A 142,247-nucleotide genomic window follows, 5' to 3' on the forward strand; every position below is an offset into this window, starting at 1 on the left:
CTCATCTAGTTAAAGCTGTAAATTCTTCAGGGTGAAAGAAAAGAGCTCCATTTTGAGTTTCTCTCTGAAATAATTGATTTTTATCTCTTTTATCTGGGTTAGATCACCCAGAAAAAGGGCAGCAGGGGTATTGTCTGCTCCATGAAAATCCACATTTAGAGAAACTTGGTGTTGGAATATTTTGCATTTTAAAGCAGAGGGTGGTTTAAGGACTGGATTATCTCTGCCCCTCAGCTGTCCATCACTCCAGATGTTTTCTTGGCATCATTCCTTGGCAGCAAACAGTGCTCTCCCCCCAGCTGCATGCCCAAATGTGCTGAGCCTCCTGTGGTTTGTCCCTCGTCCAAGAAACCTCTCCAAGGCACCTGAGTGAGCTGAAAATGCAAATTTAATGTTGAGTTGGCAGCCCCCTGCCCTGGGCAGGGATGAGATCTCCATAACAGACTCACCTCTTTTCCTGCCGGTCTCACTGAGTCTGTCACAGCTTGTTATCCCAAAGTGATGCTCCAGAGAGCTGCTATGGCTGCACCCTCTGAGGTGGGCAGAGAAAATGGTCAAATGTGTCTGCAAAATGTGTGTGAGGGGAAGCCAGCCAAGAGTTATGGAAACAGGCAGGTATTTATGAATAATGCTCTCTGCAGAGATGGGGTTTGGCCATGGCAGTGGTGGCTCTGTGCTTGTTTATCAGGGTCCAGGAGCTCACATGATCCTAAACCTTAGCATTTGTAAAAATCTTTACATTTTCACTGTTTTCTGTTAGCTGCACTGACAGAAAATACAGTAAAAAACCAATTCAGAAGTCCAGCAGCAATGAAAGCAAAGGTGGTGTTGGTATCCAGTTCAGCTAAGATAAATTTCTTTCCTTCCAATGGTGTTCCAGGAAAAGTGGCAGCAATGACAGATATAAAGATAATTTTGCCTCTAATTATGTGATGACAATCCTCTTCCTTTCCTAACACATCACTGATATTGCAAGCTTGCTTTTCCACAGAGCTTGAGAAAGGTTTGGTTATTTCCAACTGGAGGAATAAATAAAATAACAGAGAGCTGCTACACTCGATAGTGCCTCATGGCTGGTGGTCTGGCAGATGATCCATAGCAATACTTAGAGGAAAAGCTTTTGGAGAGCTTTAAAACCTTTCTTGGAAATAGACATATGTGTGATTCCATTCTCTCCTCTGCCCCAGCCATGACAAATAAACGCCACCAGTGGCAGGAAGAGCAGTCCTGCTGAAGGGCAGCAGCAGCTCCTTCAAAAACAGGGATTACAGCTGAAATCTGCATTTAAAACTCTGCCTGCCCTGCCCAGGGAAAAGGGCAAATGTTCTCATGGAGAGGGATGTCACAGCAAAAGAAAGCCCAAAGTGTTTCCTGCCCTCGTGCCAAGGTTTTCTTTCTTTCCTGGGGAAAGGTTGACCCTTTTTCCTTGGGGGATGATGTGCAACCCCACAAAGAAGCAATAGACCCCTCAGCCACGTCAGAGCAGACAAAGCCTTTGCTTTGTCTGTGCAGGTTTTGTCCAGGAGCAGAGGAATTAATGAGCACTGTAATTAATTTCATGTTTGAATTTTTCGAATCCGCCAACTAAGACTGTAAGTAATAACTGCATGAGTAACTGCCGAAGAAAAGAGATACATTGTGGTGTCTGCTGCAAGCTGTATTCTTCTGGAAACAATGACTAATCCTGCTTTTCCAGCAGAGGATTTGATGCACATCAGGCTGAGTGCATGAATCAGTGCTGACAGCCAGCAAACTGCAGCTCTCCTTGCTCCTGGAGGTCTGCTTTTGCTTCTGGAGCGGAAGGGTGTGATTTGCTTCCTCTTGTCCCCGCTGGATTTCTGCTGCTGCTGGGGAAGGTGACAGCAGAGGGCTTGGCAGGGTGGTCCCCGTGTGTCACCAGCCAAGGTGTGGCAGGTGTCACCTGCACTCAGCCTGACCTGCTGTGGTGGGGCTGTGACACATGCTGGGCACCAAACCCAGGGGGAGCACCGTGCTGGGGAGGTTTTGTTTCCTTTCCCCCGCAGGACAGGACTGCGGGGAGAAGCTCCTGGAGCTTTGATTGCAGCAGCGGCGCCATTGCATGGCTGAGACAGTGCAGAGATGGCAACGGCTCACTGCAGCCAGCAGCTATGGATCCAGGGGTTACTGGGATTGGTCCGGCTGGTTACTGGGATTGGTCCGGCTGGTTACTGGGATTGTTCTAGATGGTTACTGGGATTGGTCCAGTGGCTACTGGGATTGTTCTAGCTGGTTACTGGGATTGTTCTAGCTGGTTACTGGGATTGTTCTAGATGGTTACTGGGATTGATCCAGTGGTTACTGGGATTGTTCCGGCTGGTTACTGGGATTGTTCCGGCTGGTTACTGGGATTGTTCCGGCTGGTTTCTGGGATTGATCCAGTGGTTACTGGGATTGTTCTAGATGGTTACTGGGATTGTTCAGGTTGGTTACTGGGATTGTTCCAGCCGGTTACTGGGATTGTTCCAGCCGGTTACTGGGATTGTTCCAGCCGGTTATTGGGATTGTTCCAGTTGGTTACTGGGATTTTTCTGTCTGCTTACTGGGATTGTTCCAGCCGGTTACTGAGATTGTTCCGGCTGGTTTCTGGGATTGTTCCGGCTGGTTTCTGGGATTGTTCCGGCTGGTTACTGGGATTGTTCCGGCTGGTTACTGGGATTGTTCCGGCTGGTTTCTGGGGTTGTTCTAACTGGTTACTGGGATTGTTCCAGCTGGTTACTGGGATTGTTCCAGCTGGTTACTGGGGTTGTTCTAACTGGTTACTGGGATTGTTCCGGCTGGTTGTTGGGATTTTTCTGTCTGCTTACTGGGATTATTCCAGCTCGTTACTGGGATTGTTATGGTTGGTTACTGGGATTGTTCTAGCTGGCTACTGGGATTGTTCTAGCTGGCTACTGGGATTGTTCTAGCTAGTTACTAGAAGCACACATGCACCTGCTTCACACAATGCTTGCTTGTCTTCTTTCCATTAACAATACACAATACCTCATTCTTAAGTTTAAAACCTTCTGCTATCTCACTAAGCATATTTTCCTGCAGTTTTAACTCTATCTCAGCCAAGCCTAAAACTCAAGCTATTGTTTCATGTCCTTGCTTTCTGTTCTATTGTAACTTTTTCTACTTTCAAACTTTGCAGCTGCACCTAGCTCTAATTCCTCTGCTCTTTCTGTTTCTAAAACCTGCTTTTCCAACTTTCTAAAAATCTTCTTACCTTTACTATTTCCCACAAGCACTGCCCCCATGGTGTGCTGCTAGTGCTGATCACAGGAATTGTGGAATTCCACAATTCCAGGGAAATCATCATTCTTTAGGCCTGTAATCAGTGGGTTTAAAAGGAAGGTAAAGGCTGTAGAACAAGCATGAAGAGTTGCTCGTGCAACAGCAATCCCATCTTCTAAACAACCCCAGGAGCAGCTGTGTTTAATAGAATTAACCTTGCTCCAACAGCCTCTCCAGCTGGAAGAGTCTGAGATTCCCCAGAAAAATAGAAATGAGCAGGGAAGAGGTGGGTCAGATCCAATATCTGCCCTTTCAGCACCACATTTCCACAGGGAGCAAACGGGACTGGAGCTGCAGGAAGGTGGGCACAACCAGGAGCTGCTTTGGACAGACACTTGCCAAAAAAGCCAGAGATTTTCACCAATATTATTGTCAGTTCATGTGCCTTTATGTTTCCTAAATTCTATTTTTTTTTTTTTTTTCAGTGTGGTGCAAAAATTCTGTCAAGGACTTCGTTTTCCAGGGGTTTGTCAGTATAAAAAGTGCCATTCCCACCCAGCCTGTTGTTCCCACTGTAAACATGTTTTTAGGCACAGAGTAACATACAGATTTGCAGAGTTGCTGCAAACCCTCCTGGCAGTGCCTGAGGCAGCATAAAGGCTCTGTTTCCATCACTCCTATTTATGGAAAACCAAAGGCCATTTATCTCCTTGATTCCCCTGAGATTTTCTATAGCTTAGTCAATAACCATGAATTACTGCTTGGTTGAGTTATTTTAGGGAAAATAGGATAGGATGGGGAGAGGATGTGCCTCAGCAAACAACCAGTGTCTCTGGCCTGGCTTCCCAGTGGGGCCACAGTGAGGCCCTCACCCCTTCCCTAGGAACGAATATTTCACTGCAAAAATCAGAGTTTCCTTTGAAACTTCTCCGATCAGAAGTGAGTTTGGGGTTTGCCCTGCTGCTCTGTGGCTCCTGAAAGGATCCCATCCCCACAGCCCTAAACCTGCTGCTCCTGGGAAGGGCTGGATTGCTGGCACAGGGAGTTTCAGCCAGAGGTGAAGGGATGACCTGGTGAAGGAATTACACGTGGGGATGAGGACAGGGAGAAGATGCAGGGACCTCCCTCCCAGCCATGGTGGCTGCTCAGGGTCCCTCAGTCCTGCCAGGGACAGGCTGAGTGTTTTTTTTCCCCATAGACATTCTGTCATTGCAAAGCTTCTATAGAGCAATTCCAGCTATAAAGAAAAAACAAACTAACAAAAACCCCCAACAAACAAGCCAAATCAAACCAAAACCAACCAAAAAACCCTGCAAAACCAAAAAAAAAAAAAAAAAAAAAACAAAACAAAACAAAAAAAAACACCCAAGACAAAACAAACCCCCCCCAAAAATTGGGAATATTTAAACATTCCTGGCTGGACCAAGAGAAATTCCTGGTGGTTTCACTGGCCAGACTTCAGCCAGGTGCTGGCAGAGGGCCCAGCTGGAGGACCCCTGGGGGATGCACCCTTGGCACTGAGACCTTTTGGGGTGTCCTGGGTGTCCCTCCAATGCTCCAGGATCCTCCAGGGAACACCTCGTGGTCTTATCCCTCAGCTGATGGCTGCTGCTGCTGCTGTCACCAGATTTGCCCCTCACCAGAGACACTTTGGCAACCCCAAAGCTGTTATTTGATTGATGTTTACACTGCAATTAACACCCTCCTATTTATTTCTGCCCTCCTAGGTTTGGAGGGAGCTTTATGTTTCTGAAGTGCTGTGGCCAAAGTGGAGTTATTTCTGGGTTTGTTTTAAAAAGAAACACCCTGTAAGGCAGATTATTTTATTTTATTTTATTTTATTTTATTTTATTTTATTTTATTTTATTTTATTTTATTTTATTTTATTTTATTTTATTTTATTTTATTTTATTTTATTTTATTTTATTTTATTTTTTCTAGGAGAAGATGCTGAGGGACGTGTAAACCACTTTGCAAGATCATCCCCAGGAAAGGATCTATAGGAGCCAGAAATTAGGTACAATTCTTCCCTTATTATTTTTTGTTAATAATTAGTTGTAGAAAATCAAGCTTCTAGGTAAAATACTCTCACTTTTGAGAAGATACAATATTTTAAAATTAAAGAAAAAAACAATTCCCTTCATTAGAAAGTTCTAAGTAGCAGGGAATGAAAAGAAGTTCCTGATCTATTTCTCATGGAAGTCTTCCCCCTACTCCCTATCTGAAGGGAAGTTTTAAATGACAGGATGGCTTTGGAAGGGCAGTAATTTCTGCTGGGAGTTTGGTGGTTGCTGGGTTTGCTGTCAAGAAGAGCTGTCTGCTCTCCCTGCAGCTTCTCTAATTAGGCTGTAAGTCTGCAAGAAAGGACATCAGCCTCAGATCTTCCTGCTCCATTGGGTGATTTCCCATTTGACCAGGGCAGCAGGGGCTGCACTGGGGAGCTCTCGGGAGGATTTTTCCCATTTTTGCTGTCCCCACTGCAAGTTTGGCATCTTAATGAAATCATACTGCCAGCCTCATCCTTTTTTTCATTTGGTCTTTTCTCAGTCAGCAGCTCAGTGAGTTGTTTCAGCTTGAGGATATCTGAAATCTTTATGGCAATTGTGTTGTTAAACACGGCCTGAGTTAAAAAGGGTGACATGATTTGGGATAATTCTTTGTTTCCATAGCACCAAATTGGGTTTGTAGGGGATTCACCAAGAGGAAGGGTGTGCTGGTCAGAGATGAGATGATATTTGGTTGGACAGACACTCTTTAATTGCATTTTTGAAGGTACAAATGTGGATCGTTCTCTAGGGAAATTATCTGTAAATAGGATATCTATTGTGCCTTGAAGGTTTTGTCATTTTAGAGATGTTTGTAATTGAAAGCAGATAAACTGAAGTCTACCTTTTGTATCTAACACAAAAGAAGTAGAAATCATCTCCCTGAGTACAATTACTGATGTAATTATAATAAATATTAATGTCATTATAATGCCCCTTGCTCACATTCTTACACTGGCTCAGAGCCTTTGCCCTCCAGCTCTCCCTTCCACAGAACTTCTCAGATTTATTAAACTATTCCCATGTGTTCCAGGGCAATAACTGAGGGTTTGGAACTTAATTTGGGCAGCTGGTTTCTGCACGGATCTTCCTTGGTGACTCTGAGGCTGCTGGATGTCACTGCTGTCCTCGTGAAGAGCAGAGGGCCAGGGTCACCAGCTCTGGCTCTAGTGGAAACTAAAGCCAGTTTGTTCCTTTTCAAAAGGGAGGTAAATTGCTGCTCTGGTCAGGGAGGAACTGGCAGAGAGTCCTTTGTGCCAGTGTTGGCTCCTGGAAGATGCAGCAGACAGGAAGAGATTCATGTTTGGGCTGTAATCCTCCGCACCAGGACAGAAACCCAAAACCTGTGTGCTCTGATAAAATCCCATGCAGGTCATAAATGTGCACCAATCCTTTTTAACAGAGTCAAAGGGCTCTGAGGGGTTTTTTCCTGCTGCTCTGAGCAGTGTTAACAATCTGCTGTGGTGCCTCAGCCCCAGAGAGAGAAGAAATCCTGGCAATAAAAACTCCTCCAGGAGCACCTTCACTGCTGGCACTGCTGAAGGGGCTGGGGGCTCACAGGGAAGCAGTGCCTCCCACCATCACAGAGCACACATCTCCCAGGCACTTTTAGCACATGGAAACCACAAAAATCAGAAAAGAAAAGAAAAATATAAAGGCACAAATCAGGGCTGAAGCATGACATTTCCACCTCCACATACAGGAAATAAGAATGGTTCCGTAGTCCTGGCACAAAAGGGACTGAGCTCAGCTTTATCTTCTTGGGAAAGCAATAAACACCCATCTTTGAGCAGAGCTGGAGGTCACCCCCTTCTTCCTGCACACCCACTGTGCTTCTCTTGATCCTGCCATCCCACAGAGGAGCTGGAATAACAAGGATGTACTGCAGAGGACGGGAGATTGCTGAGGCACAGGGCTGGTTCTGTTCACAGCACAGCCAAAAGAGCCACTCTCTGCTCCAAAGAGCTCCTTAAACTTCCAGAATAAAGGAATAGAGGTGGTCTGCTAGATGGGCAGACCTTCCTCCTGCACACCCACTGTGCTTCTCTTGATCCTGCCATCCCATGGAGGAGCTGGAATAACCAGGATGTCCTGCAGAGGATGGGAGATTGCTGAGGCACAGGGCTGGTTTTGTCCACAGCACAGCCAAAAGAGCCACTCTCTGCTCCAAAAAGCTCCATGAACTTCCAAAGAAACTTCCAGAATAAAGGAATAGAGGTGGTCTGCCAGGTGGGCTCCAAGCACAGTTAGGGCAATGGAAGGGGAAGGTTTTCATGGAGAATTTTGTTTTCCTACAGCTGGAAGAAGGAAGGTTGTCTGCAGAGCAGAATTTTGCTTGCAACTTCAAACTTCAATAATTCATAAATCATAGAATGATTTGGGTTGTAAGGGACCTTAAAGGTCATGTAGCTTCAACCTTCATATTGCCCAGATATTTCATGTTTCATATTTCATATATGAATAAATAAAGAGCAGGTACAGAGCTGAGTTTTTGTTGTGGCATTCAAGTTACCAGGGTCCCAAGAGCTCAGATTTCAGCCTTAAATTTCATTGCTGAAAGGAAATATTCAGTGCAAGCTGTGGTGATACTGGCAGGGGTTATGTGGGCCTTTCAGAAGGAACCTCACCTACTGGAAATGCTCCTGCTTTTCCAGCTCTCCTTCTCTTTGCCACTCCTGGAAGAAACTTGTGAGTAAATCTGATCTTATGTTTTCATTCCTGGAAGACAGAAATCTTGGAGAAATGTCTTCCTTTGCTCCTTGAAGGGCTGTGGTGGAGAGCATGGATTGTGGTGTGTCCTGTGGCTGGGAATGGCAGAGGGGGGCACCTCTCTGGAGACAGAAATCCCCAAATCCCAGGTTTCCCTCTGCTGAATCCAGAGATGCTGTGTGGGATGGGATCGTGGGTTTGCTGCTCAACAGGGCTGGTTAACAGCAGTTCAGATTTCAGGAAAGGCAAGGCAAGAAATTCCTTCTCCTTACTGTTTGTTCTCCAGGATGGAATTCAGTGGCTGAGTGTCCTGCCCAACTTCATGGGGAGCTTGTTTCCTGGATGTCTTGAAACAGATGACCTGGAGCAGACAGAACTTGGCTTTTTCCTCCTGCAGCTGTGAGGGACAGGAATACTGATATCCATTGTTGTTTTCTGGAATTCACACCCCTTCCTGGATTAACTCCTCCAGGTCCATTCCTAATTTTGAACAGCTTTAGCTTGATGCTCCATTTTCCAAAAGAATCTCCTCCAGAGGTGGAATAACTTCAGGGGTGCCATTCCATGAGCCATCAAAACCTCTCCATGCAGCAGAGACCTGATGGGATCTGGGGCAATACTCTTGCCTGGTGTTCCTTCTCCAAGAGGAGCCGTGGCAGGGTCACTCCCTGGTGGTGCCATCTGAGTGTGGTTTAACTCCCTGAGCTTCTGAGCAACACAAATTCCTCATTCAGGTCTCACCCTCAGCATCTTCCTGCCCCGTCCAGCTTCTGATCTTGCTGGAAAACCAGTTTGTTCTAGAGGTGTCTAGGGACAGCTTTTACAGCAGGATGCTTCTGTCAGTAGTGACCTTTCAGGAATGCTGCTGGAAGGAAATCCTGACAAACACCACTGAGTGGAGAGGTGTGGGTGTTAACAACCCTCAGCAGTCACTGAGGAGGAACTGGGAGTGGGTTTTGGCTAAATGGTTTATCCTCCCTTTCACCACTTCCTCCATATCTGCCTCTCTTGGTCCATACCTGGTGGCAGACGTGTCAGACACAGTCAGTTTGATGTGGGATTATTTTATGTCTGCCCATCTGAAAACAATTGTCATGAAACATCAAAATCTTAGGATTTCCTAGTGTTTATTTAATATTTTCCCCTTGGCTTCTTGCCCTTAATGCAGCACCTGAAAACAAAAGAAATATCTTGCACTTAGCTTGCACTTTCTCCTCCTGCTGACTCTTCTGTTTTAATTCAAATTTGGAGGCTTTCTCTAGAAAACAAGTATGAATAAGGTACTTAATGAGATCTCACATGGTAGTTTAACTTTTCAGGGTCCAGCACTGCAGTAGTTTATTTACCTGCCAAGTAATTACCAGTTTGAAATTGCAGTTCTGCTCCCAAGTTTTAGGGCGGTCAAATTAAACAGGAAAGATCATCCTCAAGGTCAGACAGGTCTGAGAGACTTTAATGTCCTTGTTCCTGATGTGGAGAGGGCACAGACTCATCCAGGTCACTGGGGAGTTTGTCTTTCCTTGCACCAAAGTCTCCAGCCAAGTGTGGGAGATGTGTGGAGCTCCCTGGTTTGCTGTTTGCTGCCCAGGTGATGTCAGCCCAGCTACTTTTAGCTGGGGCACAACAATTAGTCCTATTTTATCCCTCCTTTAGGGGTTTAATTAAATTTTACAGCTTCAAACCCCGTACTCAGCTGCCAGGGAAATCTAAATTTCCATCAGTAAATGTTCTTTAGCAGCAAAAAAATGCCTGTGCCCTTAAATTTACTTAAAATGTGGCAGTCATGAGGAGATGGAAGTTTTAAAGACAGTAACAGGATAATAAGAGAAGGCTGTTTCACCTATGGACCATCAGGGCAGGCCTGAAGAGTGGCCTAGAGGAGGTGGGAATGCAGAGGTGAGGTAATTTGGGAGCAGACCCCACCTGAGTCTTTACTCAGGTATGGAGCCCTTGCTTTGTATGAAGCATTTATTGGGACAGACACCAGTACCTCACCTCTGCCTTTCCCGTGGTGGGTCCAGCATTCCATGATGCTGTGCAGCCTGGCTGGTGGGAGACACAGGTTTGTTCAGGCTGCCCTCACTTCCTGAGGTTGTAGAGAAATACCCTTAGTGCTCAGACACTGGGAATATCATGGAATCACAGAATGGTTTGGGTTGGAAGGGACTTTAAACCTCATCTTGTTCTGCCCCCTGCCATGGCCAGGGACACCTTCCTTGTTGGTTTTTAAGTTTTTATAGATTTGGGGTAACTGAGAGGCATTTTAAAAGATTTTCTTCCATTATCAGTCACTATGAATAGTGAGACACACTATTTCTTCTAACACCAATCACCTAGACTTTTCCCCCACGTGCTCCTGCTACAATGCACCTTTCACACCTCTAATTCTCTAAAATATCTAATCTTTTTGCAAGACCATCTTTTGAAACTCACTAAAACTTCTTTCTAGTTCAATCTCTCTCTCAACAATATCATCTCTGTTCCATGGCCTTCCTAAATCAGCACACCTTATCTCAGTGTTTTGCACACAGATGTCCAAAACTGTGTGAGCTTTCTGTCACGTTTGGAGAATTCTTTACAAATCCATTTTTCTCACTTCCTCTATCCCAGGTTGCTCCAACCCCCATCCAACCTGGCCTTGGACACTTCCAGGTCTGAGGAAATCTGCAGATAAAGTCATAAAAGATGTCACGGATCAGGCACGTGAGAGAATCACAAGTTGCTTGTGGCTGCTGGTGTGACCAGATATGAAATCTTGGTTTACAGCTCTTTTATGGCTGCCTGATATCTCTTAGTGGTGCAAATGCACACTCCTCAAGCAGTGCATTTCCATTCCCCTTTTCTGGGGTGGTCTGCCCGAAAAGGCCCAGACTGAGAGGTACTTTTGGAACCAAAAATGTTAAGGAGGTACCAAAACCTTCACAACAACCTGGAGGTGCTCCCTGTTTCAACCAATCCAGTAAAATCATAACCTGTTACCTGGTAGATGTGGTGTTTTCTTTCCTCTGTTTTCTTCTCCCTTTTAGGGGCTCCATGCTGTGTTTCCACAGCCTTAGAAGCAGGGAATTTTTATTCCTACTTTCCAGGATATAAATCTCTTCCATTGGCACTGCATTTTGTCAGATCAGTGAGGCAGGCAAAGCACAAGAAGTGACAACAAAGCAGGTGAGAGATCCTCACTGGTTATGTGCCAAAATATTAAAATCAAGAAGTTTACGTCAGCCATGTGTTCTTTTTCAGGGAGGAGGAGGACATCAGGAAGCCTCCTAATCCTTGCTGTGCTGCCAAATGATGGAAATGTGAAAGCTGCCAGAAAGAGCAGGGATCAGAAGTGTAAGCATTCAGTTTTGGGGGGGAATAAAACTAAATAAATAAAAAAAAAAGAAAAAGAAAAAGAAAAAAGCCCTGCAGTTCAGGGTTGTATCTGTCTCTGGAAGGTTTTTGAGTTGACTTGTTAAAATACTTCTTAAAATACTCTCAATCTGTTTCTGGTGGTGGTTTCTGAGCTCTTCAAGAGTCTCCTTTGAAGTTGTATTAGGATGTGTGACACAACTCACACCACAGGAGCCCAGGCTGAGAAGCCAGAGAACATGACTCAGGTGGGGCTTTCCTGGCCCCTCTGAAGATCTTATTTTTTTCTTTAATAGGTCCATTTCTAATCAACCATGGAAATGATACCAAAAGATCACCACAACACATGTTTACAGGTATGTACTTCGAAAAACACCTTGTGCTGAAGTGTTTTATTTTCACTTTGAAATGGAGCTCTGCTGCAGGGTTGTTTGTGCAGGCTGTGTGCTTCAGGAGTTCTTCAGGGTCTCAGGTGTCCCTCCTGCCTCACAGGGGCTTGGGCTGATGAGATGGGTCTCCCAAGCAGAGTTTGATGAGCTGGGTCTCCCAAGCAGGGTTTGATGAGTTGGGTCTCCCAAGCGGGGTTTGATGAGCTGGGTCTCCCAAGCAGAGCTTGATGAGATGGGTCTCCCAAGCAGAGTTTGATGGGCTGGGTCTCTCCCAAGCAGGGTTTGATGGGCTGGGTCTCCCAAGCAGAGTTTGATGAGCTGGGTCTCCCAAGCAGAGTTTGATGGGATGGGTCTCTCCCAAGGAGAGTTTGATGAGCTGGGTCTCCCAAGCAGAGTTTGATGGGCTGGGTCTCTCCCAAGCAGGGTTTGATGAGCTGGGTCTCTCCCAAGCAGGGTTTGATGGGATGGGTCTCTCCCGAGGAGAGTTTGATGGGATGGGTCTCCCAAGCAGGGTTTGATGGGCTGGGTCTCTCCCAAGGAGAGTTTGATGAGCTGGGTCTCTCAAGCAGAGTTTGATGAGCTGGGTCTCCCAAGCAGACAGTTTCAGCACTTAGGGCTGAAGTCACTAGTGGAAAATGTTGCTTGATCGTGGTTTAGCTCAGTGTGTCTCAGTCCAGAATGTAGATCCTTACTCTTCCCCTCTTTGGCTTGCTGCCCAGTTAGAAAGCCCCTGAAAATCCACCTCCATTTCCACCAGGAGATTCCTGGGGCAGCAGAATGTCCCTCCTGCTGATGTTTGTGGGCGAGCTGACCATCACTGTCCTCAGGAAGGTGGGGCAGGGACACAGGTGTCCCTCTCTTCATTCCCACCCTGGGACCATCAGCATTCCTCCATTTGTCTGCCTTCTCCAGAGGCCTCTGGCTGCAAGGGGAGAGTGCTCCCAAAGCATTTTTAGTCACAGAGCTCAGTCTGGAGAGTTGGTTGAGAGCTGAGCCAGAGTGTGGCCATCCACAGAGACAAGGGCTGGCACCAGGGCATGGAATACAGGAGGAATTCTTGGCCTAGGGGTAAGGGAGCTGCCCCACACCTCCAAGGTGACTCCTCCAGCACTGAGTGAGCAGGTGAGGGCTGTGCTTCTCCTCAGGGTGTTTATCCAGCCGTGGATGGATAACACAGACTGGGAGCCAGCACCCAGTTCCTGCAAGGCTGTGGCTGCAGGCATGCCTCTTCCCCTGGCGTTCTCTCTTGGCCAGCAGCTCCCTGATTCCATCCCAGCTATTTTGGAGCCTGGGCCAAGGTATCCTGCTGTCTCCATGGGCTGGAGCCTTGGCAGCACTGCCTGCTCTGCATTTAGGATGTCCCATCTGCCTGGGCTCCTCAGGGATTTAACCCTGCCTGGTTTGCCTGAAGCAATGCTCTTGTTCTCAGCTGACCACAGCAGCTCAGATCACTATTAATTCATAAATTATCCTTGCCAGCCTTTTCATCATCACAGAAATCCATAAAGACAAGTTCTGCTATTTTTCCTCCCTCTCCTTTACCCTACTAGTTTTAAAGTGTGGCAGAAAAGGCTGGTTAATTACCTTTCTCTTGCTGATGAGTTTCACAAAGCACAATAAGCTTAATAAGAAAAAAATCCACCCTGAGTCTGATGTGTTCTCAGCCTGTAAGAGATCCACAGACCCGAGCAGCTGTATGGCTAATTTTCCTGGTGTCATTAATCATCTCTTATCTCAGTGGGGAGAACGGGACTGGCATTCCTGCAGTGAGTTTTCCTAATTGCTCGTGTTAATTAGGGAGTGATTCTGGAATAAGGAAGTCAAGCAAAGAGCAAGGCCAGCAGCAGAGGAGGCAGAGGGCGTGCCTGGGGATCACAAGGAGTGGGGCAGTAAATCCCTGGGGTTGTGCAAGGGCTCTGGGAGCACAGCAATGTTCACACATCACGCCCTCAGAGGCTGAGCTGCTGCGTGTGTGATAAGGAGGAAAAGCAGGACTTCAGCCACTGGGCAGGTGGATGCATCTCTCCAGAAGCCTTGCCAGGCTGGATGCCCATGACCTGGCTTCCCTTGAAGGTCTGCATTTGTTCCCAATCTCTTTTAACCCACTTCTATTGGTTGTGTTGAGGAATGTGCCATCCTGGTGCCAAAGCAGGAGGGGAGGAAAGAAGGTGAGATTTAACCTTCCCACCTTTCCCACTAGGGAGAGAAAAAGGTCTGGAGATGGTTGGTGCAGAGGGGCTGGATCCTGTCCTCTGAGCCATGGGAAGGCTGTTCTTGGGTTGGTTGGTGCTGCTGGAAGCTCTAAAGTCTGTGAGGACCCTCACAGGGTGTGGGACCTGAGGGTTGCTGTGATTTATTGAATCCACTGTTCATGGGAGAGCTGGGGGAAGTCCCTAACCCACTGAGCAGTGGCCTCTGGGGAAAGACCTTGCCCATCCCACCCCTTCCCACCAGGAGCAGGGGCCTGGGCAGGGAGAGGGGTGAACCCTCTGCTCCTGAGATGGAAGGCAGTTCCCACAAGCAGCCACCCAACATCTGTCAGGCACTTCAGCTGCAGCTCATAATACTTTTATTTTCCCTTTTGTTCTCTGCCTTTTATCCTTTGATGACTTACCAGGCCACCCAAACCAGACGAGATCCTTGGGTCAGCATCTCACACAGCAGAACAATGTCAGGGCAAAGAAAAGCTCCCCCAATTCCGAGGGAAAAGGGCAGTAGCACTTCTCAGAAGGTTTATTTAAACGTGGCTGTTTATTTTTGCTGGAGATTGAGTTACCTTCCCTTACAGCAGTAATGTTTTTGGAATCCTCCTTGTTTCGCCTGTAATAAATCACACTTGTCTGAAGGAAACGAGAGGGGCTCTTTGTCATTTTTCTTTGCTTTTCCTCCATTGGCAAGTGAAGGAAGTGCCCCAAAAAGAGTAATTTATTAAGAACTTGCTTTTGACATTGCTGGCTACATAAATTACTGCCCTATCTCTGGGCAGACAGAGCACAAAGGCACAGCTCTTGTTTCTCATTGTAGGTTGGCAGGACCTCTGCTATCGGGCACCACAGACAACAAAGAGAACGAGAAGAAAGGCTCCCAGCTGGCTCTCAGCGAGGGTGGCAGGGCTGGAGGGAGGGGAGCCCAGGTCCTGCTGTGACTCCAAGCCATGTTTTGTCCCAGCAGTGGGCAGAAGAGGCGGGCTGGTTTTGTGGCTCCTCGCTCCGCTCCCCGCGCGGACGCGCAACAATGCAGAGCTGCACCCAGGGCTCCTCACTCTCTGCCAGGGATGGCATCTGGGCTCAGTGACCTCAGGGAACAGCAGACTAAGACTTCAAAAGAAGTTCTGAAGTGGCTCTGACTTTTCTCATCCCCTCTTTCTCTCTTTTTTTTTTTTTTTTTTTTTTTTTGATCAGTTTTTCATTGAGATTCGCTGCTCTGGGCTAAATTGTTTGGAAGTGTTTGGTTGATAGAACAGCTGGAACTGGTAATGTCCAGCATCTAACAGGCTCTGTTCTGGTGTTGTTTTACTTGTTTTTCCCCCATGAAGTCCTGAGGAGCTTTTAGTTTGAAGAATAACTATTTTTTGGTGTAACCATGAACGTGTCCATCTAGGGAAACTGAGGTTGTGCAAGTAGGACAGGAACAGGTCATGCATCTGGGAAAAGGAAAATATAGGGTGAAAATCACAGGACTTCTTCAATTTTAAATGCCAATTTCCTAGGGAATTGCAGTCCTCATCTTTCTGCCCCTGATCACTTCTTGATGGCTTGGGACAGAAACTTGCTGGGCAATGAGACACAAACATCTGTGAGGTGGCAGAGGTGGAGATGTTTTTTGGGAAGAGAAGGCACCTTCCCAGCACTGCCCACCACTAATGTGGTAGAAGTGCCTTTATTTGGGATCCTGGCAGAGCACTCTTTTATCCATTGAGCTAAAAAAATGGTGAGTGCTCAGTTCTTTCTGCTGGGTAGTTTTGTTTCAGCTGCCTCCTTTTGAGCCCTCAGTGTTATTGGGTTTTTCTGAGTATCTTGGTGTAAAGGTGGTGTTCTTTGATTGATATTTATTTGTCATTTATGAGATTAATATACATTCTGCTTTACCTGTTGTAGCCTTTGAATGCAGCCAGGCTGCTCAGCTGACAATATATACTCAAGAAAATAAAAAAGGTGCAGTTATTTTAGGCTTTACAAGGCTGGAAACAGGGAAAATTGTTTTGATTTGCAGTCCCCACCTCTCTTTAGTGGCATTTGGGATTTACAAGAACTTGGAGGGTGTATGGCTCAGCAAAAACATTTCCCCAGAGTAGGTGATGCCCATTCCTTGGTCTCCTTTAAAAATATGAAAAGAAATTTCATCAGATCATGGAGCTTGGAAAATCAAATCAGAGTCTTACACAAATAATCCAGGTTTTGGGGAGCTTGTCATGCTAAGTGGGTTTCTTGGCACTGACTGGTTTGATTATGGATGGAGCCACAGCAGAACCACATTAGAAAAGGATATTGTTACAACACTTTCAGTATCAACAATGCTACTTGGAGAGGAATAATCTGTTCCAGATGGCTGTTAAGAACGTCTGTCCTTTTTAGAGGGGATTTTTTTTTGTTTAGTTGATTTATTCTGATAAAATTTGGGATCATTTAGTCTCCTGTCAAAGAGTCAGTAAACATGAAGATAATGTGATTCACAGAAAGGGCAGTCTGAGAGGCTACTTTCATTTAATTCAATTAGATGGGCTTTTATATTGCATTTATTTGTTTTATCTTGAGTATTGTAGCAAATTTTTCTCTTCGTGAAAGAGGAGGCAGGGTACAGTTACTGCAGACATCAAAAGTGCTGGGTTAATTCCAGGGCTTTTCCATACCACTGGCAAGTTACCTGCATAAATAACTGGATGTAACAGCAGCCACTGATAAAAGAGATGGGATTTTGAGAGGCTTGAAGGAAAACCTCTGTTTGTGGTAGATATCACACCAACATTTCCCACCACGCCCATGTGCAAGGCAGGATCTAACTGAACAGCTAGAAATTATTGCAAAAAAAGTATTTTAACTTTGGCCTTGCTGGACATGACTGAGGGGAGCCTGGTGAACTGGAGTTACTGTGAACCTACAGGTTCCTTCAGCCTCTTTGTGCCCTTCCTTTGTCCTGCTCCTGGGATAACACCCATGGTGTTTATAGCACTGATGGGGACACATCTGGGATCTCCTTTCCATCTCTGGTGTCCCTCTGTCCCAAATCATCCTGCACAGAGATACACCAGGCTGGGAACACCCCTGGACAGAGCTCAGGAGCAATGGTGCAGGGAAATATTCCATGGCCAGTCTGGCAAGGGGCAGTGCTTCAATCTCCCTCTGGATTTCTGCTTTGCCAGGGATTTCAGCTCATGGGTTTGTGCCTGTCCCCAGGCACAAGGGTGTGAGCAAATGCTGTTGTGGTGTGCCTCAGCTTTTTATTGTCTGCTCTTCTCAAAACTTGCTCTAGCTGGGCTCCCTCCCAGCTCCTCCCTAGGCCCTTGCTCAGGTCCCCTCGAGGCCTCAGGTTTTAGTTTTTATATTTTTCACACTCTGTGCTGCTTTAGTGTGTGGGGCTGGGTTCACATCAGGGCATGGTGAGCTCTGTGCACAGAGCAGGGGGACAAAACAATTCCTGCTCCAGCTGGGCACCAAGGACAAATGATCCAAATCTCAGCCCAGGAGCACAAACCCCGTGGGCTGGAGAGAGAAAAACAAGGGTGGGACTGCCTGGGCTAAAGCTGGGCTGGGACAATGAACTGCAAGGTGCAAATGGAGCAGAACTGATCCCAGGGAGAGACCCCGGGAGCGCTCGTGCATTTTGGGGCCATTCTGGGTCATCTTGGGTTCATTTTGGGGCCATTTTGGTTCATCTTGGGTTCATTTTGGGACCATTTTGGTTCATCTTGGGTTCATTTTGGGACCATTTTGGTTCACCTTGGGTTCATTTTGGGGCCGTTTTGGTTCATCTTGGGTTCATTTGGGGACCATTTTGGTTCATCCTGGGCGCAGCCCTGGCTGGGCTCTGGTGCTGCCCCAGCTGGATCCATTGAGGCATTTTAATAAATCCCTGCTTTATTCTTCAGCTCTGCCCAGCCTCTGTTCTGGGTCAGCCTTCCCAAGGCATCACTCTGTCTCAGGTATTCCCAGGAGCCATGGGGAGAGCTCTGGGGGCTGTCTGCTACACCTGGATGCCTCTTCCACTGAGCAAAGCCCTTGGTGACCCCCCTGACAAAGCTCAGTGCTCTCCCCTGCCCTCTGCATTCCCAGCTCATCCACATCCATCTCTCCAGCCACTGGATTTTCCCTCTGAGGACTTCATTTTTCTTTGGAGTGTTACTCCAGCAGGCATTAGTTAAGCCTGAAAGGCTTTTGAAGATGTTCCCCAGAGCTGAGGGCCGCTGAGCATTCAGCAGGGGAAGATTTGGGGAGCTCTGTCAGTCCTGGAGGAGCAGATTCCTGTTTTGTATTTGAAATAGATCTGCACTCGCTTGGTTAACAAAATATTTTGCTCAGGATAACTACCTGAGCCACCTCGCCAAGCCAAAGAGCCCTAGGAGGGTTCCAGAAAAGCCAATATTAAATCCAGAGACATCAACATTAGTGAAGTAGGACTAAATTATCTCCAGCTGGTGCTGGCTCTTGCCTGAGGCTCTGCAATGAGTAGCTCCCTGGAAAAGAAGGAAAGATGAAGGCTGTGCTAACGAGGAGCAGAACCAGGCTTGGAGCTCGGGTCACTCTCTGTTTCCAGCCCTATCAAGTCCAGTCAGTGACAATTTTTCACCTCCCATCACTTGTGCACCATCCACTCCATCAAAGTCAAATTCCTCTGGCAGTGAGAAGGATCCAGTCCCACTCTTGGAGCACTGGAGATTGGGCTGCCCCTCCTTCCAAGGTCTAGGTGAGAAGCACAGATCCCTTGAAACTTCTGTTTTTCTTTGTTCAATTAACTTTTTGTAGCTGTTAATTGCGTGTTAACCGTGATCAGAACTCACTGCCAAGGGCTTCTCCCCTCACTGAGCAGCACCTTTGAGAGCAAGCCTTGAAATATTTGGGGAAAATTATGGGTAAACCTCAACCATTGCTCTGTGCTGGACGTGACTCAGAATAGCAAGGTGTGAGCAAGTTAAAAATCAGCACAAACATCACCTGGATATTCAGAAACCTTCGCTGTGTGTTCCTGGTCACTTCCTATTACAAAAGGGGTCTTAAAAGTAGCAGGGATTTCAGACATGAATTATTTACTGCTGTCATTGGTTGGGAAGCTCTCCTCTCACATGTACCATACTATTATTTTTAATTAACATCTCCAGATTGTCTGGAAAACCCTACTTGCCGTGTGAATCTCTCTATCTAAGCAACATTGAAAATACCTCTGCTCATTGAAAGTACTCTAGCTGCAGAATCACAGAATGGTTTGGGCTGGAAAGGACCTTAAAAATTCTCTTGTTCCAATCCACCTTCCACTGTCCCAGGCTGCTCCAAGCCCTGTCCAGCCTGGCCTTGGACACTTCCCGAGATCCAGGGGCAGCCCCAGCTGCTCTGGGCATGAAGGAGATGGGTGTTTGTATGAGGGTGACACTTGTGCAGCACTTTGGGGCATGTTGTTGGGCAGAGATGGATATAATGAGGCAGGGAAAACATAAATTCAGCTGGCTGGGAGCACGGGGTGAGTAATTATCCCTGTGGGAGCCCAGCAGGTGGATCAGTTACTGGGCTGCCTCTGCAATAAGCCATTAAGGGAAAACATCTGTTTCACATCAGCCATTCCTCCTTCTCCAGGATACTCCTCCCGTTTGTCTCTCTGATGCTGCAGCCTGGAGACAAGTGATTTCTGCAAGTACCCTGTGCAAACATCGTGTGCTCCTGCAGGGAAAGCAGGGCAGGAGGGGGCCAGGAGCAGCAGGACACGGCAAGGAGCATCCAGAATCTGCTCCCAACTCCCTCGTTGTATTTTCTGCTGGGTCCTGCTCCATTCCAGGGGGAAGCTGTTTCCAGGCTCTGGAGGTGCAGGAAATACAGCCAGGAGCCAGCTCTGCTCGGTGAGTCAGCATCTCTGCTGCCACCTGGAGCGAGAGGAAAGCCTGAGCCTCCCATCCACTGCTTGATCCAGGTTTTTAAAGCGGGGTTTGTTCAGTTGGCCAAGCCAAGCTGATATCTGGTGCTCAAAGTTTTGAGCCAGGAAAGGTTTCCGTGCTCATCAGGGTATCCATGGCTGACACTTATTGCTTAATTTTGCTGCTGAAAATTGAGAAGAAATGAAGCAAAAAGGTTTTTGTGTTACCAGCAGGATTTGTTGATGCTCTGGGTGGGTTTAACTGGGAGAGATTCTGTTCAGAATGATGGTAAATCCAGAATAACCCTGCTTTAGGTGAGCTGGTTTCAGTGTTGCTGCTGTAGCATAGAAGAAAGAGAGGGGATTTCCCCCCTAAATTGTGAGTATTTCCTACTAGGATAAATTATCCAGTAGCTAAATCTGGTTGTCTACAGATTATCACAATGTCTATGGATCTGCCTGCTAAGAGAACACAGAAAAATAATTTTTGAAGGTGTGGATTTCATTATTTAATTTATCCATCTAAGCAAGTACTCTTTCTCTGAAAGCCCCTTATCCTTATGGCTCTTGTCTGGGATTTATTTTTCAGGCAAGAATTAGATTAAATTCCTGCAAAAATATTGAATACACTTGATCAGCAGTGTGGGGTTTAGCAGTGCATTGGTGTGTCACCTGCTGTTGGTTGTTTTCTTAATATCTTGATCTAAACTCATGAATATGCAACTGGAACATACATTTGGGGAAGAAATATATCTGCCCCCTTTTAGAATTACATGAAAATCACATGTATAATTCAAAGTACAATGGAATTGTTTCTTGGCTTGAAGTGCTTAAGTAATGTTAGGAACTTTTGCCTAATCTCTGTTTTACAGATTAGAATACAAATATTTCCAGTGCAACCAGAATTTATTAAAGCAGGCTATTGCCTAGGGAAATCTGCCTTTGGATGTGTTTCTATCAACTCTCCTGGAAAAAAAAAAAAAAAAAAAAGAATGTAATTAGCATTGCATAATGTTCTAGAGAGAAAAATGGACCAAACCCAAAGTGCATAAAGAGAATATTGCAAGTGTGGAGTGCAGATTGCTTGTGGCTGTCAGGCTGGTTGTTATTCCTGGGGGCCAATGCCAGTTAGAAAGTCCTGACTGGAAGAAAGCAGCAAGGCTGGAGATGTCCAGGAGAAAGATGAGATGAGCTGTTGTATAAAATTGGGAAAACAGAGTTCCAGAGTGACAGGTAATTTGTTTTATATCTGCCTTGTATACCCATCAGTGAAATTCAGGCCAAAAAGAAATTGTTCCAGTCCCTGGTGATGGTGTTTCTGAGTTCATGGAGGCTCCACTGGCTCATGAAATGGTGCTGAATAATTTTCAGTGGTTGTTCCATTCTTTCTCATTTTTATGAATTATCAGCAGAGATGTTTCTTGCAGTATTCCTGAGCAGCTCCTGGGCTGGGAGCTCCCATCCCCTTGGTGCTGCTGAAGCATAAATAAGAGCAATGAAAAAGAATTTAATGGTGAAATTGTTCTAGTCCTTGGGAGTTCATGGAGGCCCCACTGGCTCATGAGGTGTTGCTGAATAATTTTCTGTGATTGCCCCATTCTTTCTTGTTTTCATGGTGAAAACAGTTCTGTGGATCAGCTAATTTTGAATTAAAGCAATTAGCTGGTTAAACTCCATGCAGTGAGGTCAGATTTGGGTGATTCTCACAGTGCAGTGACTTTATGTGGAGGGGAAGGTGTGCATGTGGGGCTGAGCTGGTCTGGTTGCCCTCTTCCTTCTCCTCCTCCCCTCTTGTCTGCTGCAGTTGTTATCAGCAGGGATGTTTCTTTTTTCTGAGCAGCTCCTGGGCTGGGAGCTCCCATCCCCTTGGTGCTGCTGAAGTATAAATAAGAGCAATAAAGAGCTTTTTCTCTCTGCTAGTAATTCACTGGTGTTTTTATGCAGAATTCTGGCCAGGAGCAAAATGCAATTGGCAGGCAGCTTTTAACAGGGGAGGCCACAGTGACCTGTTTCAGCAAGGGACCATGGAATAACAACCCCATGTAATGCTCTAAACATCACTGAAATCAGAGATGAAGCCTGCCTTGGAGAGCTCCTCCACAATTTAAGACCTTTTTTCCTGAAATATCTGGGGGAGAAAACTCCAAACAAACAGGGGTTAGGTTATTCCATGTGTCAGTGGGAAAACAGCTGTTGTAAATAGGTTTATGGTGTAAAAGTGCAGGTCTGATCTGTCCCCTCCTTGATCCTGTGACATTTACCATACATTTGGGCTCACCAGATTTGCTAAAAACTCTGCCCTGAGGGAATTTTGACACTGGCAGTTCATGAATGAAAGAAGCAGAGGAGTGTATAATTTGCTGGTTAACTCCAATTTCCAAATGATTCATTTGATGGCACATATTCCTGAAGATATGAAATGGTTCTAATTAAAGGCAGATGTGCAAAATATAGCCTATAGGATGGATATAGGGCAAGCAGACTTTTCCATGTGAGTGGCAAAGCCAACAGCCACAAATACCTCTCCACTATGGCAGCCTCAAAAATGCATCCACAAATATTATTCATCTCAGTGGTCTGCAAAGATTTATCAGGGGTTTGCAGCTTCCTGAAAATATCTGTGAGGCTCAGGGGTTTGGAGATGTGTGTTTGTCACTTGGCAGTCACTTGCTCTTGCTACACCCAATGAGAGGGCAGCAATTATGAGTAAGACAGTCTGGAAGAGACTGAAGTGTTCAAAAATGGATATTGTGGGGAAAATAGAGCTGGATGTTTACAGTAATTTCTTCAATTTAAAGTCATGGAAAGCATCTTTCCACACGTCAGTGTGTCTGTGCACTGCCTTTTTGGGGGGGTGGGGAGGATCTTTTAGAAAGGAAAATCTGTCTGAATTTGCCCCAAATACTTTAAAAATAACTTGTCATTTTGGATTATGAAGGATGGTTTGGGTTGGAAGGGATTTTAAGGATGATCCCATTCCCTCCCCAGCCATGGGCAGGGACACCTCCCACTGTCCCAGGCTGCTCCCAGCCCTGTCCAGCCTGGCCTTGGGCACTGCCAGGGATCCAGGGGCAGCCACAGCTGCCCTGGGCACCCACTCTGGGCCTCCCCATCCTCACAGGGAAGAATTTTTTCCTAAGATCCCATCTAAACCTAAATGTTTGCAGTTCAAAGCCACCACCCCTTTGTTCTATCCCCAAATGCCCTCTCCAGCAGATGAACACATAATCCTGAAACTCCAGAGATAAACTGGGGATGGGTCCTGTGCCTCAGTTCTTCAGAGCAACTTACTGGACTTGGAGTTGAGCTCAATGATTCTTGTCCCTTCCAACTCAGGATATTCTATAATTCTGTCATCTTTTCTGGCAGATTTTATCATTTTTCTTCTTGGCTTTTCCCCCTTTGTTGCTATTATAACTCCTAGATTTTAATCCAAAGCCCCCTCAATTTCAACACAACAAACACTTCAGATAATCCATCACTGAAAAAATAAAATCAATATTTATTGAGGTTTGTGCCTGTTTCAGCTTTCAAGTTCCCTGCAGAAATGGAAAGGTTTTCTCCAGAACACTTAAAATGTTGGTTGAGGACTTCTGCCTTTTACCCTGATGCTGAGCTCCAACAAAACGTTTTGGTGTGTGAATGGGCTGCAAGGTCAGATGTGCAAATACATAATGCATTGTTGCAGATAAAATGGACTTCAACTTTGGGTTTGGTCTTGGCTTTTTTGAGTGGTCTCTCTTCTCTCTGAAATTTTTATATTTGCACTTAGTTTACTTAGCAGGCAACACTGAAATGAGTTTTTTGGAGGAATTCCATCTTTGTCCTGAATTATTAACTTGTCTGAAGAATGGCAAAGGTAGAAAATCTGGGGGACAGAAACAGAAGTCAAAACTACACCCAGACACCAAAACTACCCAAGAAAAGCTGCCTCATTTCCCTGGAAGGAACATTGTTCAGTTTACTGTAAATCTGCTGATGATTCTGTGATCACAGCCAAAGGTCAACCCACTCTTGGTGGTTCTCTGAAATACAATCTGATGGTTCATCTCATAAAACAAAAATACTGTGTGAAGACACTGAGCAGAGCAGTTTACAAAAAACAAAAACCTTACAACCGGAAAAGGTGAATTTTGGTGACATTTGAATCTCCATTGTGAGCAAACTGGATCCAGATTCCGCCGCAGAAATCTTAAAATGCCAAAGAAAAACAAGGGACAAGGTAAATGCTTTTAAACCCAGAACTAGGAATTTGTAAGATACAAGTCAAAAACCAAGTCCTGGGTTAATTTTTGGGATTCTGGGGGGATTACAGATCAGAATAAATGAAAATAACTGTGGTAGAAGAAGCCCTTAAAAACGATGCTTTATGTGCTAGGAAAGGGCTTGTGACCTAACAAAGGCGTTCCCTAAAATAGAAAGCACAGCACCAACATAAAACACTCATCATGTTTTCAGGGCAAGGCAAGGATCTGCACTCCCAACCTCCCACATTGGAGCTGGGGTTTGAATGGCATTTCTGTTCTCTCCTCAGCTGAGTAAGGACAGAGCTGAAGAGGCGTCAGCACCGCGGCCGAGAACGCTCGAGGTGGCAGGAGTGGTGCTGCCAGGGACAGTGGTGCTCCCAGGGACATGGCAGTCACAGCAAATGCTCTCCTCAAGGCTGGCTACTCCTGACTAAACAGTGCTTTCAGCAGGAAAAGCCAAAATCTTGCCCAGAGGCAGTGCAGTGCTCCAGATGGGTCCCATGCCAACTCCAGCTACAGCAGGTGAGGTAATGCTCTCCCTGCCAGCCCTGTCTCTGGCTGGGATATTTGCTATTTATTTGCTATTTATGTGTTAATTTTTATTTATTAGCTGTTTGCTATTTACTCCTTGTTATTTATTTATTGGCAGTTTGCTGTTTGCTTTAGTCAGGGGCCGACATCACCCATGGTGGAGGAATCCAACCGAATTCCCGATGGCTCCGTGGGTCATTTCCATTCTTGGCAGGGGGAGTTTATCTTCTGTGACTTCACCTTCCATGAAGTTGGAGTGGAAGTCACCTAAACTGCCCGTGAGCTCTGTGGAGGGAGGTTGGCACTGATGTGCAGTTCCTCTGAGGTCCCTTGGACACCTGAGTTTGGGATGAATCACCCTCTGGAGAGGAAACGGCCTCAAGCTGAGCCAGGGGAGGCTGAGATTGGATAGTAGGAAAAATTTCTTCATGGAAAGGGTTATCAAGTGTTGGGACTGGCTGCCCAGGGAATGGTGGAGTCACCATCCCTGCAGAGATTTAAAAACTGTGTGGATGTGGCACGTGAGGACGTGGGGCAGTGGTGGGCTTGGCAGTGCTGGGGGAATGGGTGGTCTTGGGGGTCCTTTCCAATCTTAGTAATTCTATGGCACGCCAAGTTCTCTCAGGGCTTGCAGAGATACTGATTTTTACCCAATCCATGTGTGAAATCTTAGCTTGGGATGGTGAAAATCAGGGTGATCTGGAGAAGGGGCTCTGCTGCAACCTCGTGGTTCTCTGACTGACAAAACCTGGATGAGCACGTGGAAACCACTCATCCCAAGGGCAGTGAGAACGAGGGGAAAAAATGGAAGTTGGATTATTTCATGATTCCTTCCCCATGTTTTGATTCTCTGGACAGCAAATTCCAAAGCTGTGTTTTCCAGTTTCTATTCGGTGTTGGACAGATCAGCAGTTTGGAGGAATTTGGGATGGATTGTTCCAAGATGGAGCAGAGCTCCATCCCAAACACTTGCAGTTCTTTAAGTTTGGATTTTCCTGTGTAAGCCCAGCCTAGGAAAAGCTTGCTATCTCTGCAGGAAATAACTGGAAAAGGACATTCCCAGCCTTAGAGTGAAACACTGCTGAAATCTCATTGTGTAACACAATATCAATTCATTAAAGTAAGTCCTGTCTTAATTTTGGTGAGTGAGGTGGAGTTTGACAATCAAGTTGGTGTTTTCATGAGTTGATTGTGCCAGATGTGATCTCTAGTGAAATTCTTAAATTTTCAGACAGAGGGTGATGTTCCCCCAAATTTGTCAGTTTTGTTACCTGGGACATAACTTTAATTTTAGTTTTAAAATGTTGCCAAGGGTCCAAACTTGGGTCAGAAACTGATACCATGTTTAACACTTGCAAACAAACATAAGAACCAAAATGTTTTGTTTCTGCCCTTTTAGTACTTTTCATTTTGTTCATTATTAAATATTTTAATTGCCTTCCATTCGGTGAACTTCAAAGTTCAATTACAAATGAAACCAACAATTTTTTCAAAAAAAAAAAAATTAAATGAAGTTTGTTCCTGGTTTTCCATAATTATTACAAGTGTTGATCAGCTGATTTCTCTCCAGAAAGGAAAAAAGACAAGAAGCCCTCTGAAATATCCTCAGGGAATACCCACTGATAGAAGCATTTGTTAATGTGAGGAAATTTTTTTTTTTTCAAAAATATTGCAGGCATTTCTTATTTCTCAGAATTTACTTCTGCTTATGGAAAACAAAGAAGAGAAATTCCAACTGGTGCATGGAAACATCAGGTGTTGGCTATGAAGCTTTTGCCAGGCAGGGACAGATTTTTAAAAGGTCTTGGACCCCACATAAAGGAAATGAGATTTTAATCAGATTTCACTCAGGTGTCCAAAAAAATGGGATTTATTTCTAAATCACCAGTGACCTGTGTCTACTTCTTTGCCAATCCAGTTGTTATTCCCAGTGGGAGCTCCCGTTTCTCAACAGGGCTGAAATTCAGGCTCTTCCCATTTGGAAATCAAAGGGAGCCCTTTGTGCTTCTGAAATTCCGGCCCTGACCAAGTGCTCTGCAGCCAAGAACAAAAGTTAAGTGAACTCAGAACAAGTCATCAGCCTGACCTTTGGTCATCAGAAAAATGTAAAACATCTTAGAGTTCTTCTCCAAATCCAAGTCAGGTTTCATCTGTGCTTAACATTTGGTGCAATAACCTGGAATTTCACAAATTTCACCCATTAGCCAGCCTGAAGTCAGAGCTGGCGTGGGGGATCTGGGTGATTTGTACTTGGCAGTGTGTAAAGAGCAGAATCCATCACTCCAGCCTGGTGGGAAGAGATTTTAAAGGTTTTTTAACTTGGTTTGGGTTTGGTCTTTTGTTGTTGTGGGGTTTTTTGGGGGGTGTGGTGGTTTGGTGGTTTTTTTTTTTTTTGTTGTTGTTTGCTTGTTTGTTTAAATTGTTGTAAAGGATTTTTTCCAGCATAGTGACTGGAGCTTGCATAAGTTTCTATTTACTCCAAAGGGTTGTTATGTAAGAGCTAACCTCATTGTTCTAAAGCAAAATCAGTAAATGATAAATGAAGGTGTTTGGCAGCAGTAAAGCCAAATAAGTTTGTTTGGAGAGAAAGGAGGTGAAGGAGGTCCTGATTTTTTTGTTTTTTTGTCCTCTCCATCCTCCTGCATGATGTGTGATGCTCTCCCATGTCCATTATTGTCCATCACTGGGCTTGACTTCAGAAGTTTCTTAAATTATTTTTATTTATGAATAATCACTACACAGACAGAATCTTTTTGGGAGGTAACAGCTGGAAGAACAAGGAGCCCCTCACAACATGCAGAAATGTAATGTTCATTGTAATAAGAAATACCTGAAAATGGAAAAAGCTTTTTGCTGTTTAGTGCATCACAAATATCAAACTGCACCCAGGAAAGGAGGGAGCTGATTTAATAGAATTTGCTCTAGAACACTTTGAAATGTCTGCCTTGGTAATTACATGTTAAGGATATGATTTCACACTGCTTATAAGCCAGAAGCACACTGTTTCTAATTATACATTACCCAGAAAAGGGCCTTGCTGCCTTCTGTCTTTAAATGATTGTTTTTATCCCACCACCACCTGTGCAGGTAGGTAATATTATGGCTAGTGCTGCTTCTGAGAACCACCTGGTCATTGATGGATTTATGCTCACTGCATAAAAACCCTTTTCCTGAACCCTGCAAGTTCACAAAAAGGCAATTATTGCTGCATTTCAGACAGGGGAAATTTTACAACAGTGGCAGGGGATTTTCAGTGGCTTTCTATGAAAAAAAGGAGAAAACTTCTGTTCCAAAAATACATTTAGGGACTTCTGCCTCACCATTTTGCATACCAACAAGTCCTTCATTAAGTTTCATCTCTCAGACACCTCTCCCCATATGCAGCACTGAGTTCCTTTCCATTAAAATCAGCCTCCAGAGATGGATGTGCAGCTTCCATGCCTTGCAAACATCTTCCCCCAGCACTCACCTCGCCAAAGAAATGTTATTTCTGACGCCCTGCCCGCAGTACTTTGTGTTCTCTCTTAATCAATCAAAGTGTCCTTATCTTTGCTGCCCTTCATCTTGTCTAACAAGCCTTCCCAAGAGCACCTGAGTGTTATTTCTAGGAATAAGTGTGTTCTCTTATTGGTTCCATGTGCTCTTCAGAGCCTGTGCCCTCACACGGGAGAATCCACATTGATTCATTCCCAGAGCTCGAACTTTGAACGCTCGTATTATTTTTATTAAACTTAACTCTGGTTCTTTCTCCCTTCTCCCCTTTCCCCTGCACCCTCCAGCTGTAACCAGCCTCAGAGTCAGAGCAGGAATCAATGGAAAACACATTGAAAAGAGGATTGTGTCCATCTGGAGGAGGATTGACATCCATTTCCACACTGGGAAGATTGAGTTATACCAGTTTTGCCTTTTGTTACCCACCTAAGATTCCTGTTCAGGTGAGTGAATCCCTGAGCTCCCGAGGAAGGCACCCTGGGAAGTGTCTCAGCACAAAGTGTTGGCCAGCCTCACAAATCCCTACTCAAATCCATCCTTCCTGTGGTCTGGGAAGGAGGTGAGTTCTCTTCCCACCTCCCTGGCTGCTCTGTCAGGCTGGATCATGGCAGTAAGAAACCAGCTGGAGATTCCTGGCTCTTGGCTGGGCCACTGTCACTTCATTGTCACTTCACAGCGAGCTCAGGAGATGTGAGGCCACCTCTGGGTGAGTTTGGTTTCTCCTGATATTGATACAATCAATATCAGGAGACATTGATAGAATCAATATCAGCCCCAGCCTTGACTAGGTCCCGGCTGGATTGCAGCTGTGGCTCAGAAAGTGATGTAAGAGAGCAGGGGGAGGAAAAAGAAGAAACTGCCCAAAGCTCAGCAAGGTTTTGTCCATCTTCAGGGCAGCTTTTGTGCTGGAGTGGTTTGGAGCAGGGTGCTGACATCTGTTTGGAACAAATGCCACGTTCTGTCCCTCCAACTCCACCCTCCACAAGTCAGTCCTGATTATCAGTGTGGCTGTGGTGCTGAAATCTGGTCCTGAACTACGAAATTTGCTCTATAACCTTTTGTCATTCCCAGAATGAAAATTGTCCAAGCACATCCTCATCCCACAACTTTCCTTGGAAATTATCCTTGACCCTCACATCATACTGAGGGATGGAAAACACTGAGAGATCTCTAAAGCCAGCAAGATCAGGGCAGGAGCCCAGGTTTCTCCTCTCTGAGCCACAGCTGCCCAAAATCTTGATAAATACCAAAATGGCTGTTTTAATGGTGAGAAATCCATTTAAAAAAACCAAAAACACTCCCCAATAAATGAAACCAAAAACCTAGAATTGTAGAAATGTGAAAAACTTTGCTGTGATAGTAACAGAGTGCTGACAATCAGGCAGGATTGTGCCCACAGCTCAGTTAAAAAAAAAAAAAAAAAACATATTAATGGGCATAATCAAGCTTGACATTGAGTAAGAGGCAAGAACAAGTAATCAGATCCCAACTTAGCTGATGCTGGCATTACTGGGAGCCTGGGGCACAGTCCAAGGATAAAAACATAATGTCTTATCTAAGCAAGGAGTCATTTGTGCACCACTGGTTACAACATGTCCTTAAAAAGGGAAAGAAGGAAAAGGAAAATATGGCACACGAAATTATTTTATTTCCCAGAAACGATAAGAAAGTAAAGCTAAAAGTTTCTACACCCAGTCTTTATAGAGGAAAAGCCTATCTAGAGTTAAACCCTTGCAATGTCCACTGTAAAGCCCCCAGATATGGAAAAAGATATTAAAACAAAAAGGGAAATGGGGGGTTAAATCAAATTAATATAATGAAAGCAGTTAAAAACTCAGATTTTGGAGTATTTCTTGCTGTTTGGAGACTGCTGGGATCCTTGGGGCCGGCCTGCTCCTTGGTTCAGTGAGAGTTCAGGCAGTCTGGCAATCCCATCCTTTTGGCCAAGACTCCTTTTCTGGCAACACGTCTCCCTGTTTCTCAAGAACTCTTCTTTTCCTCCAGATTCAACAGGATGTTGACCTGGATCTCTCAGAACAGCTCATGGAGAGGAAAGACCCTCTGACACAAAACCACGTCACTGGAGAGGGAACTGTCATGTCAGGGAGGGCATCTGGAAGGTCAAAGTGGGAACAAACCAATCCCTCCAAGCTGTGTGGCTTTGCATGGCTGAGTTCTGTTTCCAGCCTTTTGTAGCACAGCTCATGTTCTTTCCTTAACAAGGAAAGAACTTTTGTGTAAAATTCAGTAAATCGAAAAAGCTGCTTCGTGTAAAATTCAGTAAATTAAAAAGAAACCCAGACCGAACATCACGGGCCTGTGGGGGAAAAACTGGAATTTAATTTCTCTGCTACAGACTTTTCCCAGAAAAGCCAGGCATGGGCCAGCATGAAATGCAACACCACACATCTGTGGGGGATTCTGCCCAGCCCTCCCAGCCTTTTCCGTTTTCATCATTTGCCATCTTTTGGAACCTTCCACGATGACAACTCACCAGCAGAGCCCAGCTCTTCCCCAGAGGGAGCTCTGGGACACTGGGGCTGCCTGGCATGGGGAGAAGACACAGGTGAGAGGGATGGAGGGTGGAAGTCACCTCCTCCACCTCCCCTCTGCTTTTGGAGCAGGGTGAGACCATGTGTAGGGCATGAATGAAGCCTCATTTCCCCTTCCAGCTGCAACTCAAGGTGTGAGCACTGTGGTGTCTCACGGAAATGACTCAAGTTCTCAATGCTGACCTGCCTTGATGGTCCTCATCCGGTGGGACATCGATTTATTGTCCTCACGAGCCTCGAGTGACACCGTTTGCTCTTTTCCCCAAGGGCTGGTAGGCCAGCAAGGTGACAATCGGGGACTGGATGTGACCACTCTGCCCTGGGAGAGTGACACATGTGTGTGACGGCCTCTCCTCAGCCCTTCTCAAAATGTTTGTGCAGGAGCAGCCATAAATGCTGCTGTATTGGCCCGAAGATGCAATCCAAGGCGTTTGAGCCTAGGCCTTATCTACATCACCTTATCAGGAGCCAGAGAGCGAGATGCACCCCGGGAAGGGAGGGGACTGTGCCAGAGGGTTTGGCCTCGTCCCTTCTCTTCTGGCACGGGGAGGGACCGCGGGCAGAGCTGGGTAATGATTTGTCATCGCGAGGACCGGGGTGTCTCTCTCTGCAGAGGAAACCTTGGTGATTGACAGCGGGGCTGTTCCTGCCACTTCCCTCGCTGTTGTCAGGTAATAATGAAGCTTTGTCAGTCCATCATGGACATGGATATGCCAGACTATGTCGACTCCTTGGACTCCTCTTACACCATGCTGGAATTCGACAACCTCCGCGTGCTCCCCAACAACACCGGTGAGATTTTTATTCGTTTTCTCTTGGATAAGCTGCGCCACTTTCGCTGTAAAGCTGGACACGGAGGAAAGGCTGCTGGGAGCTATGGGGCAAAGGGTGGAAGGGGTAATATTTAAGCAGCTGAGCTGTCAACCTCTGTTGTATCCGTGGTGATGTCTGGGCTGAAACGCGACCCCTCCGCTTGCCGGTCCCGTTTTGGGTTATTCTTTGGGGTTATTCTTTTCGTTGGCGGGCTGAGCGTCACGCCCCGAAGAGCCCACCAGGTCTTGGTAGAGGTCTTCATGGCATTCCCTGGGTTTGTCCTGCTGCATTGCACATGAGAGGAGTTATTACCAATACTTCTCGTTCAAATGTGTGTTTCCTTCCCATATACGACTTCAGTTGGTATTTAATCCTCGGGAAAACGCGTCGTCCCAAACAGCATTTGTCCATGACCGTGTGCCCTCTTTAAGCTGGTCCTGGGGACTTGAACTGAGAAACAATATCCAAACCATTGCTTGCTTTGCATTCCTTTTCTGGCTACCAAGATGGTCCAACAGTTTTTGGGGCACAAAGGACTTCTTGGCTGGGAGGCAGGAGTGTTTATACGCCGAGACTTCCGCTCGGTTCGCAGGGATAAAGCGCTTTGCGTGGCATTTCATTTTTCTGCAGTCAAAAGAACTCTGACAAAAAGTGAACTCCATCCTGTGAAGTCAGCTGCTTGCTGTGTAAAAATAAAGGGCATTTTGGTCATCTTGCAAGAAACCAATCGTGCAGCTGAATGAGATTTGGGCGTTAGCGATCCCTTTGGAGAGTTTTGGCAGGCTTTTAATTCGTTAAGAAGCTTAGCGAAATTAAGATGGGATTTTCACATTTGCTCGTTAACTGGCTCATCAAAAGAAATCAGAGTTTCAGTAGGGACATCACCTACAATATAAAATGATTAGACTTATTATTGTGAGGCCTGGAGGGAGGTCAGGAGACACGTAAAGTTAAAAGGCCCAAAGGAACTTGAATTTTAAATTGCCTTCTGTAAAGCTCTGGCTATCCCCAAATCAAGGATTTTCAATATATATAATTTTTGTAAGCTCCGGCTAGACTGGATCTTATTTTTTGCAGAAAGCTTTCCACCTCCCATCCTACTCCAGAAATGTCATTTAACACAGATGTTTTGCTTTGTCCCTTCCTGTCGAACAACAAGATATTTTTCACTTTTTGAAGCAGCACAAATTCCCCCAAAATTCGATATAACCTTTTAAACGAACCACCAGTGCCTGTTTGGGCTCTCTGTTGATTCACACAGTAGAACTGACAGGTTGAGGTTTTTTCTGAACTTTATCGAACTCGGTATTGTGTTATTTGTTTAGCTGTTAATGACTAACCAGCTCTCTCGGGAAGTAACTGCTTTGAAATTAGCTTGTTTGTCTTGGGTAAGTGTCCTTCTCTACGGTTTGTAAAAATAACTTCAAAAAATACATGAAATGGCCATGCATGGAAATCTATTGCTGTCCAGCTGAGTTCAGTCCCCTGAGGTAATTCAAAATCACAGTTTCCTTGTGGCTTTAGAAATATTTTAAAATTTCTTAGAATCAAGAAACAACCTCATTTTAGGTATTTTTTGTAACTATACCGGATTTTTTTCAGATTGCTTGTATCTCTCCCAAGGTTCATCTGTATTTTCCCTACTAAATGATGACAGCTTTGCCCTCTATAAACATGAACAGGAAAGGATGAAATATTTATTTTGGTGGACTCAGCGCAGTTTCTTACCTTCTGAACAATTCCAAAAGTGAAAATTGGAATATTTTTTTCAGATAAGGTCATGCTTTCTTGAAACCATCTCTTTCCTTCTTCAGAACATTATTTCATCAAAATTTTGGGTGGAATAATTTTGTGGAGCACTTCCTGTGCTTAGATGTTTCTTCTTCATGAAGCTGCTATCATTCTGAGATTTGCCCAGATATGTATTTTGGATTTTCCACCTTCAAATAGCTCCTAATCTGCCAAATACTTAAAGATTAATTCCAAATGAAGAATAGAACACTTTATGGGAGTGATATAAGAAATATGTGAGGTTTAAATAGAAAAACTGGCAAAAGGAAAGGAAAAAATCACTGCTAATTCTGTCTTTCCTATGTGAAATACTTGTTGCAACAGCAGAAATTTTCCCATTCTGTACAAATTTATTTCCTTCACCCTGGCTGGCACCACAACCCCTATTCTCAGTTTTTGTGTGTGGTTAATGGCCATTCCCTCACACTCCAGTCAGAATTGTCTCATTTTGGTGAAGATGTGAAGCACTGCTGCAATACAGCCCCAGTTCTTCCCTGGAGAGTTGGGGAGTGCTTTCTGCCAGGGTGGTGCTCGTCGTCCTCACCCCACACCCCACCCTGATCCTTGGGACCCTGGCACGAGGTTGGTGAAATCTTTCCCAGCCCTGAAGGAGTCTGACCTGGTTCAGACTGTGCAAAAGCCACCAGGGATGTTTTGGCAGTGATTTCCCATCCCTCGAGCTCCCAGTGCCTGGAACGGCACCTCCACCATGGCTCCTCTAGGGTTTGGGGGTCTCTAAATCACAGCTATGTTTTATATCTCAAAAATTCCTCTGTTTGCTAAAAGCTGATGTAGAAAGAGGCTGACCTGCACGTGGCCAGGGTTTAAACCCCCTCCTGCCCTACATTTGTGTGTGCAGGTTTCACAATGCTGGCTTTGGCACCGAGTTTGACTGCGTGTGTTCCAGCCCCAAACCCACACTTGTGATCTCTTCACAAAATTCTAGCCCAGTACATGTAATTTGGGGATTTGTTAACTGCAAATTATGTGCACCAAAACTTGGGTTTCCTGGTAGATTAAAGCCACCCTGGAAAGTATTGCATGACAATTCTCTTTTACAATGTGCATCTAGAAGAGCTGGAGCCAGTAAAGGAACTGAAAGGAAAAGCAGTGCAGGAGTCAGGTATGATGAGAACATCCTCAGTGTCATTTCTTATCACTGTAAAACTGGCATTATTATCTCAGCCCTGGTCAGACAATGATTAACATACAGAGGTACCAAAAAATTTGTGTGCATTTCAGTGGTGAACTTGGCTGATCCCAAATCTGAGGAAGCCACCGGGTGCTCTCCTCAGCCTTAGGGAACTCCCAGACTGCACACTGATTATATATAACTCCAAAAAATTATAATATTATTTTATATATATAATATTATACTATACTATATATTATATTTTATATATTTTAAAATTATATATAACTTAAAAGACAGCTTCAGATATTTCTGCCAGTGAAGTTGAGGGCAGCCCCAGTGAGGGGTCTGGCCACAAGCAGAGCCTCAGCTCAGCCTGGGAGCCACACAAAGTCAGGATGAGTTGTGGTCTCTCTCTGGAGAGCAAGATCAAGAGCATCTCTGCAGTGGAGATCTCAAAGGCACCGTGGCACAGCACAGGAGCTGTTCAGGTTATGTCCTTGTGGCAGGCAGGGATGGAGCACACACAACAGATCTCACAGGCAGGCAGGGGACTGTGCTGCCAGGGATCCTGGTCTTTCCTCTCAGAGATCAGTCCAGGAAAAACCCAGATGTTGGGGAGGTTTGAAAGCTGTGTTAGAGTCTCCTGGTGCCTGTGATATCAGCTGGGCTTTGCTCTTCTCTGAGCTAATTCTCATTTGGAGCCCATCATTAGCTGGTGACAGGATTTTGTAATTAAGAATTGTGATCATAATTAACGTGTGTTCTGGATTAGGGCTTTCCTTTTATTTATTAAAATTTCTGTTCACATTCAGCCAATTCAGCTGAAAAGGACACATGGCTCCCTCCCAGGGTTTGAGCTTTTAGCTGTGGAGCTGCCCTGGGTTAGAGCCACCCGGCTCACTGGCACATTGTTTGTGCTTCCATGGATACAAGTGAGGGCAAAATTTGGTTTGCTAATTTCCAGGGGACTTCACACACACCGTGGTGATGGTTCCCCTCCAGTAATACCTGGTTTAAGGCCAGATTATAAATTTCTTCCTTATATCAGCAAGCAGATTCTCATGTTCTACTCACACAAAAGGAAATAAAGTCTTTTCTGGTGAGTAAATGCTTTCCAGCACCAGGAATATTTTGCAGTCTGGTCCTGGATGAAGGATCTGTTGGAGACCTAAACTGTTTGACCTTGGCTTGATTCCTCTGAAGTCTAGAGAAAGCATGAGTGGAGTGAAGAGGAAATTGGCTGCCTTATCTTTATTTCGGTTGTGCATATTTTTAAAATGGAATCCAACACAGTGCATTTGCTCATGGTCATGTGCTCCTTCAAAAAATGGATGGAGCAACTGATGCCCAAACGTTCTGCAGTTCTCCTCCAAGGAATGTTCTGTACAGTTCATTTAATACTAAGTTATTAGGTAATATAAAACCAAGAATAATTGGGGGAAAAAAAAAAACCTAAAAATCAACCTAAATTGCCATTAAACATATCTGACATAGACAATGTTCCCAAAGGACCCATGTGTGACTTCCTGACAAATGTCAGGGCTGGGAGAATCTTACACAGAACTTGGGAAGAGGCACATCTCAGTTCCTGTCATTAAGACCTAGGATTGATTTTGGTGCTGTCGTTCTTTCTTGTCATGTTGCTCCCATCCTGCTGTAACCCACTTATTTACTCCTTCATACTCCAGAAGGTGAATATGGACCAAAAGGGTCATTTTAGGAGGTGGCAGGAAATCTGAACTTTGCATTAGTGAAGTCTTGGCTAAAAATGTCTTAGTCTCAGCCTTAGCTAAGAAACTATCCAATTATTGAAAAACTAAAGCTTGGTTGGCTTTGCTATTTTTATTTATTTGGGGGGAGGTGTTTGATTACAATTTTCATGTCACAGCGAATACTTTCACTATAAATTTTTTTATGTGTATTCACACACAAAAACAACATTCTCTCTCTCTCTCTCCCTGTATATATTCTGTGTGTGGATTACCCAGAGCTGTTTTTATGCATTATGGATTAGAAAGCTCTCTCTAGGCAGATCAGGTGGCAACTCCTCCCCTTTGAGGAATTTTCTCTAAGAAACTGCTAAGCTGAGCTTTCCCCACCTCTTTTGGGAAGATGTCCCATCCCAGAGACACATCCCAGAAAAGTCCCAGGGACTTTTCTGAGGTCCCTGGAGCATCAGATGGGTTCCCCTGGAGCACAGAACATGCTCCCAGAGGTGTGATAAATCAGAAAATCAACCTGCAGTGAGTGTCTGGCTCTGCAAACAGATGGGGAGATACAAACCCTGTCAGCTGCCCTCTTCACAAGGGTCTCCTGTCCTCTCCTTCTGTGCCTCAAATTAGCTGTGCCTCAAATTAGGAGGTTTGAGAGGGCAGCAAGTCTGGTGGTGAGGGCAGAGGGAGAGGTTCCATGGGGAGTTTTCAGCAGTGTGTGCACGCAGGGGCAGAGCTATTCCTGCCCCAAATCAGTGGGTGCAAACAGAGGACATGACAGAGGGCGTTCATATCACCTTATTTTAGGTCCCTTATTTTAGAAACCTGATCTTCCTGCACACCTCTGTTGCTTTCTAGTGGAAAGCAGTGAGCCTCTTCAGAGAGAATTTCAGAGAGAATTTCAGAGGAGGGACCAGACTTAGAACTGAAGTGATCCCTGTGGGAGCTGCTGTCTCTGCCTTCCAGCTGCAGAGCAGCTCTCGAGAGCAGTCTTTTATCTTCAGCACCTCTGTCATGGGCACGATGCAGCTCATCCTTTCTGCCTCTGCTGTTTCTTCTCTGCATTCTATTTATTCAAGTTAATGAGCTTTTTTTCCCTTTTCTTCTGTGGAGACCAGCTTTGAACCATGTTCTCCAGGCATCTCATTGAGGAGGTGGCTCCCCATCCCTCAAAACCAAAAAACTCACATGCAAGTGAGGTTCCTTTATATCTCTGCAGGAAAGCAGTGATAATTGGTAAATTCTCAGGAGCAGTTTGGGCTATGCAGCTTGAAATCTCTCTGATAATTTAATCATTGAAGAAAAATAGCAGTACCAGAAAGGAGCTGATCTTGGGAAGAGCATGACCATAAATTCAGAGGTTTCTGTGGTGGTGTTTGAGGCTCCCCAGGATGAGGGACAAGATGAGAATCTTGACGTTTTGTTTCAGAAGGCTGATTTATTATTCTATGATATTATATTATATTATATTAAAATGCTATACTAAAACTATACTAAAGGAATTGAAGAAGGAGACATCAGAAAGTTAGAAAGGAATGAGTAATAAAATCTCGTGACAGACTCAGCGAGTCTGACACTGCTGGCTGTGATGGGTTATTAATTAAAAGCAATTCACATGCTGGCTAAACAATTCTTTGAATCACATTTCAGAGCAGCAAAACATGGAGAAGCCGAAGCTTCCCAGCTTCTTAGGAGAAAAGATTTTGGCAAAGGGATTTTTCATGACTGTCCCCGTTCTGTGCCCGCAGAGGCCATCGCGGCCGAGTCAGCAAACACCAACCTGCTTCCCAACGGTGTCAGCTCCCTGTGCTCCATCTGTGGGGACAGAGCCACTGGCAAGCACTACGGGGCCTCCAGCTGTGACGGCTGCAAAGGCTTCTTCAGGAGGAGCGTCCGCAAGAACCACGTCTACTCCTGCAGGTACCGAATCTCGGCAACCAGCGAACGCGGTCGGAGGATGCGGGAGGGGATTTGGGGTTGGGATCAGGGGATCGTGTCTCAAATGCCAATTTGCCATGCTGTGAAAGCCACCAGTAGGACTGCAGTTTGGTTTATAAGCAGTAAACTCGGTCCTGTCTCTAAACTCAGTCTTAGCTCATTTGGACCCTGATTTGCATTGAGTGAATTCACCATCGCTGCTTTCCCCACGGGGTAAATTGAGGGAACCTCAGTCCTGAGGATGGAGGGAAACTCACAGTCCACAGAATGGACTAGGTTGGAAAAGATCTTCCAGTCCAACCTAAAACCTGAGGTTTGACTGATGTGTAAAACACATAAATGCAGACACTGGGTGTGGAGTGATACCACGACCTCGGCACAGCCCAGCAAGGGGAAGCCAAGGTGGCACAGGACCAAAGCTCCAGAGTTTTCATCTTTCTTGCTTTTCCTGGTAAAAAACAACGGGCATCCAAGAATCTGTCACCTCCAAAGCCCTCTCACAGCTTCTCCATTCTTGTTTTGAAATATAAAAATGTTATGTACACTGACTTATCAGTGATGATTTTATGAATATTCTGAGAAATATGTGTGGACCAGAGATGATTCACATCCACTTTGGCACACAGGTATACTTTTGAGAGAGGTTTTGTTTTTTGCCAGGAGGAGGCTACCAATTATAAAGCTGCTATCTTGATAGACCTTAGAAAAATGATATTTATTTTAGCACAGGAGAAAGTGGAAAGAAATCCCAAACCTCAATACACTTAAGCCCTTCATCTCAAGTTAAAACCTGGAAGTTTTCTTTCTGTTCCAAAGTTTCTCCTCCTCTAAGAGCATTCCAAATTTTTCCAATGCGAGTCACCCTACTCGTTCAGAATGTTCCTGGTGCCCTTATCACTCCAGGACACACCAGCCATGGAAGACACCTGAGGTGACAGCAGTGTCCACCTGCACAGTGCCCACCCCATGAGCTGTGGGATTCCTGCAGGAGGAGATGAGCTCTGTAATGGTTTATTTGGAATCTCAGCTGTCAGTCTCCTGGGAGCAGAGCTGTTGCCTCTCCCCAGGAATCCACGAATCTCTGTGATATTTGGCAGCTCAGGGAAGATCCACAGCATTGAAGCCAAGCTTGTGTGCAAGCCCTTATTTGGTGAGCTCAGCCCAGCTCAGAGCCCTGCTTATGGCAGACGTGAATTCCTCTGGAAGTCTTTGGGCTTTTGTACCTTTGGCTTTTCACCAGGCTGGGAAAGTTCCTCAGCTTTTACAACCTGATGGTCCCGGAGAAACCCACGTCACCTCTCTCTGCATGGAAGATTCCCCTCCCATTGTTTCAGCCTCCATGGGGAGAGCTGCCAAGGCTACGTGGGCCACCCCTGGAACAGCACAAGGGTTCCTAAATCCCCATGGAAAGGAGGAGGAATTGGGAGGCCACAGGCCTCAGAACAAGGCTGCAGACCCAAAGGGCTTGCAGCCCTTAACGCGTTTTGTTCTATGCAAATCGCAGAACAGTTAACAAGAGAAACCAGACAAACCCCAACGCCAAACACCCAAAAACCTGTCTGGAAGTGGGAGATGGAGCTCCTACAAAAGCACAACTTGAGTCACAGTCGTGTTTTCATGGCCAAAACCATCCCGGTCCCTGCAGGGTGGGTGGTCTGCAGCTCCCAGCTGGAAGGAGCGGCAGTGGGGAAGAGGAGGAGCTGGGCCAAGCCAAGGTTGATTCAATCCATTTCTGGCAAACCTTTGACTCTTCTCCAGGATCATGCAGTGTGGAGCTCAGGGAGCTCTGGGGCTGTGTTTGGGGCTGCTCAGGGTGAGGAGGTTGCTCCATGTTGTATTTCCCATCTCCTCCCAGGTTCAATCGACAGTGTGTGATAGACAAAGACAAGAGGAACCAGTGCAGGTACTGCAGGCTGAAGAAATGCTTCAGAGCTGGCATGAAGAAAGAAGGTGGGTGCAAAGAGACATTTCCAGCAGCCTTCCTGCTGCTCTCTTAGGCCCTGTTGCACTGCAGAGCATGGTGGGGAGCAGCAGCAGCACTGGCTGGAGAGATGATGATTGTGTGTCACAGAGAGATATTTTTTGTTGCAGCTGAAAAAACCATTTGCCATTTTATCTCAATTTCAGTGAGAGCCTAGTGACATTATTCACCCATCCTGTGAGGCTGGTCTTTTAGTCCTGGGAAAGGGATGGGCTTCCTCAGGGCTTTACAATAGGAATTTCCTCTCTCCATACCCTCTGGTGTGGCTCTAATCCCACCTGTGCCAATCTCAGCGAGGCCCTGCCACCTCCAGTCTCATAAATGCCATCAGTGTGCTGCTTCAGCTGGTGTGGCTGGCTCAGCTGATGCTCACGTAGCTGCATGCAAGGGCAAGGTACAGCCTGAGCCCAGAGCCTGAAGGAGTGGGAGCCTCTCCTCCATGGCACATGGGCAGAGCTCCAGGAGCAGGGTGACTCGTGTCCCCCACAGCTGACTCATGTGCCCCAGCAGGGGACACGACTCAGAGCAAACCCTTTGGTCGTGCTGCTGGTGACAGGGTGACTGTGGAGCCAGCACCAGCACTGAAGGGCCAGCCCCATCCTGGCCAAGACCTTTTGTTGCACTTCCCATTGTCTGCACTGAGGAGGAGCAGAGTTGTAGGTTTGGGTGCCAGTGACCAGCAGGATGTGCCCTTTCCAAAGGAAAAACCATCATGGTGCCTAATGCTCTGCAAGACAAACCCATTTCTGTCAACCTGTGCCTACATGCAGCTTCCCTGGGGAATTCTGGGATCTACCAGAGCACTTGTCCAGTTCTGCACACTGGGAGAGCATGGATGATCCTGTTTTATTGTGATTTTCCTTGTCCACCCAGTGCCTGAAAAACTGGGGGCCCAACCCACCCCAGGTGCAGGTTGTTGGGTGATGGTTTCACACTCATCACCCTTCATTTGTGCTGTTTCCCAACCCACTGACAGCTAAAAGATGAGGGAGGTAGAAAGGAGCTTGAAAATTTCTTTCCATGTCACCAAGTTCACCCAAGGGGGGGAATTGTGGCCCCACTGAACCCAAGGGAAAATTTGCTGTCGATTTCTGGTAATTCATAAGATTTTACTGGTGATTAAATGATCTTTCCCATGTTCTGACCATATGTTTTCCTGGAGTGAAGGGTGTTTTGAAACCTGGCATAAGTCATGGATGAAGCAAAAATGCCGAGTGGTTTAATTTAGGAGAAATGGAGTAAATACAGCAGATGGAAAAACAAAGAGTGCTCAAATTAATGAAGACAAAATTGAAGCTGATTTGCTCAGTTCTAGACAGGATAAAGCCAACTGCCAATGCAGCAAACTGCACTGCTGAAATCTCGTTATCAGATCTATTCTTTGAGCTGAAGCATGATTTTTATTGGTTTTTATGGTAAAAGTTATAAAACCTTGGCTCATCCCTCCATCACTGAGTGCAGCTTGATGGGAGATGACTCATTTCAAGTTCCACATCGCCACATTCCTTGAAACTCTTTTTATGAGTGCAGCCAGGTTGTGCGCTCGGAAAACGCTCCTGTGTCTGGCAAGGAAGATTTTAAAGCACCTTGAGCAACTGCTGTGCAGAAATTAGCTTAGCTGACCAGAGCTCTGTCCCGAGCCCATGTGCAGGACGGGGAAAGAAAAGTTCTTGCACAATTGTGTGCACAAAAAGAACAGGGCTGTTTGCTTTTGGGTGGTTCTAGATTAATATTAAACAGTATTGCGAAGCCTTGGGGAGAAGGGGAAGCCGTGTCTTGGATGGGGCACTCTTGGAGTGGCCAAATATTGGTACAAAACCTTCTGGGGCGTGCAGGGGTTGGTGTTGGGAGGCGGCAGTGGTGACATCCACGCCCCGTGTCCCAGCGCTGGCACAACCCTCTTTCCCTGGCACATTCCTTTGGGGCCAGCCCTTCTAACGGCAGGCTGAGTTCCCAGGGTGTGGCAGTAGCATTGTTTATCCAGAAGGAGCTGGAAACGATCCTTTTCCCAGGCCGGCTGTGACAATGCACCTGGGGTGGGGTCAGCGGGGCTGTGTCACCCTTGCCGTGCCCCACTGACCCACTGCTCAGTGCCTGTGTGCTCAGCCTGGAGAACTTGCTGTTCCCTGGCAGAACTAACTGATAAAAGGGAATTTTGGATCCAGGATCCAGAGGGATTGGTTTTTGGTTTTTTTTTTTTTTTTTTTGGTTTTTTTTTTTTTTTTTTGTTCCCTCCAATCTTCATGTGTGGTGACATGTTTGGATATTTCTTTTTCTCTCTCTTTTTTCCCCTTTTGGAAACTTTTCTGGTGGATGAGGAATTACAAGGAACTGTGTAGCCTGGTAGAAGGGAAGTTTCTCCCTAAAGAAATAACCATATAATACAAATACCTGAGCTACATGGTGACCAGATCTGCCTGGAGCTGTAGGATTTCAGCTGTGTCAGGGGAGATTTAGGTTGAATATTTGGGAAAGGTTCTTCCCCCAGAGAGTGGTGGGGCACTGAACAGGTTGAGAAAATTACCTGTTGATCTTTAGATTGCTTTGTCTGTACAGCCTGAGTTTGATCCTACTTTCAGGGAGGACCAAGACTGCCCTCCACAAGAGGCTTGGGAACTGAGATGGGATCCAGGTTCCATCAGCAACAATGAGAGCTGGGAAGGGACAAAACTTGAGTCTTGTGGAAAGCCCAGTTCCCAGATTTCCTAGAAAATAGCTCACTCAGAATCACTCCTATCCTAATTGCATTTTTGGTATCAATAATTCACTTTAATAACAGCTGTTTGATTTAGGATGAGGGGAGAGGGATAGCCTTGCCTGAACAAAAATCCCTCTTATGCCTTAAACACCTCTGTGGTCAGGATCTAAGATTTTCACAGGAGATTCACTCCTGTATTCTTGTGGTGGGATTAAGGCTGGGCTGTGCCAGAGGGTGGTCTGGATGTTTTGGGGGTTTTCTGGCTGTTCCCCCTGAGTTCCTCTGTTGGCTCAGAGGATTTCTGTTGTCTTGCACAATGCCACCAGACAGGTTTTTGGTCACTGCAGCATCAGTGCCTGAGTAGAACACCAGGTACTCAAACACCCAAAGAAAACAGCGGGATTCTATTTTTAGCATCTCCCTGAGATCCTGTTTAACCTGGAATAAATCAGCAGGGGGTGATTCTTCAAGGGAGCCAGGTCATCCTCACATGGAGCTGAGTGCCTGAAAACCTGGAAGCCTTTTGAAAGGCCAGCACTGTCAGGATTCAGCTTGCTGGTGGGGGAAAAAAAATGAGGGGTTAATATTTAACCTCTCATCCCCTTCAAAGTAATTTATGAATGTGAATGAACTTCTTTAGTTTTATGCAGAAGTAAAAAAAAAAAAAGTTATATCACTTAGTGCTGCAACAGTAAGGAGGAGGGAGGGTTTGAGGCTTTTCTTTATTATTGTGAAATTGGACAGGTTTATAGGACAGTTTTATAGTGCTTCACAGAGCCTCTATCTTGTTTCATACCTTTTGTTTGCACGTTTCTTTTGCCAGCTTTCAGAATGCTGGGACTGCAGTTTATTGCAAAGAAGGATGGAAAAGATAAAGGATCTTCTCTACCTTCAGTAGTCATAAATCAGGCCACAGGCCCATGAAAGGATTAAATGTACATGTACCATTGGGATTTATTTGCAAATAAAACACACCACACCTACAAAATCCGAGGTAGCTCAGGAAAAAAAAGATTATTTGAGGATATAAATTAATCAGGCAGCAGGAGGAGTAAATCTGCTGGTGAACACAGAAACACTGTGAGCACACCAGGCAGGGACTGCCCTCCTCCTGCTCCCTCTGTGCCATTTATCTCTACATTTCCAACCCCACCAGCATTAACTGGGGCAGGTTTGAGTGGGATAATGATGGAAACAGTAATTCCCAAAGCTGGAACATGTGCAGTTGCTGTGGAAAGTTCCTGGATGCTGCTCTCCCAGCCAGTGCCTGGACTCCCTGGAGGTTCCTCATCCCAGGCTCTGGCCCTGCGTGGCATGGCAGTGAGGACAAACACTTTGGGAAGCTTGTTGCAATCCCCCAGACCCTGTGTGCTTGCCCAGAGCTGGAGGCAGAGTGTCCAGCCTTGCTCTGAGTGACAGAACCCTTCCAGGGCTCCCCTGCGTCACAGGGAGGATTTGTTTGTTTTCCCATCCTCTTCCCACTGCCAGGACGTGCTGTGGCCAGGGACAAGTCCCTGGAGGGAGACACCAGCATCACTCTGCCCTCTCTCCCTGTGGGAAAGCCCAGCTTGGGGCCAGGCTGTCCCTGGCCAGCACCATCCTGGGCACTCTTGTCCCTTCTTGCAGGGCTGGGTGGCTCTTTGTGGCGTTTTCTGGCTTTGGGAATGTGCAGAGAAGGGGAAAAAAAATAACCCAGGGAGCAAAGATTTTGCCAGGCAGTTCTGGAAACAGCAGCCCCTGGGAGACAGAGGGATCCAGCCCTGGGTTTTTAGCCCTTCCTGCAGGTTAGTTGGGTTTTATTGACAGCAAAGCCAAGATCACAGCTGAGCCCAGCACGTCCCTCGAGCACTCCCAGTGCCTCACCAGGAGTGACCTGTCCCTTCCCTTTCACAAACACAATAAATACAGCAATATAATCACTGCACAGTAAGAGATTAATTTTTGTGGCAGGTGAAACATTAACTCCCCTTTGTATCTAATTCCATCACATCTTGGGTGCTTTCAGAGATAACACCCAAATCACCTTGAGAAAGTCACTCTGTACCATCCACTTGCACTGGAAGATTGAGCTTATCAGAGCATGAGGGAAGCTCTGAAATATGTGCCATAAAAAGACTGGGGGGAAAAACAGCCTGAGGCTTCTTAAAGGAGTCTGTCATGGGGACCAGGTCTGCCTGGCACTGTAGGGTTTACAGAAAATCAGATGTGTAACTCGACTGGAAAGGCAAAACCTGTCCCTTTTCTTGTGAGCAGGCAGAGAGGCCCACCCTGAGAGCATGAGGGGGAGCACCTGATACAAACACAGGTGTTTGGGGATTTTACAAAATAGCCAGTGATGACACAGATGGGGTCAGCCTTGTTTCTCCTGAGATGCTGCCACTCACCTTTCTGGTGGTCCAGCAAAACCCCTGCAGTGCCAAGATTATGGTTCCTATACCATAATCACCTTCAGGCTCACCCTCCCTTCACACACAGGGCAACTGATGCTGCTGTCTGAGCAGGGCTAGCAGAGCCTCCCAAAAGCTGGGTTTTTTCTCTAAATTGATGATGAATTGCCTCTCTGGAGTGTCCACAGCCTGAAAATGCTCCAGGGATGTGTTTGTGTGTGGCACCCTTCAGAAATGGATGCAGGTACAAAGTCAGATCCCCACAGGCTGATCCTGACTGAGCCCCAGATCTTGGAAAACAAACCCTGCACTCCTGTTGATAAGGGGAGGCATTGATTTTTGTCACTGGTGCTTGTTTTCTGCCCTTTTGCTTTGTTGGCCCCTCATCAGAGGCTGGGGAGGAAAACAGAGCAGTGGTTGGACATGAGGGGGCAGAAAGAAACTGTGCAAAGCAGTGCCCACGTTTTTCCCTTTGTATGGATTCCCAGGAATGAGTCCTGATGCTCTAAAACAAGACCCAGCAGCGAGGCAAAGACTCAAAGGAATGATGGCAAAATAACTCTGCTGGTTCTGCAGAAAGGGGGGAAAAAATTGCTGGAAAAATCTTCTCCAGTGGCCACTTTGGAGACAAACCCCCAGTGTTCTGCACCCAAGGGGTTAAAGCACAGAGTGAGTCGTGCTTTGGCAGCTCTGTTGGAGTCATTTTACCGCAGATAAAGTGAAATCAGTCTGGGATTGCTGCATGGAGGAGGAGGGATGTGCTGCCCTATCACCACACGCTGATCTGCCCGCTCCCTCTGCTCCAGGGACATGGCAAGTGCCTTTCTGAGCTGTCTGTAGCCAAGACCTGGGAGCTGCCAGGAGAGCCCTGAGTGTGTTCAGGCTCCTTCCCAGCCCCGAGCTGCTGGACAGAGGCAAGAGGGCTTGGGGGAGAAACCAGCACTGAAAGCAGCTTGGGTTCAATTGAAATTCTCTTTTTTTTCTCTGCTGCTGTTTCCCTTGATGGCTGCAGTGGAGGTGAGTCAGCTCTAGAGGCTGCTGCAGAAATAAGTGCTGAAGTGCAATCCGTGCCTTCTGTTCCCTGAGCAGGGCTGATGGAGCATGATGGATGTGGCTGGTGTTTCAGGGGAAGGATGGTTTTAAGGGTGGAATGGGCCTCAAAAATCGGTGGGGTTTTCCAATTCACCATGGCATGCCCAGCTCTGGGCTGACCCTCACTCTGCTGTGTCCCTGCTGTGTGTCCCAGGTCTGTGGTGTTGCTGTTTCAGGACTCTGAGCTGGCTTCCAGCAGGGATTTGCAGCAGCAGGGCTGGGGACAAACCCTGGTTTGCTGCTGTCTTCATGTGTCACTGCTGTTGGGGTTTCAGGCTGGCTGAAATCAGCTGTGTGATGGGCAACGCTGAGGAAATGGTTTTAAGGGGGATTTAAACTTCCTTTTCTTTGAGCTTCCTTCGTGGAGTGACTCCTTCTGTGCCCCAGGAGTGGTGATGTCCCCTGGGGTCACCTCCTCAGGGACAGGGGACACTCCAAGGCTGCTCTGAGGTGGCACCAGGGGCTGCTTTTCCAGCCCTGCCATGAGGTGAGGTGCAGCCCCAGGAGCTCACCCTGCTGTATCAGGAGCTCAGCACCGAGCCCTCAGTGCAGCCATGGCACAAAGGGGCACAAAGGGGCACAAAGGGGCACACAGGCCAGGGCTCCAGCCCTGCCAGGTGGAGAGGGGTCACACCAAACCCCCAAACTCCCTCTGAGCTGCATCAAACCCAGTAGGACCAGCAAACCCCCCATGGGTGTTGCTCCTACCCCCAAATGGCCTCATCTCCCTCTTGTGCTTGGTCTTCTCCCTCTGAAGTGGCCTTTCCCCTCCCCAAAGCCTGTTTATTCCAAATCCAGCCACAGGGGAGGCTCTTGCAGGAGCAAAGCCCCATCCACTCCTGTTAGGGACCACAAGGAGCAGCAGCCACTGCTTGGGGGGGATTTCTCACTGCCACGAGCACTGGGAGTGTCCCACTGGCACAAGCACTGGGATTGTCTCACCCACACTTTGGGATTGTCTCACTCACACTTTGGGATTGTCTCACTGCCACAAGCACTGGGATTTTCTCACTGGCACAACCATTGGGAATTTCTCACTCACACAACCATTGGGAATTTCTCACTGGCACAAGCACTGGGATTTTCTCACTCACACTTTGGGATTTTCTCACTGGCACAAGCACTGGGATTTTCTCACTCACACTTTGGGATTTTCTCACTCACACAGCCATTAGGATTTTGTCACTGGCACAATCACTGGGATTTTGTCACTCACACAGCCATTAGGATTTTGTCACTCACACAGCCATTAAGATTTTGTCACTGGCACCAGCCCCCCTCTCTCTCTCTCTCCTTTCAGCCGTGCAGAACGAGCGTGACAGGATCAGCATCCGCAGGAGCAGCTATGAGGACAATGGCTCCCTGTCCATCAACATCCTCACCCAGGCTGAGGCCATGGCACAGCAGGTAGGACACGTGGGGACAGCCCCCCCAGACGGGTCCATGGCCCTCAGCAATCCCAGCCCACAAAACCAGCCAGGGCTGGATGGTTTTTCTGCCCTTGGATGGCTCCTGCACCAACCCACAGGGAAGAAAATGCAAAATGTCCAAAAGCAGACAGGAAAAAATCCATTATCAGGGCCATACATCCTGCAGGGAGCAGATGCTCCTTTGGTGGGAGATAGAAAACTGAAATTCCAAGGGCTGAGGGATGTTGCAGAGCCCAGGTCCCTCTTCCCCCAGCCTCAATTGTTGCTGCACCCCTAAAACCTCACTGCATTCACACAGAATTTTATCCTTCCTTGCTGCACTCTGTCCTGCTCTGAACATAACATTCCAGTCATGGTTGATTGTATCTTTGCACATAACTTCTTTATCAGGGCAGAAAAATAACGTGAGTAAATCCACTGGGCTTCAGCTGACGCTGATTGCTTTTATATTTCATACCCCAGCATTAATTTCACCCTGAGCATCCTCTAAATTCTTATGCAAATACCCTTTTCCCACTGAAACACACGGTCCAGATGTTGCACATTGCATGCAGCCCTGAGCCCACTTCCTTTCCAAAAGCTATTGTTTTTAACCCTCTCCCTGCCACGCAGCCCTGCAGAGATCAAAAATGCAGTTTTGTGTCCCTGAGAGCAACCCGGATGCATTCCATGCGCTTGGCTGGCAGGAGGGACTGGTGGGAAGCTGAGGCACGGTGCTGCTGGAATGGGAATGTTGATTTTTGTCCTGGAGAGCAGGGAAGGAGGCTGAGGAGGGCTGGGTGTGTGTTGGGACTGAGCACCACCTCGTGGAAGCTGCTCCACGGGCTGTGAGTAGGACACAGCCGAGCACAAAGTGCCCAACCACAAGGGGAACACCTCCCAGCGATGAGCCCTTGCTGTGGAGGGCGATAAACCAGCGTTGTACTGGTGCAGACACAGCCCAAACTGGTTTCTCTTTCAGTATTTACCCCTGAGCCCCGTGCACAGCACAGACATTGCCATGAAGAAGATTGCCACCATCCACGACGTGTGTGAATCCATGAAACAGCAGCTCCTGGTGCTGGTGGAATGGGCAAAGTACATCCCAGCCTTCTGTGAGCTCCCCCTCGACGACCAGGTAAAACCCAGTGGCCCTTCCCGGTAATTCCAGTGCCTTTGAAAGGGATTCCCAGCTGGGCTTTCACGGGAGAATCTGGCATTAACATGCAGATCAAACAACAGGAGAGAAAGAGGGACCAGTTAAAAATAACTTCAGTAGCCAAAGTCCCTCAAAATATAGATTTGGTCAGTCCAACCTGCAAAAGATACAGCCAAAAAATTCTGATTGTGTCAGGCTGCTGCTATTCTGAATTACAAGGCAGTTCTGATTTTGCCTTTAGTGGTACCTAATAATTGAATATAGAATCGGATTATTTCCTAAGAACTCAAATTACTCAGCAGTTCTGAATTACAAGGCAGTTCTGATTTTGCCTTAAGTGGTACCTAATAATTGAATATACAATCGGATTATTTCCTAACAACTCAAATTACTCAAAGCCCTTCTTTGCTCTTTTAGTTAAAACCAGCTTTTCCTTTAGCTTGTTCACTTCTCAAAGTGAACATACACTGTTATTTCCTAGCCCTGAACAGAACTTTATCTGTAGATCTGCCAGACCTAAGCAAACAGCAAATGGGACTTAATTAAACAGCAACAGCTCAGCACTCCATCCTGTGATTTTCCAGTGGAATCTTATTTCTGTCTCCTGTGCCACCTCCAGGTTGCCTTGCTCAGAGCCCACGCAGGGGAACACCTGCTCCTCGGGGTAGCCAAGAGGTCCATCCCGTACAGTGACTTCCTGCTGTTAGGTAAGGGAGTGAAACACACTCCTGCTTTTATAATTCACCCCTCCCAAGTCATTCCCAAGCATTCTGCATCCCCCAAACCCCCTCTGCACTGCTGGGCTGCACATCTGGGTGGAGACACAGTGCTGGAGTCAAAAGGAGCCAGTAAATTCACTGGGATTTTTGTAACTGCTCCCTCACTGCCTTGAAATTGTGGATGAGAAAGCCCCAGGATTTAAATGGCATCTCAAACTGGGTTGTCTTGGTTTTGTACCTGAAATTGCCAAGGCCTAAGCAATGAGGTATTTGGGTATAGATACTTGAAAACTGGTCAGAAACGTCTATTAAAAATTACAGTGCAAATAGGTGCTTCCTTTTATAGGAAAAGGCAAATTCTTTATTTCTCAATTTACTAATTTATTATTTATTATTTTACAGGAAAATAGGTGTTTCCCACCACCTGAGGTGGGATTGTTCTCAGAAAAATGACAATACTGACCCTAAAAGCTTCACATAAGGAAAAGAGAGAGGGATAACTCTGTGTGGGGAAAGAAAACAAAAATAAAGCAGTGCAGCACTGCTTACAAACAGATGCTCGATGTAACACAGGGCAAAGCAGAGCAGAGCACAGAGCAGGCTGTGGGCACAGTGTGGGTGCACTGAGGTGCAGCTGAGATAAATGAGCACCAGGGGATGAGATCTGGGGCTCGCTTCTCTCTCAGATCAGAATATAAAGCTGCAGGCTGGAAACCGCTGCAAACAGCACTGGGACTATCAGGGAACTGCTGGATTAGAGCAGAGCTGGAGCCAAAACCTGATGGGGAATTCCTCTTGTCTTCCCAGGGAATGATTTCATCATCCCAATGCACTGCCCAGAGCTGGAAATCGCTCGTGTGGCCACCAGAATCTTGGACGAGCTGGTGAAGCCCCTGCGCGACATCCAGATCGACGACAACGAGTACGCCTGCCTGAAAGCCATCATCTTCTTTGACCCAGGTGAGATTCCCTCTGCCTGCCAGGCACAGGGCTTGCACAGCAGCTGGGGGCTCTCCCAAACCCAGGAAAACCCCTTGGGAGCAGCTCTGCATCTCAGCCTGTCCATTCTGCAATCAGCAATACTCAGTAGTGCAGGTTTAGGGCAGAAGTGACCAATTCCTGAGTGTGAACTCCAGCCAGGCTGATGTGCAAGGCTCTGCAGGCCCTGGAGGAGTTTGGCTGCTGCAGGAGCTTGGCTTTGGGAAAGCCCATCGGCCTGAAATGCAGGAGATGATCATTAAGGACATACATGCCTGTATTAATTATGTATAAGCAGAGAGAGCCAGACAAGCAGCAATGTGGAGCATCCATAAGAGTCCAGAGAGCACCATCAGAAACCACAGGGAGCTGGGCAGCTCAGAGTGCCCAGAAATATCAGGGATCTGCTAATGGACCTTGCTGGAAGCCAGCAGCATCCCAGGGCAGGGCTGATCCACAGGATGGAGAACAGGGAAATCCAGAGAAAAACCCGTTTGTTTTGAAGCTTTGCTGTGCTTATTCCAGAAGCGCTGGGGGTTCTGCCTCGGCCCAGGTTCCAGTGGGTATCTCCCTGGAGCTCAGGGAGGACATGGGAGAACAATCCCAAGTCCAGACAATGCCCTTTTGTCTTTTAGCATGGAGAAATCAGAGTATCAGCCATTAATTATTGGGGTTTTTTGCTGTATTCACTGATTCAAAATCAAGATCCAGGAGTTTCATGAGCTGTGGCTCACCAAAGCCTGCTGAGAACAGAGCAGGGGTGCTTTCATCAGACTGATTTTGACAAATTACATTCTCAGCTGATCAGTGTGCAGCTTTAGATCAATGTGACAACGAGGTGCTGAGGTTTCAGCTGGAAGGAGGGAGTGTGAAGTGAAGTTCACCCATGCTAACGAGCTTGGTGCTGACACACCATCATTTGTTAACCACTTTATCTAATCTCTTGGCACTACATCCCCCAAAATGTGGTGCCTGTGGATTCCTTGCAGACAGTGAAGGAAATGGTGCAGTGATCCAGAAATCTCAGGTTTAGATAGCAGCAGAGGCAGGAGTGGGAGGCTGTAAATGCCAGCACTTCACCCCACCCAGGGACAAATTTATCTGCTGAAGCACAGCTGGGCCAGTGGTCCTTGAAAAAAAGGATTGACCACAGGTCAAAGGCAGGAGAGCAAGACAAGACCCCGATGCTGCAGCGAGTGTAATCACAACACACAGGCACAGAAACTCCTTGCATTTAGTGGTGGCAGTTGTGACTCCAAGTTTTCAGGGGAAAATTCCAGGCTGTTTCCTTGGAAGGATAAATGTTTTAACTTCTAAATTTTTCCCCTTCACTAACGGCTGTAGGCAGACACATCCATGTCAAGCAAGCTCCTATTTTCTTGCCGTTTCCCTTCAAAGTCTCCTCCAATTTCCCCTCACTGTTTCCCTGTTCCATGTGAGATGTGAAGCAATGGCAGCCCAACCTGCCAGCTGATCTTGGAGACCCTCTCAGAGCATCACTGCCATCTCGTGCTTTTCCCTGCAAACAGCCTGCCTGTGAGAAATGATACTCACTCCCAAAATTTGGAAAGGTTTATTAAAACCTTATAAAAAATAGAACAGAGGACAGATAGAATGTTACGGTGGCAGGAGCAGAGGATCTTTCCCACCATGTGCTCTCCCACACAAGGGAGGTTTCACCTTTTAACCCTTTAACCCCTCCCAAAGTTCTGTCCATCAAATCCTTCTCTGCTGTCCAGTGGTGGAAATAATTTCCTTAAATCCTGACTGGGGGTCAGCTGTTGCCATAGTAAGAATCCCACCCTCCCAAATGTCCCAAACCCAGGGTAATAACAACCCTGATAACAAGGCAAGGGGGGTAAAACACAACTATAAATCTGTAAAACTTCTCCTAACATACATACAGGATATTTGCCTTTTAATTGTGAGAGCCAGCCACCCCACCACTCCCTATCCCAGTGCCTGACAGGCCAACATCTGCCTGCACAGCTGTCCCAGGGTGGCGTTATGGTGCTTGTATCCCCATTTGTGTGTGCTGTTTATGCTGGATATTGTGTTCTGTACCTTCAGGACTGGCTTTGGAGAGCGACTGTTTTGTTTAGTTTTGTTATCAGTTTTGGTTTTGTTATCAGTTTTGGTTTTGTTATCAGTTTTGGTTTTGTTATCAGCTGCTCCCCCACGGCTGGTGGGACACACAGATGGGGCAGTACATAGAGTGGGTTTTGCTTTTTGCTTTGCTCCTGCTCCTGCTCCTGCTTTGCTCTTGCTTTTTGCTCCTGCTCATTAGTCAGTTTAGCTAAGCAGTCTGAATTTTTCCTTGGACTGTTTTTCCTTTCCCTTTTTTGGACCCACTCGAGCCTGTTCCAGACTGGGACCTGGGAACACCCAGAGTTTGCACCTTGTGGCTGCAGCAGCTGCCCCAGCGCGGGAGGGGCTGATAACAGAGCGACCAACCCCAGGAGAGACTTTCTGAATTTGTCATCTTTTTCAGAGCAGTGAAAGAGTGACAGAGTGTGAAAGGGTGACAGAGCGGTGTCACCTGGTATTGTTCATTTTGTGTGCTGGGGGTGCTGTGCCTGTTAAATAAACAGGTTCTTTCCCCTTCTCTCCAAGGAATCCTTCCCAAACCAGTTGCAGGGAGGGGCCGTGTGGGTTTGCTTTCTGGAGGTTTCCTCCCAAATTTGCCCTAAACCAGAGCACACCAATGGGGATACAAACATCACAGCATCACCCTAGGACAACAGGCCAGCACTTGACTGCACTTCCCCCTGTCCCAGACTGCAGAGGGCTGAGCGAGCCGGGCAAGGTGAAGAACATGCGCTTCCAGGTGCAGGTGAACCTGGAGGATTACATCAACGACCGCCAGTACGACTCGCGGGGCCGCTTCAGCGACATCCTGCTGCTGCTGCCGCCCCTGCAGAGCATCACCTGGCAGATGATCGAGCAGGTGCAGTTCGTGAAGCTCTTTGGAGTGGCCAGGATCGACAGCTTGCTGCAGGAGATGCTGCTGGGAGGTAGGGGTGGGGTGTTTTCTGGGGTGGTTGGAAGGAAATGGTTGAATCTGACTTTGTGTTCTTAGAAGGCTAAATTATTATTATATTATATTATTATATTAAAATATATTATATTATATTATATTATATTATATTAATTATATTATATTATATTATATTATATTATATTATATTATATTATATTATATTACATTATATTACATTATATTATCACATTACATTACATTGCATTATATTATATTATTATATTTTATTAAATTATATATTATATTATATTATATTATATTATACTATACTATATCACATTAGATTACATTAGATTAGATTAGATTAGATTACATTATATTACATTACATTATATTATCACATTACATTACATTACATTACATTATATTATACTATATTATATTATATTATATTGTATTGTATTGTATTATATTATATTATATTACTATATTATACTATACTATATTATACTATACTATATTATATTATGCTACATTACATTATATTATATTACATTACATTACATTACATTACATTACATTATATTATATTATATTATATTATATTATATTATATTATATTATATTGCATTATATTATATTATATTATAATTATGCTACATTACATTATATTACATTACATTACATTACATTACATTACATTACATTACATTATATAATATTATAATTATGCTATACTAAAACTCTACTAAAGAATAGAGAAAGGATACAGAGGGCTACAAAGAATGATGATGAAAACTCGTGACTCTCTCCAGAGTCCCGACACAGCCAGACCGTGATTGGTCATTAAGTCAAAACAATTCACGTGTTGGATCAACAGAACCAGAGCACAAAGCCTCGAGCTGTGCCAAGGGAAATATAGGTTGGATATTAGGGAAAAGTTTCTCACAGCAAGGGTGATAAAGTTCTGGGATGGTTGCCCAGGGAGGTGGTGCAGTCCCCATCCCTGGGTGTGTTTAACAAAGCCTGGATGTGGCACTGGGTGCCAGGGTTGAGTTGAGCTGTTGGGGCTGGGCTGGACTCGATGATCTTGAAGGTCTCTTCCAACCCAGTGATTCTGTGAATTCTGTGAGGATGGAGAGAAAGGGTTTTAAGCTGAAAGAGAAAAGGTTTAGGTGGGATGTTGGGAAGAAATTCCTCCCTGTGAGGGTGGGCAGGCCCTGGCACAGGTGCCCAGGGCAGCTGTGGCTGCCCCTGGATCCCTGTGAGTGTCCAAGGCCAGGCTGGATGGGGTTTGGAGGAACCTGGGACAGTGGGTGGCATCCCTGCCCATGGCATGGGGTTGAAATGAGATGAGCTCTAAGATCCCTTCCAGCCAAAACCGTTTGATGAATTGTAGCTTGAAGGGTCCTTCTCACTCCAGTCCAACCCCAGAGCCATTCTTTCCAGCCTAGCTCTGGAAATCTGGTGAGATTTACAGCAAAGGATCCCCTCTGTGGTGTGGAACTCAACTTAGGCCTCCAGCCTGAGGCAGTTTAAGGCAGACAACACATCTTTTGTTAGAAACATGTGAAATGTCCAACTTTATGGGAAATCCGGATGAGAGCAGCCCTTGGGACACACCCCAGGCAGAAGAGTGCAGCTGGAGAGCAGCTGAGAGCCCAGCCATCCCAGGGGGCTGCTCCCACACTGCCAGAGGCTGAGAGCAGGGGAAGGAAGCAAAGATGAGCCATTAACCTTCACCCACAGAGGTCTTCCACATCCTCTGCGTGAAAAAGATTTAGCCCAGAGCATCCTGGCAGGAACTATGCAAGGAATGATGTCTCTTCCCAATTCCACTTGCAGGAACCTCTGCTGATCTCCAGTACCAGTCAGCACCTCCCAGCCTCAACCTGGAACCACTGCCAGGACATGTCCTGCAAAGCAACATGACCTCTGTGATCCACACTGCTCCAGACCGTATGTCCCCCTTTCTGTGTTATTTACAGCCCATTTTTACATCATTTACTAATTATTTGCATCATTAGTGTCAGCATAGCCAAGGAGCTGGGCAGCAGACACAGCTCAGGAAAAAAATTGTTTATTTATTTATTTTAAATTTTATTTATTAAAAAAAAAAGTTTGTGTATTTATTATTTTTTAAAATAACATTTAAGTTCTATAAATTGATTGAAGTAAATGTAAGTTTAGTTAAGTTCTTTAAGTTTATTTATACATTTTTAAGTGTTACATGGAATCAGAGCTCCCAGCCCCCCTGGCTGACTCCTTTCCATGATTCCAAAGAGCAGTTAGGATTTTTTAATGGTAGCATGACCCAGGGGGGGTTTTGAGATGTTACTGAAACAACACAAGGCTGAAAAAAAAGGGCTAGGAATCACGACTGAGTGTTTCTATGGATTTGGCAGCACTGGGAGATGCCACAATAGAGGCCAGATGGTTCCTTATGGCAGGAGTTCCCTGTGGCTGCTGCCAAACAACAGGACCTGAGCACAAGCCCATCCTCAGTCACCCTGGGCACTGCTGGGTGGGTTCAGGATTTATCCCCTGTAGGACCATGCTGTGGAGAAAGGAAAGTAGAGCAGGAGGTGGAATTGAACAATCACAATGTCCTTCACAGTCTCCCTCTGCCAGTTACAGTCATTTACCTCCTGCAGTGTATTTTGCTGTTTCTCAGCTCTATAAATGTTGGCATCATGTATTTTAAGTGGCTTTTATTTAGCTTTTAAGCCCCTTTCCAGCAAAGGAGATTAGAGAAATGCTGTGCTCTGTAGAGGAGGTCCAGTGGGGATGCAGGCTCCTCTCTGACAAGGAGATGAAGGATTGAAAAGCACTGGGGGGCATTCCACAAATGGAAAACCCTGAGGAGAACTGGTCCTGCCAGTCCACCCCGTGCCTCCTCACAAACCAGGACAGAAGGACGTGCCAGGATCCCCCAAGCTCCTGCTGCTGGGTTTGTAGGATGGTTTTGCTGCTTTCCATTGAGCAGCACCCATGTTAATTCTGTTTCTTTTCTCTCCCACAGCCTCTCCTGAGACATCCCTTCCATCTCCTTCTGCCAGCACAGGCAGTGAAGACTATAAGCTAGGCTCTAGCGCAGGGCCCAGCACCGTGGTGCAGCTGCTGCCTCAGACAGCGATGTCCAAGCAGGAGCTTTGATGGGGAGAGGAGGAAGGAGCAGCTGGGAGCTCTGTGGGATCCGTGCTGGCAGTGAACCAGGCCCTTTCTCTTTGCAGAGGCCAAGCACAGCTCGTCCATGCCCGCTGCCGCCCTTCCCCGCCCGTGAGCCAGGGCCAGGCACAGCCTGCAGAGGAGCCTCAGCACGGAATTCCCACCAGGAGCACCCCGTGGCACAAGGATTGGGGTTGGTGTCCCCCTCAGCAGGGCCAGGAGTGGCAGCTCTTTGGGGTTTCAGTGTGAGCGGGGCTCGCGAGCCTTCGCTGTGTCCATCAGCCCCGGTGCCTTGCACAGCTCCTGGTAACCCTGTGTGCACACAGCAGGGCCTCAATTGGCATCAAAAGGTCTGGTCCAGCACAAATTTAATTGATTGCACTCCCATTTCTCCTGCTAAGCTTTAGGAAAAATATCATTGCAATCCCTTGAAGGCCAAGGCCTTACTCCACCTTGAGGGGCCTTGTCCCAACAGGGCAGCCAACATTGAATGCTGTCCAGTTCTTTTTTATGAACAGAAATGCCAACATTTTGCTATTTTCCATAATTTCCAGTATATCCAGAGTCCATTTGTGAGCCAGTGGATGGGCTCTACTTTGTGAGCACACCTAACACCAGACAGCAGCAAAGATCTCTGCCTCTCACCGTGGCTGCTGCTCTGGTAAACCCCAAATCAAGGCTGACTTATCCCAAACCCTGCTTGTTATCGCCTGCAAACATTTTTGGAAGAAGCAAGTGCCCCAAAATACCTTTTCACAGTACACAGATGTGATTTTTCTGTAGTTTTTGATTTCTTTGTAATGGCTGCAGTGTGGCTCTAAATTAGCCAAGAAAAGGAACAAGCAAGTCTGTGAGCCACTTCTCATAAAAAGGGTTTGTATTTAAGACAAGGTGCTTCTGCCTTAATGTAAAATTTAATCAGAAGTTCAACAACAAATTAAATAAGCCCAGTGGTGACTCCACAGCCTCAAGAGCTCCCAAAGTGCTGCCATTGTGCTACGGAGTTGATTTGAATGAACGGGACCTTATTACAAAGCAAATGATCAGATTTCCACAAAACCTAAGCTCATTTGTGCACCAACCTCTGCCAAACAGCCACTGAGGGATGAGGAGTGGCTGAGCCACTGAGGGATGAGTCCTGAGCCCTGGGACACAATGGAGAATTCCTGGCTCCAACCCTCTGCACAAATTCCTGACCCACCCCTCCCTGCTGATGGCAAAGCCGAGCTGGAAGAGCCCAGAGGGGCTTTGGGGAGCCCCTGGAGCTGCTCAGCTGGAGGAAACACAATCCCAGCCCCTGAAGGGGAACTTGGGAGGAGCATCAGGACTTCCAGCAGCAGGGGAATTTCAGCATTGCCATTCTGCAGCACCAGGGAGAGCTGGAAGCCACCAGAGAGCAGCTTGAGTTTCACCTGGATCAGAATGCTTTGTTTTTCTCCTGCCTCTGATGAATTTGAGCTGACACTTTATGCTGATAGGCCTGATTTGAAACAGCTCTATCTGGAGAGCAGGTTCCACTGCAGGCATTCCTGCTGCATGACAGATGCAACTGTTCTGAGCCAGCACTGCTTCCAGTGCCTCCAGCAGCTCCATTCCATTCCTCTTCCAGACATTCAATGTACATTTATACTCATTAATGGTAAGAAAACAAATCTATGGGGGAAATAAATTCCATATTCTCATATTTCATCTGGACAGTTTGCCTTTTTTCTTGAATTCAAAACCAGGTTTCCAAGGTTCTCCACTGATTTCTCCAATACAGATATCTATTTTTCATTAAAAAGAATCACCTCTGGCTGCAGAGCCTGGCTTCCACTGGATACTGATGGAATTCACAAACTAAGAAGAAAATAAAGTTGTCAGTGGATATCAGACTCAGCCCCCAGGACTCAGCTGCTCTGGTGAAGGTTTGCACCAAGAATAATTCACTGTATTAAGGCCCAAAATAGTGAGTTTTGCTGTGAATCTTTCTGGCTCCCCTATCTCAAACCCCACTCTAATTAAACCAATATTCTTATGCAAACACACCTTGCAAGTGACCATTTTATTGCAATCATGGTTTTGTTAACAAAAGAGGTTCAAAGCCATCATTTAATAATATTTCCCTTGTCAGGTGCCAGCTACTTCTCAGAATGGGGCACCTCAGGCAAGAAAATCTTTAGTATTTCTGAGTTATCCCAATTCTAATATTTGGCATCTTTAACACTGAATGTGGGTCCAATATTAACTTTATGCTGCACTATAATATAAGGAGAAATTGCAGAAATATTTTGGAGGTGCAAAGTTTTGTTTCTGTTATTAAAAAGCAGCCTGTGCTTGCTTTGATGCCTGCTGGAGAATTTCCAGGGCTCTGGTTGGGGATGACAAGAGTGAAGTGCAGGACAGGAGCAGATGTGCTACTGGAATATAAGCAGGACAAAAAATTAAAAGATATTCAGAACACAAAAAACCATGACCAAGTGAAAGAAGCAAAATAAAAACAACCTCATCAATGAAGAAGCACCAACCACATTAAAATTAAAATTGACCTGTAACCCTGTTGAGAAAAAATAAATATACAGAACCAATGCTGGTGCACTTCATTTTGGTGTTATTAACAGATTCCAGAATCATTTTACAGCCCGATTTCTGTATTTCAAAACCCCTAAAGCCATTTTCTTTCTCAACACTGGGCCTGAAGCCAACAGAGAGAAGCAGAACAATTATAGAAATTCAACATTTCTGCACAGGACAGGCAGAAAGAAATCCATAAATGAATTCTCCCTAAGTCCAAGACTTCAGAAAGGATTTCTGGAACAATTACTACTAGAAATTACATAAGAAAATAAAAAGGAGATAAATTGGCAGGATCCATCTGCTGGGATGTCTGTTGCCTTCAGAGAATAAACAAACTATTCCTTAAAATACACATAAACATAATCAAACCATTAACCTGCTCCAAAATATCAGCAGCACTGGCACAAAGTCTGTGTTCATGGATTTGGAGCTCTTTTCTCCACAGAAACATCAGAGTGTGATACAGACCCAGAAAATATCTCAAAGTGTTTTTTAGAATTATTGCAAAGGGGAAGTGAACAGCTTTGTGTCTCCCCATCCTTCCCTGCCATTTGTTCCTCCTCCCCCTTGTTTGGGGGGACACTCCCAACCTGCTCTCCAGGCTCAGAACTCTTTTTGCTCCAGAAACAGAGGAAAAATCCAACATTTGCACAGGAAAAACTGGAGACTCAAACCTGTATTTATCCCAAATTCCCTGGAAGTGCAAAGGCTGGAATACTGAGGTGAGTTTTCAGATTGGAAGTGTTTTCCCACTCACCTCAGACAAACTGGGTGAGAACAAGATGAGCTTTAAGGTCCCTTCCCATGGAAATCACTCCATGGTTCTATAATAAAATAAGCAACTGCACCAGAGGATGAAGAAAATGGAAGGACCAAGAAGGGCTAAAAGAGTGTAGCTTAAAATTCTTAATAAGCAGAGAAGCCTCTTTAATTTGGAGCAGTTAATTAATATAAATATGAATTAATTACAAACCAAAGGATTCAAGACTATTTCCCTGAAGCTGCTTCAATCTATGTGAAAAAAAAAAAAACCTTTGACATCTAGAGAAGTTAATCAACTAAGACTTCAATTCATTAGTTTATTCTTTTTTACATAAAAAAAAATTACAAGGTAAGGATTTGAAAAGCTGAGTAAACTGGATTCCACACGCACACATTTGCCAAGTCACAGGGTCCAACCACCTGGAGTGCTATTTTCTGATTTTCTCATGGAACAATATACACAGTAAGAGCCTCAGGACAAAGCCAGACACCTTTTTTTTCTCCCCAATCCTTCAGTGAGCAACTGAATCTGCACAGAATCCTGTGGAACTTCCAGCTTCCCCCTCAGTTTTGTTCACAGGACTGCAATTCCAGTGGATTTCCACCTAGGAAGGCTCCAGCATTCCACACCACCACCACCCTCCCCCAAAAGCAAAGTGAAAATACCCCAAAGTATTGCACAGTTTTGTTCACAGGGCACAGACAAGAAATGGATCCCTCAGTACCTTCAGCCACCCCAAGGAACAGAAACTGATGGAGCTGGGATTGGGATGCCACGAAGAGATGGAGCAGCAGGGCACTGAGAAAGGAAACAGCTCCTGCAGGGCACAAGGGTTGGAATGCAGGGCTCTGAGCTGCTTGAGGTGGGACAGGTCACCAGTGCCACTGGCTGAGCAAAAGCAAGAACAGGACAATTTTAAGGCAAGTCCCAAAACAGGGAGCTATTTACTCTCTAGGCACGATTTCAAGCTATGCATCAAGGCTCCTGCTTTATCCTTCCTATGGTCAGTAATTTATAGGTTAACAATAATACCAAAAATAGTCTAAATGCCATTTTTAAAGAATCAACTTTTAGCTGGATTTTTATTACTTGCAGCTTGTATTTCATTACTTGCAGATTTATGAACATTTTTTAGCACTACTGTTGTTTGTCAGGCCCACATAAAGCAGTTCTAGATCTATATTGCTCTCGTTTCTTTAAAGTAGTTTTGGTTGGAAATGGTTGAATTCAAAAGAACTCATTCTATTGCAGATGTTCCTACATTTAAGATGTGCTGTACTTGAGAAAGGAGGGAAGTTGCCTCTTTCTCTGCTGTCTTTGTCCAAGGGATCATCAACAGCTTTCCCTCTATGAAAGGTCTGTACAGTAAAAAAGGGGCAGAGCAAGACCCTACAAGGACAAAGTGTTTGCAGTGAATGACCCCCAATGTGTCCCCTCACTGTCACCTCATACAGCAGGACAGTGTCCCACTCACCCCTGCACAGTCCACACCTGAGTTCCTCTGCAATCAAAGCATGAGGAACTGGAAATGCACATCCCAGGGCAGGATTTGGCTCCCAGCCAGGTTACAAGTGAACATTCAGCCTTTCCTAAATGCCAGATGGGATGGACACTGCCAAACACAGGCCATGCTTTAGGGAGCCTGGGAAGACACTGGGCAGGGTGTGACAGTGCCTCTGTGCTGGGCAGCACCTGCACATGAGGAATGTGTGGGACACACAGGGACAGCTCTGCTTATCAGGACAAGCTGAAAGAGAAAGGAGAACTGAACAAAGCACAATTCCCTGAAATCTGGACTGAGAAGGCTGTGTCTCACTGGAGATCAACTTCCACCAGAATGTTCCTCCTGATTGACAACTGCATCCAAGGACTTTGACTCGTTATAAAAACACACAGGTAATTCCCCAGACATTTATCAAATAAAAAGGGTTCAACAAAAAAATGGGGAAGTAATCTCAGAAAATAAATTACAGTAGCATGACAACATTTGGCTTCTTTAGTGTGACCACGTGCTTATCCTGCTGTGAAGATCATGGCAGATCCAGTTCCTGTCTCAGGATTAATGAGATGTCTGTGACAATAAACGTAGAAAACTCTGCTTGCTACAAGCAAATGTCTGATATCAGTTTCACCTGGTCACAGATTATATGTAGACAGCCTTCTCTGGCCCCAAAATAAATACTATATAGGATTCTTGCAAGTTCCAGCATATTTAGACTCAAACAGAAAACTCAGGTCCTCCTTTCTTCCCTCGCAGGAGAAGTCTCCTGATGCGAAATCCTGCGAAGGGGTTGATCCACAGGAGGGAGGGCTGGCCCCCAAAAACAGATTTCATCCCTTCCCAGCGCAGCCTGCGCTCCCACGTTGGCTTTTCACTCTTCAGTCTCTCAATCTCCTGCAAATAAACACAGGCAGGCAGGCACTGCTAAGTCCAAGGTTGAGTTTAATGGAATATAAAACCCGGCTGTAAAAACTGGGCTTGCGCTTTTATTGTGCTGTTTCATCGTGTTGTTCCTCAGCTTACTGTTATTTATTAATTATTAAGGGACAAGTCAGAAACTGTTTTAGCTCTGTGGATACAGGGAAGGAGATTCAGAACATTAAATATATACGAGAAGGTTGATATCTCTCTTTCCCCCTCAAGCTAAAAGACAAAAATCCCAGAAGAGCTGATGGATCCACGTGCAGTATCCTACACTACAAGCTGTTTACTCAGTTAATGAAGGCAGACAATAAGGCTCCTGTTCCATAGTTGCTGGAGACAGGATTACTCTCACAAATGCATTATTTTGATGGTCATTTTTTGTGCTTCCCAGTAATGAAAGCTCAGTATTAACCACTTGTTTTGCACTTACTCCTCACTACAGAAATACACTTTTAAACATGAGAAAATATTGAACAGTCACAGGATTCAATTTCCTTATGTTTCCAAGCAGTTATTCTCTCCAGGTGTGACACTGCAGAAATAAGGACAAGGGAGCCAAGGGCCCAAACTCTGTTTTATCCTCTGATAAAATGTATCACAGTGAGATGAGAGACTGATTTTCAGTGTAAACCTGAGAAAAGCAGACACCTCCCGTGGCACCCAGCAGGAATTTGTGCCAGCTCAGAAAGGAAAGTCAAACCTCAAGTCAGAAGTTTTACATTTTTTGTCATTTAAAACCAAATTAAAAACTGTCAAAAAAGCAAACAGTGCAAGAATTTCTGTTAGAAAGCAACCCCCAGTAAACCATTCCAATCTTCCCCCAAGTGCAGAAAATAAAAATGATGAACTATTGAAGTTTTGCAGCTTTCTCTGAAGTAAGAGCCTCTCCTCATGCAAATAAAACCACATCTAATCACATCTTCCCAGAATAAATTTTACAGAATACAAAAAAGTCAAGGTTTTTACCGTTTCATCATTGCATATTGAGTGGATTTGGGTGCCAAACATGACTGCAGTGAAAGTGAGAAACAGAAAACCCTCAAGGCACAAGAAGATCATCAGGATCACAGTTACAGGTGGGGAGAAGTCACTGCACTCTGTGAAAATGAGATATTGTAGTTAGAAAAAAAAATCAACAGCAAATTATAGAGCATGTCCTACATGTCTGGCACTTGAAATAATATTTCACATTTTAAAACAAACTTCTGATTTTGCAGCAGCTTTATTTGCTGATCAAGAAAATATAGAATTTTATGGAAGTAACATTTCTGGCTTCCTCTAAAGCACATGGTAACTATTTCTGCAATCCTGCCTCAGGATTTCAAGACTATCAAATAAATGTTTGCACATGAGGTGAGTGAAGAACTCAGACCTGCACATGAGAGAGCAGCTTGGAGCTTCCTGCATGACAGATGCTGTAAAACCATCCCCACTGTCAGCCCTGACTTGCTAATACAGATGTTCCACTTGGCTGCCATTGCTTTATTACTCTTTTTATTTTAATTCTCCACACAAAGTAATCAAGTTCTGCCTCACACATCTCTGGAGAGCCTCAGATCACCTGATTAACTCAATTATATTTAAACAGGGATAGGTGAATGTTTCAAGTAAAACAAAGTTCTAAGGTTCCATCCATTTAATGAAATACTCAGAAAAAAATAAAAATCACATGGATTTCCTTGTTGCTTCATAGACCAAAAGAACACATCAACAATCTGCCAAAAGCACAAGACCAGAATGAGTTCTGGCACACTTGAACAGTAAGAAATACAAGCCAGAAGCCTAAATAAAAAAAAAAAAAAAGGGATAGTTCAGGGAATTTCCTTTCTGCAGGAGCCCCACAGCTGACTCCAACAATGGAATTAGGGAGAAATCTGTTTGAATTTCAGGTGCCATTCCCAGAACTGAGGTGGGGCACACAAAGCCCAGATTTAGGTGATGTAGTGCTGAGGTGGTTGAGGACCAGCTCAGTTTCCTTACTACTACAGAAGTAGTGAATTACTACTGTGAGTAAAGGGAGTGAGAATGCCCCTGACAGCCACAGCTCTTACAGAGAATGACTGAAGGAAAGGGAGGGAAAAAGCCAGAAAGGAAAAGGAGAATGAGGGATAAACAGATCTGAAATGTTTTAAGGATATCACTGAAAGATGGGACTAAAATAGGAATGCTATGACTTTTCCCTAGTATCTACTAGACTATGATTATGAAAATTAAGTATTTATTTGCTCACCAGTCCACTGCCCTCGGACACAGGAGAAGAACTGAAATCCACAGAGTACAAGAGCATGAGCTGAAATAAGGGCTATGTACATCTGCAAACAAGAGACAGCACCATTTCACTCCTGCCACTGCATAAAACACAGCAAAACTTTGAAGAAGAAACTTTGAAACAACAGCACAAAATTAAAATGAATATGGGAAGAACTACCCTGCACAGAAGGAACAACCCCCCCAATTCACCAACACAATCATGTCCTAAAGCCATTACTCACTCAACAACCTAAATTGGTATAATCAAGGAAAATTCAGACTAAAATCAAGCTGCTGTTGCTCACTTACCGTAAACAGAACAAAAAATCTCTGATTTTTCTCCCCCACACAATTGTTCACCCACGGGCAGTGGTGATCCATCTTTCGGATGCATCGCTTGCAAATACTGGAAAAAAGGACAAGAGGCTTCTGCTGAGAAATTGCATTTGAAATGTAGAACCAAGGGCAGCCAGTGGTCACAGGATGATGTGCTGAAATATTTCTTGGCAAACTGCAGACAGGGATTTTATTTGCATTTCTTTTTAAGAAACTGTTTGTTCCCTCTCACAGCTCAGCTTTTGGTTGCTCCAAAATGGACCGTGTACATAAATTACTCCTCACAATAAAACAAATCCAGAAATTTGGACACCTGCAGCTCAGAACATTCCAAAAATTCAGAAACCTGCAGCTCTCTATCACTCAGTATTAATAAGACCCTTTCCCTTCTGGAGAAGTTTTTTAGATAAAATAAATATTTAACTTTTACAGGCTTTCAAGTTGTAAATTTTGCTTGTGGGTAAGAAGAAACCCAAGAAATTCACATCTTCAAGAGAGGAACTGTCACTGTTGAGGTCTCAACCGGCCATAAAATTCTAAATTTATGCAATCAAAATCTCAACTAAAGCACAGCTTACAGTATCAAACCTCACTTCCTCAAGAGAAAACACAAATATTGAAATTATAACCAGCACTTATCAAGTAGCTACTTGTCCATGACTGCTTGAACACTCCTGTTCTCTGCTGGTTCACTTGGTTCCTGCCCAGTTTTGAGTCAAGGCTATGTCCACAGAAGTCAAAGAAATGCTCCAATAGCTCCATTTGACATCTGCCATACAGCAGCAGAGGGCTCAGTTCTGCAGCCAAAAATGAAGAATTACACACCACAAACTAAACAGTTGCAACATCTGTTGTAGTTGTTCATAAATCAATATCTTAGGCAATGCTGATATTCCATTTTCCCAGCTTTGTACTTAAGACAGCCACATACTCAGTGCTGCAGATTTTCCCACAGAATATCCAGAATATTAAACATTTTCACTTCAGCAGTCACCAAGTCAAAGAAGCCTAAAAATGCAGGGACTGTGATTCAAACCCCTTTGTTTTTGACACAGGCTGACTTATGTGGTATCTACAAGTGCTGCAGTGACAAACCACAAAACAAAGCTGGGTGACTGTCACTGGAGAGACAAAAGAGGGAGGTGTGGGGGGAAATCAGTGCTCTGAGGCAGAAAATCATTTTTAAGTTGTCACATTTGTATGATTCTAAAGTAATTCAGCACGAGGCAGAACACATCATGTCCAGGTTATGGGGAAGAATCCCAAATGAAGCTGCCTTTGCTCTGGGCTATCAAAACCCAGCCCCTACATTCCCCCTGCCTCTTGTTTTGTGGACATTAAAGAGGATTCATCCTCTGCTACAAATGACTTTTTAAATACAAGCGAAAATCCCAATAGCAGATAAACACCACAAGCACACTCTGGTGCAGGAAAAGTGGGTATCACTCAGGAGGAGACATTCAGGAGGCTCCTCAAAAGACTTCCCTTGCTGCCTGCAAGTCCAGCCTCTCATTTCCCTGAGTACCACAACCAGACAAGGCTCCTGATGTGCCACAGAATCCATGCCAGCACTCTAAAAAGCAATATTAATGTGAAGTGCTGAGTAAAACCCTACCCAGGCTCAACTGAGCTGAAGGCTGGAGGATGGGAGGTGGGCAGGACTCGATTCTGCTCATTCAGAATTTCTCACAAGCCCACACAGAGCTCTCACAAGAGCTCAGATATCTGGAATCCTGCCTTCATTCCTGATCTCCCACCAACAACCTCACAGCAATGCTTCCACCAGTGCTTCTGCCTTCTTCCTACCCCATCCCTTGTATTTTATTCTTTTTTATGCAGCAGGAATTTGGGGAAATCCCTCCTTCAGCTGCACCCAGGAATGTTCACAAGAAAGAAGCAAACAGAACAAGCACCCGTGGATGGAGGAAAGTCTCTCCTCCAGCCTGGAATTGCTGCTCCATGGACTCAGGCAGGTGCATTACAGCTCTGAATGCCAAAGATAACATTCAGAAAGGCACAGCTACAGACTCAAGAGAAATGGGTGTGGATTACAGATATTCCCTGGGAGCCTGGTGGAAACATCTCAGTGACTTTATTCAGAGTAACAGCTCCCCTCACACAACACAGGCACTCAGAATAGGCAGAAATTATGACAGCTGTGAAAATGAAATCCCATTCACTCAGGACAGGGCTCTTCCCTGTGCTGAAAATGTTAACTGCTCACTAAAACATCACTTCGATTTCATCATTTTATTTCAGAGATGCTTAGCTGTAATTAAAGGTTCTTGCTCTTTTCCCCATCACTAATGTGTATTATGAAACTATTTTTCTTCCTTAAAAGAACTTCTGTTGCAGTGTTGCACAACAATTTTCGTAACTACATCCTAAGAGTCTCTTCTGTTAATAATTTACTACTGAAAACATGCACTGTGGCTCTCTCTGAGTGTAAGTATTTCCCAACAGCAAACAACTTCAATTTCCATTTTCAAGCCTCTTCTATCAGCAAATTGCCACTTTAAATACTTGGGACTAGATCATCCTTTTAATGTCCTTGGAATGGGTTTGCAAACCAATAAAAAAAAATTGGCAGCATAATCAAACAAACCCTTTTTCTATTGGGTGAACTCCTGCAGTGATTAATTGAAGGCAAAGAATCAGATTAACAGAAACAAAGACAATTAAACCAGAAATCCAACTGCTGAGAAAAACATGACAGCAGCCTCACAACACTTTCAGACTCTGATATTCTGTGGAGCCAGGGATGCACTCAGCAAGCCCCAAAATGCTTCCTTTACCCTTAGGTAAAATATTTGATCAAGGATTAAAACAATGCCTGAGACAGACAAAGCTGGGTCCCCAAATAGGTGCTTGGGGAAAAGAAAACCCCTTTGAAAATATCAGGTATTTCCTTTATCACTGACGTTATCCATTCTTGCTCTGCTTTAAAAATAAATGTTGCTCAAATTCTTGCTATAAAGAAGGCATTTGAGCTCCAGGATCTCTGACACTCCAGCTCTTTTTCTGTCATATGTATTTCAACAGATGTTGTTTTCACTTCGGGCTCCTTCCAAATTAGCAAATTCTACCAGGAGCAAGGATGTGGGAAATGCTTTCCATAGATACCTGCAAGGTCTCTGCAGGAATCAACCAGAATATGGGATGGGAAAATGAGTGAGATCCAGCCCATCTTTGCAGGGGCTGGATCTCATGGACACAGAGGCAGGCCATGTGAACACTGCACAGCTCTCCTGGATCTCTGGGGATTTTCCAGGAGCAGCTGTGCTGCCTCCACCCCCAGCCATCCTCCAGTGAGCACTCCTGAGCTGATAAAGCAGCAGCAGCAGCATCCCTGCACAGCAAGGCAGCCCTGGGATCTGCACCTGAGCAAAGGCAGCCTAAAGCACACACAGAGCAACTGCAGAGCATTCCATCCTCGCCTGTTTATCCATGGAACTTCTCCCTTCACACTCCAGATCCCAAATCCCACTCAGAGCTGAGAGAAGAGCAGGAGCTCCATGCCAAGGCTGAGTATTTATAAATGGGAGCAGCTTCTCAGCTGTAGCACTGAGCACTGACACACACATGAGGCTTTTAATTTAGAACCCACAAAGCTCCAGAATCATCTCAGAGTCCTGACAAGACTCTGCTCTGTTCTTTTGACAGGCACTAACTCAGAGATTTCAATTTAGTACTTCTCACAATTCAACACACATCACTCCCCACACCTAGAGAGCCACCAGAAGCATTTGCATCTTTATGTAAGCCCTGATTATGCAGGCACAGCTATTTTCAACTGGCACACAATAAACACTACAAAAGCATTTCCACAGTGCCTGAAAACTCCAAAGACTGAGAATTAAAAATATACATTTACTATCTCTTCCATAGCATGTTTAGTTCAAATGATTATCATTTCTGTCCTTATTGAAATGGATTTTCAGTAAGTGGAAGTGCATTTAACCAATTATTCATGCAACTTTGGGAAAATAATCTGCCAATTCACATATAACTTCAGATGCACTGCAAAGAAGAGATGACACAAAGTAATCATTTTAAACTACCCTAAATTTTGTTCATTTAAGACTGCAGGAGTCACTTCTTAAGTCAGCTCCTCTCAGAAATTTCTTAGAGATTCTTTTCTTTGCCCTGCATTACCCACAGCACAGCACAATAACTGGAATAATGTACAGGAAAAGATATTCACAGATCAAAATTATTTAAGACACCAGAGCACAGTTATTGTAATAAAATCTTAAGAGTTTCTTCCTTCTCTCCCCTCATCCACAGTCATTTCTGGCCATAGTACATTACACTCATAAAATACTCTGCAATGTAGGAATTTGAAAGTTTACTGGATACAAAAAGAAATTTGTAGGGGAAAAAAAAGAACAAACATCAGAAATGTTATTCCTGGCCTCCAAATGCAGAAGTCTTTAAGGAACTCTGGCATACCTGCAGTGGTGTGCACGCTCAGGTTTGATACTACAGCACTTGGGACATTTGTAGATCACTTCTCCTGGTTTCAGTTGCAAATTATCCATGTATTCTTTAGTGGCATTTCCTTTGGGCACAGCCCCCTGAAATCATTTCAATTAGAGGAGAAAAAGCTTCTTAAATGGCATGAGAGCATTTAAAAATACATTTCATATACTTCATACCAGTAACCTCAGGATAATTGCTGAAATAAGTTCATTAATTCAAAGCCAGAATCAATTCCAAATGAATAAATTACCTCTGCTTGACCTCAAATTCAGCTTTATTCCAGCAAGACTCATCTCTGGCCAAGTATTAGCTTCATTCTCACAGAATATCCTGTCACCAGCCCATAGAAATGAAGAGGGAGACACATCTTACCCTGCAGATACAAGCACTGCCCATCATTTGCTGAGGAGTTACCCTGAATATTTCTTGTGGCATTTGATTAATGGGCCAAGCCATCCAAAAAGTTAAATCAGCAACTACTTGAAAGATGTTATTTCAACTCTCTGAAGCCAGGGTTTAACCACCTGCCCCAAGTTTTTGAGAACTGTCATTTTTTTCCCCTAAAATCTTTAGCCTGGACACTGTTAGCAGGACCAGCACTGGCTTCTTTATTCTTCTTTATTGTGCAGCTTTGTGGTAAAGAGTTGAAGGAACTGATTCAAAAGAAAAATAATTGATTGGGAAAAGAAATGAACTTTTAATGATTAGTTCTCTGATCTGATTATCACAGAGCTGCACCCTGAGATCAGGATCTAAATTTGGATTAGTAAGGAGAAAATAATGGACAGCATCATTGTCACCCTGCTCATTTATGGAGATAAAGCCTTATCTGTGAGGGGAAGTGATTGTAAAACAAACTGGGATGTGCCAGCCAAGTGGCCTTTCTGTACAACTGCTCCAGGTCAGCACTTCCTTCACACAGGGAGAGCCTTCTGCAGCTCAGCCTAAGCCAACTGCAACACTCTACAAGTCATTCTCATTCAAAAAAAGCCCCCTGGCAACATCAGCACTTGACACAGACACCTTAAGAAGTTCTGGGACAGATTTAAGAAGCCAGCAGGAACTCAGATTCCCCTGCCAAAGAGCCCTCTGCTGAGGCAGGGAGGTTTTGTTACCTATGGCCTGGCATAATAAATGTGTGTTAGTGTTGCCAAGACACAGCCCAGGTCCTGTCCCAGGTGAGCTTTTTGGCTGAGTGGTGCTTCAAACCTGACCAGGTGTCACAGGGGTACACAGAGACTTCCTTAAGCACTCATGCTGTACTCCTGAGGTGGATTTTGCAATCTGAACATTCTTACCCCAGTTAGTATTTGGTGTAAACATCTCACATTCCCCTATTCACCTGCCACGAGGATCAGAACCTCAGACCATGCCTTCAAGCATTTTGCTGACAAAAATACACTCTATTTCAAAAACATCTTTCACAGTCACAGCCAGCCACCAAAAATCTATTTTTATAGTTACAAGAGTAAATTTAATTCACATGAGTTTTGAGGCAGTTCATTCCTTTCATTTTAGTTTCTATCACACAGTTGTGTCTTCCATTCTGGGAGTCAGCATGAAAGGAATGGAGGAAAAAAAGCAGTGACTCATCTCAGTTTGGATCATAAAAAACACCACAGGTCTAGAAAGACACCCAGTTTTACCAGCTCATATTTATAAGCAATAAATCCTTAAACCATTATCTCTCTGAGCTATCACAGTTTGTAGAAGTTGTGATATTTCATCACTGGGTGTGGACAGAAGTAAATCAAAGACCTAGAAAATCATTAACTACAACACCCTGCTGGGTTTTTGAATGCTCCCTTAAATTCTCCATACATTGCTACTGGAGAAAAATCTGGAGAAAAGAGATGTTTTTTCCCCTCACCCCACTTTTCCCAGATTTATTCCCTAAAAATAGTAATGGATTTTAGTACAAAATCAACTATTTCATCACTTGAAATCTTGAGGAGTAAAAGTTCTAAGAAATGAACACTTTCTAGACCTCTTACACCTACACTGCTTCAATGTGTGTTCAGCTTAAATCTCCCTTCCCTCTGACTCCAAATATTCAAAGACAAAAATGCAGGAATCACATGGGACAGTGGTTTTTTCAGTATGCCAAGTGTGCCTGAGGTTTTGCAGCACATCCACCTCTAAAAGTTCTTCCATGGGAAGCATGGGAGCATTTCAAGAGATGCAAAAGGTGAAGGTAAAAATTTTGAAAATAAATCTGATGAAAAAAAGGTAAGAAAAATGAGGACAGAGAAGACTAAACTTTATTAGCTTCTTCAGGACCTGCAGTAATATTTTACTGGGTTTTTTTGAGTCTAACATTTTTATAAATTTTATATTGACTGTTCTATGGTTTCATTAATGGAGTAACAGGAGACGTAGAGGTACCATCCTGATGATAAGCACAGGTAACATCAAAACCTTGAGGGTTTTAAATCTAACACGAGGATTTTGACTCTAACACGAGGATTTTGACTCTAACACGAGGATTTTGACTCTAACACGAGGATTTTGACTCTAACACTACTTTTCCCGGCAGAAGACTTCTCCAAACTTCTGTGCAGATGGAGGGGACAATCCAATGCCAAGGAACTCTTGGATACTTACTGGATCAGTCAGCATAGTCCTCAGATGTGACGACAGAGCCAGCACTGCCAAGCAGTTAAAGAGAACCCCGTTGATCACGGAGTACCAAAAGTCTTTGGAAGGCAGCAACATGACAAAAGTCACTACAAAGTCTGCATAGACCACCAGGAGCCAGGTCATGATGGCACAGACCATGCCACAGCCGTCCCTGATGAACCAGACCCTGTCAGCCATGTCAGCCTCCGAGGAGGAGGAGGAGGAGTCGTAGCTGTCATTGTCGGCCAGGAGCGGGTGGTGCTCGACATCGCGGAAACGGTGCCCTGATGACTGCATGGTTTGCTGGCCTCGCCCTGCAGGGACAAACACACCACCACCACCACCATCATCATCATTGGTATTCATTATTAATGAGGAAACAGAGTACAGCTGGCTCTGGGGTTTTGTTTCTGGGAGATAAAGCATGTTCAAGTTCATAATAGAACTGGGATTCTTTCTGATCGACGCCTGAGCGATTCTGTGACTGCAGCAAGGTGAATATGAAAGAAGGAGGGACAGGTTCAAGGTTTTGGTTTTAAGGGTTTTGTTTGGTTGTTTTTAGCTTTGTTTGGTTTTCTGTTTTTAGTTTTTATTTCTTATTATTCTACTCTAATGTCATTGGTAATAAATTAAGCTGATTTCCCCAGGTCAAGCCTGTGATGGTAATTGCTGAGTGATCTCTCCTGCTCTTACCTGGACCCACAAGCCTTTCTTTTATATTTTCTCTCCCCTCTCTGAGAGAGACACACAGACTAGCTTTGGTGGGTGTCCAGCCAGGGTTAACCCACCACTAACATGCAACTTCAATGCCTGACAAAGGGATTTTAGACTGGTTTCATTTCCATCATGCTGTGCTCATAAAGCACTCCTCCTCTTCTGCTAAAAACTCAACTTCTCTCTTTTATCTCAAACTAAAATGGCTAAGTCTTCATAAAATTACAGCTCGTGTCTCTCTGAAAACAGCAAATTATGGCACCAGACTGTTGTTGACTTTTCATTCTGCTCCAGCAAGTGAGGGAAGAGTAGAATGGAAAACCAGGATGGAAACAAAGCTGTTCTAATACACTGCTCACAACAAACAACACAGCAAGTTAGAAAGCAGCTAAATTTGTTGACAAAAAATGTTATTGTTTTGGAAAAACCACAAGCCTGTTACAAAGATCTATTGGATAACTTATCAAACAGTCTCAGATCAGCCCAAACTTAAGGGAAACAAATGGTTCTGGTTAAATGAACATGGCAACAGATTACACGAATCAGATTTTCAAAGAACACATTAATTCATTTAATTTCATGAAAACTCTTTTAAGGTCTTTGTTGTCCTTCCAATGTGGAGCAAAAACCAGACGAGAAGCCTTAACAGTTCTCATGAAAAGAGAAGCATTTTCCAGACATTTCTCCCAAGGAAAGATATGGAATGGCAGAACTGAAGTGCTATCAACAAACAGGAGACAAATTGAAGCTTAAACATTAGGCCTTGAGAATATCCTGCTGCTTTAAAAGTATACTGTGTTCTAAAAATCATATTGATTCCTGCTATTAAAGGCCATGTCTGAGAGAAACCTGAAAGCATTTCTATTGATTTATGACAGGCACACAGAGGTCTCCCTTTTCCCCCCTATTAATGGCAGCCTATACATGACTGTAGGGATTATGGCACTGCAATTTCAATTTCCATCTCAAGACCTTGAATTTGGGATCACTTTGTTCCTCTAGAATGGTCCAAGCGACCACTGCCAGGTGAAGACACTGGCACTGACATGGTGTTTGATGAAGTTGTGTTTGTCTAAACCCTTTAAAATCTCTTTATCAGGAATCAGAATAACACATTCTGCCCAGGAAATCCAGGCAGGAGCAATCCAAGTAACCAGAAATGAAAATAAATACAAGCAGATGCAGCAGAGAGATGTGAGAGCAACTGCAAAAATAGCTGGGAAGCTCCCAGGACACTGTGAGGTGTCTGAAGGACACATTCTCTGCTTGGGGAACAGAACAAACTGAAATTCAGCTCTGCTGCTTGGATCTATTACAATTTCTAGGAGTCAAATTGTATGTTCTGCTCACACATTGGGCTTTTTTTGGACAAAATTCCTCTCTCTCACCAGAATGCAGCTTCTAAGCCAAGGATGAAGATGTCACACACTAGAAAATGACCTTAGGAAAGAATGAACTTTATCTCCCTCTAAAGTAATTTAAGCTTAACTTAACCTAAAAACGGCCCTCTTTTCACCCAGTTCAGATTATCTTGATCTTTCTTAATGTTCAGAATTAAAACTACAATCTGTCCCAATTAAGTCCAATAGCACTTTGGGACATCACCAGCCCTTGTGGTCAAGAAAATTTAAGTGCCATAAAAATACTGAATTAGCAGTTGAAACATGAAGATAACCATGCAAATCAGTTATTACTTCATCAAAAAAGGGCTTCTAACACTTTTAAGGAGTGTTTTAAGTATGGAACAGCACAGAATTACTGCATTCATTTTGCTTAAATGTCTTAAAGACAACCAAAAAATTTTAGCACAATTAAAGAAATCCAAAACAAAACAAATACCTCAAAAATGTTTTGTATGTTATTCTGACATCCTGTCCTGCCTTTGGCTGATCCCTGGTTATTCACATAGTCATGTCTGATGTAATCTGCAAAGACATCACCAACAAACTGATTAGCAAAGCTGCACCAGGAAAATACTGTTAAATACAAAGAACAGACATCAATAGTAGCACTCTGAGACATGCTGCATGTAGCTACAATGGAAAAGTTTGTGTTTTATTTAGAGAACCAGGTACTTGAAACCTTGACATTTTCAGCTGTGAACTTTTGGAAATCACCACATGGCACTTGGAGCAGGATTGCAGCACAGAACCTTGCATTTCATTTCTATTTGGGGAAGAGAACAGAAGAGGTGTGGGCCCAAACTGCTGTCTGGTTAAAGCTGCCTAAAGAAGCACCTAGAGTTTTCTTCTTCATTGGTTTTATTCTCTATTTATTTGAAGCAAATTTTGTGACATGGAAATCACTCTTACTTGCAAGGTTAACTTAATGGATTCTGACATTTCAGAGCTACAGCAAATACAAAGTCACTTTCTTGAAAAACTTCTGAAAGCAGCTTGTTAGAAATAGATACTCCAAACAGAGCACTACTGGTGGAGTTCCTTCAGTACCCATTTTCAAATGGTCCCAGCTCAAGGGGGATTGAAAAGCAGAAGTCTCTTACCTTATCTAAACAAACTCAAACATTCTACTGCAAGACCAAATGGCAATGCAAATGTTTATTATGAACATATCAGAATTATTGAAGAGATTGGGTTGGAAGGGACCTTTACAAGTCACCTAGTGCCACCATCCACCATGGGCAGGGACATCTCCCACCATCCCAGGCTGCTCCAAACCCCCAAGCAACCTGAGCCTGGACTTTTCCAGGGATGAGGCCTCCCTGACAGAGCTTCACCACCCTCACTATGAAAAACTTCTGATATCAAACCCCAACTGACCCTCTTTTAGTTTATAACCACCCCCTTTATACTCTGTACCACTGCAGGAAGCTGTGATGATTGCTTTGTGGTTTGCTGTACAAATAAGCTTTTAGACTTTCCTTAAACTTCACAATATTGTGAAATGCACACCCATTAAGTTGTCACTGAGGTGGCATCTGAGCAGAGACACAGGAGCAGACAGGCTGAGTGTGTGCCATTAATGTGCAGTGCCACCCACCTGTGGGGAGCTGGGGATGACAGGCAGTGGCACACTCAGCTCTGCAGGTGAAATATTCAGCTCACAGCCATCAGCTGCAACTGCTCCTGGAGAGTTCACTGACGAGACAGGGACATGATTTGTTCAGTCAGCCCTAATCCCAACTGCAATCCTGTGCAAAATCTGTGTTTGTCACAGCCTTGCCAGTCCCTGGTTTATGTACAAGTGTCCCCTCAGCTCAGCTCTGCAGGGATAATGGATTTAGGCATTCCCATGGGATCTGCCCCTTCCCTCTCCTCCCCAGCTGCCCACACCAGTGCCCCCACCTGGGTCCCTGCAAGGGAAGAGGATCAATGTTTGAAAGCTCTCCCTTTATGAAGAGCTCAGCATCCCCACTGAGATGCTCACAGCTTCCCTCTACTCTTCATTTATTTGCTTCAATGCCTGTCCTAACCAAATTTACTTTTGTTGCATACTTAGAGTACAGAAGGGCAAAGCATTACACTTCAACCTCTAATACATCAAGCAACAGTTTTTAATTTGACCTTGTACAAATCTTTATTTAGCACCAGAAGATAACACCAAATTATTCAATGCTTCATGGCCAATGTTATGTTTGCACACGTGGTTATATTAAACCTGACCCAACCCTGTTCCATTCCTAGGTGTTACTTGAAATTCCAGGATGGGAATATGCCATCTGACCTACACCTCTCTAGTACTGAAACTCAGAGCTAAAAGGCAGATGTACTACTGGAATAAAAAACCCAAACAACTTTTGAAGAAGTTATGTTATAAACTCATGATCACCAGAAAGATGCCCTTGTAAAATCATAAAATCACTGGGTTTAGCGGAAGAAGGCTGCAAAAGGGATTAGGAAGACAAATGATACAACACAACTAATTGTATCACAAGGCCCCTGGACTGGTAATTAAGTTTAAAAAAAAGGCACTCCAGGCTTAAGAACCGTCCTTTTCCCTGCTATTTTTTTGAGGATGAATAGAAAAGCATTGTTGTAAAAAAAAAAAAAAAAAAAAAAAAAAAAAAAAAAAAAAAAGCTTATTTCTCTGTAAATTTTTAAACAAGTAAGAATTTATATACAGGCTAAAAAATCCATCAGCTGTCAAAGCATAAATTTTTTTGGTTGCCTTTTCCTTCAAGCTACACAATGAGCAGCTCCTAAGATTCCTCCCATTTCAGTGGTAACACAATAAAGAGAATGCCTTTATTTCAACATTTCTGATTGCTCTACATAGTTGTAGAGACACCAACACATATTGCACACTAGAATAACAACCCTGCAGCACTTACCTACAACGGATTTAAATCCCACCTGGAAGCAGAGCACTGGGGGCAAATCAAAATTACAGCCCTGTAATCTCCCTAAGAGGTTACAGCATAAACATTAACTCCAGGAACTTGGGAGTTTTAAGTAAACCAAGCAGGCAAAGCTCCTCCTGCACCCATGGGCAATTTGGACTGTGCACTGCTGACAGATAAATATCTATCAGATAATGTCTGCACAGACTCATGTCTCATTTAGAAGAATCACCTACTTGCATTACAGATCCAGGCAAGCCAAGCTGCAAAGGCATTTAAAAAGCCAGCTGTGACTGTTTTAATTCTTTTCCAGGGACTGGTTTAGCAGCCACCCTCTCAGCAATTTGGGAACCTGGGATGTCCTTAACACAGCACACACAGCTCTGAAGAGGAGCAGCTGGAATAACTTGTGATGGAGATCCATGACACAACCCTGCAGTGTGACCAACTTATCCCCAAATCCATGCTCAGTGGCACAGCTCATCATCTCTCCAAAACCCTGCTGTTGTTCTTACAATATATTAAGTGTTTCTCTCTTGGATTTCCCATTTATGCCTTGCAGCCCTTTCCTTGTGCTGCTCCATCTTTGCTCTCCTGCAGGCACAGAGGGACAGGTCACAGTGAGCACAGAATTAATGTGAGATTATTTGTGGGCACACATTGAAGAGAATAGTCACTAAGTACATATTTAATACAGTGAAAGTTTCAAGCTGTAACAATTCTCCTTAAGCCAGCCCATCAGGAAACACTGGAATTGCTCCTTTCCAGCTTTGAAAAGGGGATGTGCTGCTTCCAAACCTCCTCAGTATACAGAAGTACATAGCATAACTATGAAGGTCTTATTGGGAAGATGATCATCCAATTACTTATGTCTTTTTTCAAACTGAAAGAAAAAGACATTTAGTTTAGATATACAGAATGAATTGCTGCCTATGAGGGTGGGCAGGCCCTGGCACAGGGTGCCCAGAGAAGCTGTGGCTGCCCCTGGATCCCTGGAATTGTTCAAGGCCAGGCTGGATGGAGCTCTGAGCAATCCCATCTGGTTGAGGATGTTCCCAGAGGGGGTGGGAACAAGATGATCTTTAAGGTCCCTTCCAACCCAAACCATTTGTATGATTTATGCCAGTAGCATCTTTATAAATATCCTCAAAACCCAGAAATGAGAATTCACAGTAAAAGAAATTATTAAAAATGCAAGAAAGCACCCCAATGCATGTAGTCAGAACACATGTTAATATAAAGTTTTACAAAGCTTTGCTATCAGACATGGAATAGATTTATGATACCAAATCACTTTAATAAAAGCACAAAGCAATACCAGAGATGTTCAACAGGATATCTTTTCAATAACACATCTTTCACCCTGAGATGTGAAAGTCAAAGAAAATACATTACACATGACTTTGCTGCCCAGCAAAGAACACTATCTGATCCACCAAGAGTTCACTGGGTACAGCAGCAAGGACAAAAGGCTCCTGCATCAAGCAACCTTCACCTGAGAAGGACACGAACACAATCTGTGCCTGGGCTTTGATTTCTGCCTCTTCTGGAACAGGGCCACAGGCTCAAATTCAGATTAGACCCCACAAGGCTGCAGACTCACACCAATATCAACACTGGTATGTGAAAGCTGAAAGTTTTACCTCTTTGCCAACAGCAATTGCATGGACCACATCCTACTTGAGAGAGTAATTTTTTATTTCTAATTTTTGCATTCATCAGAGCACACTCTGTCCTCACAGTCCACTGAAGAGAGCTCAGGTATCACACACAGTGATTGCTCTGTGATATTAACCTGGCAAGCACATTTTGATGTCAGCTATTATATCCACATCCACATCTATATCCATGTGATTCTTCTTCCCAGGTTCCAAAATATAATGTTATTGGTTAAACTATTCTCACTAGCAACTTCCAATATTCATTAGAGGAATGTTCAAGCCTTTGTTAGAATTGTTGCTCGTGTTCAATTGTTCCTCATTTCAAATGTTCCTCATATTTCCTCTATGTTCTTCATGTTCAGCCATTCAACCACGACAAAACTCCATCAATCCACTTTCCTTAAAAGTTCTCAGCCCTCATAAAAGGCATAAAAAAGAAATCATCAGATCTGTATGATACAAAATATACTATGCTAAAGGAAAACCAAGAAGAGAGATAGAGTATTTAGAGAGATAAAAGTATTACCAATTCCTTTCAGCCACAAAGAGATCTCAGCTATTTAACTCTAATCTCAAACCACTAAAATTTCACATCAGTTTCATCTCCTAATGAACCAGTACGGCTCCTTTTTATCTGCAAATTTTCAAAGCCAGAGAGCATTCACTTCAAAAGAGCTAATTTAAGTCTGTTAATGTGAACAGTCACGGCGACTTCAACCTAATTATGTCTCCAGCAAAGCAAACAGTTACATCACTGTAATTCTGCATCCCGATACCATCACACGAGTGGATATTCTGTATAAAAAGTAGCCAGTGATTTCCCAATCCCTTTTTTTTTCACGGCACAGATCACACACACGCTGTGCCGCACCAACCCACCCTCTGGTTTGAGAGCTATTTGCATTCCCACTTCCTGCAAGCGCCGTCCTCCCCTCCTGGAAATGAGGAAAACGAGAAGCACAGAAACCAGGGGAACTCCCCGGAGCAAGCGGCAGGGCACGGCCGGAAAGGTGCGACTCGGACGGGAGCTGCCCGCTGCCCTTCAGCCTCCCCGGCCGCACCTCGGGCTCCGCACCACCCGCGCCGGGGCACCGGGACACGGCCGCGCTCCTGCCCACAGCTGCCGGGGGATAAATTTTAATTTTTTGGGGGGGTGTAGATAACGCGGAAAGCGACAGGAGACGCAGAAACACCCCACGAACTGCGCCCACACAGCAGCTCCGCGCTCAGCCCGGCCTGAGGCGGCTCAGCCCCGCTCACCTTCCCCGCTCGCCCTTCCCGGGGCCACCGCGCTCCCTGCCGCGGGGACCCGCCGGGGCGCGGGGAGGGACCGCGAGCGGATTTACCTCAGCAGCAGCAGCAGCAGCGGCGGCGGTGGCGGCGCCGCTGCCCTGGCGCGGTGGGGCGCTGGGGCCGGGCCCCGGCCGCTGGAGCTCCGCGCCCGCCGCCACCGCGCCCGCGGCTCCCGAGGCTCCCGAGGAGCCGCAGGATCCCGGAAGCGGCGGGGGCGGCGCTTCCGCGGGAGGCGGAAGGGACGCGCGCGCGGCCCCGCGCAGGCGCGGCGGGCGGGGCGCCCTTGGCGCGGCCCTGAGGGCAGGGCAGGGGCTGGGCAGGGGCACGGGCACACCCGCAGCGTCCTCGTGGAGCGGGCACGGAGGGCAACTCTGAGGCGGGCACACCCGCAGCGTCCTCGTGGAGCGGGCACGGAGGGCAACGCTGAGGCGGGCACACCCGCAGCTCCCTCATGGAGCGGGCACGGAGGGTAGCTCAGGGCTGGGCACACCCGCAGCTCCCTCATGGAGCGGGCACGGAGGGTAGCTCAGGGCTGGGCACACCCGCAGCGCCCTCATGGAGCGGGCACGGAGGGTAGCTCAGGGCTGGGCACACCCGCAGCGCCCTCATGGAGCGGGCACGGAGGGTAGCTCAGGGCTGGGCACACCCGCAGCGCCCTCATGGAGCGGGCACGGAGGGCAGCGATGCTCCCGTCCCACCCCGGCCACCGGCAGGGACACCGCCTGCTGTCCCAGGGTGCGCCAGGGTCCGACCTGGCGTGGGACAATTCCAGGGATGGGGCAGCCGCAGCTTCGCTGGGCAGTCCGTGCCAGGGTGTCCCCGCCCTCACAGGGGAGAATTTCCTCCCAACATCGAATCCAAACGTAATCTGTCAGTTTGAGGCCATTCCCTCTGGTCCTGTTACTCCAGGCTCTTATAAACAGTCCCATTCCATCATTCTGTGGGCTCCCCTCAGGCACTGCAAGGCTGCCAGGAGGTCACCTTGAAGTTTCTCTTTTCCAGGGGAACAATCCCAGTTCTCCCAGCAGAGCTGCTCCATCCTCTGATCAGCCTGGAGCCTCCTCTGGGCTCTCTGCAGCAGCTCCAGGTCCCAGCTGTGCCGGTGGGGACATCACCCTGCCCCTGCAAGAACCCAACATGGAGGCAGTGGGTATTCAGTTTCTCCATGAAGAATTTTTGCTTTATGTCTACCCATATTTCCATGGCCATATTCCATTACAGTCCCTCATTAATTTGTACCTTATCCCTGGCAGTGTCCAAGGCCGGGTTGGATGGGGCTTGGAGCAGCCTGGGACAGTGGGAGCTGTCCCTGCCCATGGCAGAGGGGAGAATGGGATGAGCTTTGAGGTCCCTTCCCACCCAAACCATCTGTGATTCTATGATTTCACTTCTGAGAGCCTCAGGAATGTGATTTGGCACCTAATTCAAGAGCATGTTCAGCAGTTGTTCACTATGCCTAGACATCAATAGTTAAATTCTTTGATATGGAAATATTATGTGACACTCATCCAGGATTTCCCACTGTGTATTAGGAAAAATACAGACCCAGTGTCTCAAAAAGTACAGGCAAAACAGCAAACCTTGCAGTGTGCGAGCTGAGGATATTTTAACAAATTAAAAATGTTGAAGGATGACAAACAGAAACGTTGGCAAGCTCCTGCATCCTTTTTTTCTTGTAGCATGACCACCATCTAGTGGGACATGGGCAGCCAGTGCACAAGGGTGCTGTGTGCTGGTAAGTGCAATAAAATACAGCTGCCCACGTGCCTGTTTGTCTCCTCTTCTGTGCTGAAATATTGGGGACTTCTGAAAAGCTTGATTTGACATATTTTCTTCTATTTCCCAACAGCTGGTTGCACATATGAAAAGAAATTTGTCTATGCCGATGTCTCTGCTATTCAAATGTGATTATGTAAATATTTATAGACACAAAATCATGAGAGCTGATCGTTTTCTAAATCTGCCTTCTCCCTCGGTGTTTTCCTTAATGGAACTAATATGTTATTTATGCAGGAATAAAAATAAAAACAAAATATTGTTCTATTATTTTTTATTAAATTACAGTGAGTTTAACCCTTGAGAAAACTACCATTATTGTGCTTTTTATCTCAGGCTGCCTGAGATACCAGAATTACCCAGGAGTTACAAAAAAATTAGGTAGAGTGACATCTTTATTTAGCAATATTGCAGATGTTTAAGACCTTATACAGAAGCTTAAATTTATGCTAACCAGAAATCCTTAAGTTCAGCTCGCTTTTTCTTTGTGTTTTAGCACCATGCATCGGTCACAGATTCCTGATTTCCTCCTGATCTCAAAAACAAATCAATTGAGTATTTTCCTCCCCATATTTTTGCTGAACACGTGGAGCAGCGCTTTGAGTTGTTTCAATACACAGAGAGCTGGTGTTGTCATGCCAAAAACATCCCCAGGACTCCAGTTCTTCTGCAAGTCCTGATGGTTTGGAACCCCTTTCCACCTCAAATAACATCGCCAAGATAAATTGTTTGCCGGAGATAACTTCAAGCCCTCAAACAAATTACCTAAGAAATGTGGAAACAGAAGGTGGCACGAAACAAATTGTTTCCATGTCCTGTGCTGAGAGGAAGGAAGGAGCTTATCTCTGGTACAGATTCCATAGGGACACACACACAATGCCTTCACTGTGGCCTGCGGAGACTCAGGGGGAGGTTGGGAATGCTTCACACATCAGGCGTGAAATATTCATATTTCTCCTCCCCTCAGACATGCAAATATTGAAATTCAAGTGGTTTGTGTAAGGACTCCAGCAATTTGGGGAAGGGCAGCAAAGCTTCTCATGGGTTGAATTGGGGAAAAAATGAGTTTAGAAGAATCTGTCATTTGTTGTAGCCCCTTCCACCGGGCAGAGGAGGATTTAATTCTGTGCATGTTCGTAAAGTCCCAGAAGTTTGTAATTTGTGTGGATCTTTCCCCACTGACTATTGCTTTGTGTCAATAATGTGTTCAGATTCTAGTGAAAAAGAAAAGCTGTTCTTCATAATCCATTCCCTTTGCAGCCTTTCTGTGGGCTGAGCCACATCTGCCGTGCTGCAGGTGCAGGGTGATAACATTGTGACACATCTCTTTCTTTCAGGCTGTTCTCAATCCCTCCACAGCACAATCTGAAGTATGAAAACAACCTTATTATCCCTCTGACTCTCTGGAAAACAACCTTATTCGCTCTCTGCCTGCTCTAGGTGCTTAACTTTTGGATGTACCCCTTTGATATTGGCTGAAGCAATGGTGATTTACAGAAATTAATTTCTGAACCTCATTGTCCAAATCTCTGGTGCCTTCTGCCCTTCTCCTTTTAATTTGATGTGGCCCATGGACAGCAATAAAGCACCACAGAACAGCTGAGCCTGGTCTCAGAAAAGCTGTGTAAAACTCAGGAACCTTTTCAGGAAGCTAAAAGGAACATCTAAGGTGCTAAAAGCTTTTGAGGGAACAACAGAAACATGATCAGAGAGGAAGTGTAAGTGCATATCAGTATCAGGACAAACTGGGAAAAGGGCAAAAAGGAGCAGCAGAGCTCAGGAGATTATTAAAAACAAGTTACATTCAGAGAAGAAAATCGAAAGAACCAGAAGCACTGATCCATTAAACACAAACCAGGGCAGAGGTGGTTATAAAACCAAACTGAGGCACGGTTGAAACAAGGCAGAAAAATGCACAATAAATGTTTTTGCAAGTAATAGGGAATCCGCTGAGAAGTTTGGAGAGCTAACAGGGAGTCTAAACACCCAGGAGACAAAGAAAGCCCAGGTTCTGAGAGGCCCAGCTTTCTCCAAAGTGAGATTGGCTGCACTTCAACCTCTCCTGAGAGGCTGGGCTTGTTCAGTGCAGGGAAATGAGACTAAATTGTAGAAGGAAAAAAAAAAAGATCTCTTAAAAAAGATCTCTTGTACAGCCAGCCATCAGCCTTCAAAAATATGGCTTCTAGAAATGGTACCTAAAATGGTACCTGAAGAGATGCTGAGGTGCCTGCTGTGGGTGGGGTGTTTTGGTCCTTGAGTGAAATGGGCTGCTGCCTGTTGGATGGAGCTGGCACTGGGAGCAAGAGAAGGACCCACTGATGCCAAGAGCCCAATAAAACAGAATCAGAAACCACAGAATGATAGAATCACAGAATAGTTTGATTTGGAAGGATCCTTTTGCAGGTCATCTAGTCCAAGTCCCCTCTGCCACGAACATCCTCAACTAGACCAGGTTGCTCAAAGCTGCATCCAAGTATTTCCAGGGATGGGGCATCCACCACCTCTGTGACAACCTGTGTCAGCGTTTTACCACCCTCCTTGTCAAGCATTTATTTCCTATCTCTAATCTTAAACGGACTGTCCTTCAGCGATCTGCAGCAAAGAGTTGGGGAAGAGAGCCTAACACCCGCTTTTTGTGCCGCGCATCACTAGAGGGTTTCCTCTAGCGTCCTTCCAGGAGAACTGCCTGAACTTCCCTCGGAGTGCGTAGTAACCAAACCGAGCAAATCCAACTTCCCCCTCGCGGAAATGACCGCGATCCCAGCCGGGCCGCGGCGGGGAGCGGCCCCGAGGCGGGGTTTGGGGGCGGCCGGAGCCAGCCCCGCGCCGCGTCCCGCATCGCACGGGGCTCTGCACCGCGCACCGCGAACTCCGCGATGCCGGCGCTGCCGGCGCTGCTGGCGCTGGTGGCCGCGGCGCTGCTGGCGCTGCTCGGGGCCGGACGAGCGGCCGCCCCCGGCTCCTGGGCGCCGCTGAAGCGCTGGGCCCTGGGCTGCCTCCTGCTCTGCCTCGGCGCCTGCCGGCAGCGAGCGGCCGCGGGCACCGCCGAGCCGCGCCGGCCGCGCCCGCTCCGCGCCGACCCCCACGTGAGTGGCTCGGGACCCCCGGTGCTGAGACCCCCTTCCCTGGGACCCGCTTCTGCGACACCCTATTCTCATAGCCTGGCGTCCCTGTGTCCCACATCCCTGGCACTCCCATCTCCCTGTTCCTCTGGCACTCCATCTTCTGCATCCCTACGTTCCCCCAGTCTTGGAACTCTCATCCCCAGCCTCTCCATGTCCCCCCAGTTTTGGAACTCCCACCCCCAGCCTCTCCATGTTCCCCCAGCTTTCGAACTCCCATCCCCAGCCTCTCCATGTTCCCCCAGTTTTGGAACTCCCATCCCCAGCATCCCCACGTTCCCTCAAAACACCTTTTCCCCTTTGGAGTCAAACTTCCCTGGCCCTGCACCACCTCCACCCCACTGCATCCTCTGCATTCCAGCCCTTGCATCCCCCTGGCAATGCTTCAGGTGCTCCCGTTCCCTGCATCCCGGTGCCTCGCACCCCTCACTGTCCAACCCCATTTTTTTTGAGCTCTCCTTTCTTTTGGCTGAGGTTTCACTGCTGCTTTTAAAGCTGCCTGGCTGTTCTCGGGGTGCCTGCTATGAAATACAAAAAGTGAAAGCAAAATTTGATCCCTGAGCAGAAGCCTATGGAAAACAAAGGATTGCTGACCTTCTCTCCTCCCTTTCCTGCCTCCTGCTGGAGCTGAAATCCATTTCCCTTTCCCCAGGCTCTCGATTCCCTGTACTTCACCGGCTTTGCAGAGACCAACAGGAGCTTTGTGATCGCTCGCCTCGCCCGACGTCCCGCTGGCCTCTGTGAGATGTGGCTCTTCCTCAGGCTGGATGGGATAGGCGAGTTTGAAGTAAGTGCTGGATGTGGGGTGATGTTCAGGAGCAGTGCTTAACTCCTTTCTTGAACCCGTGATGCGATCCCAAACCAAGATTTATGTCCTCTGGATCTTCACACAGTAAGGCACCAGTGCTGTGTCTAAGGGCAGTGGTAGAACTGCTCAGAGTGGTGGGGATGTTCCTTTTTCAGTAGGGTCTGACACTCATTCCCCCTTCCCATCATCTGCACAAAACAGAACAGTTTCTAAAAAGTGCCTTACTAAATCCCCCAGGAGGAATTCGAGCATCCAGTCTTTCCAATCAGGTGCAGCACATGGCTGATGAGTTCCATTTTATGCTGATGGTTGGTCCCCCCCCCCCTTTTTCTTAATTTTCATGCTATAAAAAACATTTGGAATTGCCTCTTTAAAAGAGAGGGGAAAGCTTTTAGGGAGTTTTATGCACATCTGCTTCATTCTTGCTGAAAAGAAAGCTTAATCAGATATCATTAATCAGATTTTTGCCTGAGGATTTTCTTTTTTTATTAAGAGCTGGTTACATAGTAAAGAAGGAGAGAAGACCTGACATAAATCCCTTTGCACTCAACTCTCTTTATATTCACAAATCTCTTTCACTAAGTAGCCATGACCGGAAAAAGCAGGAGAAATCCTATTTGGAGAATATAGGGAAGAGAAAAAAAAAGAGAGAGGATTGATGTGCATTATTTTGGATTTTTAGTCATATTTAGTATAACAAGGATGCTTTGTGGCATCCTCACAATTAAATTAAGCAAATGTTTTCCTGAAATGTTTCCTCTTTTTAGCACCCACAGCACCCAAACATGATGGTGAGAGATGAATCCAAAGAGATCTGGAGTGGAGGAGGACTCACTATGGAATACTTGGAGCCCCAAATGTGCTGGAAGATAAATTTTGATGGATTACTCAGGTACTGCAGCACTCCCTAATTTCATTCATCTACACATAAAAACCAAGGCTTTTTCAGCACTATCTGGAAATAGATTTCATTTATTTTAAATTTAACCAGCTTGAACCAAAAGCTGTTTCGTAACTAAAACGCTTCGATTTTTAAGGAATGAAAATAAATCTGGTGGTGTAGAGCATTATAGATTCTTCTATTCCAATTCCAAACATGCAAGAAACATTTTGTTGTTTGTTTAGGAGTGATATAAAATTATAGTGCTTTGCCTTGCAGGAAAGGATCCTACAGGCAGCAGTGGAGTGAAGAGGAGGGAGAACTTGTACCAGTTAAATTCTCTTTGCAGTAAGTTTTTCATCTTTGCTTTGGGATGTACAGTAAGCTCATAGCTCATTTAAAATAGCAAAAATCAGAATTTTCCAATAAAATACAAAGATTGCCTCTGTCAAAGTAGCAAGTGCACAGCTTGGCCTAGTATGAGCTGAATGCTAATAATGTCTTTTTAATTCCTCTCTCTTTTTCTAGGTGGGAGAACTCCACAGATGTTTTTAACTTTAATGTTGACAGCAAACCCAGCACATTTGCTCGTGCTTTAGCCCAGGAGCCTTGGACCATCGAGCTCTTCCAGAGGGTCAAAAAGTAAGGGACAAGATTGATGCCTTCTGGGGTTAATAATAATTTGTTCTACAGTTCTGTTCAAGGTCTGATGTGTGTTATAGTTGCATTTAGAAGGTGGGTTTAATTTGAAGTGCTCTAGTAAAGGACATGGCTCTTGGTTTCAATGCCACACCACACCTGGGGGATCCCGCACACAGGTGGGATCTTCCTGATGTCTGAGTGAAGCCCTCAGCATCAGGAATATTTCTTATTCTTTCTGTTTGCATTGATTTAGGCAGCTCCCAAAGTCAATGGTCCAGGTATAGCTAAAAAAAGGAATATAATCCTATGAGAAAGGAGCTGAAATGGGTATTTAAAATACTGTACAAGCTCTGGAGAGCTAAAAATATGAGAATCAATGGTGTGAAATTATATATATCAATAATGTGTGTGTTTTGGTGATACCTGCTGAGTTCTAAGCAGCAGCTGTTTGGCAGCCCAGCATTTCTTCAAACAAAGGGTGATTTTATATCCTGTCAGGGTGAGAATTTGCTGCTGTTTCATTCTCAGGTGTCTCATTATGTGACAGTAACTGGGAAATGTAGAAGTGATGTGTAAAACCTGGGATAGCCATGGTCCAGATGCTCTGAAATTTCCTTCATTTTGGGGGGATAAATCCATCAGATTGGCATTGAGGCTTCTTGAGGAGAGCTGGAGTGCTGACCCACTCCTTTCTTTCTTCCAGGCAGAGGGAGCAGCATTTCCGACACGAGCAGTGGGGCCGGTCTGTTGGAGAGATTGAGATAGAAAATTCTGGGAAAACTGAACTTTCCCTCCAAGGCATTCGGAGCCACTCCTATGGTAACAGCACTGGAAAGAATTCCCTGCCTTGGGAATGCCTTCAGTGTAGCTGGCACTGGCAGGGCAGTGAGATGAAGGATGAGCTGTTAAAATAACCAGTTCCATGGCTGGGCATGAAGTGAAGGCATTCCAGAGGAAATACCATCACTGGTTTGGGGACATACATTGTCAATGACTGGATATTTCTTTATCCAGAAAGGTTGTTGTGAAGTCAGGTACTGTTAGTTCACATTTCCCAGGAATGGTGAATCTCCAGGTTGAGGGATTTTGGGTTTTTTTTGCAGGTGTCCGGAACTGGGCTGAGATTCGCCGTTATGTCATGGTTTTGGCACACTTTGAAGTAGGTATTAACATGGCAATACAGGAAAATTTTCTGAGCTTTTCAGGCATATTTAAGTATCCCGAAATAAGGATTTGGGAACATCCATGGTGCACATCAAAAGTTCTCACTGGTGGCACCATTAGCCCAGATCAGTGTTGAGAGCTTTTACTCTCTCTCAAAAGCAGAGCTGTGTGTGTAAAAACTGAGATTTTGCTACACTGATTGAAGCAAAACTTGCTTGATAACTTGAAACAGTTTGTTTTGGCTCTTTCAAGAAAAATTAGGCAGGCAGCCTTACAGGAGAGATTCTCAGCTGCTGCAAGTACCCAGCACTCCGGGGAGTTGCTGCAGAGCTGATTCCCATTAATGGGAAGCCTGAGGTGTTTGAAGCATCCTAAGCCTTCATGACAGCAGTCAGCAAATATTTCTGCCTGTGCTGAGCCATAATTCTCTGCTGTGCTGCGTGGGGGAGAGGCAGAGCTGCGGCTGCTGGGAACACACAGCCCAGGGACATGCTGAGGGCAGGCCCTGCCAGCTGCCAGCCGAGCCCAGCAGATGCTCCTGAAAAGGCATTTCCTTTGCCAAGCCAGGCATAAATCAAAAACTCTCTCTTATAGGCAGCATTACAGGGGTTTAGACTGAATTCAGAATGAAAGTTCTTTTCCCAGCTTGGAAAATCCCACTTCTGTACAAATCCTGATTTATTCTGTGCCTGTCTATCTTTTAGTAAGACTGAGCTTTGGCACCACAGTGTGTATAACCAACCTCTCCCTGTTGTCCAGTTTCTCAAGGCTCAAAGTGACTGCGGCTGTTCTGCCCCTAATTAAAAGCCAGCTGACTTCATTAAGAATTTTACTGCAGATTGAAGCTTGAAGACTTCTTAGCCTGGGTCTGTACATTTATAGCATCAGAAGAGGCTTAAATTTGCCTCAGAGCAGCCCAAGTGGAGCATGAAGAGTCCAGACCTAAGGTTGGAAGAGAAATTAGTAAAACCAGGAGATTCCAATTCCTTCTTAACATTTTCCCTATCTGCTGCTCCCAGACATAGATGAATACAGGTCAGAAAATGGTCAAAGTACACCAGTTTTGTTCTTTGCAGGCTTTGTTTCCTTCCTGTGTCCTCTTGCTGTGGACTTTCTGTTGTTCCCATTGTCCATAATTTGTCCTGACTGTGTTTGGTTTATATTCCTGGATTTGATTGCAGCCAGATTTTCATGGCAGATGTAGTGAGAGGATTTTGAAGTGTGAAGCCATAGCACATTGCATAGGCTGAGTTCTGCCCAGTGTCTTCTTGGTTCAGCCAGTGAAGCATCCTCAGAAATGAATCTGCACAACTCTGGCTGCTTTTTCTTTCTCTCTCTTGCAGGATGGGACTGCAGCACATTTAACAGTTATCAACATGCCAGCTACCACAACTCAGTAAGTGACCAAAGAACTTTCTGTTGCTAAAACCACTCATCTCAGAGGTGGCAAAAGCTGCTCTGCAGGACACCTGTGTGCACATTCCTGCTTTGAACCTGTACTGCCCAACTTCCATCCACGCCCTCATGCTCCCTGCTCCCAGTTTTTCATTTGCAGTTGGTCACAAGGACAGCTTTCACCTTCCTTTGTTTCCTTTCCCTTCAGCTGCTGAGGGCTGATGGAGATGTCTGTCTGTCTGGATGGTTTAGAGGTACAAACTGGGCACTCCCAGCTGTGTGAGAAGGCTCCAGCTGCAGTGGGGCATTCCACAGGAGCCCTGCCTTGCTCACTGGTGCTCTCTGCATCCAGAGGGTTAAAGAGCAATGTCCATGGCCCCAAGGTTGCTCCAAGCCCCATCCAACCTGGCCTAGGACACTTCCAGAGATGGGGCAGCCACAGCTGCTCTGGGCACCCTGTGCCAGGGCTTCACCATCCTCACAGGGAAGAATTTCTTCCCAATTTCCCATCTAACCCAGCCCTCTGGCAGTTGGGAGCATTTCCCCTTATCCTGGCACTCCAGGCCCTTTTCCAAAGCCCCTCTCCAGCTCTCTTGGAAGCCCCCAGAGCCTTCTCTTCTCCAGGCAGAACAGTCCCAATTCACTCTGCCATTGTTCTGGTGCATTTGAGCTTTGGCTGAACTTCAAACCTGCTGCATTCCTCTCCCCTTCAGCCTGACTGTAGGTTATGTGTTTTTTCCTGATGGGAGGAAGGCTGGCATTGAGTGGTCCAACGCCTCCCTGGCTGAGCTGGCTGAGGATGGGCTTATCCAGGATGAGTATGGAGTCAGTTTTACTGCTGGTAAGCTCAACACAGTCCGGCTGCCTCTGCCTTCATTTCTTGGCCTGCAGTTCCTTTAGTGGAGGGAAGACTGTTCAGTGAGATTCTGTGTCATTCTGGGGAGTGCATCATCTTAAACCCTGAGGAATCTTCTCAGAGCCAGAAAGGCTTGGTTTGGGTTGGAGGGGACTTGAAGATCCCCTGGTTCCAACCCCACTGCCACGGGCACTTGCCTGCTTAAATGAAATTACAGTTGTGGTGTGTCCTGGGTGAAATGTGTCCACTGCAGGGTCAGGGCCACAGGTCCCAGAGGGAGAGTTACAGATTCTGATTGTGCTAATCCACATAAAATAGTGATTTCTACATTTTTGAGGTGTCAGAACATCTCTTTTGAGGTGGATTCAGCTGGAAATATGGTTGATCATTTTCCTTGATTTACAAAGCAGACAGAACTATCACTCTTCAGAAAAGCATAAAAACCCCCATACAGAAAATTAATAGGTATGGGGATTGTTTTGAGATAAAATACTACTGAAAGTTGTTGACATTGTTTCCTTTTCACTCTTCTGCAAGGTGGCAAGAGCTTTGATGTTTCTGCAGCTCTGGATAAGCAGGCCTGCCCCGTGGTGTACAATGGCCTGACAGGGAGTGGAGTTTTCCACGAGTGCATTGCAGATTTCCAACTCAATGGGTTAACACCAGGCTGGGGCCTTGTTGAATTTTATTACAGGTAAAAGAATGGCAGGCAAGAAGAGGTAAAAAACTCCCATCCTCCTATGGTTACAACTCCATAGATATTTGAAGCATAAATGTACTGATTTTTTTTTACCTGATGTAAAAAAAAGTTTCTCATTTAGTGCTTAATGTGTTTATTAAGTTGACAAGCACTCTTATATTAATTGAAAAGGAATAATTGCACAAGCACTTCATGGTGCAGCCATTTGTTTGTTGTATAGGTTTGTGTGGGTTTTCTGTTGGTCTCCATGTAGGTTTATGAGTTGTAGGATGCTCCATTCTGGACACTCTTTTATTTAGAAAATCTGTCCCATTATAGAAATAAAGAGTCCAAGTGAAACTTGCTCACTCAAGGATTTCTTTGGACAGATAAATGTTCAGAAAATCCCCACAGAAATGGCTCTGTTAGGGGCAAAATTATATCCACAAAGAATGTGCTTCCCTTTTCACTGAAGTGCTGTTCCTCCTGCCACGTGATTGCCCCTCTTTCCCTGGAACCTTTTCCATATGGAGTCTTTGCTCTCATGAAAGAAAAAGGCAAATTTTGTTGCTTACATTTTGTTTGCTTTTTAAAATAAACACTAATCCTTGGCTGCTAGAGGAAATGCCATAAATGACGTTCAGCAGATGGAGACCTCAGCTCCTTCCTAAAACCAGACATATTCAAAGCACATCAAACAGGCCAAAAGTGCAAAATACCTGCTGGTTGAACTTGAACCTGCAGCTGCTGCCAGGTCTCTGCTTCCCTCCCCTTTTGGGCTGTCCAAACCTGCCTGGTGGAGGGAATGACCCAGCAGGGAAAGCCTCGGCTAAAACCCAAACCGGGCTCGTTCCGCAAGCCCGGACAGCCCCGCCGGTCTGGAGCCGCCCCAGGGAGCCTTCACTTGGCAGTGCTGACACAATTCCTGTCAGCTCCACCTCGTATCTGCTCCCAAATCAACCCCATGGGATGAATGAAAGGGTGGGGGTGTTGTTCTTCCTCCTCTCCACGAGACACCAGCTCAGCGTCGCCGCTCTTCCCGCAGGGACGAGGCCGCCCAGCCGGTTCCAAACCTGCAGCTTGGTTCCAGAACAGAAGGACCTGACCCTGCCACCGATGCCTCTCCCCCATGATCATCTACAAGCTCATCCCAGCAATGTTAGCAAGCAGCAGCTTCCCAAAAATATGTAATTCCCTGCAAAAAACCAGCACTGGTTTGAGTGTAGAGCTCGTCACAGGATGCTGGGGAGGTCAAGGGTATAAAAGGATTTGGAGAGAAATGAGATCTATTTTTATTAGTGCAGCTTTCAGTGGTTGCTAACCAGGGTGGTCTGGAGGCAATTTGAAGGAAGTCTGATTGCAGGAGGAATGCACTGGGAGGGATCATTCCATGCTCTGTCCTTTGGTGTTTTTCCTAAACTTCCAGCTGCTCCCCACCGTGACGAGCAGGACCCCAGGCTACGTGGATCACTGACCCAATTTAGCAGCTCCTCTCTTCTCTCAGATTTGTTTTTGAAATAAAAACTCTGTATTTCTGAACTCTCTGGTTGTTATAGTCATTAAAACGTGGGAAAAACCTGTTACAGGAAGCTGCCCTGATTTGATAGTTTTGTCTGTGGCTGTGTAAAACATGAAGTGGAAGGAGCAGGAGCAAGCACATCTAAGTGAGGTGTCCTCTAGGAATAGCATTAATGGCCAGTGAAATAAGTGGTACAAACACGATTTTCCCTTGTCTGAAGGAAAGGCAGGGTCTGGTAATCCAGTTTAGAAAGGGATCTGAATTCCTCACCATTCCCTTGTAGGTGCCTTATTAACCACAGCACCCACAATAGTCACTGGCCCAAGGCAGGTATTCCCTACCTAGGTGCATCTTGCCATTAATTACTGAAAATTAAACATGCTTCAAATACGTAAAAAGAAAAAAAGTTAAGTGGAAAGTGTGGAGAACAGAAATTGAGGAAAGATACCTTATAATTAGAATAGAACCACCATTCTATTTCAGAAAATACAGAAATCTGGGTGCATAACTTTGTGTTTTTAAAAGCCCTGCTTAGGCTGACAGAGGAAGAGATTTTAATAGAATTTAAAGGAGAATTTTTCCTTTCTGAGGCAGTTCCTACACTTACTGCTACAACAACTTTTTCTGCAGAATGGGTGCATGAATTTAAAATTATTCCACGAGTATGCATGACATGTCCCAGTTTGGGATGTGTCACTGAATGAGGCTGGGGTGCTGCAAGCCTGATGTGCTGTGACAGGCTGGTTTTATCAGCTCCCTCCTGCAGCTGTGAGAGATTCCCATTCCCTAATTCCCTAATTTCTAACCTGATCCCCGTTCTGCACTCCTGCCCTTGAGCTGCACCCCAACAGGTGCAGGGCTGTGCCCCTCCTTCCATCCCAAAGCACCCCTGGATGAGCCAAGCTGACTTTTGGGTGCATTTCTTTTGGGGCTGGCACTGATTCAGAGCTTGGGATTGTAGCTGCACCTCTATACACCCTTCTCCAGTTACAGTGGTATTAATGGCCACATTCTTGTGAGCCTTGCACAAACTCAAAGATGCCTTAAATCTGTCTGTGCTCTCGTGGTCTCGAGGTGCTGAAACAGGGAGCTTCTAAATTTCTCCAGACAATGGTACTTTGACAGGAGGGAAGGCCTTATGCCTCTTTTTACACCTCAGAAATCAGTCAAATAGGTAATTTTAGAAAGGTTAGGAAAATAATGATGTTATACATCACAGTTTGTTCCTGTTAAGTGTGTGGCTTGTTTTGCTATGATCTCAGGAACATCTGTTCCTTTTTTTCTGTGGAGTTCTTGTCATCTCTTTCCCTTTCACTTATTTCTTCAAGGCTAAAACATTAACATTTAGAAGGTGTAAGACAGGCACGTAATAAAGCAAGGTTTTGGAGGTGTCAGAGCATGTAGATTATGAGAAAAAAATGTTAATTATGACTCTGGAATCACAGTTTGAGAAATCACTATAAAAATAATTCCCTGTCCAGGACAAAAATTAAAAAAAAAAAAAAATCCCCTCAAGGAAGGGATTGGTCTGGCTATTTCCTAAATTCCAGAAACTGGGCTTGTAAGTAGGGATGCTGTGGGGAAAAGGCAGGTGTGTCCCCAAATTACTGGAAGTTGATGCTCCTGCAGTGGAGGAGGCAGAGATGAAGCCTTCATCACTCTCCTTTTGTCCTCTTCTTGTTTCTTTTGGTACCAGTGGGTGGAGAATTAGAGCACTCCTGAGTTCAGTTGGGAAAAGTTCAAGCAGGGTACAGCAAATGATTAATAAAGTTTGGAGCTGGCAGGTTTATTTGCCAGGTGATGAACTACTGGTAGGGTATTTCAGCTCCAAGAACTGAAATAATTGACTGTGGGGGTTTTCTCCCTGGATTTCAAATTACTTTAGAGCAAGCCTGTGTCCAGGACAGATGGAATAACTTATTTAATTTAAAATAAATCTCCCAAGCCCCACGCTTTGACCATATGAAGTGGTCCTTCACTTGTGGCTCCTTTCTCAGTGGAAAAATCCATCTTGGGAAGTGCTTCTGCAGCCCAAAAGCATTCATTTTGAGCCAAAAAAGCAATAAATGGAGGTGAGCCCTGGCCAGAAGTGAAATGCAGCATGTGATCTGCATGAAGGGGGGCAGCTGGAGCCTGGTTGGGATGAGCTGCTTTCCCAGCATCTGGAGGAGGGAGCACCTGGAATTCCTGCTGCTGTCACGGCAGAATGCTCCCACCAAACCCTTGCACCTCCCCCTGGAGCTCCCTGCACGTTGAATTTCGGGATTCAGGCCTGGTGAAGAGGTCATTTAAAGGCTGTCAGCCCCAAACTGAGCATTTCCCATCAATCTGCCCCTGGCTACCGATGTCTAGAATGGTAAATATTTTACCGTGCTTATTTATTCTCCTTCCTTCTTGCAATTTTTCATGTGTTCATAGCAAAGCTATAAAGGCCATTTTCAGTGACATTGTATTTCACTGGCAGAAAGAAAGGAAGAAAAAAAGTCTTTTTTTCTGGTTGGATTTATGTCGTAGCTTTACAGTTGGTGAAGCAAAGTGTAGCCCAGGGAGCTCAGTAATTTATCCACAGAAATGCACTGCATGGCCAAATTATCTCTGCAAAGCAACTGATTATTTCCAAAGTGGACTTTTCCCTCCATAAGAACGTGCTCAGCAGCCAAATAACTCAAAGACATTCCAGCCAGAGTGACTGATAACTGCTCACTCCCTTCTCCCATTTACTGGAACCCCAACTCCCTCACATCTGCCATAAAAACCCACATTGCTCTTTCTCCATCCAAAACTGCTCTTCCCTAAAATGTGACTTTTTTATTGCTGCTCTCCCAACAGCCTCCGAGCTCAGGTGTCTGAAGACAACTCTCCAAAGGGATCTGTCCTGGAGGACTTTTTGGGTCCCCCCTTTTGAGGTATTTTTTGTCACTCCTCATTAAAGCTGTAATTAGTTACCACATTGATTTTTTGCTTTTCTTCAGCATAAAAAAAAACTTTTATTAAACCACAGTGCAAGTGAAGTTCATTCTAATCTGGCCGTAAAATTTTACGAGAGGTGTAAATCAAAGGGAGGAGTGGCAGCAAATTCTCTGGAACAGTTGAGCCCTGTTCAGGCTCCCTCAGTGGAGTTAAATCCCTCCAGGAGCAATTAGCCTAACGAGCTGCTCGGTCCTCTTATAAATAACGTCACTGATGGAGACATCTGGAGGTGTCTGCTCTGTGCAGAGAGGCTTTCCAAATGTGCTGAGTGGTGGATGACCTTTTTTTTCCCCTTCATCCACGGGCTGGGGGTGGAGATGCAGATCTGACACGTCCCAGGATGTCACGTTTTTGTCCCGTTTTTGTCCCGTTTTCCAGGAAAGATAAAGAAGGGAAAGCAGGAGTGACGTTCTCAGCCAGAATGTCCTCTTGTATTCCTTGGTGGCTGAGCATGGGACAGCATGTCTGCAATGCTGACCCCAAGTGCTTTGGTCAAAGAAGGCCAGGAATGGCCCTGGGCACAACAAACCTGGAGGGGGTTTGTGGCTGGAGTCCTTGTCACAGCCCTTGGGACATCAGAGACTGGCAAGGCACTTCTGGCTGCTCTAGGGGTCACAAATAGGTTTGCAGAAGGACATCCAGATGATGGCTCTCAATTTTTACTTCTGCCACAAATTATGCACACTTGATCCCTTTTGAACAACCTTTTTTAACCTTCACAACTCCCTTTTGGATTTAGCACAGGAAATTCCACTGTTTGTTGCTTTTGTCACTCCTAAATGCCCATTGAGAGAGGGCTAGGTAGGTGGTTGATAAGGAATGAAAAAATTAATTGTAAAATGAGGTTTAAGAATATTTAATAGTGTTTTGCAGAGGTGAGGAGTGGGAAAAGCTGTGAGGTCACACAATGGGCTGTGCTGCTGGTTGTCTTTACTAAAGCATCCAGATCCCAGTGTTTCCTTTCCCACTCTTGTTCCTGCTGTTATTCTAAGACACGTAGGCTTCTCCCACATGTTTATAAGCTGATAAAACCATAATGCCAGGAATGTTTTCCTTCCCCTATTGCATTAACAAAATAAGTGACTTTGCAGATATAGCCTTGTTTACCTGACTTTCTGCACCAAAACAATAGTTGTGAAGAAATGTCATCATTCATGGAGAGGTGAGGAAAGAAGAGTTTCTTTTCTAAATGCTGATGTAAGAGCTGTGCATCTCCTTGTGGGTGAGAAATGTTCAGCTCTGCTGCCACACTGCTGCCACACTGCTGCTTTGCTGGGCTGGCAACCCTCGGTGGTGACAGCAGGGCTGACAAAATGCTCAGCCCAAAGATCTGAGAATAAATCCCAGCAGACACTGCTGAGCAATTCATAATTGGACATGTCAGGCAGCTTCTGACGACACGGGCTGCACTCCCAGCGGGGCAGAGCAGCCCCACAAAATGCTTTTCATGGTGCAGGAGGAGGATTTGAACTGATCTCTGCAGAGATTTTCCCAAAGCCATAAATAAGCTGCTGTTGCTCTGCAGTGCACTCGGAGGAGCCTGTGCTGTGTGAGGCTCTCAGAACAAACCCCAGCACAGAGGAGCTCAGGGGATGGGGAAGAGCCCTGAGCCATCACAGCCAGTTACACTGAACTCCCCAAATACATCAAGCATTTCATCAAGGGAGATCAAAGTGCCTTTCATGAGAAGGAAGAGCTATGATCTGCCTCTTACCCACGGGAAAGCTCTGGGGAAGAGGCTGTCTGGCCAATTCTGTAGCAGCATTCTTTAAGTGTTAACCCCAGAGTTTGCTCTCTGCTCCTCACAGCCCCTCCTGGGCTCTGCCCAGACCTACAGCAGCCTTTAAGCTTCTTGGGGTGGGACACAAGGTGAAAAAAGGGGGAAGAGTCTGCAAAAAACCCCCCAAATATGGTCAAACCTGTAAATGAAACCTGGCAGCACCCACTGCAGATCCTCCTTGTAAATGCTGTGCAACCACCCCCGGTAAAATGGTTAAAACTGTGACTGCTAAAAATGATGTTGGATGTGTTGGGCTATGAAGAATCCTCAGTTTTCATGCACGTTATGAATGTGCCATGATGATAATGGCAAGGTTTTCCCTGCTTGGCTCTGGGTTTCATGGTCACAACTGGATCAGCTCAGTTAGCATTTAATGGATATTTAGGGGAGCACCTTGTTCCTGGATAATTGGGTGTTCTGGAGGTGATGGAAAAGCACTGAAATAAGTGAGGATTGGATCAGTTATCCCTCACCTTAATGAACTGTGCAGAAATTGTTCCTTAAACATTATTTCCATCTCTTTCCATTTGTCTCAGAGAGAAAGGGACATCTTAAAGTGTTCAAAAGAATCATGGAATGGTTTGGGTTAAGGGAAGGGACCTTAAAAATCATCTCATTCCAACCCCAGCCATGGGTGGGACATTTCCACTGGAGTCCAGCTCTCCACTCAAGCACACAGAGTGATGCTCACAGGAAGACTCAGGATCTGCATTCCCACAGGATCTGCATTCACATGATGCTTTCCTTGGATAACCAGTCCTGTGACAACCACAACACCAAATGTTTCTGCTCTGGGCAGGGATTATCGGGTTTGGTTTCAGCTGGATCCTGACTTCAGCCCCTCAAAGACTCCTGTAACCTTAGGGATGCTCTGGAGCACATGTGAGGCTCTGCTGATACTCGAGGCTCTTCTGCAGTCAGTAAAAACTGGATCATGAAAACCCATTTCCAACCATCCCTTCTCCCTCAGGCTTTCCCAGTGCCACTGACGAGCTGTGACTCTGCACCCTGCTTTACATGGACTTGACCAACTCTCTTGAGGAACAAATATCAAATCATAAGATGGAGATTCTTTATTTTATTTAAATCCATCCTCGCTCACACCCCATCTGACTTCAAGGCTGTTTGCTAACATCATTTAGCAATATTGCCTAGAAAAGCTGTAATTCATGGCACTTTATTAGTTCCCACTGAATGAGGAGTGAGGATTTTGTGCAGGCTGAGGTGCAAATGGAGCAGAAAAGGCCCCAGGTGTGTTCTGTGCCTCCCATGTTTGCTGGAGCTGTGTTGACACAGCACAACCCCAGCAGAGAGCACCACCCTATCCCATCTCTGCTCCCAGTGATGCCTTGGGAAGGCTGAGCTAGAACAGAGTTACAGAATAAAGCAGGGATTTATTAAAAGGATCTCCTCAATGGATCCATCTTGGGCAGCACAAGAGCCCAGCCAGGGCTGCACCCAAGATGACCCAAAATGGCCCCAAAATGAACCCAAGATGACCCAAAATGGCCCCAAAATGAACCCAAGATGACCCAAAATGGCCCCAAAATGCACGATCGCTCCCGGGGTCTCTCCCTGGATCAGTTCTGCTCCATTTGCACCTTGCAGTTCATTGTCCCAGCCCAGCTTTAGCCCAGGCAGTCCCACCCTTGTTTTTCTCTCTCCAGCCCACGGGGTTTGTGCTCCTGGGCTGAGATTTGGATCATTTGTCCTTGGTGCCCAGCTGGAGCAGGAATTGTTTTGTCTCCCTGCTCTGTGCACAGAGCTCACCATGCCCTGATGTGAACCCAGCCCCACACACTAAAGCAGCACAGAGTGTGAAAAATAGAAAATCTAAAACCTGAGGCATCACCTCCAGGATGCTGCTTTCCCTTTCCTGGAATCTGGGATGTTTCTCTGTCTCTCCCCTTTCAGCCTCCTGAGACCAAGCACTTCCAATTTGTCTTCTCTGATGACTCCAGAGGCTGTTTCCTCCAGGACCTTGCCTCTTGGATTTGTTTCTCCTGTCTGATTCGCAGACCCCCAGTTTGTTTGATCTCCCAGGGCCAGCATTTCCAGCAGCTCCCTGGGGCTCCATGAAAGGGGAGTGAGGAAGAAGAGTTCACATGTGCTACACAGAAATCTCCATATTTTAAAGGGTATCCTGTATCCCTGCTGGAACATTTTTTAATGGCCCACAAATCAGAAAAGAGAAAAAATAAAGAGTTGAAAACCACACTTGAGGCATTCATTGTTCAAAGCCCAGATCCCTGGGACTGCTGGAGGCTCCATGGGGGTGGATCCAAGGAATTCTGTGCTGGGGTGGGCTCTGGGAGCCCCCTCACCCAGGCCTGGCTGGGGGTGCTGCTCTCAGGCCCTCTCTGTTTTCTTTTTCAGGGAAATGTTTCCATTTTTGGGTTGGGAGGCAAGCAGGAAAAATTCCGAGGAAGATTCTGCCAAGGTATAAGGTATGGAGATTAATGCCCTGCTTGTGGCAGGGGATGGCTGGAATGTGTGTTGGAAGAGGTAAAGACTGATTTTATTCCTCCTTAAAGCTCCTGCCAAGCAGAATTCTGCTCTCCTCGTGACATCCTTTGATGAGACTCAATAGTCACCAAGGCTGGCCAAGCCAAAAGTGATGGCTGGGATTTTCAAAAGTGGGAAACCCAACATTAATCCAGCATATTTCAGATTTTGTCTTCCCTTCAGCTTCTCCATTCATTCCCTCTGCAATTCCCAGTCACTAACACAGAGAAATGGAGTGTCACCAACATGTTTTATGAAAAATCCTTTCCTTATGATTTTTTCCTCCTGGGAAGCTGAGAGGCCTCAAGAACAAACTGTAAACAATGATTATTTACTGCTGTAGAATGCAACAAGTATATCTCTGATTAGTCTCATGTGCTTGTTTCTAATTAATGGCCAATCCCAGTCCAGCTGTCCAGGCTGTCTCAGTCAGAAACAAACCTTTGTTATTCATTCTTTTTCTATTTTTAGCTAACCTTCTGCTAAAATCCTTTCTTCTAGTCTTTTAATATAGTTTTTAATCTTATATATAACATAAAATAATAAATCAAACCTTCTAAAACATAGAGTCAAAATTCTCATCTCTTCCCTCATCCTAAAACCCCTACAAACGTTCCAAACATCTGTCTCATTTCAAAGCAGGAGCACCAAATCCATGGAAATATCCTGTGATTATCAGGGCTCTAGAGACCTCTCGTGGACAAACATTTGCTTCCTTTATGTGACGTGTTTGTTTTAGGGATAAAGTGTATCTATTTGCCAATAATTTATTACAATAACAACAACAATAATAACAATAATAATAATAATAATAATAATAATTATTATTATTATTATTATTATTATCACCACCATCATCACATCACCATCACCATCATATTTTATAATTCATCATCATTATTATATTACATTATAATAATGACAATTATTATTATATAATCCAATTATATAATACCATATTATCATTCTGTAATATATTGCAGAATTTAATATAATTCCATTCAATAATATCATGAAAAATAATGTATCAATAATAGACTGATAACAGAACGCAATGTAACTACATTCCAGGTTATTAATACATTCCATGGTGACACAAAGGTGGGTTCTACTCCTACAAGAGATGATCAAACAAATAATATCTTAAATATTCACCCACCTACCCCCTTTGCCTTGCCCTCAATTCAATATTTTGTTGGGAATTTTGCATTCTGGAGTGGTGTTTGGCAGTGAAAAATAATTTCAGTTCACATTGGGTTTGGGTTTTTGACTGTTTTGACTTATCAGACAATAAAGGTGCTAGAAAAGGAAGAATTAAACCAGCAGCACTACATTTCATTCCTGTGCATTTATTGTTGGCTGTAAATTATTTGGAATCTGGTGGTCTTTTCCTCATCTGAAAAACTTCTTAAGATTCATCAATTTATCGAGTCTTTTCTCCCTCAATTTTAATGCCCATTTTTTGTCACAAAGCAGAAAATTTCTGTCAACCAGAGAGAAATCTGGGATTTGCTGAGAGTTTCTGGGGCTGGCAGGGGGAGTTCAATGGTTGACACCCAGAACTCTTAAACAAGAAATAAATCAGCGACGGAATTTTTATTTACTGATTAAAAACCTCCAATGTTTTTCCCCCTGAGAAATGTGTAAACCTGGTTGTGGGAGGTGACTCCTAGGAGATGAGATTTATCCCCAAATCCCCTGTCTGTAGCCATCTGCCAGTGTGGGGATAAATTGCTTTTTCCAAGAGATTATTCGATTTTTTCCACCATCCGCCTCATTTTCCAGCTCCATCCTTTCCTCACTGGGGTGAGTTATTGGTGGCCCTTGATGTTCTCACTTAACAAAAAGCATAAGGAGAAATTTCTGTTTACTCCACCGCCCTGGCTTTGCATGAAAGTGCTGTAAAATTAAAGGCAGACAAAGAATTTAATATTAAGGAGAGGTAATTAAGGAGTTGCTCAGCCCTCGGTGCTTATCTCCAGCCCACTGTGTGCAAGGCAAAGGCAATTTTTCTTTTTAATATTGCAATAACTCTGAGCTCTTTTAAGAGAAAATCTACTGACCATTTGGGACAAAAAGCTACATTTCAAAAATAAATTAAAATCTTGGCCGGCAGCCCTTGATTTCACAGGAAAATTTCGATGTGCCAGAGTGCTGAAAACCAAATGTATTTCAGCTGAGGGCTCTTTGATTTTTTTCAAGGAGGAAAAATTCCTTTTTAATTCTTCTCTGCCTTTTTCCAGCAGGGGGAAGGTCTGGCAATATTTTTAAATTCTTCTTTGTAGCTTTGGTTGTAGGTGCAAAGATGGAATGTTGGAACTGGGGAGAGAAGGACGAAGATGTCTGTGTTCAGGGTGAGCTCTTCTTTTCCCAAACTGTGCTAGGGATGCTTTAGATCCTATATAATTTTTATATGGGATTTTTATAATTTTTATATAGGACTTTACACATTATGCAGAGTAGACTGAAGTAGATTTTAAAGGAATTTCTTTCAGCTGGTTGCTCTGCTGAACTTCAGGACCTGCCTAATTCTGACACCATTTTCTCTTTGATTCTGTCCTTGTCCTGTCTGCAAACCAATATGACAATAAAAGTAATTTTCAGGCACCAGGGAAAGCCTGGAGAAATGGGGTAGTGGTGGATTTAAATGGTTTTTTTCATTTTTTCTCCAATTTTTATTCAATACTGTCTATCAGCTGTGTCCAGGCCAACCACAGACCTGGAATCCCAAATCCTTGCCCCATTTTGCTCTCTCATTCCAAGTTTCTCATTCCACTTTTGACAAACCACCAGCAAGTTTGAGGCTGGCTATTATTTTTTCGTGGTACATCTTATCAGCCAATTAGTGTTTGAATTGAAACCTACAAGTGCCTATCTCTCTGTTCACAGCTATTCTGCCTGATACCAAACAGTTCCTTGCTCCCAGGCTCCAGGAATCAGCGTTATCACCACTCCTGGAGTATCTTATTTGCTTTGTGATAGGAGGGCTGAGCGCATTCCCAAATTCTGTTTTCTGGCCCCGCATTTTCGTGAGCCACTCTGCAAAAGCAGAGTGAGCTCAGCAGGCAATTTTCCTGTTGTTAAGCCCTGCACCCTAATCTGGAGGAAACAAACCCAGCTCCTCTCATTTTCAAGCAGATAAGATTTGTGGGGTTGTTAATCACGGGCTCGAACGGCCGCGCCGGGAATTGGAAATGATCAACGGTTTGATATAAAACCTGTCAACATTTATTCCAGAGAGAGACCATCCGTCCAGGGGGAGACTTGGGAAGTCATTTTGTGTCTGGTGGATGATAAAGGGCCATTTAAGTGCATAAACAGCCATGAGATCATGCTGAACTTACATGTTCTTTCATCTGCCCCTAAACGAGACCGGCTCTTTCTGGCTGTTGCCCCGAGCTTTGATTTTGGAAGATTTTCTCCCCCTCCATGTATCATTTAATTTATTTCTTCTCTCTTAAATTGTTGTTATTCAATAGAACAAGTTGCTGCTGTTTGGTTTATTTTTCTCAAAGAGCTTTAATGCTGGATTCAGAGGATTAACTCCTGGGCAGGTGTAAATCAGCGTCGAGTCGGCCTCCCTCGGACAAGGGTTTAGCTCATGGTGTTTAATCCTGGTGAATTTGTACTCTGGAAAACATGAAATGATGTCCTCCCCCATATAAACATCCTGGGAGTGCTGAACACTTTGAGAGAAGATAATTTTCACATTTCTTTTTTCCCTTTTCCTGGCGTGCTCTTCAGCCTTTAAACCTATTTCATGGGTGGCTGATACACGGGGCAACCCAACCCACGGACAATTCATGACAGAGAGAACTGAAAAAGGAGATTATTTTCTTTTTGCTGTAGCTGCCATGAGCTCTACGAGTGCCCAACAGCTTTTAGCTGGAAAAGCTCTCAGTGTGTGCTTTAACATCACCTTCAATTTGGCAAAATAGGTTTAAACCCTCATAAACACTCCACAAAAATCTCCCAGTGACCATTTGGTGCTGAAATCAACTGCCAACATGGCTTGGGAAAGTTAGGATAAATATTTATCTATCTAAAATATATTAACTAACTAACTAACTAACTAACTAACTAACTAACTAACTAACTAACTAACTAATTTTTTTTAATATATATATCTGCTCCTGATGGGAAGGGAGCCCTTACACAGATGCCACGGTGCAATTCCAGCCTCCACGGGACACCCCAGTCCCTGCCAAGGGCTGTGATAAGATCACAGAGTGCAATAAACCTCTCCAGTCCCTCCCAAGGGATAAAAGATGGGAAGCAAAGTGTTTTAAGTGCAGCCAGATTGCTGTCCTAGGCTGGGGAGGAGGAAGCAAGAGCTGGGGAGGCTGGTGTTTGGAGAAGTGATCTCTGAACTGGGTTGGATTTTGTTTGGCGTGGAGGAATTAGGCTGTGGAGACTAAAAAAATGTAGATTTTTGTTATCTGGTGGTGCTGCAGCCCTGAGCTGGCACCTCTGGGGCTGCAGATGCCAAAAGGCAAAGGTGTGGCAGAAGTGAAGTGAAGAAACTGAGAGAAGAGCCCTGCAGAAGGACAGAGATGTCTCTGGTTCCTCTCTGTGATCCCTCACTCCAAGAGCAGAAAACCAGGAAGACTTTGAGGGAATAGAGGGATCTTCCCTGGTGTGTACAGAGGAGGTTGTTGGAGCAGAGAGGAGCAGTGCTCCTGCACCAAAGGTGTCAGGGTGGGTTTGGTTTTTGTTCTTATTGCAAATCCATAAGGGAAAAATAAAAACAGATTTTTTTATTTTAAATCCTATACCTAAAAAATTATCTCTGAGCACCAGCCATTGTTTGGTGTGTATTTATTGAACACTGGTCAAATTGCTGCCTGGGGCTCCTGTACTTCACTCCTATCCCCAACAGGTTTTGTGTCACTTCTAAATAGAAACTTCTTCAGAAATCATCCTTCAGATCCTTCAGAGCAAAGGATTGTTTCCATTTCCCATTTTTTTCTGGATAAAACAGTTTTCCATTGCTCCTGTGAACATCCAGTCCCTCTTCCCTGCACACCTTGGCAGAATGTTCTCATGAAGTCAGCTGTATCTGAAAATATCCCCAGCCTTGACAAATTTTAAATACCAGAAAAACCAGTGAAAGGAGAAGGAAAGGTGGCATTGAAAGTGGGATTTCCCATTTCTCTGTTTTCCAAGAGATGGAAGCTCAGCTCCTCCAAGGTCACAGGCACACAAGTCCCTGATTATCTCTGACTTTTTGAGAATTGTGCTGTGTTGTATTGGCTGGAATGGGGCCAGAACCCCCTTCACACCCTCAGAGGGGTCTGAGAGCCTGCCCTGAGCTCTGCCCTGGGTGCAGGTGTAAAACAGGAGTGCAGAACCCTGGCAGCAGAGCCCTGTCCTGAGCTGGGAAGATCCAGAGCAGACAATCCCCCCTCAGCTGCCAGCTGAGCTTTTCCTGCTGCTCTTTTGCTCCTTGCTGTTTGGGAGAAGACTTTTCCATGAGCTGGCTGCTCCTGAATTCCCCGGTGGCCAGGAGTGGGGAAATGTCTGTAATGTGGATAAAACTTTTCTTTGGAATGGGAGTGATTTGTCTGAATAAAGCACCTGCAAATGGGCTTTGTCAAAATCCACTCCCTGTGTTTCAGGGGATGAGCTTTTCTGTGGGAAGAGACATTTGTTGGGGCTTTCTCTGCCAATGTTCAATCTGACCAAGGGGTTTTCCCCTCTGGAATGTGCACATAATTTTGAATTTCACCATTATTTTACCACAAGAAGTGATTTGATCACTGGCAAGAGCTGATGCAAAACTCTCCACTCTTTGTTAGGAAAAGGTTGGCTGTTCCTGCAATTCCAAATCCTTCCTTTTAAAATGAAATTTACAGCCTCCTGAAATGGCTCCCACAGACCTCCCAGGCTTTGAGTTCTCCCTGAGTTTTTGAAATGCCTCTCGACCCCCAGGCTGGGAACAGCCTGGAATAATTACACCTGATGGGAGGTGTTAATGCCCCTGACACTGCCTGCCACTCATCTCCACGCTCAGGAGAAATTTATGTGCCAACTGCCTGGGGTTTTACTGCCAAGCTGAGCCCTTCCCACTCCTCCTAGGAGAGAATCCGCTCCTGCATTTATCATTGCAATTCCTCAGGTCAGATTTATTTCCAAGAGGAGACTAAGGAGAGGGCTGCACACGTGGTGAGGTGTGCAGAGGAGGTGAAGGCACAGCTGGGTGGGCCTTGGGCATTTCTGGCTTGCAGGGTTGGGGAGAAGCAGGTGGAGAGGACTGTAAATCCAGGCAGGGTGTGGGAAAGCTCTGCTGAGAGGTGGATTTGGGAATGTATCTAAGAACAGCTTGGTAAACCTCCACCCCTCAGTCTCTGTCTTGGCTGGGGAAGGAAGGTGGTTTTCCCCTTTCTGTCCCACTGCAAAGCCATAAGAGAGATGAGAAATTCAGAGTTCCTGGGCAGCACACTCAGCTGTGGGGGAGCCTGGTCCGTGTCCAAGATGGAGCTGACAGGCAGCACACCTGGAGGACCTGTCTGGGAAATCCATCTCTCTCCTGCCCAGTCCCAGCTCCTCCTCCTCCATTTCCCCAGTCCCTGTGCCAGCACACCATGGGCTCCGTGTGTGTCCCCTGGGGGATCCTCTGCCCCCAGCCCCCCAGGGAAACAATTGGGAATGTGCTGCTGGAAACAATGCAGAAATTGGGTTTTCACAGATGTGGGCACCAAGGAGCAGGACCCTGCACTCCTGGGGGGATTTATTTCTCTTCTTGGTGCTCTCACAGTGGCTTTGCTGGAAACAATGCAGAAATTGGGTTTTCACAGGTGTGGGCACCAAGGAGCAGGACCCTGCACTCCTGGGGGGATTTATTTCTCTTCTTGGTGCTCTCACAGTGGCTTTGCTGGAAACAATGCAGAAATTGGGTTTTCATAGGTGTGAGCACCAAGGAGCAGGACCCTGCACACATGGGGGGATTTATTTCTCCTCTTGGTGCTCTGGATCTCACTATGCTGGAAACAATGCAGAAATTGGGTTTTCACAGGTGTGGGCACCAAGGAGCAGGACCCTGCACTCCTGGGGGGATTTATTTCTCTTTTTGGTGCTCTCACAGTGGCTTTGCTGGAAACAATGCAGAAATTGGGTTTTCACAGGTGTGGGCACCAAGGAGCAGGACCCTGCAGTCCTGGGGGGATTTATTTCTCCTCTTGGTGCTCTGGATGTCACTATGCTGGAAACAATGCAGAAATTGGGTTTTCACAGGTGTGGGCACCAAGGAGCAGGACCCTGCACACATGGGGGATTTATTTCTCCTCTTGGTGCTGTCACAGTGGCTCTGCTTGCCAAAGGCAAATGTTCAAGTGCACTGGAGAAATTCCAGGCAGAGAAGTGAGGTGCTCACCTCCAGTTCCAAATATGACATGATGGTTGTTGGCACAGGTAAATGTTCTTCAGCACAAACAAGTCACCACACTCAGAGGAGCCAAAGCTTGCTGACGTTCTGCATTGCCTCCTGAACCCAGAGGAGTTGGAAAAGCTGCTTCTTACTCCATGCCAGCCAGCAGAGCTGCCGAGTGCAGCATGAGGCACTGCAGGAAATGCTGATTTGGGCCAGGCACGGTGGCTCTGGGGTTTATTTTTCCAGGTGGCTGAGGAAGAGGCTGGTTCTGCACCTCGTGGTGATCAATGCAGCAATTTCCCCAGCAGGCTCAACTCTTCTGGGTGATGCTGGGGGGATTTAAACACCCAAACACTTCCAATGATCTGCAGCCAACACACTGATGTGTCAGTCCTGATACTCCAATCAAGAGTGCTGAGTGAGGATTGAGTGACAAGCAGGAAAAAAAGGAGGGGCAGCCCCCCACACCTCGAGGGAATTTTTGTTTATTGCCCTGGTGTGTTTGGACCCTCCAGGAGCCTGCCTGGCCTCAGGACAGCTGAGAGGGACACATGGGAAACAGGAGCAGGGCTGGGAGATAAATACAGCACAGCAAGTGTTTGTCACCTCCCTCAAGAGCTTCACCAGCTGCCCTATTCCTTGGTGTTTGTACTAGCTTAAACAAACCTGATGCCTTGTCCACGTTCTGCTCTCCACGTTCTTTTTCTCTGTTTTTCCTTGAATAGGGAATTTTCCCAGGATTTAATTCTGTCAGTGTCTACAGCTCACGTACCGTGAGTAACCCAAACCATATTTTTGTAGTCTATTTCCAGAACTTTAGACTAAATTTGAGGTTAAAATAAATTTATAGCAAGTATTTCATAGTTCTTGCTTTTAAATTAATCAGAAGTGAGGAAAGGGAAGATCAGCAGAAAGCTGTTTTCACCTTGGTTCAGAGAACTCTGAAGAGTTGTGCTAAACCAGCTGAGTTCTTTAATAATGTTTTCAGCTACACTCCATCAAATATCCTGGCTGAGCAGGAAATGACCAGACCTTTGAACTGTTCTTGTGTCTCCTCATCACTCACATCTGCACAGGACTCTTTCCTAATCATGATCTGGAACAGAAAGGCAGGAGACACGGCTCACACCTGAGCAGTGCTGCTTGCCAGGCCTCAGCTGATCCCAAAATCCCTGGGAATGCTCCCACATGGAGGCAGGTTATTCATTATTATTATTTTCATTGTTATTATTATTATTATTATCATCATCATCATCATTGATATTTATTATAATTGTTATTTTCATGGATACCTTAGCTGGGTGTGAACCCTGAGGGGCTCCCTTGGCTCGGGGCTCTGCAGAGGCTGCAGCACAGATGGAAGTTCCCTGTGAACCAAAAAATGTGGGGTTTGTGTGAAAAAGATGAGAATTATCCTCAGAGTCATTTATCTCCCCCCTGCAGTGCAAGTGCTGCTGAGGTTTGGTGGCTTTGAAGTCTGATTCAGGAGAGGAGGGGGAAGGAGGTTGATATCTGGGATAAAACATTGGCCAAAGAGTGGTTTCTGCTGGGCTGGGAATGAAAAAGCAAAGGGTGAGCTGGTGGGAAGCATCTCCTTTTGGACAGGGTCACACAGATCCAAGAAGTCTCCAGAATTCCCATTTTCTGCAGGAATGTTGGGTAAAAACCCACAGGATCCCAGTGCCCACCTTCCACATCCCATCCTTCCAACTTGGCATCACACTGCCTGTGAGCCTCCCTGCAGCAGGGAGACACAAAAGGTTACAAAATCAGCGAGCCTTTATCAGAGTTTCCACTCCCAGGCTGGAGCTGGGAGATGGGAGGTCCCTTTTGGGCACCTGGGACCTGGAGGGGAGCTCAGATGGTGTCTTGGGAAGGCTGAGCTGGAGCAGAGGCTGGGCAGAGCTACAGAGTAAAGCAGGGATTTACTAAAAGGATCTCCTCAGTGGATCCACCTGGGGCAGCACCAGAGCCCAGCCAGGGCTGCACCCAAGATGAACCAAAATGGCCCCAAAATGAACCCAAGGTGAACCAAAATGGTCCCAAAATGAACCCAAGATGAACCAAAATGGTCCCAAAATGAACCCAAGATGACCCAAAATGGTCCCAAAATGAACCCAAGATGAACCAAAATGGTCCCAAAATGAACCCAAGATGACCCAAAATGGCCCCAAAATGCACGAGCGCTCCCGGGGTCTCTCCCTGGGATCAGCTCTGCTCCATTTGCACCTTGCAGTTCATTGTCCCAGCCCAGCTTTAGCCCAGGCAGTCCCACCCTTGTTTTTCTCTCTCCAGCCCACGGGGTTTGTGCTCCTGGGCTGAGATTTGGATCATTTGTCCTTGGTGCCCAGCTGGAGCAGGAATTGTTTTGTCTCCCTGCTCTGTGCACAGAGCTCACCATGCCCTGATGTGAACCCAGCCCCACACACTAAAGCAGCACAGAGTGTGAGAAATAGAAAAGCCAAAACTCAAAGCATCCCAGCAGTGCTGATGGAAATCCAGGTGATGTCTGAATGTGGCTGAGGGTGGGGCCTGAATCTCTGCGTTTAATTTGGGACAATCATCTGCTGTGGGCCAGGAGGACTGAGCTGAGAGCAGCAGCCACATTTCCCCTGGCAGATGAAAAGCCCTTTCTGTAACCTCAGCAACACCCCCTGCCAAAAGCTTTGTTTTACACAGTGCTGGAGATGCTGCCCATTAAACAGCAATTAGTCCTTGCTGGATCCAAAGCCTGCCCTCTCTCCCAGATGGCCACTTATTAAGATATTTATGGTTAATATGAATTTCCCCGGCCATAAATCAGCAGCTTTATACCTGCAGGGAAGTCGGGGCAACCAGCGACCCCGCTCAGCCCGGCCGGGCAGCCAGCGCTGCCTTGTAAAATAAAGGTTGTAACAACTTCTCCTGCTCGTAAAAACAACAGGAGAGGGGGAAATCCCGGTGCTGGGATCTGATAACGGGCTGTAATCAAGAGCTGGCACATCCTCCTGGAGGAGGCTGGCAAGTGGAAAGTTACAGGGATTCCTTTGTCACCCGGGGGGTTCTGGACACGGAGCCGCAGCCGGCTGGGGAGGGAGGGGGAGCAGGGATCTGCAGCCGTGAAGAGTCACAGAGAGGTTTGGGTTGGAATGAACCTTAAAGCTCATCCCACTCCATCCCTGCCATGGGCAGGGATGGGGGTACCAGTCCTGGGTTTCTCTGGGTCTGGGTTGAAGGCACTTGAGTTGGGTTCATTTTGGGGCCATTTTGGTTCATTTTGGGACCATTTTGTTTCATCTTGGGTTCATTTTGGGACCATTTTGGTTCATCTTGGGTTCATGTTCACACTCAGTGTTATTCTTCATCACTAAAACAGTCTCACTGCTGGGAGTTGGGCAGCTTTTCATTAGAAGGCACAAAATGGCCAACAGTCTCTTGGTACAAGGACTTTTAAGACTAAACTATCCAATTAAGAGCTGACACCTGGATTATTTCCCCTTTTACCCCAATAACTGATCCCAAAGAGCTGCAATGGGGACTTTCCTGCCCAATTACAAAATGCCACCCAAACCCAAGAAAAATCAGCATGAAGAAGAAACCCAGGATGACACCCTGTGCCCTCCACCTTGCTTCCATCCACAACACACTAAAAACCCCAAACCCTCAATTTCTCACCCAGTGACACACCCACACTGCTCTCTATAATCTATTGCACACTTTTGTGGGTTCCAGTCTATCTTGAAGTCTGGGAAACTTTCTCCATGAGTGAGGGTCAAAGTCAGAGCTCCCCTGGGGTCAGGGCACCCCAGAGCAGACACAGAAATATTCCCAGTGCCCTGGGTTTGCACAGGCTTCCACTATCCCAGGCTGCTCCCAGCCCCAGTGTCCAACCTGGCCTTGGGCACTGCCAGGGATCCAGGGACAGCCACAGCTGCTCTGGGAATTCATCCCAGCCCCTCACCACCATCCCAGCCAGGAATTCCTTCCCAATGTCCCATCCAGCCCTGCCCTCTGGCAGTGGGAGCCATTCCCTGTGGAATGTCCCTCATTGTCCAGCAATTCCCTGTGCTGTCCCTCCATCCCTTGTCCCCAGTCCCTCTCCAGCTCTCCTGGAGCCCCTTTAGACCCTGGAAGGGCTCTGAGCTCTCTCCAGAGCCTTTTTCAGGTTCTGCCCCAGCTCTCCCAGCCTGCCACTGCACATTGGTTTGCTCCCCTGTTTGGTTTTTGTGAGTAGAGCAGTTGTGAGCAAATATTCTGAGTGAAAACTGGAAAACATTCTGAGTACTTCTACCTTTGGGGCCAGTCTCATTTTCCCCCTGTAAAATTTGGTGTGATCCAAAAATAATGATAACAACACTGGCAGATTCCAACCACAGATCTCCAAACCAGGGACATCACTCTCTCTTTCCCCTGTTTTTAAGCTGGCAGGGAAATATTTCCTCTGTGAAGTGGCTCTCTCTAAAATGCCTCAACTGACAGATGTCACATGCTCTCCTCCACAGCTGTGCAGCTCCCAAGAAGGATTTTCCCCCTCTCTGTCTAAGACTCTCACCTGAGTGCCTCAAGCTGCATCCCTCTGTGTCTGCTCCTTCCTTTCAGGGGTTTCCTCCTGCCTTAAATCCCAGCACAAGGGATTTCCCTGCATCTCACAACACCAAACCATGACTCCTGATCACTGCTGAAGGCAGCTCACTCTCTTTGCACTCCCCAGGACACCTCCCTGTGCTCCACAGAGGAAAATCCAGACCTGCACAATATCCTTGCCCTTTCCTCAGGGACGTTCCATTGACCCCAGCAGGTTTAATGCCCTGCTAACATTGGGATAATTTCTTCCAGGATGAGTTTGCAGCTGCTTTAGTACCTTTGGAGTAGCAGGTGCTGGTTGGAGAGTTAATATAACGATGAAGGGATAGAAAAATCAGCTTTCAAGGTGAAATGAGAACATTTGAAGCAGTAAAATCAGCTTTTCTGAGCAGCCAGGAGCTGCTGACACTATCAGTAGATGGCACTATTTTATACTGTTTGAGGCTCCGGGACAGGTAGGGAGGAGCTGAAAAGCTCAGGAGATGTTGTGAACACAATTTCCTTCCTCCAGGCAAAACTGCTCCACCAGGGTCAGAGCAGAAGAGGTGAGGGCTTTGCTCTCTGTGATTCCCTCTCTTCCCTTTCCTTGTGCTGAGCCTTTGGCAGAAATTAGGATTTAAGGAGATCTCTGTCATTTATGGTTCTGGGATGCTAAGGCAGGGATGCCTCCATGTGTTTATGAAACATCTGGAGCCAACCCTGCTGAGAAAATAATCCTGTCCCTCCAGACCATGGCCTGGGGTCTCATTTACCCCCAGAAAACTGCTCACTTGGGGTGGCATTTTGATTCCTCTGGGCCCAGCTGCTTGTGGAGTGACTGAGAGCAGCTTTCCTTTCAGCTGGGCAGGATTTAAAGGTTTCTCTGGTGTAAAATGGCTCTGGGTGTTTTAGATCTTGGCATGAGTCACCCTGTTGCTCATTCAGTGTTGTAACCTCACTTGGGCAAACTGGAGGAGGAACCAAAATTGCAAATTGGGGCAAAATGTGACTTTTCTGGGGTCTGCTGTAAAGCCCCCTCTGCCTCCCCAGCCCGATTCCATCGGCCCTGCCAGAATGCCAGGATAATCCTCTAAAACTCCATTTTTGAGGATTTTTGAACCCCCAGACTCTGGGGGCACGGGAGCAGAGTTTGGCCACTGTCTGTCTGTCTGTCTGTCTGTCTGTCCGTCCCCAGGAGCTGCTGCCACCACTGGTGCTGGATGCAGCCAAACGACGCCACGGGTGTGTGACCAAAGGCACCCAAGGGACCAGCTCTGCTGCTTGTTGCCATTTCTGCTGAGCTGGCCAGGATTTATTTGGGAGGCTTTAAAGGTCACAGAGTTCAAAGTTCAGAAATGCTCATCAGATTGAACCTATATTTTGCCTTTAAGTAAAAGAAGAAAAAAAGGAATCTGTCCTTTACTGCTAAATCCCTCATATCAGGAATTCCTGTCATCTCTGACAGTGATCTTTTTATTCCCTTTAGTAATTGATTTTTTTGCCTCTCCCCAGAGCCTGCCTTGTTTTGATTGCTCTCATTTATTATTTTTCTTTTTACCTGGCACCTCAGAGGACTGTCACCATCCCACCAATGTGCTCCCCTGTCCCTTCATGCCTACATTTTCTGCTTTTCTGTGCTAAAATCCAACCAAAGACACGCCTGAGGAGCAGTAAAACCTCCTGCTCTTTGCTCAGCAGAAAGACCAAACTGTGCCCAGGGACACCCAAGCCATTTCCCCCTTTTCATTGCTGATGTAATGCTGGTTTTGTAAAAAAAAAAAAAAAACCAACAAAAAACCCCCTGACTACTCTGCTGTTTTTATCTGGAGGAACATCTAAATCACTTTGGAGTCTGCTGGCTGAACTCAGTAAATAAATAGCAGCGAGCTCAGTAGTAGCAGTGAGTTATGGCTGTGTGCAGCAGCTGCACTCACAGCCACCCCTCACCAGCACTGGGGCCTTTTAGTCCAGTCCTGCAGAATCCCAGCCGTGTTCCCAGCCCTGGGAGATTAACTGTGCAGGTGAAGCTCTGCCCAGGCAGCAGGGCTTGGTCAGAGGTGCCCTGGTGTGGAAGAGATGATCAGACCTCACCACAGAATCCCAGCATCACTGAGGCTGGAGAAAACCTCCAAGATCATCGAGTCCCCCCTGTGACTGATCCCCACCTTGTCCCCAGCCCGGAGCCCTGAGTGCCACATCCAGGCATTCCTTGGACACCTCCAGGGATGGGGACCCCAAACCCCCCTGGGCAGCCCCTGCCCATGCAGATTTGATGTGGAAAATCACCCAAACTCCCAAAAACCTCTGTTTTAACAGAGAAACCTTTAAATCCTGCCCAGCTGAAAGGAAAGCTGGGCTCAGAGGAATGAGTGCCACCCCAAGTGAGCAATTTTCTGGGGGCAAATGAGAGCTGCTACATCCCAAAACAAACCAGCAAGGGATCCATGCAGCTTCATTCAGTCATGCCTGGTGCTCTGAATTTCTCTCATGGCTGTCTGTGTGTGCTGACACATTTTCAGTGTCACATTTTCAGTGTCACATTTTCAGTGTCACATTTTCAGTGTCACATTTTCAGACAAAACGGGCTGGAGAGGGGCTTGGGACAAGGGATGGAGAGCCAGGACAAAGGGGAATGGCTTCAAACAGCCAGAGGGAAGAGTTAGGTGGGATTTTGGGGGGAATTCTTCCCTGTGAGGGTGGGCAGGCCATGGCACAGGTTGGAGAAGCTCTGGCTGCCCCTGGACCCCTGGAATGTCCAAGGTCAGGGTGGTCACTTGGAGCACCCTGGGATGGTGAAGGTGTCCCTGCCCATGGACTGGGATGATCTTTAAGGTCCTTTCCAACCCAACCCAGCCTGGGGTTCTGTGCTTCCACACAGATGCAGATGTTGGCTCAGATGTCCTTAACTCTGCAGCATCAAGTGAACACAACAAATGTTTATTCCCACCCCATCCATACACACAGGTCATATAAAACCAGGGATGATCTCTCTGCCAGTACATCCCCTTTGTTAAAAATCATTCTGAACAACTCTACACCTGATAGAGGGTTGGTGTAACCTATATTTATCTTACATATTATGCCAAAAAGTCCTAATGGCAGCAGGGATTTAAGGAAATAACTCTTTTTTCACTTCTTTGTATTGATCACAAACTCTTAGGTTTTAGTTCTCTAAATATTCTAAATATTTCCCTCTGCCATGAACAGTAATGGCTTGGGGTTTTTTTATGTTCTAAATGCAAAAGTCATATTAAGATATAAAATATTCTGTTGTTTTTAGGTTTTTTGGGTTTTTTTTTTAATCCAGGGTAGCAGCATGACTCAGTCCTGCTCCCAACTTCCAACAAAGCTCACAGTTTTAGGTTCATTACGGTTTTTTATGACAACCTCATAAAAGCATTTACAATATTTCATTATATTTTAAACCAAAAGCATGGAGAGAAAATGCCTGAAATAAAAATGCCCATAATTTTCCTGTTGCCTTGTCACTGTCTGAAAACCTTATCAGAGTTCCTTGTTACTTTAATGGTGTGGGATTAAGGGCAATGAAGAAACATTTAGGGTTCTGCAAATCACTTTGATTTCAGTGTAAAATGTACCAGCACTTCTCTGTGATTTACTGCCCAGTTGTTTGAAATAGCCTCTGGGATTTATCAGTCTTGGAGGAAATTCTGTTTCCTTGAACAATTAGCTCAGACTGAAGTTGTGTAACTCTTTTTTTTTTTTAATATTATTATTGTTATTATCCTTTTTTAAAAAAGCATTTGTGGTAGGGAAATAATGATCTCTCCACTGGGTCCTACCTTGATGTTTAGTGGGAGACAAATGACGATTTTTATGGCATATTTTCTTGCAAACATTATAATTTTCTAGCTATTTTCTCCTTTTTTTTTAACATTAAAGGTTACTGATCATTATTAAATTGGTTTTATGTCTATATTTTGGATAATTTTCATTTTCTCATTTTTCATTTGGTTTTCAGCTCAGATCTGCTTTCCCCAATCCCCACAGGAATTTCTCTATTTCCACACAGTGGGGTGTTTCTGAAGGTAAAAAATTGTTTTGACATAAACCACTTGCACTCAAACAGAGAAATAACATTTTTAATTATTAAAATGCTCATAAAATAAACTTTTAAAAAATCCAAATAACTCCAAAATCACCCAAATAAAAAAGCTTTTAAAAACTGTGTCATTTTCATGACAATTAATGCTGATATTCCAGCTTCTCCTGGTCACTCAAGAGCCATTTCCCCATGGAATTTACCAACTTCTGCAGGAAGAAGATAGTGGGATAAAACCCAAACCCACCTTTTGGGTTCTTGGCTTAATTCCTCTCAGCTCAATCCTTGGCACATGGATTTCTTCCACTTGGGATCCAGACTCTGCTCTGCTGCTGGGATTTGGGAAGGTTCAGGAGCAGTTCAGGGCATGTGGCAGCATGCAAAGAAAATAAAATTAAAATTAAATAAATAAATAAATTCAAAATAAGTCGTTGGCATCGTGTCTGAAATATTTCAGAGCTCCCCAGGGCCAGCAACTCCTTTGAGCTGGAATTTCACTATTGAGCAATAAAATAAGTGTACCTATGGTTTGGCTTTCAGTGGAACGGGATGAAGGTGAGGCTTGACCATTAATTGTCATTAATTAATTAATTCATTCTCTTTGATGAGTTTTTCCCATGGTTTGCAGAGGTCAGGGAAAAATCCATTGTCAGGTGGGAAAGTCCTTCTGGAAGCAGAGCCTCTGCTCTTCCCAAAGGGATGGTCAGGAGCTGGCCAGGAAAAATTGGGATTGCAGAGAGTTTGTGCTGTGGGACATCCCCAGCCTTAAGGGTTTGATCAACACAGCACCTCTGGAGCTGGGAATGATGGAAAAGGGCACCAGGAATCGTGGAATCATGGAGTCATTAGGGTTGGAGAAGACCTCTGGGATCATCCACTCCAACCTTCCAACAAATATCAACATTCCCACTAAACTGTGTCACCAAGTGCCACTTCCACTCACTTTTTGAACATTTTCAGGGATGGTGTCTCCAACACTTCCATGAGGAGCTTCTTCCCCTGCTTACTCACTCTTTCAGGGGTGAAACTTTCCATATTATCCAACCTGAAACTCCACTGGCACAACTTGAGGCCATTTTCCATTATCTCCAGAGACCCAGGCATGTGTTTGAAGCACAGACAGTGGTGAAAACTGCTGATAAGGCAGGTGTGAATATTGCTGATAAAACAGGTGTGAATATTGCTGATAAAACAGGTGTGAATATTGCTGATATTGTTAATAAGAGGCACAAGAACTTAGGTTTGGGCTGGACATGACCCTTCCTGCTCCCATTTTCTTAGGGCACAGCTCATGTTGCAGTTCTTCCCTTCCCAACTGTGCTAGGAAGGCATCCATGGCTGATTTTAGTGCTATAAATTCCCCAAATTCCAGTGGGAATTGGACACAGCTGAGGGCACTGATGGGACATCAGTCACCTGGCCAGGGTGCCACAGGGAACATCCATCCACAGCTTTCAGAGCCACTGCCTAAAAATGCATCACAGGCATCTCATGGCAAGCTTTTCCTTCAAAACAGAAGGAATTCAGGCTATTGTGGGAAATGGATTTGTAGAAAAGGTTTAAAATTTGATAGAAGATTTATATAGCATGTATTGGTATGCAAATTTTGGGATAAAAAATGTTGATACAGAAATGTTATGGAATAGGATAGAGAAATGGAAATAGAAATAAGTTTTAAAAGATGGCTTTGTAGAAAAAGATTAAACATTTTAGAGAAATAGAATTGTAAAAGATGTATGATAAGGGGTAATTTTAGATTATTAATTTTAAGGTATTTATAATATAGTGTAGTAAAAGTTGAGAAGTTAAAAACCACTAGTAGTGTGTTGTAATTAGGAAATAGCTTCTGATTGTGATAGTGTGAATTATAACATCTGTATTGTCTCACCCTTCAAATAGGACTAAAAAGAAAGCAAAAGTTTTAAAACCACCTCTCAATTACCCCCTCTCCAGACCAGAAAAAAAGCTTAACCCCACAACTGTGACCTCATATCCAGCCAGACCAGTGTCAAACCCATCAGAACAGTGGAAGAGCTGGTGATCTGCTCCAGGCTGAGCTTGGGAAGGCCTGGGGAGGTTTAGTCCCCTCTCTCTGTTGGGAACTCTCTTCCCTGCATCCACTGGGCTGGGATTAGTGTCTCTTAGTCTCCAGCTACTTGTTTTCTACATTTCCAATGGCTTCTTTTCAATATCCCTGGTGTTGTGAGCAGAGAATAACACAATATAAATGTGCTGCATTACACACCAGCAGAATAATCCTGCATTTCTACTGGGAGGTTCCAACAGACTTAAGGAATCACTGGACAATGTTGCAGTGTAATCAGTGCTACCAAAACCCCTCTCCCAACATTTTTTCAGGGAGGGTGGGCAGGAGGAGGGGGAGATTTTGAGCTAATTCTTTCCATCTGGGCTTCATTTGCAGATTATGTGGGAAAAGGAGAGATTAATCCACGGGAGGAATGAGCAGACATTAATTTGCCATCTGGGGATGTAAACAGGAAGCCCAACACGTCGAGCCTCAGTGGCTGCTTAGTGCTTCAGTGAGGAAAGATGAGTTGGTGCCGTGGGTCTTATGCTGAAAATATTTTAGTAATTTCTAATAAGATATTATAAACAAATGTCAGTCCAAAGCTTTTCTGAAAAGGGGAAGAGATCGTTGTCCTTGGATACAAGCTGATGGGAGGGGGAAAAATATCCTTTGAATGAATTTGGCAAGAAAATCTCACTTGTTAGAGACTATTTTTCTTGAAGTTTGTTTTTTTTTTTTTTTTTTTTAGTTAAATTTCCTTTGAATTGAGTATGTAAATGATCCCCCTGTTCAGCTCTCGAGCATCTGCTGCTTCTCCTTTTAAAATTTAATAACTGACCTCAAGGATTGACAACGCCTTTCAATCACAAATTTAGGAACAATCCTTTGGTGCTGTGATGGTTGAGTGAAGGAGGGATGATTTTCTCCCGTGGCCTTTTCTTTTTGTTTCCCACGTACTCATCAAGCCCAGCCCAGACCTCCTGTGTGTGGTGTAACCCCGAGGGGACAGGACCCCATCTCTGCTTCCCTGAAATGTGTATCCCTGTCCTTCCTGAGCGTGCTCCTCTGGAGAGGTGGAAGCTGAGTGTTTAAACACTGATTCTTCTTTCCCAAGACCTGTAGCTCAGCTCCCACCTTCCTCTCCCAGGCTCCAGGTTTCCCATCACCTGCCCCTGCAGGATTCCAGCAATTCCCCGTGGCAGAGGCTCAGCGAGGTCCTGCTGCAGCATCACTGCACAAAAATCATTCCCCTGAGGCTGCAAAATCCTGGATCAGGGGGTGTTTGCCCCCGGATCATCCCAAGGGTGATTTTTGCCTGTCTGGGCAGCAGCTGTCACACTGGGGGTCAGAAATGCTCCCAGGTCTCTGCAGACAGGGATTGTCCCAAGCCAGGAGTGTTTATCTGCTGTCCCTGCTTCAAGCCAGTGCTCAGGACTGTGAACAATGAATGTCAAGCCCTGGCATTCATCATGGTTACCACGTTAATTTGAGAAATTGGGGCAGGTTGGTTTTCTGGCTGGCTACAGAAATGGCACAGCCCCTCCTAAGTGTGACTCCTCCATCCTTCTTTTAGGACCTGCTGTGGATGTGGGAGTTCCTATCCAGCAAGCTTTGCAGGGTGGGATGTTCCACACCTGAGTGGGGCACCCTTTTTTCCACCCCTAAACACCCCACGTTCCTCCTGGCCCAGAAATCTCCTGCAGGGATGTGTCTGGTGATGGTACAGTAAGAATTTAATTTTTAAGGACTCTTAAGCAACTCAGGACTGCCAGAAGATAACTCATTTAAACCTCAGAGAAGCCCCCTTTCTTGCCCAAATCCCAAATTATCCTCTATATTAATACTTTTTCAAGCACATCTGTGTATGTGTGTGTGTGTGTGGACTCATCTACCATTAATTGTGGGGTTTTATAAATTTCCATTCCTGTCTAATGACTTTTTACAGGCAGTGCAATTACCAGTTCCTTTTATTGCCATTCTAATGATTCGAACATGCATACAAGAAAAGCACAGTCCAGCTAAAGAAATAGCTGCTGTAAAATTCTATATATATTTTCTCCACATAGCTTTAAATTAATCCATTTTTATTAGGGTGCTTGGCAAAAAAATTATTCGGAAATTGAGTCCAAACAGACCAGGATTTATTGCAGCTCTATAACTCCGAAGAGTGACTTGATTGATTTAAACCATTTTTACAATAAAATAAAATAAAACTAAGCAAGCAAATTATCCTGGCTTAAAGGCTGGAAAGCCATTCTCCCTTCTTGTGTCCAGCAATTTGAACCAGCTGGGACAGCGGACTCCAGCTGGGCTTTGAGACGAAAGAGGGTAGATTTTGATGGGGTGTGGAGGAGAAATTCATTCCTGTGATGGTGGTGAGGCCCTGGCAGAGGTGAGGCTGCGATGCCTCATCCCTGGAAGTGTCCAAGGCCAGGCTGGACAGGGCTTGGAGAAACCTGGGATGGTGGAAAGTGTCCCTGCCCACGGCAGATGAGTTTTAAGGGCCTTTCCAACCCAAACCATTCTGTGATTCCATGATTCTGTAGTTTTGACAGAGAAATTCAGAGCAAATGGAGTTTGGGAACTTGGCTCTCAACACCTGAGCTCCCCACAGATCTGTGTGGCTCCCTGTGGACCTGTGGTGGAAAAATCATGGGACAGAGCTGACCCCTGTGGGCAGCCTCTCCATCCATGAGGAGATTCATTGATTCAAACTGATTCACTGATTTCAGATTTGAAGGTGGTTTTTAATCCAATATGCAGGAGGAGATTTAAGTTTAGCCACAAGCACTTCAAGCCTCAAGGATGCTATACTATTCCATCCTCATCTCTTTAAATATGTCAGCATTTTGTGCTCCTCAAATTTTTGATTTTTTTTTTTTTTTTGGTGCAGAAAAGCAAATCCAGTGAAAGCAAGGAGATCTGTGGTGTCCTGTGAGATCCAGTGCCTGTCTGCACCCCTCTTGGAGAAAGCCAATCCTGCTGGAGATCAGTGGGTGCTGAGGGCTCCCAGCATCACCCTGCTGTTAATGAATCCTCGGCTCCTCGGGAGGAATGTTTTCCAAGACTCATTTTACACGCTTTAAATCAAAGCACAGAGAGTTGCCTTTGTAAGTTTTGATAAATGCTCTCGTTCTATTTGTGTTCCTGTGGTGTTCAGAGGCTTTAGCAGAGATCAGGGTCCTGTTGCAGAAGGTGCTGCACAAAACCCTCTGAAGAGCTGACAGTGTAAACAGCCAAGGCAAAAATGTGAGGTATGGAAATAGAGGGAGGTGATTTGCCAAAAATCCAGGGAAGCTGGAAGCAGCTCCCCTTCCCCATGGCTTTGGTCACCCAGTGGTCCAGCTAAAGACAAGACCCAGCTGCCACAGGTGTGGCTGTGGCTAAAACAATTCCTCTTTTTTAGGTGTTGACTTTAATGCTGTGCTTGGAGAAAACAAGGTCTGGCAATGGTGTTCAGAGTGAGCTGAAATTCAGGAGCCACAGAGCATATGGAAAAGGGTCCTCAGGGAAATGGTGGAGTCATCAGCCCTAGGAATGCTCAAAAACTGAGTAGACTCAGCACAGAGTGTCGTGGCTGAGTTGGCAGGGTGGTGATAGCTCTAAGGTTGGGTCTTGGAGGTCTTTTCCAGCCTTAATGATTCCATGGTTCTACATTGACCTCTAGCAGAAGGAAAAATGGTTTGGAGCAGAGCAGGAGCCTCCCTGCTCATCACATCCCTCTGAACATCTCATTTTGGAAAATGAACCTCAAGATTTCAACACTCTCCAACCATTTTATGGATTATTCAAACTTTGGAGAAGTTTTCTATCTACGGTGAGCCATTCTTGACCCAAAAAGCAGTCATCCAATCTTTTCTTGCCCAAAAGCAGCTGCCTGGCCCTTCTCCTTGTACACAGCAGGGTGCTCTGGGCTGTCCCAAGCTGTCATTGCTGTCTCTCACAGCCCTGCAAGTCAAGTCACTCCCTGGGGACTTGGTGTCCATAAAAGAGCCCCAGATCATTTATAATAACGAGCAGGGGCTGACCCCCAGTGAGCCCCAGTGCAAATGTACCTCTGGCCACCCTGGTTTATAAATTACATGTTTTCCTCCTTCCCCCAGTGCTGTCCATTGCCCATTGTACCTCTGGCCACCCTGGTTTATAAATTACGTGTTTTCCTCCTTCCCCCAGTGCTGTCCATTGCCCTGACCAGTGTGGACAAGACAAATGGCACCACACCCTGGTGTCTCTGTCAGGGGACAGAAGCTGCAAATGCCTTCTCAGGGAGTCACTGCTGACCTCACTACTCACACAGACAGCTCTGATCCAAGAGACAGATTCCCCCCGTGCTCCCATGCATTCCAAATCCCTCCATTTGCTTGGGTATTTTTCTTTATCTCCCTGCTTTTTCTCTGTTAACTTCTTCCACTGGCAGTGGCCATCACTCAGTGGGTCACCCCGAGTCATCCTGAATGGGAGCGTTGGCAGCACTTCACTTATTAGTCAGCCAACTCATGGGATCCTGGCAACCTTTTTCTCTCTGTAAGGACAAGGTCCAAGCTGCTCTTTGATGTTGTCAAACCATGATTTCCACTGGTCTCCCTGCTGATTCCTTTGCTCTCTCTCCCTGGGAGTAAAAAGCCACAGGGAAGATCTGAGTGTTGTGTCAGGCACCAGGCCAATCTGGTTTCAGGCTTTGTTACTGTGTGCAGCAGACAGCCTGTCCAGCCCTGGATCTATATGAGGGATGCTTTCATCTTCCAAGAATGCTGTACATTTCAGGTTGTTCCACCTGGAGAGCCCATCCAGGCAGCCTCTGCAAAGCCAGCCTTCCTGAAAAACGAAGGAATAACAAAAATCGAAGTCAAACACACAGATCAAAGTTTGCCCAGAATTTATGTTTTATGGGTTCAGAAACAGAGAGGACAAGGTGAAATCTGCATTTCTGCTGGGATATTGATTTATTTCTGTTCCGTTTGCCTCCTAAGGCTTGAAAAATGTGGACAGAAAGGAGTCATTCACCATGTCTGAAGCAACACGGGTGAAATTCTGGCCACCACTGAAGGCGATGGCAAGACTCCCATTGACTATGGTGGGGCCAACGTTTCACCCCACGATTTCTCATCTTGCTTTATTTTATTGACCTTTCTCTTGAATACGAGCGAAATGCAAATATTTTTTTGCAGCACAAGTCTTTGTACTCTATGAACTCTGCTGGATCCAAAGCACTTCATATGTATAGAAGAAAAACAGCGAAGGACGAAAGGGAGAGCAGTTAACTGTGCAAATAATGATCTCCACAATCTGTAAAAAACAGCCATGCTCAAAAGGAGATAGTGGTTTCAATGGTGAGGATAAATAAAGCAGGATGGAGGCTGAATTTTGGACCACGAAGAGCATTCCCAAGCCTGCATGGTACAGACCACACATCTTGGGAATGTGGATGGCCTCTGAGGCCACCTCAGCATGGCCCCGTGGTGGCCATGAAATCCCAGACGTTTTGCTCTCATTTTCAAGTCATGCTGATGTTCAAAGCCTAAGGAATCCAGCAGTTCTGGTGTGAGACAATGGGTGATATTCCCAATATTCTGGCAAACTGTTCACAGGGAAGAAATAAGGATGTTTCCTTCTCTGTGGGTTCAGTGTCCACATGGAAAAAAAATAGCTGATTTCAGAGGCAAAGAACTGCCCTCTCTGCTTTCACTCGAAGCCTTTTTTCATCCTTAAAATTTTTTAGGATAGCCCCCTCTGTGATGCCATTGTGAATCCAGAAAGAGTCACAATTGAAGAAATTATTATTTTGTCTCCTTGTAGGAAAATGCAAATTGTCAAAGCTGGTTTTCACAATGACCTCACCTTTCCTGGTGCCCAGCCCTTGCCCACCAAATCCAGAATTTCACCACAGACCTCTCAACCAGCAGCATTCATTTTATGGAGGGCTGTGTTGGATGGGAAGCTCAGGCAGCAGGGTTGGAAGAGACCTTCCAGCAGCATCTCAGGCATTTGCAGATGGTTTGGATGGTTTAGTCAGTCCCCAAAACAGTAGAAGAATGTGACTCTCAATAAAACAGTCCTGATTTTGCTACCAGCAGAGGCAAAAGAAGTCCTGGACAGTGACAGGGCAAGGAAGGGCAGCAGTGGTGGGAAGAAAGCAGAGCTCCTGAATCCCAAAGTGGAGATGGGGTCACGACCAACACCTGATAGGACACAGGAATGAGGAATGACATCACCTATTTGTTTGGAAAGCTTGCTATCACTCCCAGAAGGAGAGGGCTTCGGGCATTCCAGTCTTCATCCTCACCTGCTGCCTGAGTGTTTTCCAGCAGCCTGGTGCAGTGGAAGGTGTCCCTGCAGGGAGGTGAAACGACATGACCTTTAAGACCCCTTCCAACCCAAGGCATTCCATGATCCTTTAATCCACAGACAACCTCACTACTGCAGGATGTAAAATCCAAGGCTCCTCCTGTGTGGTGCTGCTGTGAGGCCTTTCCTTTACAACCAAATAAAAACGAGGGTAAGTTTTAAGTGCTCTGGGCTTACGTTTTCTCCCCTTTCATTTATTTTGGTTTCAGAATGTGCCTTTTTATTAAAAACAAAAACACAACAAAGACATTTCCATCATCTCTGGGGCCATGTTCTGATGCCTCATGGACCACCAGTGGTTCACAGACCACAGGGTGAGTAATGGTGCACGAGAGCCCATGGAGTCCTCTGCTCTGACTGCCAGAGAAACTCTGTTTGCACCAAGGTGCTCGCCCGGGCTTTGTCACACCCACTTCTGCCTGGTTTGAGTTATGGGGCTTCCATCACATCTTTGGGGAAAATTATTTCACTGTCTACCAGGTCTCTGGGGCTGGAATGTGGATTCATGAAGCCCACGGTGTGTATTTAGTAAAAGAGCACTTTGAAATTAATAAGCTTGAGGAAACGAGGCCAAAATTCTGTCCTCAGCCTCCCCAGCGTGGTGCTTGTTAAAATGCAGAGGAGCCTGTTGAATGACAAGGGGAGGAGGATGGGGGGTTTCTACAGGGGCTGGTGCATCACCCAATTTTGGGGCCTTTGGGAAATCCTTTAAGGTTAATCACCCCAGCTGGAAAACTGAATAAACCATCAAACCTTTGCTAAAAAGCCAGCTCTGCGCTTAAATCAGTGTTATCACTTACACAAATAACAAACAAATCGTATGGTTTGGGCTCTACTTCCTGCCTGGAAGGAGTGTGAGGACTGATCACTCGCAGAAAGAGAATTTTATACTATTTCTGCTTTTTAGCAAGTGGTGGATTGGACTTGTGAACACGGATCAACAATATTGTTCTTTCTGCAAACGTTAGCGCCCACTGAAACATTTCAGACAAACATCCCATGAAGATTTAGTGGCCTCAGCTTGTTTGACTTGGAATTAGACATGATTTCTAATTAGCCAATCTTCAGCAGTCCATCAGAAAATGCAGCCAGCTGCCAATTTTCACACCTTAGCCAAAAAAAAAAATCCCAATAAAACTCTTAAGAAAAATGGCCTATCACTTATGCTGCTAGGAAATTCCCAGTGTGTCCAAGGTTCTTCTCCATTCCCACACATCCATCCATCCATCCATCCATCCATCCATCCATCCATCCATCCATCCATCCATCCATCTGTATGTGCCTACACACTCATACACAACCACCACCCAAATCTCAATATTTATACGCTTAGACAGCCTAAACTACGACCATGTTATTAATTTCCTACAATTTTCCGTCAAAAGGGGAAGTTCCATGGAGCTAAACAAGCCTCAACCATTTAAAATAATGAATGTTAACCAGCGTTTTAGCTGTTTAAATCAAAAAACATACATTGGTGTTTTTGTAACAAAAATTTATAGGGAAATGAAAAAAATAGGGGGTGAATAAATGATTCTGAAGTCTAAGCCATCAAAGAGCTGTTTAGGTCAAGCTTTGAAGTGAAATAAGCTCAGTGCAGCTGAGATTGCACTCATCATAATTTTAAAGTCTTTAAAAACATTCATTGTGAGTCCAAAAAGCACCCAAAGCCTTTTCTTTCTAAATTTTATCAAATTGGATTCATTACTGACCACGTTCCACAGCCCCCAAATCTCAGGTGAGAATGGCTTCCAGGAGGACACCAAGCTACTGCTACTTCCAGGACCAAAATAAGTCAAAATGTTGTTTTATGGAAAATTAAGAAGAAATTCTCCCCTGTGAGGGTGGGCAGGCCCTGGCACAGGGTGCCCAGAGCAGCTGTGGCTGCCCCTGGATCCCTGGAAGTGCCCAAGGCCAGGCTGGATGGGGCTGGGAGCAACCTGGGATAGACACAAGGTGTCCCTGCCCATGGCAGGGGGTTGGAATGAGATGAGCTTTGAGGTCCCTTCCAACCCAAACCCTAATCCCATAAAATGGTAGAAATGGAGATGAAACAGCAGAATATGTGCTCTTAATGGTGTTGGCAGGCCTGGCGATGTCTCCATCTAAATTTTTGTTGGTGGTTCACATTTTCAAGATTGGTTCTGTCTTTTCTCTCTCTAATCGTGGTCAAATGCAAGGGAAAATATTGTTCCCTGTCAGCCACAGTGCTTGTTCAGCTTTGAGCCTTGCACTTGGCTATGAACGGCCTTGTGGGGGCTTCTTGACACCTAATCAGAGCATCTGGTGCAAGAAAGGGCAGTGGGGTTCAGTCCTGAAGACCTTTTTAGCTGGTACAGAACTCCTAACCCAGGCAAATTCCAGCTGCCTTCAAGAGACATTTTGACCAATTAAAGTCTAGGTGAGAACTCCCAGATTTGGCCAATACTAATAAAATCAGAGAAATGTGAGTCGCTTCCTCAGCTCATGGTTTCCTTAAAGGCACTACCAGATGCTGCTGCATTTCTCTCATCTCTCTGGGCAGCCCAAGGAAATCTCCCATGGATGTCAGTGGATGTCAGCCATGTCTGTTGGGGATTATTTGCATTCCTTAAGCCAGCACTCAGCCCATAAATTACGACAAGAAAGGCTCTTCTTTGAGCCCTCATCTTTAAATTCCTCTTTAGGAAGGTTTTCGCTCCTATCACGAGCCATTAACCAAGCCATATGTAGGATCCTCCATCCAGAACCATTCCACTCCCAAAAACACAACTGCTAGGGAGAAATGAATATTTGGACTCACTCTTGTTTTCCTTTCTGGCTGTTTGTTTAACAGTGGAAAGATTATTGAAGATGTTATCTCAGGGAGAGTTCACTGGGCATGTTTCTGTGACAGTATTTTTGCAAAGGCAGTCGCCTGGCTCTTCTCTTCAGCTAATAAAGGTGTGTTAAAAAGGAAAAATTGATCAAATGTGAGCTGACTCTAATTTCATTTGAGGTTTTTTGAAGCAAATAGTCTATTTCTTACACCTTTTGTTCAGTTTTAAGTGTTTATCTGCTGCTTTTTCAGCATAAAAACTAAAGGGGCTCCAGCTGGGAAAGGAACATCTGGGTGTCTGTTCTTCACAGTCTTGCACCTATGGAATTGTGTGTAACCCAGGAAAGCCCATATATTCACTGGGAAAAAGCTCTCCAGCACCCCACAGCAAGCATGAAGTACTTGCTAGGAGAAAGGAAATCATTTATAAATTGAGGGAATTGCCCAGATGGGGCTAAAGCATGATTTACACTCCAGGCTCCTGCAGAAAAAAAACCTGTCTTTCTGCACCTCCAGTCTCCCTGGAGATTCCTGCCTGTTGAGGAGAGGGAAAACATAATTTCAGTTGCAGATCTGACCATTTGCAGTCACTCCCATGGATTTGAAGGCATTTTTGGTGCCCCTCAGAGCTCCATCACAGCCTGGACCAGCCATTCTGACCCTTCCAGAAGGAATTAATCCACGCCATGAGAAAACATGGGATTATTCCTTTCAACATCATATAACCAACACACAACGAGCATCACACAGACTTTAGGCAAGTCCTCCACATCCCCTTTGGTGCAGATGAAGTTTGGCTGTACTTTTCCCCCCTCATTTCCAGCGTTTTCCCAGACCGGGGCTGCCTTTCACGATCTGTTGGTAATTTGCGCGCATTGTTACCACTCAACGACCGTATTCTTTCTGCTGACCCCACTTGAACTCGCTTCCCCTGAGTCCTTGGCACGTCCAGGAGGCGAGGGCTTGGTTTACAGCAACGAGCCCATGGTGGGGCTACACCTTTGGACCACCCAGGAACAGCAGCAAGCCGTGGCACGGTGCGGATCTGGAGCCCACCTGTGCTCCTTGACCTGCCTTGGCTTCCCCTTCCTTTCTGCTCTCCTTCAGAGCCACCATGCCCCTCATAATTTAGCTCTTAGAGACCTCATCTCCCTCTCTCCCTCCTTTCCCTCTCCTCACAAAATCAGTGGTGGAGTTGACTTTATTTGCCTTCGCCGGGAGTGCAGCTGTTCCCAGACGGTGCTGGAAGCCATGGGAACTCCCATGCCAATTTGCATCCTCCAAGAGGCTGGCCCAGGATGTTTTCTATTTTAATTTTTATGTCTGCACCTAGTGTTCCAGTTGGATGTGTTTTAAAGTAAACAGAGTCGATAAATAAAAAAATGGTGCATTTCCCAGACATCCCAGAGTATTTCTGTTCCTCCCTCATTGCCTGTCCCCTCCTAGTCCTTTGCTGCTTTCACAGATACAACAATTCAGCTGACAGGCCAGTTTTTCCTCTTGCTCGGTTGATTCATCACAAAATCCAGTTTTTGAACAGACTTCTTCTAAAAGAAGCAGTGCCAGAGCGGGGGATTTAGGTTCTTGGGTGGAAAACTCCTTATTCAGGACTTTTCACCTCAAATTAGACATCAACCATCAGCAACCGAGGATGTTTTACTCTGACCTGGGGAGCCAAAACGCAGAGGCTTAACGAGGAGGATGGGAGCAGTAATGTCCAGCTGACAGCAGCCAGCAAAGAGCCTGGAATTTCTTCTGGATCTGGATGGTGGAAACCAGAGTGGAGCGTGCCCACGTTCCAGGTGAAGGTGAAGGGGGTGGGGATGGGTCTGTCTCCCCCACCAGCTCTCCTGGTGCTCGCCTTTCCTGGCCTTCTGTGTGTTTGGGAGCTGTGAGTTCAAGGGAATTTGCCCTAGTTTGAAGCACCAGCCTTTGATCCCAGAAGCCAAGGCCTTTATTAGTTTAAGATGGTAATTAGCTGAAATTAGTGTATGGAAATATTTTTTTATATGAGCCCTTACGAATTTGAAAAGCGCTGTTGGATGTATTTTTAAAAATAAAAATCCATTTTTTCTTGTTTTGTGAAGCTGCTTTCTGATTATCCCCTTCATTAAAGACCTCTGAGCTAAATGCTGGAGCTTGTGACTTGGGAAGCATATGGATTTTACAACCCAAAGACAAGGCAATCATCTGCACAGCCCACTCCTGCTTGTTTATTGTCCCAGCCATGGGACTTCTTGGCTCGGCAGCCATCAGAGCACAGGTTCCAGCCTTTTCAGGCTCTCACTGTGTCCCAGCTGTGTTCAGACCCTGGCAGGTCCAGTTCTCCTCCAAAAGCCACCTTCCTTCCCTTGAAACAAGCCTGGGGATCGTCAGGCCTTGGTGCATTTCCAAGGTCTGGAAATTGAACCTGCAGGGCTCCGTCCTGCTCACACAGAAGGAGCCCAACTCCTCGAGCTCTGTGCAGCTGCTCTGCCTGCTGCAAATGCAGAGCACATGCCAGCCTCACAGCCCTGCCTGGGAAATAAGGGACTATTCCCAGCCTGGAGCATCTAAAAAGGAAAAAAAATATTTTTTTTTCAAAAGAAGGTCTCATTCCCAGTCCGTTTCCTGTCTATGAAGGAATTGTTCCTACACAAAAATCATGTTTGTGTCCAAACAGAGTTGTGGAAAGGGTGGGATGAGAAAGAAGTTTCCTCAAAGGCCGGCTGAATAAATGGAGATTTTCTCACACCCTGACATCTGCTGCCCAGAGTCCGTCCATCCGTCCATCCATCCATCCATCCATCCATCCATCCATCCATCCATCCATCCATCCATCCATCCCTGCCCATGGCCAGGGAGTGCTTGGGGACAGGACCAATGGGGGGGGACAGGAACTCATTGCCTGAAGTGACCTTCTGATGCAACGTGTCATAGCTCAGACATGAGACATCCCAAAGCCAGCAGAGAACCTCCAGAGGCTCCTGAGCTGCTTTTCCCACTTCTCCAGAGCGTTTTTGTAGCTGTGGTTCAAATCTTTTTTTTCAGACAGATGTGAAAATAGAAGGAATTTGGATTTTGGGTTGTGTCTGCTCCAAAGCAAAGGGCTACTTCTGAGGCAGTGCAGAAGAGCTGCAGGCTTCTGCTGAATGAGGGCTGAGCAAGACAGCCTCTTACCAGGGTCCTCACTGCTCTGGGGAGACTTCACCATGGCTGGTGACAGCAAACACCTCCTGCCTCCGTGTCTCCTTTGCATTTTCCTCTTTTGAGCAGTGGACACATCTCTTTTCTGTTTGTCTCCTTCAGCCAGGGTTCTCTGAATCCCCACATTTCCAGCCAGCCTTTGGTCAGAGGGTGATTAAAGGGCTCAAGCCACACGTGGCTGTTTAATGTTATCTGGGATCTCCTCAGGAGTCTCCCTGGCCCCAACACCTATTCCCAAGAATGACGGTCTCTCACAGATCCTGTGTGGAATCTGTCAGCCCCTTGGAGATGCCTCAGACATTTGAGGATGTCTGAAGGCAATATATTCAACCCCAAAAGTCTGTGGCTGGATCACCTGGTCAATCCTCCATCTCCCAGCTTGGATGCAGCTACTCAAGCAATGTTCACAGCCCTCTGGAAGCCTTGCTTCACCCTCCAGCCTTGCTTGGCCCCAAAAAGCTGAAGGTCCCCAGGTGACTGAACAAAAAGGGCTGAGAGGCAGGCACGGTGTTATCCCACTGCTGCAGCAGGCAGGTGAGCTCCCTCCACCTTTTGCCAGATAGAAGAGATCCCTCAGGTGATTTGGGAAGGCAGAGAGCAGAAGGCAGCAAACACACAGAAAGCCATTTGTCTGAAAACTGGGACACACATTGACTGAGAACATTTTGCAGCCTTCACTGAGCCCTAATAGGAACTCACACATTCCTTGAAATGGGCTATTCATTATACAGCAGCTTGTAAAAAACACGTTGGGGTTTTTTCCCCCTCTTTTCCCCCCAGCCTTTAAACACGAGATTTTTAGCCCCGACCAGGACTTGACGAAGTTCACCTGGAGAAACTCCACCGAGGGCAGCGTGTGCAAAGGGGCACTTTGCTGGTGCAAACTGGTGTTCATGGGCCCCTGGTGCCTGGGAGGCCGTGCCAAAGCCCTGAGCTTTTATTAGCGCTGACTTTCCATCGGGTCGGGAGGGACCTTTCCATTCCCTTCCCCGGCAGTGCAGCGCTGGCTCCACCCCAACATTTGCACCTTATAAAGTGTTGTCATGACCCGACTGGAGCAGTTTATACAAGGCCCTTCAAGATCCCCGGTAATGAAGAGTAAATAACCCAGGAAAGCTTTCTCTCACTTTGCAGCTTTCTTTCGGTCTCAAAAGAAATAAAACAACTTACTTAACAGCATTCTTTAATCTTTTGCACCAGTGGCCTCCTTTATAGGGTGTTATACAGAGCCAGTGTAAATCCAACCTCTGTAATGGGGTCAGTGTTTCTCAACAGGTGATGGGTGGATACAGTGTAAGAACTATTTTTTCAATAAATGTCAGGCCAGAAAGCTTGCTGTTCATACACAGGCACCGTGAACATGTGCTTCTCTCACGCGCTCGCCCTCCCCTCTCCAGTACCCCTTTCCTAATTTTTTTTTCCTTTTTTTAATTTTCCAGCAGCCCACCAAAGTCTCCAGTTTAATGAAGGAAAGCAGTGGATGCCCGTTGCCTGGTTGTAGAGCACAAGAGCCACTGGTCTGCCATGCTTTGGGCACAGCAGACCCCAAAAAATTGAAGAAATCTCTAATTTTCTGGAAAATTTTCTCTCTTTTCATAGAAGGGGATGCAGACTACTGATGGTGCCAGGAAAGTGCAGTAGACAGTGATCCAAAAAGACTCTTTGTGCTATTTTTGACCAACCCTAGGCCTGATCCTGAAGCTTTAATTCTTCCTTTCCAAAGGTGAAATTCTCTTTGGAGCCAGCAGAAAGCTCACCTGAGTAAGGATGGCATTTGTGAGCCCACTGCCATCACGTTTGTTGACCAACAATTTGCTTTTTTCAGCAAGGCCAAAGTTTGATGTTTCCTGTGCAATGGTCCAGGAAACTTACCAGCACTGCATTAAAAATATCCTAATTAACCAAACAATTAGCACCAAAAAAATCCTAATTAGCTAAAAAATATCCTAATTAACTAAAAAATAATGCAAAGTTGTGCTCATGGAAGACCATTATTTTCAATGGGCCTTCTTCAATATTTTTGCTTTAATATAGATAGAAATCTTTGCAGAAATCTTAAATCAAGCTGATGTTCATTAATTGGTTACTGCCCAAACCAGGCAGCTCCCATGGCACTGTTGCTACTTCCTGATGCCAAAACCTGCTGGAATCCCCATTCCCCAAATGTTCTGCCTCTGTGAAAGATGGGTCCAGAGCATGAAACCTTCTTTGCAGTATTTATTTGTGGCTGCAGCAGACTGTGCTGCTGCCCTGCCTGCTTGTTCAAACACCACGTGGGAAATAAATGCCAAACACCTCTGTGAGCATCCATTTGAATTTAAGAAGGGGAAATCAGACTTTGCAATCATTTGGGCTTATTCAGCAAAATGTTTGCTTGTGCACTTGACTTTAAACATGTTCTTAAGTCCATCTCCTGTTCATCAACACGTTTCAGCACCTAAATAAAGCCTTAGACACTGCTTTGTAAGGGACTGTAAGAATTGAAGTAAACTGAGAAAACAGTGGTGGAAACTTTCTAGTTGTGTCTCAGTGAATTTAATTCTTGTTGAATACTCGCTTCTGATCTACAAAGAACAAGACACTAATGCCATGTGTGCCACCAACTTTAACGGTATCTCAAAGCCAATTTAGTGAGAACGTTTTAAAAAATGAGAGGCTTGTCACAATCCCAACGAATTCCACCAACACCGATGTTTACAGAATGGCAGAACTGCAAAATTACCTGGGGTGGAAAAGACCTTTGAGATCATCAAATCCAAGCTCCAACCAATTAGGGCTGAAAATCAAGTGATGATAGCATGACTGTCCCAGCTGGACAATGAGAAAATCCCCCCAGAGCATCTCTTGGTGAAGGAAAATTAGTAAAGGAGTCATGAGAGAGAAGGAATGACTCAATCAACAGCTGTGGGATCTAGTCCTTTATTGGTAACTTCCAAGAATGATTAGATGACATCAAAATCAGGAAGGGTCTCCATCACATTCTTCCATGGTTGAGTAATGATTAAGTGATTTATTTCTCATGAATAGCACCAGATATTTTGAATGGGATTGTGAGGCAATCCAGTCTGCTATTGAAATAATGTTTTTCCTGATGAAATTAGGTTTGATTGGAAAAGCCAGTCTGGATTGGAAGATTTCAGGGTTGCAAGAGACATGAGAAAATAGATCTGAAGTTACAGCAGAATGCAGTTACTTTTAAAATTCAAATTAGACATGGATCATTTGTAATAATCACAACAATCACCATCATGGTGCTCTATTAGGAGCAGACAGTTATTGGCTGAGGAAAATAAGTTAAAACCAAGGACAAGAACAGAATGATCCTTTCCCTGCTTTGTCCTTCCAGCTCCCAGCAGCCCAGGAACTAAGTAAACCAGATATTACATCCAGACTCCCATTTTTGGTGGGTTTATTCACCAAGAATTGGTCTGATCCCTTCCTGAACACATTCTTTGGGCCCCCACGACGTTCCGTGGCGGAGGTGCTGAATAAATACAATCTCTGGATATTTGTGCAGATTTTGCAAGCCTAAAACAAACAGTGCCAGAGGATGGAATCCTGATTGTGCAAGCTCAGCCCTCGTGCCTCTCGCTGGGAGTTTCAGCTGTTCCATTCCATTTGCAGTTTGGCATTTCTGTGGGAGAGGAGCTGCAAGCTCCTCTGATTTTTGTTCCACGCTCTGTGAGAAACTGGTGGCACTGGGAAGGAAAAATGGAGCTCCTTTCAGTACCAGATTTCAACAAGGGCACATTATTATCCCAGGGAGATGTTTTTAAAATAAAATAAAAAAAAAAAAATTAAAAAAGGAAAAAGAAATGTTTGTTTTTCCTGAAAATTACTCATGCATTTACAAAATTCCACCACAAAAGAAAAATTATGCAAAAAAAAAATAATTGCAGAATGACTAAGAGAGCCCACATCTCCCAGTTTTCATTGGAAATATTGCAGAGACCTTGCAAGCTCCTAATCAAAAATGAAGGCAACCAAAGCAGACACCTTTTGGAAAAACTCACTGAACTAAATAAAGCCTTTCATTTTTGGTCAAATAATGGTTTGGAAAAATACTTTCAGGCAACCCAAGAAATGAGTAACTTTCATTTCTTTACCTCCTTGCAGGGATCAAGCCCTTAGACAATATTATAGAAGTTTCTTTCAGAAAATATCATGGAAGGTTCTTGGAAGGAAGGAAGGAAGTTGTTCCTGCTTTCAGTGCAAACAGTCTTTGCTTCACTTCTCTGAAGTCAATAATTTTATGTATTTTCTTGCTGTACCCCCATGTGTGAGAGATTTAAAGAGTAATTTTATTTATTCCCTAAGCCATATTCAAGTTCCTATGGAAGTAAACAGCCACATAAATACAGGCTCTTCCCAGGTTCAGTGCTGGTGTTGTTTAATTTATTCAGTTTTGATGCTCCAGTTCATCCCTTGCAGTGCTTTGATCTGTTTTTTAGGGATATCCTGTTATCTGACATCATGACACCAATTTCAAGCTCAAATGAGTGCCCTATCTTTAATTCTCAGAGAATTGTTCAAGTTTCAGGGTTTGAAAAAAGACCTGAAATGGTTTTAGATAATGTAATACCACAAGGAATTCTTTGAGCATGGGAGACACGTGGAGGATGAGCACTATCAGTAATAGCAAACTATTTTTACCTGGGATGTGATCACCAGCAGATACCTTGACCATTAAATCACAAAAAGTAAATGCATTTTAAACTTTTTTTTTTTTTTTGGGCACTTAATCTTCTGAAAAAGGAGATTGAGAATCAGAATAAAACCTCAGCCACTGTGAGCTGACCCAAACAGAGAAGGAATAAACCCCCCAGAATTTGTAGCTGTGAGGGTTATTGTTTGATCAGTTTTATTTCAAAGAGTGATCTCTGATTATGAAAGGCTCTGATTAGGGCAAGCAGCTCCAGCTAAGCTTTTGCTGACCTGTTCTTGCAGGATGTTTGAAAATTCTTTGCACCACAAGTGGAAAACTGATGTGGGACTCACGTTGCAAACGAGGGAGGAAAAGCCTGAAGGGTTTGGAACTCACAGGCTCGCTCCATAGGGTCTGTCAGGGATGAGAGTGGAAAAAGAGATGAATCTGCAAAGGAAGCTGCATTTTAGAGGTCAGCAAGCTCAGGGGTAAAGTGAGAACTGCCAAAAGTCAAGCTGAGTTAGACCTTGCAGAGGATATTAAAATAAACAACAGAAGTTCCTCCACCAGAAGAATAAAAGGAGAACCAGAAAAGATGACGTGGGTTTGCTGTGCACTGAGGATGGTGTTGGGGTTGAGAGCAATTGAGCATAATTCCCAAAATTAAATGAGTTCACTGGATGTGTTTTCAGCAAGAAAGAGTGTACAGAACATGGGGTAAAGGCTGGAGGGCTCATGAGTGGGTGGGAAGTTCCCACATTGGAGGGGAGAAGAAAATTCAGAGGATTCAGTGTCTGAAATCAGGCACAGAAGGGAAATATCATCATCCAGAAGAGTGGAAAAAATGGCCTGGTAGAAAGAAATGCTCCCAGCTAGGGTTACCTGAGCAGCTGCAGCTGCTCCTGGTCATCTGAAGACTTCAGAAATGAAAAGAGAGAATAAGGGTGAATATAGACACTGATGTAAAGAAAAAAACAAAATGTGATGTGAGTTTGCCTGAGGCAATTTTAATATAAAGCCTTTCCCTGATCTTTTTACATTCTTTAAACAGCACCTTGTGCTCCAGAGGAAGACTTTGGTTTTAAATGGAGAAGAAGGGAGCAAATTGTAACCCAGTAGGAAATCCAGAGCAAAACATGCTAAAGGGGAGCTGATCCCATTGTCTGGAAGGTTTGGAGTTTGTATCAATTCCCAAAGATCCATCTTGAGACCAATTTTGAGTGCTGTCCTCAAGAACCACAGCACCAAAGTTTACAAAATATTAGACAATAAATCCAAATTAATTCTGGAGACATGAACCTTGAAAAAGAGGCTCAGTGTAAGGAACCAAAGGACCCTGAAGGCTGAAGTAATATTAAAAAAAAAATTAGATTTAACACTGGGAGATAGCAGGCTGAGGGAACGAGAGTGAGGATTTCTGCAAGTCTGAGTTGAGTTCTATTCTATTCTATTCTATTCTATTCTATTCTATTCTATTCTATTCTATTCTATTCTATTCCATTCCATTCCATTCCATTCCATTCCATTCCATTCCATTCCATCCCAATTTGTGGGAAAAGAGAGGAAGAGGAAGAGCTGTATTGGAAGCCATGAGGGTGTTCCCTGGAACAGGGACCTCGGTCTCCTCATCTCAACCAAGCAGAGGTGGAGCAGGGACAGCACTGTCCCCTGGAAATACACCCAGGGAAACATTCTGGGGGCAGGGAAAACTCCCTGGATAAAGGGCAATATTGACTTCCACAGCACATGCTGGCCAGCCAGGCATTTGTGGATTTAGAGGGGAAATTAATGATTTGCAAATGTCCAGCTTGCTGAATTTGGTGGTCTCCTTAGACCAAGGCATTTCCATTGGCAGCAAAAGCCTCTGGAACAAACTTCCTGCAGAAGCAGCAGAGTAAGGAGCAAAGTAATTAAAAAGAGGAAGCAGACCCCAGAAGTTCTTTGCAGCTCCTTATTTCTGGACTGGTAATTTGAGGTTTTGTCCAGAGCTTATTAAATTGTGCAGAGCTCTCCATCAAGGCCAGCATTTAATACTGCCCATAGAGCAGCCTGTGGGGATCAAGAGGTACTAAATATGAATATTAACTAGCCCAGGGCTCTGTTTCACTGGTTTTCCATTACACTTGAAACTTCCCAAATCCTCTCCTTCCCTCCCAGCCCTATTCTTCAAACATACTTTTACCAGAGAGTCAGGACTGAGCAGTAAAGTTAATTTTCACAGTTTCTAGGCCAGCTGGCACAAGCCATGGCCACCGAGCTGCTGACCAGAAGGAGCAGGAATTTAACAGACAATTCCTCTGTAACTCACTGATAGTTACAGTTTGACAGAGCCATAATTTTATTCTCTACCAAATATCACAAGGAAGGCTTCATGCTATTAAACCCTGAGTCACTATCAGGAGCTAATTTTTAATGTGTTTTCCTCTGTTTTCTCTCCTTTCTAATGTCATCACTGACTTTCAAAGAAGTCTGTAGAGCACTGACATGTGGAATGATAATAAGATCAGTTTATAAATACAGGAAAAAAAAATCTTTTCATTCATATGCGATATTTTCAAATTAAATAAAACACTTTACTCTTACCAAGTTTGACTTTCATTTTTCCCAGTTTACATTTAATGAGCAGTGCCTTTCAATGTTGTAAAACTCATCCTCTGAGCACTTTTTAATGGAGAGAAAATGTTATAAAATCGAGTAAGCTCTGAATTAAACCCAAGGTTTTTCTGACCTGTTTTTGCAAGCTCTGTCAGGATATGGGACAGTCACTTCCTGCCCTGAAAAAGCAGTGGAACACTGTCCCAACAAATACAGATATAACAAATTGTGTTCTGATATTAAATCTGTGCAATTTCCCAAGCTCCAGATATGCTGACCCAGTCACATGACCAATAAATAAAGAGGAAAAAACCCAAGGAGGATTTCTCAAGAGAAAGCATCAAAGTGCAATTTAACTGCAGGCAGGGCACAAGGTGCCTCTTCGTGGTTAAAAGCTGTGTTTCATTCTCCCAGGCTAAACTCTGACCAACTCAATGAGCCAGATTCCACTAAATTCATAAATTTTAAGACCAAAAGGGACCATTAGATCATCCAGCAGACAACCCAGACTTACATTTCACCCCATTCCCCCAGTTTCAAGCCCTAAAGCCAGAGCTCAGTTAAATCCTCTGTGCTCACATCATCCTGTCCCTGGTGTAAGACCATGGAGCTCATTAGTTCAGGAGATAAAACCCTTTGGACCTGAACTCTTGGTGGCTTTCTGGGTTGTGGGATGGCAGCTTGAAAAAGCCAAACCCACCCTCAGCTCTGAGCTGTCCAGTGGTGGTGGTCACAAATGGAATCCTTGAGGCAAATATTTCTTTATAAGGCCAGTGATACTGTAAAGATCCACAAGTCCCACAGCTGAGAGACCCCCCAAGAGTGTCTGATCTTTATCTCTGCCTGGGAATTAAAAATGCTCAGAGCAGAGCACAGAGAAGAAATCTCCACACCAGAGGATGATGGGCACTCGTTCCATGAATTTGGGGGACGTGTCTAGTGCTCTGCAAGGGCAAAGGCCATCATTAACATTTCTTTAAAAAAAAAAATCTGTAATTAAGAATATCACTCAACTTTCTGTTTTAAAACAGTGTGTTCTCATGAGAGCTCCACAGGTTGTTTGAAATCTGGGCCTCTTCCCAGTATTTTTCAGCCAGTTTCCTGAGCTTGCTGACAGAGCTGTCTGGACGGCCACTGGCTCACATTCCTCGCAGTCTCTGCTCCAAGCCAGCTTCTTTGGGCCCAATTTCAACAAATACAGACGGACCACCACAATCCAGAGCTCGACGTGGGACTGGCACCACATGCCTTTGAGATATTAAACATAAATCAGCTGTGGCCAGCACAGACAGATGTGGGCGTTAAGAGAGCTGCCAGCTCCATAGGCTAAATGTGGAGCAGGACAGGCAATGCCAAGGATTGCAGGTCTTTCTTTAGTGCAAATTCAGCTGGAGGAGCAGGAGCAGCAGCCAGTGAGGCAGCTTTCAATAGAAAGCAGGTATTTGCTGTTGGATTTGCAGCTGGGAGGCCTGGGTTCAAGTCAAGACGGGGGACAGCACCACAGTGTTGGGTTGTTTGGCTCAAGACCCAGGAGAAAGAAGTCAGTTTTGTGTTAGAGGAGCTCATGCTGGGGACACATCGCTGCTGGGGACCCTGGTGGCCCTGCAGGTGTTTCCACACTTCTGTGCTCTGAGCTGGGGGAGCAGTCACTCCTCTGAGCCCTGGGAGGAGGCACAAACACAATCCTGTTTCCAGAAACTGGCCTGAGAGGACGTGACTTTGTCAGGTGTGATGGGGCTGAGGTGGAGCACAGCATCAGCTCAGCCACTTCTGGGGGTTCCACTGGCACAGGGAGCAGCCCTGATCCCCATGGGAAGCCACAGGTACCACACCACAGGCAGCTGAGGCTTCTGGGCACCCACTGTTGACCAACCATCCTCATCCCAAAAGCCTGTGAGGGTCAGTGCAAACACAACTCGGTATTCCTGAGCCCTCCTTGGATTCCTTTCTGAATCACTGCTGAATTTGGGATCTTTATTTCCAGGGGAGCCTTGCTCACCTCTGCACACCTGTGAACGCCATGATGTCAGGCTGGGCTGTGCTGTTAAACATTAAAGAAAATTATTTATTTAATATTAAATCAAACTCCATCTAACAGCTGCTGTGTCTCCCAATCAAATGACTCAATAAATTGTGCCTAAATACAGTGCAGTACCAATAGATATTTTTAACACTGCTTAATTACTAGGTCGCTTATTAACAGCAACATGACCACTAAAAACATCACGTGTGAACACACCCAGGGGCTCATTTTGAAGGATTTATGGATGGAAATAACTTTTCTCCTGTGCCTGAGTCCTGCTGAGGCTGACAGCTTCCTGGCTTTGCAGAAACCTAATCCAAAGCTTATGGGTATGTATCAACAGGAGCGGGTCTGAGACGCCGCCGAGGGCGATAAGGCTCTGGGATGCATTTTGATTCCAAAATCCTCCAGCTGTGCTGGCTGCTCTCTATTTGATATCTCACCTGCCAGCTCCATCCTGTTTGAAAACATGTCAGATGGCAAAAGGAGATTGGAGGCTGCTCTTGTTTCCAGAGCCACGGCTAAAGCAGGGAACCTTGTGCTTCGAGAGAAAACGCAGCGCTGAGTGCTTTATTCAGCAGTCAGGACATTCCACCAGATTTTGCATGGGAAGTTTACATTGATTACAGACCAGAAACGTCTTGTTGAAACTCCTGAAGCCAGAAGGGATGGAGCAGCCAGCAGCTGGCAGGTTCCAGGGGTGCACTCTTGTGGTGGAACCCCATTTGCCATGGCATCAGGTGGGCTGTAAACACCCAGGTGCTGACACCTTCTCCTGAGTGCCACTGCAGGCTGGCAGTGCTCCCCAATCACCTCTCACTCCCTGCACTTCCCCTTGCAGGAAGGTGTTATTCAGCAAAAGAAGCTGCAGAGAGTTAAGCTGACAGATTTATTTTTTTTTTTTAGGAGAGATCTGCGCTGGTGGGATGGAGAGCGCTTGGAGAACAGTCTCGCCTCGTGGCAAACGTTTCTGGTGTCTGGTGTCAAATTTATTGGAAAAGAATCGCTGCCAGTGTCAACTCCAATCTGTGTCAAGGCAAAAGTTGGCATCAGTACCAGTTCCTGCCAGAGACAGAAAGCTGAGACCCGGAGGAGTCCACAGGGGGCTGAACGTGGAATTCTGAATATCCCCCTTTTAATGAGACGACAAGGTCAGGGGAAGGCGACCCTGCCCTTGCTGCTTCTGGAACCTTCCTCAGCCCTTGCTGCCCCGGCTGGGAGCAAACGATTTCCTTCAGCCTTCCTCATCAAAATTCATCCATAAAAACTCTTTGTCTTCATTACAGAATTGCCAGAATTTCTCTCGTTTTTCTGCATTACGGCAGAGAACGCAATAAAGGAGGGGAACTCGTGTGAAATGCATTTTCCCCCCACAGATAAAACCAATAAAGTTGTTTAGGCATGAAGAGGATGTCCTAATTTCTAAAATAGATTCTACCCCTCCTCACCCTCTTTTCTCTAATCACCAGAATAATTTATCTGAAATATTCGATATGAAGTGTAGGAAACACTCAACAGAAAACGAAAAAGAAGGTGAATTTGGAAGCTCCTGTCTGTAATTATTCTAAAAGTTCCACAGTCCTGCAGTTTAAATCTGACACTCCCTGCTCAGCAGTAATAAGGTTTCTTGAATTCTCAGCAAGTGAGCAAAAAAACATCGGAGCCTTGACTTCAATATCTCTTAGCAAAATATTTTTTTTCTCTTTAAAGAGAACAGCAACAAAGAAATCTGTCCTTAGGAGGGCAAACTTGGAGTATGGGACACACTTTGCAGCCCAGGAGGGAATTGATATGGATTAGGGTACTTCTGGCTGGCAGAATAACTCCAGAATCTTAATCCTGACAATATTTCCAGTATTGGCCTTGCTTTAGATAGAAAAGCATGGAGGCTTTGATGGCATGGAATTATGACAATGGACAAAACTTGGTTTCTAGTATTTAGCAGCTCCATTTAATAGAAGCTAAATTTTGTAGCCAAGGGCTAAAACATAAGAGAGCAGCATGTTGAATTGTGAGGGCTCATGACAAAAGGTGAGCCTAGCAGCAGAATTTCTGAGGCAGTAAATCTTTTCCCCAATTTTATCTGCTCAGAGGCATCCTTTTTCACCCTTGGCAAGTCAGGGAAAAAAAAAAGTGCATTTCTTTTTGACTGGAAAAGGTGAAAGAGTGGAAGTGGCAGCCCCATCTTTCCTTTTCTCAGCAGTAATTTTTATTTTCTCTGCAGCCAAACTCTCCCCACCACCTCATCCCTGTCCTTTTATCCTCCTTTAACTTTTCACATGTTCCCTGAACTGAAATTTCCCTCCAATAACACATGTGTGAGACACAGGGGATAAGATAAGACTTGCAATATATCTGTCTAATTTCTTTCCTTCCAGTGAAGATAAAGAGATACAGCTGAATTCTTTCCTCACTCCCCATATCAGCAAAACCAAGGAAATCTTGGAAAAAAATAAATCCCTCTTGAAGAGGTTATTGGTTCTTATTGCTGCAGCTTTAATGAAGCTGCAAAGACAGAGAAAATATCTCCATAAAAATCAAATCAGAAAAAAAAAGTTTCTGAGCTTTTAGTTAGGGTTGTAAAAATTAA

General features: G+C 45.4%; 3 protein-coding genes across 7 annotated transcripts; 2 read left to right on the plus strand and 1 right to left on the minus strand.

Moving 5' to 3' along the window:
- The first annotated feature begins 2,181 nt into the window (after nt 1-2,181).
- Nucleotides 2,182-59,135, plus strand: LOC132332815 (hepatocyte nuclear factor 4-beta-like). Of its 4 annotated transcripts, XM_059857446.1 has the most exons (18): nt 2,182-3,598; nt 5,179-5,254; nt 11,018-11,156; nt 11,232-11,324; nt 11,639-11,698; nt 24,321-24,555; nt 28,344-28,499; nt 30,061-30,622; nt 30,729-31,400; nt 37,808-37,979; nt 39,853-39,947; nt 47,456-47,562; nt 48,547-48,702; nt 49,343-49,430; nt 50,250-50,402; nt 53,198-53,434; nt 55,246-55,359; nt 56,423-59,135. In XM_059857446.1, exons 9-18 carry the CDS (start codon nt 31,286-31,288, stop codon nt 56,554-56,556), a joined length of 1,371 nt encoding a protein of 456 aa, XP_059713429.1. In that variant the 5' UTR covers nt 2,182-3,598; nt 5,179-5,254; nt 11,018-11,156; nt 11,232-11,324; nt 11,639-11,698; nt 24,321-24,555; nt 28,344-28,499; nt 30,061-30,622; nt 30,729-31,285; the 3' UTR covers nt 56,557-59,135. The 4 variants fall into 4 exon arrangements, with proteins under 4 accessions (XP_059713429.1, XP_059713430.1, XP_059713428.1 ...); XM_059857447.1 differs by having other exon boundaries at nt 24,321-24,560; nt 30,061-31,400; XM_059857445.1 differs by lacking the exon at nt 11,018-11,156 and having other exon boundaries at nt 30,061-31,400.
- Nucleotides 59,136-60,189: 1,054 nt separating this feature from the next.
- ZDHHC7 (zinc finger DHHC-type palmitoyltransferase 7) lies at nt 60,190-80,039 on the minus strand. Of its 2 annotated transcripts, none has more exons than XM_059857451.1 (8): nt 80,021-80,039; nt 74,553-74,638; nt 71,985-72,313; nt 69,351-69,475; nt 64,872-64,968; nt 64,543-64,624; nt 63,279-63,409; nt 60,190-62,282 (listed from the first exon to the last, which is right to left on the minus strand). In XM_059857451.1, exons 3-8 carry the CDS (start codon nt 72,294-72,296, stop codon nt 62,106-62,108), a joined length of 924 nt encoding a protein of 307 aa, XP_059713434.1. In that variant the 5' UTR covers nt 72,297-72,313; nt 74,553-74,638; nt 80,021-80,039; the 3' UTR covers nt 60,190-62,105. The 2 variants fall into 2 exon arrangements, with proteins under 2 accessions (XP_059713434.1, XP_059713433.1); XM_059857450.1 differs by lacking the exon at nt 80,021-80,039 and adding an exon at nt 79,935-79,978.
- Nucleotides 80,040-84,550: 4,511 nt separating this feature from the next.
- On the plus strand, nt 84,551-92,828 carry LOC132332817 (uncharacterized). Its single transcript, XM_059857452.1, has 11 exons — nt 84,551-84,829; nt 85,518-85,652; nt 86,441-86,565; nt 86,833-86,901; nt 87,082-87,195; nt 87,899-88,014; nt 88,299-88,354; nt 89,703-89,755; nt 90,468-90,595; nt 91,148-91,304; nt 92,335-92,828. The coding sequence occupies exons 1-11, from the start codon at nt 84,620-84,622 to the stop codon at nt 92,420-92,422; spliced, it is 1,251 nt and encodes a 416-aa protein (XP_059713435.1). The 5' UTR covers nt 84,551-84,619; the 3' UTR covers nt 92,423-92,828.
- The last annotated feature ends 49,419 nt before the right edge of the window (nt 92,829-142,247 follow it).

The sequence above is a fragment of the Haemorhous mexicanus genome, chromosome 12, assembly GCF_027477595.1.
Source record: "Haemorhous mexicanus isolate bHaeMex1 chromosome 12, bHaeMex1.pri, whole genome shotgun sequence".
In the NCBI taxonomy this organism is placed as follows: Eukaryota; Metazoa; Chordata; class Aves; order Passeriformes; family Fringillidae; genus Haemorhous; species Haemorhous mexicanus.

Coding starts and splice junctions, on each gene's coding strand:
- LOC132332815 (XM_059857447.1), top strand. CDS start 31,286: ATGAAGCTTTGTCAGTCCATCATGGACATGGATATGCCAGACTATGTC. Junction 39,948..47,455: donor AGCTGGCATGAAGAAAGAAG/GTGGGTGCAAAG, acceptor CTCTCCTTTCAG/CCGTGCAGAACGAGCGTGAC. Junction 49,431..50,249: donor CAGTGACTTCCTGCTGTTAG/GTAAGGGAGTGA, acceptor TTGTCTTCCCAG/GGAATGATTTCATCATCCCA.
- LOC132332817 (XM_059857452.1), top strand. CDS start 84,620: ATGCCGGCGCTGCCGGCGCTGCTGGCGCTGGTGGCCGCGGCGCTGCTG. Junction 84,830..85,517: donor CGCTCCGCGCCGACCCCCAC/GTGAGTGGCTCG, acceptor CCCTTTCCCCAG/GCTCTCGATTCCCTGTACTT. Junction 90,596..91,147: donor TGGAGTCAGTTTTACTGCTG/GTAAGCTCAACA, acceptor CTCTTCTGCAAG/GTGGCAAGAGCTTTGATGTT.
- ZDHHC7 (XM_059857451.1), bottom strand. CDS start 72,296: ATGCAGTCATCAGGGCACCGTTTCCGCGATGTCGAGCACCACCCGCTC. Junction 69,476..71,984: donor GGACTATGCTGACTGATCCA/GTAAGTATCCAA, acceptor AAATGATTTCAG/GGGGCTGTGCCCAAAGGAAA. Junction 63,410..64,542: donor TGTCCGAGGGCAGTGGACTG/GTGAGCAAATAA, acceptor TCATTTTCACAG/AGTGCAGTGACTTCTCCCCA.